Below are 144,179 nucleotides of genomic sequence, written 5' to 3'. Positions count from 1 at the left end.
ATGAGTCCACAGTGGGGTTCCCTGCCAGCCTTGTGCCAAGTAATCCCTCTGGACACACAGAATATCACCTTTACTCTCTTATCCTGGAATGCATTTCTCTGCTTACAACTTGATTTATATATATTTCTCCCCATCCCCATCATTTCACAGTAACTACTACATGGAAAGATCTTTAATTATTTTACTCATGACCTACTTTTGGAGCCGTACCTAGTACTGGGGAAGTGCTTAATGATTGATGAATGACAGTTGATTGAATGAATATAGATAGATATTGTGCCCTATCCTATGTGACCCAGGAACTCAGGACAAAGATGGACTCAAGAGGGAATAGTGGCTTGTTCCTTCCAGACAATCTTTGGGTGACTGGTGACCTAAGAGTTTGGCCTACCTGCAATCATGCAATCATGTACCCATCAACTTTTTAGGTTTGGATTAGAATTGGAGAGGCTGGCATAGAGGCAACTAGTGCTTGTCAAATTTTTGGGTTTGGATTAGAATTAGAGAGGCTGAGATAGAGGTAACTGGTACAGGGAAGGCTTGCAGAAAGATAATTGTTAGGTCCCATAGAGTCTTGGTGTACAAGTTCCTTCTGCTGAGGCATAGAGAGAATGCTTAGTCTCTGGGGAAGCACTGGATCATGAGGCCCAGCTATATTGTGATTCCTCTTTTTCCCACTATTTTTGAAACCTTCTAGAACCTGGACAAGTGGCTGAGAATGTAAGTTTTCTTTTTTGTACATGTGTATTCTTACACCAGACCCTCTTTGCCTTCAGAGACTCGAGAGATTCTCTTGTTTCTTGGAAACTGATAAATTTTAAGAGCGTCATCATGGTTTCTCTGAGTTTTCAGGCCTGGTAACATCAAGATGTGTTTGGGTTGCAGAGAGAAGAGGAAAGAATCAATAAAAAAGTAAAGCAAAACAGAGGAAAGAAAATTAAATGACTTCTTTTGAGGACTTAGCAAACACTATTAATTGTGTGGCTGTTATTTATCATATCTGATTTTCATATTTCTATGTTTAGGATATTTTTAAATAGAAGAAGCAAAAAAAAATACCCTGCAAACTCTCTTAAAGAATAAAGAAATTTGTCTCACATAACAGGAAGTCCAAGTTAACAGTGTCTATACAGCAGGATAAGCAATAAAGCTCCACTTCTTTCCAATTCTTTTGCCTCCTTTTGGTGACAGCTTCATCCTCAGGGTGGCTATCTCTGTACTTGTATGATGGATTCTAGAAGCTCCCAGGCAGCATGTTTCCAGAGGGCCAGAGTGAGAAGGCTTCTCCCCCATTCACAGCCAACCTACACGTAGCCTCAAGCTCTGACAGGTGCAAGCCTGGGTTTCTGAACCCCTCACCCTTCAGAGAGAAGGGATGACCATTATTGACTTGGACCATTCAAAGTCTCATTCTTAGATCTGAGGATGTTGTCCACTCACCTGACTCCTAAGAGCTGAATGGGGGAGAGTTGGCCTCGTGAAAATGGAAGACAGATTCTTCTAGGAAGAAGCAAGTGAGGAATGGATGTCTCATTACCATGTCACAGATAAGAAAACTGATACTCAGTGGGATAAGATATTCTGCTTACATGATACAAATTGGCCACACAACTAAGTAGCATGTACCAAGTCTATTCCTTGGTACATGTAAATACCAAGCCTGTATTTAAAGCCTGTAAATAAAGCCTATATTTATAGCATAAGAGATAAAGGAAGGAGGTGGTAGAAGCAAGAGAGGAAATGGAAGGAAAAGGGAAAAAAAAAAAAAAACAGAAAAGAAAGGAAAATAAGAAGTAAGGACGTCACGAGCTTCTTCCCCAGCCAGCCTAACACATGTGGGCCAAGTTAAGAACCGACTGTCACCATGTGGTTTTCCAGTTCATTACTTCCTGGCATCAGCAAGGTCTCATTTGTGAGAAGAAACAATGTCTTTAAAAGACTCACAAGGATTCTTGGACATCAACAGTCTTCCCCAAACATAATTTTATTAAATCTGAAGAAAAGTGAATCTGCTTCTTCCAGAGACCATCTTTGCTTCCAGATATATTAATTTACTAATGAACACAGAACAAGTGTCCTATGGTTGGCTGAACCCCAGATATTAGAGGAAGAAAATAGCTGAAGCCATTCAACAAAAAGTTAAATGTAATAGAATTTCCATATCTGACTTTTAAAGAAGCTTCCAGATTTATGATTTTATTCTGAAGTTGGACCACTTAGTGCTAGAGAATAGTAATATTTTAAAAGAGAGGAAAGTTTTCCTCTTCTCTATGGGACAAGCTTGCCTATTCCTTTATGCTGTGATGTCATTATTAGCTGAGTATCATAGGCTAGGATTCAGTATAGGCCAGGATTGGGAGTGAGGGAACCTTCTGGACTATATAGTGCCAGGCCTTAGGGGAAGTGTTTCAAAGGATGTGAATACATGGGAATTCCCACATAAGCCTAATCAGGGCGGTGAATAGGACTGGCAAGGGTCTGAATAGCATGTCTTACTCAAAGCTCAAAGTCAAGCCTTAAGGTGATTTGGCTGTTTTGGGAAGAGTTGCCACCTGTGATTAGGATTGCAGGGGCCTGTGTTCTCCAGATAGAGATCTGAAAGGAGCCAGGAAGATGTCTGGAACCCCAGATAATCAGGACAAGATTCTGAAAAGTCCCATGGAAAAACTCTGCTCCCATCAGGATGCCTATATCCAAAGCCAGTCACCACCCAGAGGGAATATTTCAGACCTAATGCCTTAACTCCCACTATTATCAGTGCATTCCGTGATTGACAACCATATCTCCTACCAAACTCACCCAAACTTGAGTCTCAATACTGTTTCATAGGCTTAATCATAGTCTTCAGTTCCTTCTGTTATAAGACTGATATCACAAACCTAACCCATGGGATGGTTAGAGCAGAGCAGTTTGAGTGTTCTTGTCCCCTCCAAAACTCATGTTGAAACTTAATTCCCAAAGCAACAGTGCTGGAATATAGAACTTAGTGGGAAGTCTGTAGGTCAGAAGGGTTTTGTCCTAATGATGGATTCGTATGGCTATAAAAAGACTTCTGGTAATTTGCTCTCTTCTGCTCTTCTGCCATAGGAGGAACAGCATTTCTTCCCTCTGGAGGATGTACCATTCAGAGAACCACCTCAAATGTGGAAACCAGGCCCTTGTCAGACACCAGACCTGAACACACCTTGACCCTGGATTTCCTAGGCTCTAGAACTGTGAGAACGAAATTTCTGTTTTTTATAAATTACCTAACCTCAGGACCTCTGTCATCGCAGCATAAATGACCTAAGACAAGTAGACTAACAGAATGAATACAAGCAAGATATAAAATATTAGAGGGTTGCATGGCACATGGAAAATGATAACACTGAATAACTACACAACTAATAATGAATGTAATTTGTAATAACTACAAAACCTGTATAAATAAAGGTACCTAAGAATTTTCCTAGCCGAGATTATCAGTTTACCCTAGGCTCCCAAAGCTGCCTAGCATGGTGAAATGGAATCATAAGGGTAAGGCTGAGCCTGTTTTCTACAAAGTTCTATCTGATGATTTGCCAAGGTTAGTAGGATCACTGCATCACAGTTGTCGGATACCAACATTGGATAATCAGTAAGCAGCCCTGCTCAGAAGACACAGTGGGCTAGGCAATTGCAGAAGCTCCCTTCCTTAGTAATCCATGTGAGTTGTCCTGAGATTGTCTTGAAGATCTCTGGTGTTTAAATTGCTCTCCTTGTGTAAGTCTGTTGCCTAGAGAGTTGGACTGAATCAAAGTAAAAAGTGGAATTAGAACATAGAGTCATGACCATTTGCAGTGAAGGTCATCTCTTCCCAAGATCATTGCCATCTGTTTTTTCTTTTTATTTTTACTTAAATTAATGAAATATTTTCTCCTAGGAAGGAAAGTCCCATCTAAAACTCATTTTAATTACCTCACACTTATACTCACAATTCCAGCATTGGTGTGTATGACAGACATTAAGGGACACCAAGAAGTTTGGTGGAAGCCAGTATTTGAGGTCTAAGGAACTGAGTAGTGTTAGAGTTGGCCACCAGTAGGGAGGTGCAATTTAGAGTTAACGTCCCACCAGATTAGAGGAATTTCATAAAACATTTGATTTCTCATTGAAAACACAGAAATTCTATGTCATAAGAGCAAGAACTAAGTGAAAAACCAAAGTAAACTGGTCCTAGAAAGGTATAAATCCAAGCTACTACAGGGTCAGGTGATCTAGTAATTTCATTGCCTGTCAGAAAAAAACAAACAAAAACCTCAATATTATTTTGAGGATGATAACAAAATTCAGAGTATCCATATAAATCCATGGTATCTAGTATACAATAAAAATTCTCTAAACACACCAAAAAGTAGAAAAATGTGGCTTGTAATCAAGAGAAAATATAGTCAAAAGAAGCAGACTGGCAGCTGACTCAGGTGTTAGAATTTGTAAAACATAACTTCAATAAATAAAGCTATTATAACTTTGGAAAATAAATTACTGAAAAAAGTGAACCAGCAAACATTGAGCACTCTCAGGAGACAGATAAAAGCTACAAAAGAGAACCTGATGAAAATTTTACAACTGAGAAAAAAATACAATATATAAAGTGAATAGTACAGTAATATGCTTAAAAGATTGAATACAGCAGGAGACAGGATCAGTAACTAGATCAATACAAATTATTTAATGCAAAACCCAGAGAAGAAATAAAATTTAAAATAAATTACTCAGAACCATGGTGACATATTGCACAGTTTGAAGCAGTCTAATATGCATATAATTAAACTTTTAGAAGGACAGAAAAGAGAAGATGGGGTGAAAAAATAAATGAAAACACAATGGCCAGAAATGTTCAAATTTGGAGAAAAATGTTCAAATTTGGAGACAAATATTCATGTACAGGTTCAAGAACCCCAGGAAATCACAAGGAGATAAAATTATATAGCCATCATAGTCAAACTAATGCAAACAATAAATAAAGGAAAAAATCATTAAAGTATTCAGAGTAAAATACATGCTATATATAGAGGAATAAATAAAATAATTATAATGGATTTTTTTTATTAAATATGAGGGTTAGGAGTCAATGAAATAACATCTTTTAAATGCTGAAAAAAATCTTTCAATTCATAATATATATGTTACATACATGTGTTTAAATATTTTTTCACATTCAGATGTATACCCATACAAACATGCATACGTGAGGGAGATGAGAGAGTAGAATTGGAGATGTATTAAAGTTACCATATTTTATTGTAATTAGGTCTATGTGTACCTAAAATAGACTGAAATAAGTTAATATATATGCATACATATATATGTATTATATTTATATATATATCCTTATGGCACCTCAGTTAAAACAATTCTAAAGTATATAGTTAAATGTAAATGGAATTAAAATGGTACAATAAAAATATTTCTTTAATACAAAAAAGTAAAAGAGAAGCAAAAATACACACAAAACACATAGAAAACAAATAGGAAAATGGCAGACATAAGTCCAATCCTACTAAAAATTACATTAAATGTAAATGGACTAACATTCAAGTCAAAATGCAGAGATCATCGTACTGGATAAAATACAAGATGACAATGCCCAATTATGTACTACTTACTCAACAATATAGTGTAATAATTACTGCTTTATACAATTACATGTTTATTAAAGAATTAAGAATAAAGGAATAGGCCGGGCACTGTGGCTCATGCCTGTAATCCCAGCATTTTGTGACACTGAGGCAGGCAGATCACCTGAAGTCAGGAGTTCGAGACCAGTCTGGTCAACATGGTGAAACCCCATCTCTACTAAAAGTACAAAAATTAGCCGAGTGTGGTGGTGCACACCTGTAATCCCAGCTATTCAGGAGGCTGAGGCAGGAGAATCGTTTGAACCTAGGGGGTGGAGGTTGCAGTGAGCTGAGATCACAGGATTGCACTCCAGCCCTGGTGACAAGAGTCAGACTCCATCTCAAAAAATAATAATAAAGGAATATATATGTATATGTACACACATATAAGAATATATGCATACACATATCATATTTTATATTGACTAATACGTTTATAATTCCTGATATTTTTCTTTTTTTCTTGTTAACATCTAATATCATCTCCTTTCATCCTGAAAAACTTTCTCGAGTGTTTCTTACAATGCAGGTTTGCTAGCAATAAATTCTCAGTCTATATTAAAAAAAAAAAAAAAAAAAAAAAAAAAAAAAATCTTTCAATTCATAATTTTATCAGCAAAACTATCCTTCAAAAGTAAAGATATAATTAAAATTTTTATATTTTTAAAAATGTGAGAAAATTTATCACCAGAAATCTCACCTAAGAAAAAGTGCTCAAGGAAGCTCTTCAGAAAGCAGAAAAATAATATCAGGTGAAAATTCAGATTTAAATAAAGGATGAGTGCCAGAAGCAGTAGTATATATACATAAAGTCAGATATATATATGACTTTTTTCAATTTTTAATAATTTTCAATAAATAATCAAATGGCTGATGCCATATATATATATAGTGATATCTATAACACAAGTAGAATAGAATAAAATGTATGATAACAACAGCATAAATTGTGTGAAAAGGAATTGAAAGAATGCCACTGTAAGAGGCTTACTTTATATTTGAATTGATATAATATTTAAAAATAGAATGGGATAAGTTAATTACAATAATTAAAATAATGAAACAGTAAAATAAAGAGGTAGATCCAAAAGCTTTAACTTAAGAAAACATGGAATCATAACAAATGCTTAGTTAATTCAAAAGAAAGCAAAGGGCAGATAAAGAGAAAGAGCACTTGGGACAAATAGAAAACAAATACCAAGACAGAATATTTAAATCTAACCATATTGATAATTACATTACTTATAAATGGTCTAAATATGCCAAATATAAGGCAGACATTCTCATAATGAATAAAAAAAGCTAGAACCAACTATATGTTATTTACAAAAATAACCTTTCAAATATAAAAACAACAACAGATTTAAAATAAAAAGAGGAAAATAAATGAAAATAAAAGAGGAAAACAACTGAAAATAAAAAGTTAAATAAAAATATGTGAGATGCAGCTAACATAGTGCTTAGAGGAAAATTTATACAGTCAAATTTCTATATTAAAAAAAGAGCGTTGCAAAATCAGTGGTCTAAACTTCTGTAAAAAATTAGAATGAGAAGAGAAACTAAACACAAAGTAAGAAGTGACATTTAATAACGAAGGGGGAAATCACCTCAATAGAAATAGAAAACAATAGTAAAATTCAATGTAACTAAAAGCTGGTGCTTTAAAAAAATCTGTAACCAGACTAATAGAGAGAGAGGAAGATAGAGAGAGAGAGAGAATAGATTACCAATATTAGAAATAAAAGGCGATATATTCTTAAAAAATCTGCAGTCCTACAGATATCCAGAGGACAGTACAGTAAGAAAATGTAATAAATAACTTTATTACAACAAATATGACAACTTAGAAGAAACAGACAAAGATTTTGAAAGACACAAACTACTAAAGCATTCCTTACAAAAGAAGGAATAGGAAATATATGTATCCCTGCATATATTACATAAATCGAATTAAGATTTTCAAAATTTTATACACAGAAAATTCTACGTCCATATTTCTTCATTGGTAAATTTTACCAATAATCAAATAATAATTAATAACAACTCTATACATACTTTCTCAACACATACTGTCTCAGAAAATAGGAGAAGAAAATATTTCCAAATTTATTTTATCAGATCAAAAATCACACAAAGACATTACCGATAAAATGTCAATAACTTTTATAAACATAGATCCACAAATAATATCACTTTGACATTTTTCTGGGTTTGTTTTTGTAAATCAATCAAATGCAGCAATATATTAATAATATAATGTAATATGAGCAAGGATTTATTTTAAGAATGCACTGTTGGTTTAACATTTGAAAATCAATTAGTAAAATATCCCACGTTAACAGTCAAAAAATGAAGTTTTATTTGATCATCTTAATATATGCATAAAAAAATCTAATTAAAAAGAAACTCATGATTTTTTGAAAATTGTAATCTATCAACAAACTAGAAGTATAAGGAAACTTCCTCAATCTGACAAAAGTCATCGGGAAAAATCCTACAGACAATTCTTAATTAATGAGAAATTATTGTTCACTTTGCCACAAAGATTGGCAACACAGCAAGATGCCCATTTTCAGTACTTCTTTTCACATTATACTGTTGATCTTTGCAAGTGCTAGGCCAGAAAATTTAAAAAGTGGTGTTAAGATTGGCACAAAAGAAATGAAATTGTCTTTATCCAGGGATGATTTGATTATTCACATAAATAATCTTAGAAACTCTTAAACCAATAAGTAAGTTTAGCAAGGTTGCAGAATACAAGACTGGAATACAAAATTAAAAAAAAAAAGAATAAAGAATTTCTATGTACCAGAATTCTTATGTACAGTGCATTCTTAATAGAAATAATAGACAATGATACTTAAAAGTCACTATTTATAATACTGTTAAAAGTTGCAAAATACTTAATATATATTTTCCAATGATGTACAAGACCTGTCTTCTTAAAATTAGCAAACATTGCTAAAAGATGTTTTTATAGATATAAATAAATGGAGATATTTACTATGTTCCTGAATGGGAAAATCCATGTATGTGGCAATTCCCTTCAGGATTAGATCTTAGATAGAATAAAATGTCAATCAGAATTCTAGAAGGATTTATTTAAAAAATTGACAAGCAGGCCAGGCACGGTGGCTCATGCCTATAATCCCAGCAGTTTGGGAGGCCAAGGCGGGTGGATCTCCTGAGGTCAGGAGTTCGAGACCAGCCTGACCAACATGGAGAAATCTGTCTCTACTAAAAAAAAATAAAAATAAAAATAAATAAATAAATAGCCAGGCGTGGTGGTGCATGCCTGTAATCTCAGCTACTCGAGATACTGAGGCAGGAGAATCACTTGAACCCAGGAGGTGGAGGTTGCAGTGAGCCGAGATCGTGCCATTGCACTCCAGCCTGGGCAACAAGAGTGAAACTCAGTCTTAAAACAAAATTGACCATCTGATTCTAAAATTTATAATGAAATGTAAAAGATCTTTAAAGAAAAACACAAAATTGGAAAACTTACACTATTTGTTTTAAAGTGTTCCTAAACAATAATATCATAAATAGTGTAGTATTGGAGTGAGAATAGAAAAACTTATTAATAGAATGGAATGGAAAATTCAGGAACAGACTCACAAACATATGATCTATTAATTTTTGGCAAAGTCGCCATGCAATATCATGGGAAAAGGAAAGTCTTTTCAATAAATAGTCTTTTCAACGATTGACCCTGGAACAACTATTATACACACACACACACACACACACACACACAAACACACACACATAATTTAACTTTACCTTATATCACACAAAAAATGTTTTGAGATAAACTGCAGAACTAAATGTAAGGTAAAACTCCAAAGATTCTAGAAGAAAACAAAAGAACAACTTTGTGACCCTATTTCTTAGGAAACAAAAAGCACTAAATGAAAGACAATAAAATCAACAAATTTGACCTCATCAAATTCTTTCCAAGACATCAATAGACACCAGTAAGAAAATAAAAAGGCAAGCCACAGACTAAGGGGGAAAAAGCATTTTCAATACATATATCTGACAAAAAAAGTATTCAGAATATATATAAAGAACTTCCACATATCAAAATAAGATTGCAGCCTAATAAAAATAGGCAAGAGACAAACATATATCTTACAAGAAAAGATAAATGAAAGAACAAAAAGGAAATTAAAATGTGTTTAAAAATATTAGTCATCAGGAAGCATGCATTAAAAACTAGAATGACAGGCCAGGCACCGTAGCTCAGGCCTGTAATCCCAGCACTTTGGGAGGCTGAGGTGGGCAGTTCACCTGTGGTTGGGAGTTCAAGACCAGCCTGACCACCATGGAGAAACGTCATCTCTACTAAAAATACAAAATTAGCCGGGTGTGGTGGTGGGCACCTGTAATCCCAGCTACTTGGGAGGCTGAGGCAGGAGAATTGCTTGAACCTAGGAGGTGGAGGTTGCAGTGAGCCAAGATTACTCCATTGCACTCCAGCCTGGCCAATAGAACAAGACTCCATTTCAAAAGCAAACAAACAAAAAAACTAGAATAACAAAAATTTCAAATACTAACAATTTCAAATACTGCTGAGGATGTGTAACAACTGGGCCTCATACATCTTGGGGGGTAATGTAAAATGGTACAACCATTTGGGGAAACTGTTCCATTTCACTGAAAATTAAACATTCAGCCATACTATGAATGTCCCCACTCTTTCTAGGGATTTATAGGAGAGAAATGACAACATATCTCCACAAAATGATGCGTACCAGAATTTTCAAAGCAGTTTTATTGATCACAGCCAAAAACAAAAAGTGATCCAGAAGTTTACTGTCAGGAAAACACATAAACAGATTTTGATATACTCTCAGAATACTATACGACAATGAAAAGTAACAAACTAATAAATACCCACATGGATGAATATCAGAAACATTAATGTTCAGTGAAAGACGTGGCACTGTTCACAATAGCAAAGACTTGGAACCAACCCAAATGCCCATCAATGACAGACTGGATAAAGAAAATGTGGCACATATACACCATAGAATACTATGCAGGAATAGAAAAGTATGAGTTCATGTTCTTTGTGGGGACATGGATGAAGCTGGAAACCATCATTCTCAGCAAACTAACACAAGAACAGAAAACCAAACACTGCATGTTCTCACTCATAAGTGGGAGTTGAACAATGGGAACATAAGTGGGAGTTGAACAGGGAGGGGAACATTACACACCAGGACCTGTGGGTGGGTGGGGGTTAGGGGAGAGATAGCATTAGGAGAAATACCTAATGTAGACGACAGGTTGATGGGTGCAACAAACCACTATGGGACGTGTATACCTATGTAACAAACCTGCATGTTCTGCACATGTATCCCAGAACTTAAAGTATATATATATATATATATATATATATATATATATATATATATAAAAGAATAAGCCAGATACAAAAGAGTGAACGTTGTATCGTTTCCTTCCTGTAAGTTAAATAGATTCAACTAAACTACCGGCATGGAAATAAAAGCAGTGTTTACCTGTGCGTGTAGTGCAGGATTGACTACAGGTGATCATAAGGTAATGCTCTGTGGTGATAAAAATATTATGGATCTTTCCTGGTGTATCAGTTACGTTTTGCTGTGGAACAAACCACCACAAGAATAAGAGACATCCGTGTAATTCAACCACTTGTGCAGGGCTCGGTTGGGTGGTTCTTTGGTCCCCTGTGAGCCGCCTTCAGCCAGGAACATGGCTAAGGTTGCAGTGGCCAAGAAGGCTCCACACACCGGTCTGCCATTTTTGTTGGCCATTGGCAATGGCACTCCTGTATGTGGGCTCTCTCCTCCTGTTGTTTGTCCTGTTTTTTTTACAGGATTCGGGTACAGAAGCAGGCTTCTTAAGGGCTAGGTCTGAAACTAGCAAAGTCTTAATTCTGCCACATAGATTGGGAAGTAGACTTCATCTCTTGATGGGAGGAGCAGCAGTCACATATGGGAAAGGAGGGTCTATTGGCAGTTCTTTGGAGATCATTTAGCACAGTTGAGCCTTGGTTACATGGTTGCCCATATGTGTCAAAACTCATTCAATTATGCTCTTAAGATCTGCATGTGTCACTGTGTAAATTAAAGCAAATGTGCAATGGAGTTGGCTGTGACTATTTAGAGCTCCCATCTTAACTCTTTTTAGCTGAGCAGTTGAAATAAAAGGGAGGAAAAAGGTTCTAATAAATAACTCTGATAAAGTTCACTAATTTTCTGAAAATGTATTTGGTTAAGTTTTCTTTCCAGATTTAATTAAACAGATAAAAGACAAACTGAAAACCAGAGGGAAAATTAAAATCGCTCGTTAAGTTTTTTGTAAAACTCTCTTCTTAAAGAATTGCAATGTATAATGAAGGTACTTGAACAAACTTGTCAAAGTTTGGTGTAATGTATTTTTTTTTGTTTGTTGGTTTGTTTGTTTGCTTATTTGTTTGTTTTTTACCTTACGCCGGAGAGAGGAGGGTCTTCTGTGGTTTGTACCTCTTTTCTCCCTGGTTCCCTTCTTTTCCAGGTATATGGAAAAAACAGCGAAGTCCAGGGTGGGGAGTCAGAGGCTTTGGGGACAGGCTCTTTGGACTGGACTCTACCACTCGCCAGTTGTGTAAACTTGGGTAACTAGATTAACATCCCTGTTACTCATTTTTTCCACTTTTAAAATAAGAATAACATCCCTAAACCGCTAGGGTTGTTGTAAGAAATAAGAGATTATTGTGGCCAGACACGGTGGCTCACGCCTATAATCCCAGCACTTTGGGAGGCCAAGGTGGGCGGATGATGAGGTCAGGAGTTCGACACCAGTCTTGCCAGCATGGTGAAAATGTATCTCTACTAAAAATACAAAATTATCTGGGTGTGGTGGTGCATGCCTGTAGTGCCAGCTATTCTGGAGGCTGAGGCAGGAGAATCACTTAAACCTGGGAGGCGGAGGTTGAGGTGAGTTGAGATCGTGCCATTGCACTCCAGCCTGGGCAACAAGAGTGAAACTCCATCTCAAAAAAAAAAAAATTATTCTAACATGCTTAGCACCGTGTGGGGCATGATAAAAGGTAAAATACTAAAATGTAACAGAAATTCCATAACTCAGTAGCTATAGTCCTCTATGAAAATGAACTCTTGGCAGCCCCTTCCCCCACTCAGGACCTATCATGTCTCTCTCTTTTTTTCTCTCTCTCTCCCTTTGACCTTCTCTGTCTCTTTGGGGCTCAGATAGTTGTAACTAAAATCTAAATATCTAGATACTAGTGATCATAGGATTATGGGTAGAAATGCAAATCTGCCTAAGAAAAAAACCTCATAATTATTAGACTTTTCTCTAGGAGAATGGATTGTCCAGTAGAGAGTGGCTTTCTTGTCACGAGAGGTATTAGATAGGAGATGGTTCAATAACTTTCAGGTTTTCCTCCCTAATGCTGCAAAAAGGAAGTGTGCTGGAATCCTAGTTCTGACAGGAACTATCCATGTATCTCTAGCTAGGTCAGCCTTAGTTGAGCCTTAGTTTCCTCATCTATAAAACGGAGATATTAATAATCACATTAAAGAGCTGCTGTCAGGAACAGTGGTGATAGGTATCAAGTGCCTGGCCCACAGTGAATGCTCTACGAAGTTTCCATCGCTAACCTTACTGTTACAAAACCCTGTTATAAGTTACCGTCGCTACACTTACTGTGACAAAAAAAACTCATTATATATCAAGCCCTATGCTGGAATTTACAGTCCACTGGGAATACCCACATAGCAAGATATAATTACAATACAGAGTGAAAAAAAGTTATATGAAATATGAAAACAATTCTACAAGTACAACAAGAGAAAGCTAACTGTCTAGGTAATTATTAAGTAAAACTGAAGATTAAAAACAAACAAAGCTCAATTGCATTAGATTATTAAATTTGAAAGATGATAGTGGTGTTTGGAAAGCATTCTGAGATGTTTATGCTTGGTATGATTGGGGAAATACAGACGTGAGGTATTAAGCCTAGTGCAGGTTATAATAAAAAGAGAATAGGCTTTGAAGTGAAACAGAATATAGTTCGAGTATTAAATGCAACTTTATCTGTGTGACCTTGGATAGTTACTGTACACGCTCTGTGCCTCAGTTACCAAATCTGTTAGATGGGACTAATACAGGCCCTTCACTGGTTGTGGAGGTTATGTGGGATAAAACATACAAGATCATATAGCAGTACCTGACACAGCTGGGTAAATGCTTGGTTTCTCCAAGTGCAATGTGACATGGTCTGTTTAGCAGTTACAGTGCTGTTAGCTCCAATAATAGAAATATCCATCTAAGAGGGGCTTGAAAATCAGAATATTCTCATTATCTCACAGAATGAGAAGCCCAAAGCTAAGTAAATAGAGTTGATTGACTGGGTTGCTCCGTGAGGTCAGCAAGAGCCCAGCTGTTTTCCATGTTTCTGCTCTGCAGTCCTCAGCTGACTGGCTTCATCTTTCATCTGTCCCTCAAGATGGCTATTACAGCTCCAGATACCATGGCCTAATAATACAAAGACATCCAGGAAGAAGGCAGTTTCCTCCTATGTATCTTCTATTTTGTTTCCTACAATGTAGTGGCTTCCAAATATGTTGGTCTCAGGACCCTGTTTCACTCAAACATTATTGAGGAGCCCAAAGAGCATTATTTATATGGATTATATGTAGTGACATTTACAGTAATAGAAATTAAAACTGATAATTTTCAAATACTAATTTTTAAAAATTAACAATCCCATTTTATGCTACTAAAAGTAACATTTTAAGAAAAACACATTTTCTAAGCCAAAAAATTATCATTTTCTTTTAATTTAAAAATATAGTGAGAAGTGGCATTGTGTTTCATTTTTGCAAATCTTTTTAATGTCTAGCTCAGTAGAACACAGCTAGATTCCAATCTCATCTTCTGCATGCAGGCTGTTGGGATATACTGTTTTGGTTGAAGTATATGATGAAAATCTGGCCTTACACAGATATGGAGGCAGGAAAAGAAGGAGTATTTTAGTGCCCTTTTAAGATAATTCTAGACATTTTTCCTTTCTACTGCACTAAACTCAACAAGTAGTAGTTTCTTACACATTGGTTGCCATGCAGAATCTGAAACTATATTGATGAAAATTTTGTCTCATTTTACACTAACTTTCTTGCACTTTGAATAGATATATTCCCCATGCACAACCTTATAACATCATGCATTGATTAGTTGAAAAATATTGCTCAGTTGAGTTATTGTGGAACTTTCAAATGTCAACACATTTCATTATACAATATCTAAAAGCAAATCGCCCACTATCTCATCAAGTCTATAATTATTGGAAAGCAGTCAGGCTCATGGTAAAAGGTAATGTTTTCAAAAAGTTGTATTTTTTACTAAAATTTCAAATTTTGTCACTAGCAACAAATACTGTCAATTGTGCAGTGGGAGATTCACTGTGCTCATTTTCACAAAAGTGTCTGCCACATCATTGCATTTAATTACTGTAGTTCATCAATTTCTCATTCAATTGAAAATGGTGCCTCTGTGGAAAGAGAGGTGAGTTCACCTTGTAACTCATACAATCACACATGTGCCTTCCCAAGCATAGAGCATGCAGAAGCACTGGACATGTAGTTCTTATTTTGTAGCACATAATAATACAAAGAAATAGAATACAATTCATATTTTTACTGCTTCATCAAGGACATGCTTCAACAAAACTGGCTCCCTCCTCCTTTTTTTTTTTTTTTTTTTTTTTTTTTTTTTTTTTTTTTGAGATGGAGTCTCGCTCTGTTGCCCAGGCTGGAGTGAAGTGGCCTGATCTCGGCTCACTGCAAGCTCCGCCTCCCAGGTTCATGCCATTCTCCTGCCTCAGCCTCCCGAGTAGCTGGGACTACAGGCACCCGCCACCACACCCGGCTAATTTTTTGTATTTTTAGTAGAGATGGGATTTTACCATGTTAGCCAGGATGGTCTCGATCTCCTGACCTCATGATCCGCCCGCCTCGGCCTCCGAAAGTGCTGGGATTACAGGCGTGAGCCACCGAGCCTGGCCTCCCTCCTCCTTTTTTTTACCTCCTTCTTTTTTTGGCTGCAAGTGTGTGGCAGTGAAAACAGTAGCCTCTAGGACAGCATGGTGCCACTAACTTACCACCTTACTTCATGTGAAAGAGCCACATGAAGCTTTCTTTTCACCCTGCATCCTTGCAAATGCTCACACAGTGACAAAGAGAAATAACATATCAGTATCATTATGAAAATAATTTTACTATCCTCGAATCCAGGAAGAGAGTGACACTTTGAGATCTGCTGCTTATTTTAATAGGTAAGAAAAATCAGCTCTGGCTAAGCAAACTTCTTAACAGAGGAAATAAAATTTTATAGTAAAGGGTTGATTGAATAAATCTCATTAAAACATATTCTCCCTGGATTAAAATATATATATATATATACACACTATTTTTTAGCATAGAAATTTAGACCTACAAAAAATGAGAAAATGTAGATGATAATTTTTCCACCTGGAAATAAATCCTGTTAATATTTTAGTGAACATTTTCTTTTCTTTCCGTGCATTTATATTATTTTGCAATCTGCCTTTTTTTTAACTTAACAATGTCTCATGAACATTTTTTCATATCCTTAAATATTTATGGACGACATCACTCTAAATTATTCAGTTCCCCTTCTGACAGGACATCACATTCTGCCTGCAATGCAGTGCTGCCTGATTTCTTGGTGAGATAGTGTTGAGAACCGATGTTGTGGAGCTTTAGGAATTCTTCCTTGTGATGATCGTGTTTACTGATGAAGATGCCACCCTGAGACCTGTAGCCTTTGACAGCTGCTGGTTACTCACAGACATTCCACATACAAGCTCCCTCTTCCCATCTTTTCCCTCCATGCGTTGTACATTTTTCTTTTCTTACAATTTTTTTTCTTTTTCTTTTCTTTTTTTTTTTTTTTTTTTTTTTTGAGGTGGAGTTTCACTCTTGTCACCAGGCTGGAGTGCAATGGCACCATCTCAGCTCACCACAACCTCCGCCTCCTGGGTTCAAGTGATTCTCCTGCCTCAGCCTCCCGAACACCTGGGTTAGCAGGCATCCACCACCACACCCAGCCAATTCTGTTTGTATATTTAGTAGAGATGTGGTTTTGCTGTGTTGGCCAGGCTGGTCTCGAACTCCTGACCTGGTGATCCACCCGCCTTGGCCTCCCAAAGTGTTGGGATTACAGGCATGAGCCACCAGGCCTTGCCTTTTCTTACAATTTCTATAGCCACTCCTAGATTCTCTTACACCCGCCTGGCTGGGCAAAGCATCCTCCTGATCTTTCTTCCACCAGCTTCTCCCATCTGATATTCATCCTTTTCATATTGGCACAAATCATCCTCTTTGAATGTTTCCTCCTCCTCATCCTTTAAATCTTTAATTTGCTGTGACTCCCTTTAACTCCTATGGCAAACCTGAGTACCTCATCCTGCATGCAAGTGGGTTCTGCAGTTGTCCACAGCCTTCATTCTTGCTTGCCTCTTCCTGGACTCCTGATTCCACTCCAGCCAGGCTGCTGACTGAAACATAACACACAGTGGTAGATCGTGTTTTTCGAAAGTGGCCACAACAACATTTCCAGTTCTACATGTTCTTCCAGAACCTTCATATTTCCCCACCGAGAACAAGCTTTGATCTTCTCTCCTCTTGAAAGTGAGTGGACTTTAGTGACTGCCTTGATGAAGAGAATGTGGCAGGAATGCCACTGTATGGTTTCTGAGGCTGATTTGGAAAAGGACTCACAGCTTCCCCCATCTCTCTCTCGGGGATACACCTGTGAAGCCCTGTACCAATATCTGAGAAGGCTGACTGCCCTGCAGTTACCAGGCTGGAGAAGCCACATAGAGGTAGAGGGAGAATGAAATGCTCACAGAGTCCCAGCTAGTGCAGCCTCCAGCTGGTTAAGTCTTTCCAGTCCCGACCTGTAAGTATGCAAACGCTTAAGGATTCCAGTCCTAGGTCTGAAGCTTCCCCACTGACAGTGAGTGGAGCCATTTCCGCTGAGTCCTGCACTAACTGCCGATTCGCGAGAAACATAAATGCCTTGGCTGCTTAAACCATTCGGTTTGGGTATGGATTTCAATGTAACAAAGGAAGACAAGAACACACATCTTGACATTTGCCATTATTATACAACAGATAAGCTTTTTTTTTTTTTTTTTTTTTTTTTTTTTTTTTTTTTTTTTTTTTTTTAGAGGGAGTCTCGCTCTGTTGCTCAGGCTGGAGTGCAGTGGTGCGATCTCGGCTCACTGCAACCTCCACCTCCCGGGTTCAAGTGATTCTGCTGCCTCAGCCTTCTGAGTAGCTGGGACTACAGGCGCATGCCACCATGCCTGGCTAATTTTTGTATTTTTAGTAGAGATGGGGTTTCACCATATTGGCGAGGCTGGTCTCGAACTCATGACCTTGTGATCCACCTGCCTCGGCCTCCAAAAGTGCTGGGATTACAGGTGTGAGCCACCACCCCCAGCTCCTTCTTTTTAGTAATCAAGAGTCAACCAAGCTTTAATACTCTGGCTGTGCTCTGCGTTCCTTAAGCAGTTATATACCCAGTTTATTTTCTGGTCCTTCTCTTTTTATTTTTTTAAAAGTTATTATTTAATATTTGACTCATACAAAATAATATATTTAATATATGCATGCAAAGAAGCATAATAATATAATGAACACTCATGAAGCAAATCATTACCAGTGCCATAATGTATATGTCACTCTTGCCCTGTTCTCACACTGCTAATAAAGACATACCTGAGACTGGGTAATTTATAAAGGAAAGAGGTTAATGGACTCACAGTCCCACATGGCTGGGGAGGCCCCACAATCATGGTGGAAGGTGAAGGAGGAGCAAAGGCACATCTTACATGGTGGCAGGCAAGAGTGTGTGCAGGAGAACTGCCCTTGTATAAAACCATCAGATCTTGTGAAACTTATTCACTATCACGAGAATAGTATGGGAAAAATCTGCCCCCATGATTCAATTACCTCCCACCAGCTCCCTCCTATGACATGTGGGAATTATGGGAGCTACAATTCAAGATGAGATTTGGGTGGGGACACGGCCAAACCATATCAACACTCCTCTCAGAGAATTTCTGGCTTGTTCTCATTTTTAATATTTCATAAGTATGTGTATTCCTAAACAATGTATTGGGTTTTTAAATACTATTATTTTGCGTTTGAGAAAATGGCATCATTCTCTCTGTAAGAGTCTATACCTACCACTGATCAATCCACCTTATACTTTAAAATATACCCATGTTGACTTGTGGCAGTGATTCATTTTTACTTGTGTGTAATAATCTGGTGGGTGGATTATACCTCAATGTCATTTATGTTTTCTCCAGTTTATGGGTACATGAATTGTGTCCAGTTTTTTTTTCGACAATAAACAGGGCTTATGTAAACATTCTTGTGCATGTGTCCTGGAGCACAAACATCTGAGAACAGAATGTGTCATATTTGAAAATAGAAACGTTCAGCTTTACAAGAAAACGTAAAACTGCTTTCCAAAGGGAAGGTACCAACTTTGACTTCCAACAACAAGATAAAATAGAGTCACCAACACTTGGCATTGTTAGGTATCTTAGTTTTTACATATCTAGTGGTTGCAAATGGTCTTAGTATATATTTAACTCATTACTAATTATATATGTATATTTGTATACTAATTATATATGTGCATATATTTGTGTTTTCTTTCTGTGAATGGAACTGTTCAAGGCTTTTGCCTATAATTCTGCTAAATTTTGTGTTTTTCTTATTAATTTGGATTAAGTGCATACATATCAATATTTTGGCTATGAGCCTTTTGTTTGCTATGTGTATTGCAACTCTTATTCCAGTTTATGAATGGTCTTTTCATAATCTCTATGGTGTGGTGACTTGGGGTGAACAGAAGTTTTGATTTTAACACAGTCACATGTTTTATGCAAATATGTCTTTCTCAGGGGAGACTGAGGGAATGCCTATGTAAGAAAATCCTTCCCTGTTTAGATATTATAAAAACTTCTAAGATGTCTAGTTATCAAACTTTTTTATGTTTTCTCTTACATTTTGATCTTTAATGCATTTAAGTAATTTTTACTTTAGTAATCAAGCCTCAGCCAAGCTTTAATACTCAGGCCACACTCTGCATTCCTTAGGCAGTTATATACCCAGTTTATTGTCTGTTCCTTCTCTTTCGATTCTTTTAAAAAGTTATTTAATATTTGACTCATACAAAATAATATATTTAATATATGCATGTGAAGAAGCATAATAATAAAATGAACATTCATGAAGCAAATCATTACCAGGGCCATAATGTATATGCCACTATTGTCTTGTTTGCAACTGATCCCACAAAAATACAGAATATCCTGAGGCTATTATGAACACCTCTATGTACACAAATTAGAAAATCTAAAGGAAATGGATAAATTCGTGGAAACAAAATCTCCCAAGATTGATCCAGGAAGAAAGTGAAAACTTGAACAGACCAATAACAAATTCTGAAGTTGACTCAGTAATAAAAAGAAAAACAAAAAATACTATCAACCAAAAAAGACCCTGGACCAGATACGGATTCACAGCTGAATTCTGCCAGATTTACAAAGAAGAACTGATACTAATCCTACTAAAACTATTCAAAAAATTCGGGGAAGAGCGGCTCCTTCCTAACTCATTCTGCAAAGCCAGTATCAGCCTGAACCAAAATCTGACAGAGATAAAATGAGTAAAAATAACTTCAGGTCAATATCCCTGATGAACATAGACAAAAATTATTAACCAAATACTAGCAAACAGAATCAAGCAGCACAACAAAAAGTTAGCATGTCACAATCAAGTAGACTGCATTCCTGCGATGCAAGGCTGGCTAAACATATACAAATCAATAAATGTGATTTACCACATAAAAATAATTAAAAACAAAAACCACATGACCATCTCAATAGATGCAGGAAAAGCTTTCAATCAATCCAACATCCCTTCATGATAAAAATCCTCAACAGACTAGGCATCGAAGGAACACACCTCAAAATAATAAAAGCCATTTATGACAAACCCACAGCCAACATTATACTGAATAGGCAAAAACTGGGTCATACATCTTTTATTATCCAATTTGACAGTGTTTTTCTTTTACCTATCCTATTTAAATTAGTTACATTAAATATAATTATTGTTTTTTAAGAGACAAGTCTACCATTTTATTATTTATTATTTGTTACCTCTTTTATTCTCTTATTTTCTTTGCCTATTTTATTTTGGATTATTTAAATAATTTGTATCCATCTATTGAGGTTTTAACTATACCTCTTTTGTAGTTTTTTAATGGTTTTTATTTAAAGAACATTCTTTAGCATTTTTTAAGACAGTCAGCTGGTGACAAATTCTCTCTTAGTTTTCTTTCATCTGAGGATGTTTTTATTTCACCTTTATTCCTGAAAAATATTTTCACTGGCTATAGAGATCTGGGTTGACAGCTCTTTTTTTTCTTTTCAGCACTTTAAAAATGTTGTCCACTTCCTTCTGGCCTTCAGTGTTTTAGATGAGAAATCTCCAATTATTTATATAATTGTTTTCCCTAAAGAAACATGTCATCTTTCTCTGGTTGCTTTCAGAAATTTTTCTTTGTTTTAAGTTTTCAGCAGATTTATTATGATGTGTCTGAGAATAAATTTATTTGAATTGGGCCTATATGGAATTCATTTACAAAAGCATTGATGCAAAAGCCTGTGAGTGCTGAAGGAAATGAGCAGCTCCTTCTAACCTCAATACAGATCTGACCTCCATAAAAATAAGAGGGAGAAAGAGGGGGATTGGTTAGAAATGCTCTTTGTACTGTTCTAAGTTCCAAGAAATGTTTGTTCTTGAGCCAAGGTCATCAACCGCTAGAGTTCTATATCTTTCAGCCATGGGCCTGAATTAGTACTTTCACCATGCTTGGTTACTGGCTGGGAGCAGCTCTTGAGAATTACAGCTTTGGCACAAATATGGTAGTGGATCCAGAGGAACAGAAGCTGAGATTGTTGACTATTTATGCTCCTTGCAGCGGGAGATCTGAATGGTACAGCTTCCCGGCTGCCATATTGGATTTACTTTGTAAAATATCATGCTGACAGCTGCATGGAGAGTAGCATACAGAAACCACGGAAGGAGCCGGGACAGTAGTTAAACTACAGCAACTACTAATGAAAGAGTACTAACGAGTGATAGTGTCAAAATTGGCAGAAGAGCTCAGATTTGAAGTATATTTTTAACATAGGGCCAACAGAATTTTCTGAAGGCATAGCTTTTGCATATGGGATAAAAGTCAAGAACAACCCAGATTTTCAGCTGGAACAACTCAGAAACAGTCATATAGTGATAAGCTTCAGGTTATTTCAGAATTAGAGGAAGAAATAAGGAAGACAGAAATGGAAGATATTGAATATGGAATTCAGCAATGTTTATAAACAGTTAAGATTTAGAGGGTGAGAGGAAGAAAGGATCCCTAAAGAATACATACCGTTTTTAAAAAATGATAGAGGAAAATTAAAGGTTAACATAAATGTGAAAGAATGAGACCCAGGGGAGTGAGGAGACTGGCAATTAACTGGTAGACCTTTATCATAGACAAAGCTGATGTTTTTCATTGTCTGGGTCAACACAGCAACCTTATATGTGTGTGTGACATGACACTTAATTGGCAGCCAAAATGAAATCTAACTTTGGAGTCTTTCATGAAAATGAATCCTTAGCAGCTCAGATTTTTCAGAATTAAAAGAGTCCTGAGAGATTCTCACTCCAGCCTCTCAGTATATGGGTGGAGAAATTGAGGCCAGGTAGGGGTGAAACATAATCCAAAATCACAAAGCCCTTAAATCTCAAGAAGAGCAATAAGCCCAGCTCTGATGGCTGGTCTCATATTTTCCTCTCACTTCTAAATCCAGGCGAGGCCTCCTATCTCCATCCAATGTATACCATGTTAAGCACTCTGTTCATGAGAGTACTTCTGGGAAAACAGTCAATCTATTATGACCAGGGTTTCTAAAATTCTACATATAAACAGTAGTTCATCAAAATGAGTACAATCCTAAAGGATTTGCAAGGTAACAGAGGAGAAACCGGCTTTTCTCGGATATTCAAGTCCCACTGCCTCCTTGCCAACTTCCTGCCCCAGCCCTGAATAATGTGAGCATCGGAATCTCTCCCAACTTATTTTCATGTTCAAGTCCTCCTAGATTTCGTGTCTGGCTCATGTACCAACGCTTCAGAAAGATTTCCTAATTTTTATCAACAGAAGCAATCTGTTTCTTTCTATAGACATAAAATTGTGTTTGTGTTTCTCTTAGAAGTCATCAACTTCTGTCTTGTGTTAGAATTGCTTTGTATAATCTTTATGTCCTCTCTATTCATCAGCTTTGCTTTTGTCACAAGCAGCCCCACAGTCTCAACAATGTATATTAACATTTATGTCTCATTCATGTTATATGTAGGCTGCTGGTTGGCTCTGCTTTAGTTTGTAGCTCTGTGGGGTGGAGCTGAATCTAATGTCTTCTCATTCTGAGAGACAGGCTGATGGAGCAGCATCTCTCTGGGACATACCAGTGTCATGGAGGAAGGCAGAAGTGTGGTGGAAGAAACTTTCCATGTCTTTTAAAGCATTTGCTCGGACAGTATATACTTTTTGTCTCCCATATCCCACTGGCCAAGTCCAAAGTCAATGAGGTATGAACTTTATGGCTTCCACCAGAAGGAGAAGCAAGTCACATAGAAATGAGTGAAGATGTATGACGAATTTTGCAGAAAAATTATACGATCAATCACATCTTACCTACCTAGTATTGAGCTCTTGAAAAACAGAGCCTGAAAACAATCCCTTTCTGACTTTCTTAAGATCTAGCACTGTGGCTAATGGACAGTGAGTACTCAGTCACTGTTTGAGTAATGAACAAACATTCTTCAAAAACTACAAGGCAGCCTATTGTCATATGAAAAATCTTCAAGCGATCTAGATTTTTTATTCCCTATGTATTTCTATTTCTAGCCAGTTATCACTTTACAATGAAGCAAAATTGTCCTGATCCAAAAATTTATCCAAAGTATTATATTACTTTTACAAAAATGTAGAACACAATGATAATAACTAAAATGTGTATGACATTTTCTAATCTATTTAGTGTGCTTTCTCACAGTAAATCAAGTCCAGAAAGCTGTGTTTTAGGCCCTTTATCTCTTTGAGTGTTGGTTTCTTCTATGAAATGCATGGTTTGTCTAGGTGGTCTTCAGGTCTTCTCTGCCAATTTCCTGGCTCTTAGGCTGGAGCATTTCAGCAACTTTGATGCTGCCATAGGACTTGTAAACAGTCAGCTTCTTTGGGAAACCACAGGCACAGGTAATTTTAACAACAGTGGCCACAGCCTGGCTGTTTAATCTCAGTCAAGCCTCTTCCCTTCCTGTGCCTCAGTTTCCCCATGTGTAAATTGAGAATGTTGGGCAAAATAATCTCATAACTGCATTCCATTAGAAATAATTTGCATTCCTAATAAAATTTTTGTTGCAGCTAATCATTTTGAAAAGCCAAAGTGTGGAATTCACTCTGATTGGCTCTATCAAGTTGGCCAAAGTGTTTTATTTTAGTGGCATGACCCAGAAAAAAAGAATAAGTTTGATTGCTCTGCCTCAGTTAGCTGAGTGTTGGAGTCAAATAGCCATTGGAATTCTTTTCTTTGTTTTCAAGCTTTTTGTGAATTGATGGTTCCATTTTTGTCCTGAGAAGATAGTTTTGTCTACGACGTGAGCTGGCTGCTCTAGAGACTTCCCGGCTGGGAATTTGGGTGGATTGTTCTTTTCTTCTGCTCCAGTTTGTGAAAAATACTCCAATTCAAGCAGAGTCCTCCATGTCTCTGAGGTTGCATTTTCTCATCCTCACTCTATTGCCAATAGCAATGGTAATTATTTCTAATTCTGATCTCTGAGGGCAAATTCTTCCTCTTGGTACTGACTGCCAAATCCTCCCATTCCAAGAGCAAGTGAACAAATGACCTGATGAAGACTTCAAAGGAGAAAAGCCAAACGCCAGACAATTACATCTGCAGCATGCGCTAGAGCCTGGGCCCTGTCTGTGTCACATTAGGTCTGTGCACCTGAGGCACCTCTTCCTGGGTAGCTGGTGCTGCAGAATATTCTCTCTGTTGACCTACATACTCCCATGCCCATGCTCCTTAGCATAGCCAAAGCATAAGACTGACCCACTTACTTCAGAACAGTTTTCATTATCTAATAGTAGGTCTCAGGACTGTCTCAAGAGCTTTATCACATACTCCTGGCCCCTGTCCCAGAGATTGCAACATAATAGGTTACCCTGATAAATATTTAAGGAATTTCCAATGTAACTTAACACACATCTTTTCATAAGGAAGGTGAAATGTTATGCATTATATTAATCTAAGTTGACACCCATAACCTCATCTGTGAGGCTGCGGACAACTTCCAGCAGGCCTCACCCCAGATCTGGGTTCAGCCATCTTCTGTGGCACATCCACGTCAGTGAGCCTGGCTCCAAGGCACCAGCCCATCGGCTCTCTACACCCTGCTACTCTCTGCAACACTTCCTGCGCTCTCTGCAACACATGCTTCTAGAAAGACAGCTGCGGTTTCTATTAATTAATTCTTTCAAAACATATGGACCTACCCTTGAGTAGAAATTCTTGTGTTTTCTCCGAGGAGCTTCCAAGAAGATACAGGACTTCAACTAAACAAACAGGTAGTGGGAGGAGGAGGAAATTAAAAGGAGGAACAACATTGATGGAGGAGAGAGCTAGTGGAGATGGAGAATGATGCAGAGACCAGGAGGATGTGGTATTGCAGATGTATAGAGCTGATGCTACCTCTACCAGGGAGCTCTCCTTGATTCTCAACTGGAAGTCACCCTTTCCTCAGCTAAATCCTGACAACTCTTTATCTGCCTTCTCCTATGGCGTTCAAAACGCTCTGTTTCATCATATCTGTGCTCATGGAATGTTTCTACCAATTTTTACTGTACCCTTAAAAAAAAAGAAGCACCATGTTAGTAATGTGGTTAAAAATGTGCATAGATTTGGAATCATAAAGTCCAGGTTTTAGGTTCAGGATCTGCTTCTTAGTACTTTTGGGACTTTAAGAAACTCTCAATAAACTCTTTAAGTTTTGGTTTTCTTATCTATAAATTGAGAATAACAACAACATTAAATTCAATGATTGTTAAAACAGCATATCGAGACAATGTATGTAAATGCCTCACTCCAGCATCTGCCACATGTAAGCACTAGGAGTTTAGCTGTTACTATTTTAAGAAGAAGTGGTATTGGTTTTCTGCCTTCACTCCGGAAATCGAAATATTTAAAAACGATTTCAGAACTAATCTGTCTAGAGTTATTTCTCAGACATATCACAGGCCTTTATGTGCTGGGTGCCCCTCCTAGGCAGCTGTCTTCCATGCGGTGACTCAGGGACCCACACAGTTTCCTTCTCGTGACTATGCCATCCCCTTTTTCAGAAGCTACCCACAATTTCTGATTTGTGAAGAGAAGAATGCACTGGACAACGGAGACAGGCAGGAAGGGAGCTTCCACGCACATCCTATTGACTAGGACTCAAGCACATGAGTCCACCTAAGAACAGAGGCAGGGCTGGTTCAGGAAATGCCGGTGTGTGCCACTAGCCCTGGAACATCATCCTTTAGGACAATCCACCCATTATTATTTTTCTATGATAACACTGATGTCTTAGCAGATTAAACAATTTGGCCCAGGGCATGGAGTGAGTAGATGAGGTGTGTAGCTTCGCTTACAAACACGGAGCCAATGCTGTAGCCTTGGCTCAATGTGATCACTATGAGGTGAGCATGCATAAACTGCTTTCCATAAGCTGGGCATGCTTTAACTCCTTCATGTCCAGGGTATTCACTGAATCCTCACAACAATCTCTGAGGCAGGTGTTGGTGTCATCTTCATTTTACAGATGAGGAAACTGAGGCTCAGGTAGGTTAAATAATTTTCCCAAGGTCACACAGCTCAATGAAGCAGGGCAGAGATTTGAACTTGCAAAGCCCTTACCCCCCACCACAGCACCATGCTGCCTGAGGGTGGCCAGAGCTCGCCCCCCACCACGGCACCACGCTGCCTGAGAATGGCTGGAGCTCGCTTCCCACCACAGCACCACGCTGCCTGAGAATGGCTGGAGCTCGCTTCCCACCACAGCACCATGCTGCCTGAGAATGGCTGGAGCTCGCTTCCCACCACAGCACCATGCTGCCTGAGAGTGGCTGGAGCTCACTTCCTTTATTGGAGTCTCCTGGCATGGGACAGTTGTCAGGGAATCCCTAGGGGGTGCAACCCTCCTGGCCTTAGAATCAGATAAAGGCTCCTGAGGAGCCCATGTGCAGGCACCAGGCTCCAGCAGGAGCTGAGGGTTGGGGAGTGGGTCTGGCTGGTGAAGGGGAGGTCACATGGGCAAGAGCCTGACTTCAGGTCTCCTGGAAGTACAGCTGCCAGTGATAGACTGTGTGTTCCCCCAGGGCTAAAGGTTGGGGGAAGAGGGTAAGTGATATTCACATGGTTCCTTCTGAAAAACTAAACCTAGAATCTGGGAGAATTGGGCAGATTAGAGTCTCAAGCTCTGTCTTTCTCTTAACTGCTGTGGGATTAAAAAATAGCAATATTGGTTAGGCTGATTTATATGAGAACAAAAACATCTCTCCCCAAATGCCTCCCTAGATTGGGGCTCTTACCCCAGGGTGTCTATGAGTGGGCTTCAGAGGTCTTTGAGAGCCTTTTTAAAAGTCTCTGACTTTGTGAGACTTGGGGTAGTTGCATTAATAACTTTTATCAGATTCTTTCAGGATCAGCAACCAAAAATGGATAGATGAATGAATGAATGGAAATTTTCAAAACCACTGCCTCTGTATGTCCTTCAAACTACTGAATAAGTGCTAGCAGCTGCCATGTCAATCACTGATTAGCAGGCTGATCCCAGTTGACAATCGGGTGGGGAAGAATCAATCACTGATTAGCAGGTTGATCCCAGTGGATAATCGGTCAGGGAAGTAACGTGGGCTCTGTATCGGGCCTTTCCTGCATTGCTATAAAGAAATACCCGAGACTGGGTAATTTATAAAGACAAGAGGTTCAGTTGGCTCACAGTTCTACAGGCTGTACGGGAAGCATGGCACCGACATCTGCTCTGTTGCTAGGGAAGCCTCAGGAAGCTTTCACTCATGGCAGAAGGTGAAGGGGGAGCAGGCACCTCACAAGGCAAGAACGGATGCAAGAGAGAGAGGGGAGACACCACGCACTTTTAAACATCCAGATCTCATGAGACTGGCTCACTATCTCAAGGACAGCACCAAACCATGCAGGATCCTCCCCCAGGACCTAAACACCTCCTACCAGGCCCCACCTCCAACACTGGGGACTTAGAAGGGACATATAGTCAAACTATATCAGGCTTATACATTGATTTCTCAAATGAGTATTTACAAAGCAACAATTTTGTGCAGCTAGGGATGAGGGTGCTGGGGATGAAGGAGTAAAGAGGACAGTGAAGTTCCCCTCGCGAAGCCTGTATTCTCGTTGTGGAGACAATAAATACACTTACAGCCAAATTCATAAAATAATGTCAGGTAGTCACAGTGACTAATTAGGTGACATTAAAGAAATCAAGTGATAGCCTCTGAACCTTCAATTCTTCATCCGTGAAATGGGGATGCTCATGCCTTCCCTGCCAGTTGCAAGACTGTCATAGGAAGCAGAAGAAAGCAAAAATAAGGGGGAACCCCGCAGGTGAAAGGGCTCCCATTCACCAGGCACCTGTGAGCCACCGGTGCAATTGGCGCCCTTCAGGGGATAACATGTACCTTTCCCAGCAGCAGCAGCTGGGTAGGAGTAGCCTTATTCTGTAGATGAGAAACTGGCTCAGAGAGTCTGAGCGATATGTCCAGGGTCACACAGCTGGTGAATGATGGAACCCATGGTTAGGTCAATGTCTATAAGGTTTCCAGTATGTGCCTTTTTCCACTAGGCTTCCGCTTACTGCTTTGAGGATGGAGGTAGAAGAGTGTTCCATGAGGGAGCAAGAAGGTAAGCATGGCAGGGGCAAGTTCAAGTGTTTGCTCACCCCTTGTCTGTCTTGAGCACTAGAACAAGGTAATGTTAATGGCTCAGTCCTTATTTCCACGTTGTAAAGTGAGGGTGCCGATACAGGTTCATCAGGGGCTAGGGGTCCCAGATTTTGAATTGTAATGTGGTCAGCAGCTTCCAATATGGCTTCCAAAGACATCCACCTCCTGGGGTTCATGTCCTTCTGAAATCCCCTGGTCTTGGGTGTGGGCTAGATCGACTCACTCCCAACTAATGAAAGACTATGGGGAAGGTGATGGGATTTCACTCACACAATTAGGTTACGAAGACCGGGACTTCTGTCTTGCTGCTATTTAGCTCTCTGGTCCTTCTTACCTGCTTACTCTGATGGAGAGAGTCACCTGGGAAGGAGCTGAGGGCAGCCTCTGGCCAAGAGCCAGTGAGTAACTAAGGGTGTCAGTCCAACAGCCAGTGAGGAGCTGAATCCAGCCAGCAACCATGTGAGCGATCTCAGAAGAGTATGCTGTCCCAATCAAACACTGCGATAACTATGCCTCTGCTTGTACCTGTACTGCAAGCCTGAGAAAGACCCTGGGCTGCTACTCTGATCTCAGCCTCTTAAGAGACTCTGAGGCAGAGGATCCAGTTAAGCCAAGTTCAGATTCTTGACCCGTGGAAAATGTGAAATAACAAATGCTTTTTGCTTTACATTGCTAAGTTTTGGTATACTTGGTTAAGCAGCAATCAATAACAAATAGGCAATAAGTGCTCATATAGTATACTGTGTGCTACCTCCAGCGGGGTCTGGGAGAGCGCCCTGTAAACTCATTAACATTTCTGTACTCAAAACTATGCTTAGTGCCATTCCGTAGGATAAATGAAGATTATAAATGACATCACATTTGTTCAGTTAAGATTTTGCCACCACATACGTTTGTGCCAAATTTATGAACAAACATCTGGCTTTCAGAGGATTCTGAATTTCAGGATTTCAGATAAACAGTTGTGGATTTCTTGCACATCCCCCAAGGATGTTGCTATGATTCAGTGACAACGTATTGAGATAACACACTTCACAAGCTGCAAAGACCCTTTGGTAGCTGGAGCCTGCTGTGGCTGATGGTGAGCTATCAGCCCTGAGTAGACATGAGCTCCTCCGGATCAGACTCAGACCCTCCACCAGGCAGAAGAAACCAGGAATGCAGAGACCCACACAGGCTCAACTGGTCCCATTGCACTCCTTGCCAAGCTGCTGCTGAAAGAAACTTTTATTCAGTAAACATTTGCTCAGCACCTGCCATGGAGCATTGTTTCGACCTAAAAGAAGGCATGAATGATTCACCAAAACCAGGATCCAGGCCAGGGCTTGTGTGAGTTGCTCCCTGTTCCAGGACCTGATTTCCAAGAACAAAATTCAATTCTGCCAGAATGTCATCAGAAACCAAATTAGGAACTTACAAGACCACATGGTGTGCAGGAAGGTGGGGGCCACACGACAGGGTTCTTTGTTTCCGTACGGAGCATGTCCACACCAGCTAACCTGCCCAGCCTCCTGGTAGTGAAGTCGCTGAAGGAGAGGTCCAAGCCAGCCCTTATCAAATCCAAGGCTGAGTCTAAAGGGGGTTGTGAGGTTTTCACTATGTTTGGGCATCATACTTCTCAAAAAGGCTGCCACCACACACTGACCATGTCTACGTTAACTGTGAGATCAAGTATTACAAGGTGATCTTTACTGACTTTCAGAAACCTTCCCACCTCATCAAGGATTTTATTTAAGGTACATGCATTTTAATGATTTTAGTATTTGGGAGATGAAAAGGAGACCATTCCTGGTATTTTTTTTTTTTAATTCCAAGCTTCAGGCTGAATTTTTGGTTTTTGTTCGTGATTTTTTTTTTCAACAAAAACTAGATCTTGTTGCTATCTTCAGTGTACCAGTGACTCTCAAATAGCCTTGGAGTTCTTTTTCCCACCCTTATAAATTGACATAAGAAAAAGCTCCACATTTTCCTGAAGTCACCCTCAGAATTCACACACTCGCCAAAAGCTGACTTCGTTTTTCAACCCAGAGTGGAGTTTAAGAGCTCCAAGGGTTGGTTTTGGCAGTGGCTTAATTGTAATACTGAAACGTCGCTGCAGGCAATTTTCTTTGATTTAATTAGATGAACTGTGTTTTTTTTTTCTTTTTGCAAAAAGGCTTTATTATGTAGAAATGAAATATGTATAAATTTAATTTTTAATCTTGTCACTACAGTGTAGGAAGGAGCAAGCCGATTCTTTTAATTTTCCCTCTTTGTTTAAGAAAAAAATTAAATTAATTCAAGTATTTATGAGTAATTGATTTTACTTTTTGCACTGTAGTCAGAAGTGAAAGAGTTAAGACTGCCCAATTTATCCCCAATCTAAGACTCCAATATGACTATCTCAATATGTAAAAGCTAACACTTTTACATATGGGTATATGGGTATAGAGAGTCCCCTATATACCCATTTCTGAGAATACAGCAGGTTTGGCCACGGTATTGACACCATAGTTTAGTGAGGTATAGAATAATCCAAAACTATGCTTTAGAAGGGAAACTAGGTGGCAGAGGAGAAGGAATGACCTGGTTGCTTAGTCCTTGCAGGAATATTCAGAACTTACTACCTGTCCTGGGTGAGTGGATTTAACCCTAAACTCCAATTGTTGTACTTCTAATCATTGAGTCATTCTTGCCCATTCCTCTGAGCTCAGCCTGGCATCAACTCAGGGTTAGTGGTGGGAAACTGCTTTGTTTCTGGAACTTAGAAGGGCTAACACTGTGCTTCGTCAACTGTGGTGTGCCCGATGATCTGAAAAATGGTGGAAGAATTGTGGGACATCCAGCAGGTCTGGGGTGGGGGCAGGAAGTGGCACCTGGTCAGGTGTTTTCCTACAGGGGACTAGACAATCAGGCCCACAGGAGGGGTGTGTACTCGTTGTTGTTTTTTGTTTTGTTTTGTTTTGTTTTTTCAGACGGACTGTTGCTCTGTCGCCAGGCTGGAGTGCAGTGGTGCGATCTCGGCTCACTGCAACTTCCACCTGCCAGGTTCCAGTGACTCCACTGCCTCAGCCTCCTGAGTAGCTGGGACTACAGGCACCCGCCACAATTCCCCGCTAATTTTCTGTATGTTAGTAGAGATGGGGTTTCACCATGTTGGCTAGGATGGTCTCGATCTCCTGACCTCATGATCCACCCGCCTCGGCCTCCCAAAGTGCTGGGATTACAGGCGTGAGCCACCGCGTCTGGCCCTGTACTCTTTTCTCTCTGGGCAGAGCCTGCAAAGGTGGCCCTGCAGTTTTCAGCAGATCCTTCTGCCAAATATTCCTTTCCATCCATGTCTTCCTGACTCTGTTTTGCTGGGTATATAATTATTTTGTGTGCATATTAAAATACATAAACATGTATTTATATTATATATATAAATTATTTTATATTCTGACATAATTTTATATTATAACATATAATATAAAATAAATATTAAAACAGACTTATACAATGATATTGCATATACAGTCTATTATATACATGTATGAGATGCAGAGTAAGAATGCAGAAAAAAACACATTGGTGCTATTTTTGTATGTAAGTTTCTGTTTTTTTGGTAAGATAGTTTTAAGCTTTAGAAAAAAACAATTATCCACTTAGGTCAGGGTTTCTCAACCTTGGCAATCTGGACACTTGGGGGTGGATAACATTTTGGTCACTAAGGGCCATCATGTGCAATGTGGAATGTTTAGCAGCATCTTTGGCCTTTACTTACTAAATGCTGGCGGTGCTTTCCTCCCAAGGTTTGACAACAAAAAAAGTCTCTAGATATTGTCCAATGTCACCTGAGGGGCAAAGTTGCCTCTGCATGAGAACTACTGAGTTACACCAAGTCCTAAGATGCTGACCAGGCCCACCAGAGCCCAGCCATCCTGGGGACACACCGGCTCAGCCTGAAGCCCTCTGTGTTAGGACTTATGTTCCCATATGCTGGACTAGGAAAGGGAGGCGCTAAGAAACCTCTTCTCTCGAAGAAAATAAGATTGCTAGTAAATGGCAAAAATGGACTTCAAAGCAAGGTAATATTTCTGGTAAGTTCAAAACCAGACTTCAACCAGGCACAGTGGCTCACTCTTGTAATCTCAGCACTTTGGGAGGCCAAGGTGGGGGGACTGCTTGAGCCCGGGAGTTCAGGACCAGCCTGGGCAACATAATGAGACACTCATCTATACAAAAAGTTTAAAAAATTAGCTCGATGCTGTGGTGCATGCCTGTAGTGCTAGCTACTCAAGCAAGGTGGGGAGGCATTGGTGCGGGTGGGGGACTGAGTTGAGATCACTTGATCCTGGGAGGTTGAGTGAGCCATGAGTCACTAAGCCTGCAGTGAGCCATGATGGAGTCACTGCACTCTAGCATGGGCAACAGAGTGAGATTCTGTCTCAAAAAAACAAAACAAAACAAATACACACAGACACGCACACAAAAACAAAAAAACAAAAGCTGAACTTCAAAAATTAGTATCTTTCCACAACAACAAGTATATACAAATAACAGATGTTTCCTGTGGGTCCAAAATCCTTGAATGCCAAACTCAGAAGGCTTGCAATTCATTGAGTGAGACACGACATATCAGAAATGAGTTTCAGAGGATGAAGCTGGGAGTAGCAGTCAGGGCAGCAGAGAGGTGTTAGGAAGAGTGCTAAGCCATTTGGGCCGCTCAATCATTTATGGTTTCTCATGGTAAATATCAGTGGCCTTTGACAATTCCAGGCAGGTGGGAGCTCCATCTCCTCCTGTGAGTGCTGGTTGTCAGGAGCTAGAGAGAAGGCACCTCCCAGACTACACAGAAAAAGGGGTCATCAGCAGGAAGGTGCAGTGGACCCAGTTTCTGAGAGGTCAGCTGTTTAGCACTGGTGAGGCATGCTGTGTTCCAGGGGCAGCATCCACCAGATCCAGGCTGACTGGGTGGCGGGTTGCTCTGCAACGTGGGGAATCAGAATCAAACGCACTGCTAGACTAATCCAAGACCTCCACCTTGACGGTGCACCAGTGTGAGCTGTAGCTTTTGCCGGGTCCAGAAACCATGCCGGTGCCTACCCACTGCTGCCTGGACAGTCTTTCAAGCCCCAGCCATGTTTTGAACACCTTCCCTTTGAACAATGGAGACTGATCTGTAACTTCCTAATGCAGCTTGGCAAACACTGCAGTGAACATTTAAATAAAGGACTGCGCATGCCGGCTCACGCCTATAGTCCCAGCACTTGGGAGGCCAAGGCAGAACAATCACTTGGGGCCAGGAGTTCGAGACCAGCCTGGACAACACAATGAGACCCTATCTCTACAAAAACCACAAAAAATAGGCCAAGGCAGGTGGATCACGAGGTCAGGAGATCGAGACCATCCTGGCTGACATGGCGAAACCCTGTCTCTACCAAAAAAAATACAAAAAATTAGCCAGGTGTGGTGGCAGGCGTCTGTAGTCCCAGCTACTCGGGAGGCTGAGGCAGGAGAATGGCGTGAACCCGGGAGGCGGAGCTTGACATGAGCTGAGATGGCGCCACTGCACTCCAGCCTGGGCAACAGGGTGAGACTCCATCTCAAAAAAAAAAAAAAAAAAATAGCTGGGCATAGTGTCATGCACCTGTCGTCCCGGCTACTTGGGAGGCTGAGGAGGAAGGATTTCTTGAGCCCAGGAGTTAGAGGCTGCAGTGAGCTATGACTGCACCACCGCACTCCAGTCTAGGCAACAGAGAAAGACTCTGTCTCAAATATATAAATAAATACATAATAAAGAAAAAATTAATGCTATTTGAAGCTCTCACTTTCCCTGGGAGCTAGACTAGAGTGAGCTTACTAGCAAATGCATCTCACTCTTTATACTGGGTTATTTTCAGTAAAAGGCAGACAATTTGATTTCGTGGTTGAGATGAAGAGAAGAGATGAGGAGGACTTAACGAAGCCTGTTTCCAGAAACTGGGGCATTTTAAACTCCTTTCCATATGAGGCAAAGGGGGCCCAGAAATATCCGATGACCTGTCTGGTGTCACATGGCTCATGAAGAGGCAGGGTAGGCGCTGGTTCCCAGGCCCCTAAGCAGCCAGCCTTATCCCACTGTTTACTTCCAACTGCCCTGAATTTCCTTGGAGTCGGCAAGATGGCTGGAACACTCCCAGGCATGTGGATCACTATGGATCACACCCTCCCTGCCCCCTCCCCACCTCCGCATGAAGCTTCTCTTTTCCTGGCCCCTCTAAAGGCCTCCCCCATGCAAACATCCACATGAAATTACTACACTTATAATCTGTCCCTACATGTAACACTTATCTTTTTAAGACATGGTCTGGTGGTTACACACATGATATTTCCCGCTTGATGCATTTTCATTTCCCACCCTCTGGAAAAATGCTATTACGGGAGTTTGCTGTATTTGGCTAAATACTGGGTTTATTAAAACGCATCATGTTTCTCTGACAATCTGATCGGCTGTGGGGACTGAATGGGCATATTTAACCAAATTGAAAGCACACATTATTGACCTAATAGATGAGAAGGGGGATTCTCACACATTGAAGGAGAGATTGATTGGCACTAGGGTAGAAAACCCCTCATAATTTTCCTGAAGCCACACAGTCACTATGTTTCTTGCCTCCCCCATTTGGATTTGAGTGCTTGGCCTAAGCAAATTTTAGTTAGGATTTCTTTAAGTTTCTCCACTTGTAATTAAATTAAGCTGTGGCTTGGTTTTGCCTAGAGTCCCAGGTGCCAACCCAAAGCATCTTTAAATGACACATTTTACGAGCATACGTGGGGTTTACAGTTAAACATGTCCATTGATGGGAATCTGGTTGAAGAGTTTTCTCTCATCCTGAAACTCAAGACACCAAATCCAAAGGTGGAATGAGGAGCTGTGTGATCCATGGTTGTGTTTCCTGCTTTCTGAGATGCTCAGGGGGAACCGACCATAATTAGTTTGTATTTGTCACCAGGGATGTTGCCACTCAGAAGGAAAACAGTGAAAGAGGGAAGTCACCCCAGTCAAAGCCCCCCTAATACTCACAGGGAATTTGAAACTGTGGGGTGGCACTGAAGACCCAAGAGGAGCCGCCGTGGAGAGTGGAGGCCCACAGGGAAGAGGATGGGAGCTGGTCCTGTGTCTGCTGCTGGTTTACTGTGGGGCCTTTGCAGGTCAACTCACTGAAGATTCCTCAACTCACAGAATGGCTTTGGACTGACCATCCAGGCCAGTTGGGCCAACGGGTGTTAACGCATACGTAAGAGCACAGATTGTGACTCACAGGCTTGACCCTGGGTCTTCCAACCAGGCTTCAGCTTTGAGCAGATCATGTAACTTTAAGCCCAGGTTTTTGTGTCTTTAAGACAGAAATTAAAATTCTTACCTCAGTAGGTTGGTATAAGAAATAAAAGATGTTTAAACTCGAATCTTAACCCCAAGATGATGGTCTTTTGTGCAGAGTTCAGGAAGATTATTGGAAGATAGTTCTGCAGTGTGAATGAGTCTGAATGAAATTACCCCCACCTCTGGGATTCCACTGCCCAGTGGCCTCCAGTGACTTTCCATTATCCAAAATTCAGGTCCACAGATTTTAGTGGGAATGAGAATCATGGGAGCTCAAAGAATGTGACTTCCTCCTGCTCTCAGGCAGGGATTAATTTGAAGATTGGCTAAGGTCAGCTATCTGGATTTTAAGATGACTCTTTGAGGTGCAAATGATCTGCAGACTATCTCTATGAGACATGCTTCTAGAATAAAATGCATGGTTTCTAAAGCCTCCTGTAACCTGGTCTCATGGTACCCCTCACCTTTACATCCCGCCCACCTTACACACACTGAATATCTGTTTCCACACTCACTCAGCTTTGCTTTCATCCTCACACATGCTCATGTCTTCTGTACTCATTGCTCTTACACATACCTGAAAATTACTCCACCTCAAACCTGCCTGGACTATGCCCTCATCATCTAATAGTTTTATGGGGTACAATTTTGTCTGCAGGTTTCTTTCTCACTACTATGGTTTGAATGAGTTCCCCAACATTTGTGTATTGGAAATAATCCCCAATGCAATGATATTGAGAGATGAGACCTTTTCTTAAAACAAACAAACAAACAACAAACAAAAAACACTTTTATTAAGTTCAGCGTACATGTGCAGGTTTGTTACATAGGTAAATGTGTGTATGGGGGTTTGTTGTGCAGACTATTTCCTCACCCAGGTATGATGCCTAGTACTCATCAGTTATTTTCCCTGATCCTCTCCCTCCCTACACCCTCCATCTTCCAATACTGGTGAGATTATGAAGAATAAAGGAAGCTTATACACTGTTGGTGGGAGTATAAATTAGTTTAACCACTGTGGAAGACAGTGTGGCAATTTCTCAAAGACCTAAAGACTGAAATATTAATATTATTCCACCCAGCAATCCCATACTGGTTGTATACAGAAAGGAATATAAATTGTTCTATTATAAAGACACGTGTGTGCATGTTCATTGCAGCCCTATCCATGAAAGCAAAGACATGGAATCAACTTATATGCCCATCAGTGATAGAGTGGATAAAAAAATGTGGTGCATATATACCTTGGAATACTATGCAGCCATAAATAAGAACAAGATATGTCATTTGCAATGGCATGAATAGAGCTGGAGGACATTATCTTTAGCAAACTAACACAGGAACAGAAAACCAAATACTGCATGTTCTCACTTACAAGTGGGAGCTAAATGGTAAGAACACATGGACACATAGAGGGGAACAACACACATTGGGGCCTATCAGAGGTGAGACCTTTAAGAGATGATTAAGTTGTAAGGGCTTTGCCCTCATAAATGGATTCATACTGTTATCCGGGAAGTGTGTTCTTTATAAAATGAGCCTATCCCCTTTTCTGTTCTCTCTTGCATGTCCTCTCTTGCCCTTTGGCCTTCTTCCATGCAAGAAGGCCCTCACAGGTTGCCAGCACTTTAGTCTTGGACTTCCCAGCCTCCAGAACTGCGAGTAACAAATTTCTGTTCTTTGTAAATTACCCAGCCTCAGGTATTCTTTTATAGCAGCACAAAACGGACTAAGATACTCACCGAAGACATTTTTCTGTTTGCCATTCCTCAGCATTAACATCACCTGTAGGAGTAGAAAGTTTTTTGGTCGTGTTTTAATTTTTTTAAATAACCTGAAGTCAGTACTTGCTAGAGTCAACTGAAATGGCCCTGTTTACATGGGACCCGAGGGCCTTTTTCGATGGTGGCAGCTTTTGAGGGCTAGCCTGGAAACCTACTATCACTTACAATATGGTTCTGCTGGGTAATGCATTCTGAGTTCCAACTCATTATGCAAAATAAGGCAGAAACATGCCCTCCCTTTTCCTCTGACCCCAGTAGTGGGGATCCTATCTTCTCTCCTCACTGCTTCCGCATTGCTTGTGGCAGGGAGAAATGGCACGTTGGTCCTAACAATTGCTCTGTCCTGCAATTGCTATGCAAGACACAACAACTGGGGAGTGGGAGAGAGCAAGAAGGTGACCATGGGAAGATTGGATCTCCATGGCCCACTTGTACATCTACTCCTGAGTTGGAAGATGAACATGTTTGTATTAATAGCTCCCCAAGTTTTCTAAATGGGTGAAGAAAAAGCAAAAGTAGTCCAGGTAGCGTGGCCAATAAATGGAGAAGGTTACCTGAGTATCTGACATAGGTGAGTCACTGGGCTAGGAGCTTTCTATAGGGTATTATATTTAAGCCTCAAAATACCCTAGGAGGTAGGCACTTTTACCCTTATTTTATAGAAGAATGGTTGGGGACTCTGTGAGATAAAGGAACGTGCTTCAATGTCATCAAGCTCTGAGTGGCGTTTGGCTTTGAATCTTTGCCATACCCTCCTCCAAGTCTACACTCATTACACTAACTTAGGAAGTAGATGCTCAAGAACTTGTTCAGTAAAGAATCATAGACTCCAATAATGAAATAAGATGCTGCCTTTAATAATAAGGTATAGAAATTATTTATAAAAAAGAATGATAATGATTTTTGTTTTTTGTTTCATTTTGTTTTGGAAAGGGGATGATGTTTTTGATTCAGTAAAAAAAACAGGTTATAAAACAGTCTGTTCTATATAAAACGCATGCATGCATTTTAAAGTATGTGAATCAAAACCGAGTAAGGATTATATTGTTAATGTGATTTTATATTATTTTTCAATGAATATGTATCATTTATGTAAAAAAACAATAAATTATAAAACAAAATACCACCAAGAAGAAGAACAAAATAATATTCATTTGGTAAAAAATTAAGTCATCACCAACAAAGCAAGCACCTCCCCCTCCAATACTTATGCTACTGATGGAGGTACCAGAACTACCACCACAATCACTATTACCAGCAAAACTAGCGTCAGTTCACTCATCACAATCAATATCAAACCACCACTGCAAATACCACGACTGCAATTACCACCACCACTACCATCACCACCACCACCAGCATCAGCAGCAGTCTCACAAACACCAGCCCACAAACACGAGGACCACCCCACCATCAACAATGAAGTTACTCATTGTCTTACTGTTCAACAGACACTGGACTTGTAAATGTCAGCAGAGACATATAAAACATAACTTCTGCCCTTAAGGGGTGCTGATGAGCTTGAAGAGGATGGATAACTTGTGTTAAAAGATAAGCCCTTTCATCTTGGTGTCCCTAAAAGTTAGGATGGTTCTTGGCATTAGTAAGTGCACAGTAAATGTTTGATGAAGAAAACAAATGAATACACCAGCATGTGTTAACCATAAGTGTTGCTGAATTTCAAACTATTACTTCAGAACCACAGGCTGTGCAGATAGATGGAGCTAATTTGTGATGATATGGAGACGCCATTTTATTTTCATTAAAGTCCTCATCTGGTGCCTTTGTAGCTTGCATTAAATGTCATTTTTCATGCTGTGGTCGTAGAAGGGCCCCTGGACCCTGGTCCCATTAAACAGGCTCTGTCTCCCACATGTCCATTTGATATCATGAGAGGCAGTTAAAGCTAGATGGGCCCTTCAAATTTGCTCCACACCTCTAGGGAAACTGAGGCTGAGAAAGCAGATATGATTCATGGATGGCCACATGGCCTCATTCTTCCCTCTGTAGCACACTGTCTTCCTGTCTGTTCTTTTGTTTGTTTCTCCTGTGCTTAAAGAAGGAACAAAAGGGTCAGAATTTCCATAAGAAAATAACACAAAAGCTAATCATTGCTTATTTCTATGTGAGATGCAAGGCTAGAAATCCTCCACACATGGTCTCATTTTTCCTCTCAGCAACTCAGAGACGTGGGCCATGTTTTGTCCACTGCACAGATGAAGAAAGTGAGACACAGGGTCGGTGAAGGGTCTATCAAGGTCACACAGCTGCTATGGAGTTAAACCCAGGTCTCGCTGGCTCCCAAACCCATTCCCTTTCCACTTCACTGCCTTTGGTAGTCATTCAGTTATGTTTTGAAAAGACAGTTTTTACACTGTTTGTGGGACTGTAAACTAGTTCAACCATTGTGGAAGACAGTGTGGCAATTCTTCAGGGATCTACAACTAGAAATACCATTTGACCCAGCCATCCCATTACTGGGTATATACCCAAAGGATTATAAATCATGCTGCTATAAAGACACATACATGTTCACGTATGTTTATTGCGGCACTATTCACAATAGCAAAGACTTGGAACTAACCCAAATGTCCAACAATGATAGACTGGATTAAGAAAATGTGGCACAAATACACCATGGAATACTATGCAGCCATAAAAAATGATGAGTTCATGTCCTTGTAGGGACATGGATGAAGCTGGAAACCATCATTCTCAGCAAACTATCACAAGGACAAAAAACCAAACACCGCAGTTTCTCACTCATAGGTGGGAATTGAACAATCAGAACACATGGACACAGGAAGGGGAACATTACACACCGGGGCCTGTTTTGGGGTGGGGGGAGGGGGGAGGGATAGCATTAGGAGATATACCTAATGTAAATGACGAGTTAATGGGTGCAGCACACCAACATGGCACATGTATATATATGTAACAAACCTGCATGTTGTGCACATGTACCCTAGAACTTAAAGTATAATTAAAAAGAAAGACAGTTGTGATAGCAATTTATTATGTAAATGTATCAATGGTTTCTATTAGCCACAGAAGAGCCTCCAAACTCTTCAAGATGGCAGTCCAAGGCCCTTGATAGTTGGGCCCCAGCAAGTTCGCCCAACTCCCTTGTCTCCACTCTACCCATAAACATTATCGACTTTCCGGTCCTCAAGGCAGTGCTCTCTGATATTGTTTGGCTGTGTCCCCACCCAAATCTCATCTTGAATTGTAGCTCCCATAATTCCCATGTGTCTTGGGATGGACCAGATGGGAGGTAATTGAATCATGCGGGTGGATCTTTCTCATGCTATTCTCATGACAGTGAATAAGTCTCACGAGATCTGATGGTTTCATAAAGGGAAGTTCCCCTACACACGCTCTTTCTTGCCTGCCACCATGTAAGACATCCCTTTGCTCTTCCTTCTTCTTTCACCATAATTGTGAGGCCTCCCCAGCCATGTGCAACTGTGAGTCCATTTAACCTCTTTCCTTTATAAATTATGTTTTTATTAGCAGCATGAGAACAGACTAATACACTCTCTAATACCCAATACCTTGGGCTTACACGAGCACTGCTCCCCTTTCCTGAAACTCTCCTCCCTTCCTTCTCACCCAGAAGCATCCCTGTGATGTCTCTGATCCTACTGTAAATTCCATCTTTTCTCTGCTATCAAATCTGCAAGCAAAGCTCTGTCTCTGAGCCCCATGTCCTCCCAGTGTCATGCATATGCAGTAGCCCCTCATCCATGTTATCCAACCCCAGTGGATGCCGGAAACCTCGGAAAATTCTGAACGCCATATAGCCTATGTTTTTCCCTACACATATGTATTCATGATAAAGTTTAATTTATGAATTAGGCACAGAAAGAGATGAACAACAATAACCACTAATAAAATGGAACAATCTCAATGTCACACTATAAGAAAAGTTTTATGAATGTAGTCTGTCTCTCTATCTCTTTCTCTTTCTCAAAGCATCTTATTCTATCACACTCACCTATTTTGGACCATGGTTAATCTTGAGTAACTGAATCACAGAAAGTAAAACTTTGGATAAGGGGGACCACTGTAATGCCTTCTTCTATACTTACAGTAGTTGGTTTGTGCCTGCAGTGCTAGACTTGCCCAGTTGAACCCGCACAATTGTTTTGTGTGTGTGTTTACCCACCAGACTGTGAGCTCCTAGAAGATAGGGACCATGTTAATGTTCACGCGTGGAACCTATGGACCCCTTAGCCCACGGCCCTGTTGGCGGAATTGTTGTTGACTAAATATTTGTTACACTCCATCTTCTCAGCATTTTCACTGTTTACTTTTGTTAAAACAGTAATTGGCATTCGCAGCTGGAGATAATTTACTGTGTATAAAACTGCTTTCTTAGAGGCTTTGTCGGGTAGGTCAGACCGACTTAGTGTTCCCACTCTGCAGATCAGGAAAGAAAGGCACGGAGAGACTTGTCTTAGTCAGGGGGCAAAAGCAGGAAGAGGGATGCAGCCGACCCCACTCAGCTTTCTCCTGTCAGTTTCAGGACCCCTCCCAGAAGTGCTCAGCTGCTACAGTGTCCCTCCCCTGACTTTTTTGAGAGATGACAAATTATATTCACTATTGTCCTAAAGTGGTTTTCATTTCTGATTACTTAATTTGCCCAGCGTTTGCTTTAAAAGATTTTCCACGGCAGGCTGTAGATGTTTGCGGTTGACTTTTTGACATTATAACACTTTAGTACAAAGGAAGCTACAGAAAGCAACAATGAAAACATTTACTAAGTATGTTTATAATCAAATGTATTCCTCAGTAATTTAATTTGGAGGAAGCAGAGAGCCCGGCATTACAAACAGAGGGCTCGTTAATAATTCATCAGTCCTGAAACAGGGAGGCTGGAACGAAGATTTAGAATCCTGCCACAGTGAAGGAAGATTTAGAATCACGCTACAGTTGGCTTCCCTGCTCAGAATGCACCTCTGCCCACTGAGGAGCTGGGATATTCAACTAGCAAGGGCCTCCAACAGCTTCAACGTTGCTTAGTTTTGAACGGTAGTCTTAGGAGAGCTCAGATTCTGAGGGATCCAATTCAGGGATGAAGAGGAGATGGTGGTTGGGGGAGGCTCAACAGGCCTGGCTTGCCACCCCGCTCATGAACACCAGGTCTGAGAGGTGGGTCTCCAGGCAGTGGTGCAGCCTGGGCAGTCATGCCCCTGGCATCCCTTATGCAAGGCCTTTGCTGTGGGTGTTGCCGAACGTCTGGGGCACAGAATAAATGGAAATAAGAAAACATGCTTCATTCTGCCCAAGCCTACAATAGGCCGGGCTTCAGCTTGGAAACACACACTAGCTCTACAGTCTGGAAAAGGCTTTCACACTCATCGGCTTATTCATGGCTCACTGCCCCCAAGAAAGACAAGAGGTGCCTCTGTGGATTGGATCCCTTGTCAGGGGGAAGGAAGTCTCAGAGTGGCAGTGGCTTGATCAAGTCTCAGGCCAAGGGTGGGGTGGAGGGCAGACGGCTACCCCAAGATCCCTGCCTACAAGTGGCTTTCTGTGACCACAGGAAAAAAAAGAAGAGATGTGTCTTGTCTCTTGTCTCACATTTGTGTATTTTCCAGATTAACCCATGATCTAAAAGATGAGAGAAAGAGGCTTGATCAACTTCTTGGAACTTAGTCATTTAAGGAATTATCAAAAAAAAAGTCAAAAAAGCAGGCAAAAGATTAAACAAAACAGTTTTTCTATGGAACAATAGTTCTTAGAAAGAGGAACACAAATGGCTTTTACCCATAAAAAATATACAAAATTTACTTGTAATAAGATAAATGCAAATTAAAACTATTATCAAATATTAGTTTTCTCCTATCAGATTGGCAAAGGTGAGTCTAAAAACACATTGCGTGGGGCAGAGTGTGAGGAGCTATGCAGAGTATTTCATTGCTGCTGGAAGCGCAGGTTACTGCAACACTAGTGCAGAGACGTTCAGCAGTGACTAGTTAGAATAAAGCTTCACAAACACTTTGAGCCAGCTATTTTATGAAGACTCTGTAAAGCAAATGTATAAAGAGATTTGTTGCAACATAATCTGTAGAATCAAAATACAGTAAATGCCTTAAATATTCACAATAGTAGATAGCCATTAAAAAAAAATTCTTCAAGTGTGTGTGTGTATATGTATGCATATATATATGAAATTAAATAGATATATTTAATTGTATTATCTATAAATATATATGTGTGTGTATATATATGGTGTATACACACACATATTCAGAGATATACAAGCACACATCGTACTAATATGGAATGCTCTACCTAAGTGAACTAAACATTAGTTAAGACAGGTGTATGTATGGAGCACTCCTATTTAGGTAAAAGTAATTTTCACACACGCACACACATGCCTGGAGTCCATATATTTGCAAAGAACTAGAGAACTCAAAAATAGTAAGGTATCAAGAAGTGACATACACCTTTGTAGTATTAACTATCATATGCCATCATCTATTTAAGTAGGTAAAATTGATATTTAAATACATATATGTATATCGTATAAGCCTAAATTAAAATTAGAGGAGAAGGAAATATAAAATGCTCTGGCAGCCACTGTTGGCTGCCCATGCAACAACCATCCCTTCCTTTTGGTAACCAAATCCTACTTTTATTTCTACTTCCCCTAAATGCATCAGGGGAGAAAGAATCCAGCTTCAGCATGGGGGCCTTGGAACACGACAACCTCTGCAGTCCCACTCCACTATTTCATCTGCGTCTTTCTGCAGTACTTGGAACTGTGCTCACAACATGCTGAGGAAGGTGGAGTGTGAAAATATTATGGAGCCACAAAACCTACCTGCCCTGTCCCTAACCTTCTTGCCAGGGGAACTCACACATCCCTGGGTGCTTCAGCTGTCTTGAGTTGGATTTTCCGTGAGCTATAGTAAGAAGTGTCCTGACTCACCCAATGCTCACCCAGCCTGCACGTCACTGCCCCAGCTGTCATTTGGGTCCATAGTTCATCATTTCTGGCTAGGGGGTCCATGCCTTTCTGCTTCAGCAAACCCAGTGGCAGATAATTCACCACTGTCTGTGGCAGTCAGCATCTCTCTGAAGAGCTCATTCTGTTGCAATGTTCTTCCTCCCACCAAATGGGAGCATCCTCTGTGATTTTTCTTTCCAAGGGCCCGAGGTATTTCTCCCTTCCCCTCTGTCCATATTCTCTCATCTATCCGTCCATCTATGCAAGAACTCACCACAGAGGGCCCAAAATGAGCAAGGAATTTGGCGAAAACACAATCCAGGCCTTTCATTATAGTTCTTCAGCTATTTGAACATAGTTCATGCCTCTAATAGTCAAGATGTTTTCTTTTTAAGTTGACCTTTATGTTGGATAGGTGCTGATGTTTTATGCTGTCTGTATCTCAGTCACTCCCCGCTGAGTATTCTCTCTGCACATCCTCTGTGAAGCTTGGTGTTCAGAATTAAAGACAAAATGCCAAGTGTGGGCTGGCTGGCACAGACCAGAGCAAGGCAGTCACCTCCCTTTCCTGAGACACTACCACTGTTAATATAGCCCAAGTGCATGAAGCTGTGTGAGGGCTCCCATTACCATGTGGATGAAGTTTGATTGACCGCTAACTTTTCCTAACTCTAAGTGGCATCTACCATTTCATCTCAGTACAATTGGTCCCCAGGACCCAAGAGCTGAGCATTATCTGCCTGGGATTTGTGTTCAACTTTTTCACTTTAAACCATTTTCCACTCACAATCCCTGGCCCCCACCTCACTCCCATTTCAACCATAGTCCCTCACCACCCCTTCCCCATTTACAAAACACATGTTTCCTGGCTGAGCTCTGATTGTGGTATTTTTTTTTTCTTTGCACTGTGTCACCCATGGTACAATCAGGGCTCCTCTTTCAGTAAGATGCTGATTGGTCAAAAATGGCTTCCAGTAACTCAGCCTTTGTTTTGTAAAAACATTATTGCAACATTGTATAACACTTTAGAAATGTTTCAAATTTAGGCTGGCTGGTGATTTAGCAGACTAGGGGGCTAGCATATGGAATCTGCTATGCTCAAGAGACTGTGGTTCCATTCCTGGCACCACCAGGCAAGGCAGGCTTAGCAGCCGCAAGGACCTTCCCAGCATTCAAGCTGGCGAGGACGCCAGGTATGGTTCTCTCCTTTGCATCAGAAGCCAAGTCTTGTGGGCACGTGGGAGAGAAAAAATTTGGATATCCCGAGGCAAGCAGTTTCTAACAGGCTTGGTGCATCTACATCAGTCATTCATTCAGATTTTACTTGGCATCTACAGCATGCCAGGGACAAAGATGTTGAGGTGTATGAGACAAGGTCCTTCTCTCAAAGCATTCATAGTCAAGTCAAAGGTATAAATAAGAGAATAAAAATTACAGATGGGGTTGATGATTCAGGGCAAGGGTGTTTGGAGGGTGGGTACTTGGGAGTGGCAGTGAGAGACTGAGGGGTTCACAGAAAAGATGATAGCTTATTTGAGTTTAAGATTTTATCCTAAATATATTTATGTAAATATTAACTTCAGTTAATATTTATCGAGAATCATAGGAAGTAGGAGAGGAATACTTCACGTAGAAGGAATTCCATGCAAAATCTTTGTGTAACAGTAAAAGTTGTGAATTGGAAATAGCAAATATCTTTAACCGTAGCATGTGTGTGCACCAACTACGTGGTCATGGGCCATCAGGTCACCTGGGGAGCCCCCGGGCTTTAGCTTTCTGAAGGGACACTCATTTGCTCTGACCTGAGACCTCACATGAAGCTGGCATCTTGTACAAAAGCACCCGTGTCACTGTCTCACTGCCTTCTCGAGTACCTTCGGTAATAGAAGGTTTATAATAATGATACATTTGGAATGTAAAGTCAGAAGTTCCAGCCTGGCTTTGGAGTTTGTTCATGATGAGTCCTGAAGGTTTACATCATTTGTTGTGCCCTGCACAGCCTCGGTTTCCTCGTTAGAAACAAGTGAGTGGAAATTAGTACCTGCTTCATAGAGATGGTATCAGGATCAAATTATCATGTGGAAGAGGACTTGGTGGTCTGGAACATGCTTTGTAAATGGCAGCTGTCTTGTAATTTCCTTTTCTGTAAGCATGCTGATTATTCGATGTCCACGGTGAGGCAACTGGTTTCCTCTTTGGAGATCTCTGAAAAACAGGGAATAATTCCTTATATTGAGCCCCAATATTGCACTCTCCATGATTTCCCAGCCACTGTTACTAGGGCTGCCCTTGGGGCCACATAGAATAAATGGAACCAATCTTGCGTGACAGCCATTCTCTGCTCTATAGGCTGCTTTCCTGAATCCACATTTTCTGTTCTTTCTTCCAAGTCTGTCACCCGGGACTTTGATGAGCTGAAGAGTGATGTGATTTTGCCTAAGACTCTGTTGAGGTTAAGTGCTTGTCTCGTTCATCGGTCTCTTCAGGAATTCTTCTCTTCTGTAAAATGAGAGGTCGGAAAAGCAGATGATGTGCTTTCTGAGATCCTCCTGGTTCCAGCCTAAATGTTCTGGAATTTCTAGATTATTCTTGGAAGTTCTCCACAGCTGGAGGGAATCAGGAACGTGCAGATAGAGTGAGAGTGGGTCACTGTGTAGGACCACAGGAAGAGGGAGTGGTCCTGGTCCTTCCCAGCCCTCCTGGAGGGAACTCAGAGCACTGTGCCTCATCCATCCACTGAAAATCCAAGCGAGGCTGAAGATGGCATCAGGACAAGAGGGGAGTCTTCAGGAAGACTCAACTTCTGAATGAGAAGACAGAGGCATACAGCATTAACCTCCTGATGCACGAGTGTCACCCAAGATCATGTGACACCTCCTTCTTCCTCAAGAGACTTGGACTGGTCAGCCTTTCATGTATTGATTGCTTTTGTTGATTCTCACCCTCTGATATCCAGAAGGAATGAAAAGGGCACAGACAAAAAGAAAAAGGGGGGAGGAATATTTCACTTTCTGCCACAGTATATTATTGGTGTCTCCCTTTTGTAATAACAAAACAATGACAAAAATGCTATCAGCAGTGTGGGAGCTTCCAAAGAGTGGGTGGAAAAATCCCACAGGAGTAGGAAGGGAGGATATTGAGGAACTCAATGACCTTAAGGGTTCACCCTTTCCAATTGCTCCAAATGCCTCATGTACTCCTTAATAAATGGGCAAAAGAAGGTTTCCCCAAGAGGTTTATAGGGAAAAATATAATCCAGGTACAGAAGTGTTTCACTGGGATCCTTTAGGGATGTCAGCACAGGGACAAGTTCTTTGTATTCAGAGCTGGGATGATAGGCACAAACCACCGCAGAGGGTCAGGATAGGATTGGTAAAATGAATGGGCTTAAGCCAAAATCCTGAGAAAATGCCAAGGGTGAAACCCAGGAAACCAAAATCATACGTTGCGGGCGGTCCCTTCTAAATACTCCCCTCTAGCTCTTACACATTTGCGTTGGAAAGCACCTCCAGCTTCCAACTGTTTGTTTCCTGCCTCCTGTATCTACACAAGCAGAGTGTAAGCATCAAGAGAAAAGGAACTACATCCAATCTCTGCCGTTTTCTTGCACCTCCTAATAATTTCACAAATGCTTTTTGAATAAATGAATAAAGTGCTGTGTCCTGAGCAAGATTGAAATAGAAAGAGAGGAACCAGGCTTATCTGGACAAAGAAAAGGAACAAAAGAGAGAAAGGTGTGGCCGCCAGTGGGTGAGAGGCTGGGCAAGGTTTGTGGGCTCCCTTCCAACCTATTGAGGGGACAGGCTTGGAGCAGATGCCAGCAGACATTCTTATGAATCTCTGAAAGCCAGGCTGGCCATGTGAGCTGCCACTGGGCAGGGCGACCACAGTGTCACTATGTAAGGGCCTAATCTCATTAGAAGAGAGATGCATGGGTCTGCAGGGAAAGGGGCTTTCATTAAGGGAGTGGGGCTGCTGGGGCCATGTGTTTACTGGAAATTGAGCAAAGTGACACCGTCAGTCCAGAGTAGAAGCAACAGAAGAGACCAGGGCCGGTTCAGAGTTGGAGGGGAGAACAGCCCCACAGCAGTTCCAGCCAATAATGTCTCTATTCGGATGCCATTAGTGGGTTTGGCAGGCAAGCTCACCATCTACTTCAGAGGACCACAGCACAGATTAAGGGAGGCTGGATGCTAATTTACACATATGGAAATGCTTTTTCTCGCCGTCGATGGCTCTGTTGTGGACAGATGGAATTAGCAAGAACTTCGAAGTCGTGAAGGCAAACACATCAAAAAAAAAAAAAAAAAGAAAGAAAGAAAAGAAAGCCAGCCTCTCTCTTTTCTTTCCCACTTTTTCTCTTTCTGTTGGCCTGTCTCCTTTCTCTTTCTTTTTTCCATCATTCCCTTGTCCTTCTCTCTTTTTCTTTTACCTTTCTCTTGTGAGACTCTTCTGACTGTACAAGAGTAAATAAATATTGCCCCAGAATGGCTCCTGGCATTAATAATGCATTGGTCATATTTCAATTGCAAATTGTTCTTTAACAGCAAATGTACCCCCGTCACCCCACCCATATCAATTGTAAGTAGGATTCAGATGCCAGAAAACACCTGACAAATTAAGGCTTAAGGCTGGTCTTCAGAGGATTGTGGTCTCCCCGCCAGCACTGACCTTGGACATCAACAGCCCCTTCCCTGAGTTGGTTTCCCTGTCAGCTCCTGTGGATGGGTCCCCTTCTCGACAGCCTCACCACTCTACTGAGAAAGGGTTCTTTAGATGCATTCGGCTTGCTTCAGGGCTGAAATGATAAATCCGATGGGATTACCTTTTATTATTATTTTTCTTTCTTTCTTGTACTCTGTGTCTTTGACTGGGAAGGCCTGTAATATTTTATTTATTTGACAGACTAACCAGGGTTAGCGTCCCTTTGGAAATTGTCACATAAAGGTGTCTACTGAGCAGAGACACCTACCCTGGTAAGTGCCCCTCTTCAGGGTTTAGCAAACTTTTTCAGTAAAGGGCCAGATAGTAAATATTTTCATCTTTCCAGGCCAGACATCTTTCTTGCACCCAGGAAAGCAGCCATAGAGAATACATCAATGAATGGGTGTGGCTGTGTCCAGTAAAGTATTATTTACATAAACAGATGGAGGGGCTTGGTTTGGACAGAGGGGGTACTTTGCCACCCCCTGGTTCAGGAAATCTTTAATTGTAGGAGTCACACAGTTGGGTCTACAACCCTCAGCCTCTGTTTTCTAACTTATCCAAGGGGTAGATGAATATATGTCGTGCATTTGAGAAGGATGTTCTAGCTTTGTTTTGCCTCAACTACCTTCAGAATGCCTTCACCTCTGGGCTTCAGGCAGATGACAGGGCTCAGCAAGTAAGCCACAAGGTTGCTGGTGGCTCCTCCCTTCCCTGACTCTGGGAGTCTGCAAGCTCAGAGCCAGGCTGATCATGCACCCCAAATCTGCAGTCCTAATACTTCCCTTCTCTCCTTCCTTTAATGACACAGTTACCTTAAAGTTTCAGGAATGGCAGGAAATTTCAGGAAAATACAGGAAGATTTCAGGAAATGCAGGAGTTTCAGGAAATGCAGGAAAGGCAGATTCAGCTTAAAGGGCAGAATCTGCCTCCTCCAAGGGGTGCCTGAAAGGAAAGTACATTATTCTATCAACTACCTCGTTGTATGACCTGTTTATTCCAGGTGTTTTTGTTGTCATTGTTGTTGTTGTTGTTGTTGGGGGAGTGGAGAAGTGGGGAAGGAGATAAATTCCAAAGTCTAGATGATCCATTGAGTTTTTCCACTTTCCAAGCAGATATTCTAAAACCAACCCACTAAATCTTGCACCTGCTGCTCCAAGTCCTGACAAGTACCACCATTATCATGTTCAGGTTCCCTGGATCAAGTGAGCTTTCTGGGTGTTGCTTTGTCTCAAGAAAACTTTGTTTCCTCTTTCCTGATTTCATGTTCTGTTCACTCAGTGATACTACAAATTCCCTGGAGCAAAGAGCCACCTCTTTTACTAAAATTGTCGTGTGTGATTTGGATATCATCCAAATCCAGGTCCACTACATGTGCAGCAATGTACAAATCTATATATGATGTGCTTTTCAAACTACTAGACTGGAAATCCAGTGCTGCCAGCAGACTAGTACTAAGTCTCTTAGAGAGACTTAGGGTAACAGCTAAACTCCACTCCTTCCTAGCTGTGTATCTTTTAGGTAGGTTAACTCTTAAATTGTTTCCTGTCTTTTAAAAAGGAATGAAACTAATTTTGCTGATGTTTTATGTGAATGTACTCAAGATGTATTGGATTCTCCTTGCAATGGGTAGTCAAGCTCAGTGAAGCTATTGCCCACAGGATATTAGTGCAACCCTCAACCACACCCTTCCAAACCTCTGGGGCTGGAGGGAACTAAATTTCTACCGAGGAAGGCTAGAAGCAGAATAGATAAACAGAATCTGTGGCCCAGGGAAGCTATATAAAGACCATTTGATTTGAGAAAGAACTCAAAGGCTGGAAAATAAGTTAGAGGATCAGAGCTGAGAGAAGCAGCAGCTGTGAGTATTGGTCTGCTCAGGTGAGGGGCTTTGGTTAATGAACCTGCATGTGCTGTGAGCTACAGTCTAGTAAGTGTCTGCTCTATGCTAGACATTAAGCTCAGTGTTATGCATGCATTATTTCCAAGCCTTCTGATATCCTTCACAGATAAAGTGCTTTCTTCTCATTTTATACACACTCAGAGATGTTGAGGGCCTTTAATCAAGGCCCCAGCTCTGAAAGTATGTAAAGACAAGATTGGACTTTAGTTCTGTCTGGTCCCCAAATCAAAGTGTAAACTATTTCTGCTAGCTTATGTGAAACCTTGTGGCCAAGCACTGCCTGTGTGCACATCACTTTGCCTACCCATGACCCTCTGACCCAACCTATGAATTAGGTCAGATGGCCTGAGGTCTGCTTGTGTCTCAGGAGGCTCTCAGGGAAGCCTCCTTGAGCCTCTCCACACACCGATGATCTCTGGCACCCAGTGGTTGATGAAGCACATGGTTTCTGAGATGACCCCAGAGTCATATCATGGCCAATATAGTGGTCAATACTCCTACTCATTCTCCTCATGATTTATGTGTTCATCTCCTTTGAGTTCAGTTCTATAAGAGCATGGATAAGGCCAACCCCATGTACACAGTAAGTTCATGTAATGAACTCTGACCAAATGTCTCATTGATTGAATAAATAATGGCTGGAGAGGTGTTTTAAAAGTGCATAATGCAGTACAATGCAATGGACTGATATAATTTTTGTTTTGTTATCTGGAGGCAATGTGTACATTTTTCTCCAGAAAACAAAAAAACAACACAAAATGAAAAGAAAAAAAAAACTGATCTAGTCTCTTCCTTACCAAGTCATCCACATTAGCCTGGCCTTGTTTCCTTCAGGTAATTTCACTGGAACATTTCCAGCATTATGGCTATTAAGTTGAGGATATCTGCCATATCCACAGGATATCCCAAATCCCAAAGGGAGACGCCAAATCAGTGGGAAAAGAGCACATTGATATCCACATTCCAGTTCAGCCAACAATGTCCCAGCCATTAGATCACTAGACTGTGCTCTGTGAGGACAAAGACCCTAAGTGTTCTATATATGCCTATTAAAAATTATACACATACATAGGCACACACATGCGGTTATATATATGCAAAAAGAGAAAAGGTATAAAGATATATAGGCATAGCAGTAAAAGAAAGGATAAATGGATGGGTGGATGATTCGATGTTTGGATGGATACAAGGATGAATGGATGGATGGATGTATAGATGAGTGGATGGATGCATAAATGAACTGTAAAAAGGCAAGCCCTAGAAATCCTCTGTATGTCACTCTTTCTCCTGATTTATAATCCATGTTCCTTTTAGTTAAACAAGAATCTAATAAGAATTTTATGTCCTCTCGTGTTTTAATTTGAGGAATAATTAATTTATAAATTAAGTGCTTTGAGAATTGTAAAGTGCAATTCAGACATAAAATTGTGTTGTTCTTCACCTTGATCATCCTGATTTCTATTCGAAAATTTCCAAGAAATTAAATATTATGACCAAATATAAATTGCTATTATTACTATTAATACAATTTAGAATTTATACAAATTAAAAATTGTTACACGAATTAAAGAAAACTTAATATTGAATTTTCTTTTAGGTTCTGCATCTGTTCTCACAGAAATTCTGATCAGCGGCATGTTCTTCCTACCAGGTTAAGATTCATCTTTTTGTATTGCTGACGTTTTAACATTGGTTCAAAACTCTACACTAGTAAAACAGTTAAAAAAAAAACTTTAGTGATTTTGTAATATGAAGCTAAATTTTACATTACCAAGCACTCTGCAAGCCTGACTTAACACCAGATTCAATTCTACTGGATGTTTCCAGCTATTGAATACAATTCCCCATGTAGTCTTTCCAAACTGGGCAAGAATTGGTTTCAGATAAGTCATTATTGTTTGCAAGGCCTAACTTCTATTTAACTTGAAAAATAGACTCAGGAAACTTTTTCCACTCATTACTCAGGAATGCCTTGCCTTAGTGGGGAAGAGGCATTCCATGAAGTTTGAAAAATGGTGCAGAAACTGAGCTCAGAATGTGTCACCTGTGCTCTAGAACATGAATGGTTTTAAAAGGCAGGAGGAGAATGAAAAGAAATACTAACAAAGGAAGGAGAGCATTGCCAGATCACACTAATGGATTGCAGAAAGGCAATGGGAGGTGAGTCCAGGTTGCCTCTAACTAGCAGTGAGATTTGAGTTAAATCTCTGACCATAAGAAAATCATTTCCAAGAGGGAGAACAAGTGGGAGACTACAGAGAAAGGGAGAGAGAGGGAGGGAGGAAGGAGAGGTAGGGAGAGAGAGGGAGGGAGGAAGGGAGAGGTAGGGAGAGAGAGAGAGAGAGAGAGGGAGTTCAGGCAATTGTCTCAACATGGTGGTCTGGAATTTAAAGTAACATCTTCTGATTCCACGTTCCGTTGAAAACCTCCATGATCATAGCCTAATATCCTAATAGTCATAGAAATCTATAGAATTTCCCATTCCTTCTACCCTCTCCATAGCTTAGTTCTATAATATTATGTCACTTATAATCATGATTACACTCAATACTTCACTCATGTTACCTCCATGCACTAAAGCACCACAGGCAGAAAACAACCTTAATGTACATTTTCCAGACTACTGTACCCTAACATTCTGTGGGCCAAGGGAAGCACATGGTATGAGTCAGACTGATGCTTTCTGTCTAAACTTGTGCTTTGGCTATACAACAAATGTCTGAATGGTGTAAGTTCTTGCAACTTAAAGCCAGGAAAATGATGACAATACATTTAAGGTCCATCAATCTTTCATAATTTCATATTTTATAGCTTTTTCAGATTATAAAAGAAATACCTGGACACAATGAATAAAAATAGTTGGACTACAGAATAATAGAGATGAAAATACAAATCAGCCATAATCTTACAACAAGGCAAACACTCTATCTTCTTTTATAATTTTGTGTGTGTGCTTGTGTTTATTTGCATTATGGTGATTATATTTAATACAAAATTTTACATTGTACTTTCTTCAGTCAACCTTAGTTTGTAAAATTTTTCAAACATTCAAATTATTCTACAACTCAACATTTTATGGCCAACTGTGCATTATGTGACTATGTAAGAATGTGTTTACCATTCACCTTTAATTGAGCTTTTACATTCTTATTTTGTTGTTTTTATTAAAAGTAATGCAATGCCTACTTTTCTCCCTATTTTTCATTCCTTCTTCGTAAAATATTTTTATCTGTTCAGTCATCCTTTTCACTACCTCCCTGGGAATTTTCTCTTCATTGAAGCTTTTTTCAATTCTTCAAATTAAAATCCATGGCTTTTTATATTATGACTTTGATATGTAAATAGATGTCTATTATTTTATGTATGATATTTTGTGATATATGTTTTATTATCTACCCTAGCTAAATCAGTCACTCTCTAGGGAACATAAACAATTCGCCTTCCCACTATACTCTCAGGGTGTTCATTTCTAAGGTAAAGATAGCAATACTTTCCCCTTAGAGCTGACGTGAGAGTTAAATGGGATACTAGATGTAAAGTGCATAGAATAGAAATTGGCATATAGAAAGTTCTCTATCAACCTTAGCTTTATTCCTCTGTTGATTTATCTATAGTTTCCCATGATAATATGAACTCTTGAAGAAAAAGGCACACACACACTTGTCCACACATAGGCACAGACACACATACATATATAGCTTCCCTGCCTAGCATAGTGCCTAGTCCTTAGAACTCAGGAATTACTAGTTGAATGAAATGGCTGAAGTTTAATTTTGTTAACATTAACATCACAAGGCTTTTTGGTCAATGAATATGCCAATGTATTGTTACTTATAAAGGGATTTTGCATCTACTATGGAGTATTTATTTATAGACATAACATTCACATGTACTTGAGGATTGTATAAATCAAGACTTATTTTATCTACAGGAGTTTCATATCACTAGAAAAAAAGATTTTAGAAACGTTCTAATAATTGTCATATGTTCGGCAAGAGAGGCTCTTTTAATCATACGAAAATGAAGTTAGATAATTGGATGGTTATGATAGCTACAGAAGGGGTTTATAAAAGTCACAATTAAGAGGCACCCACTGTAAGAAAAAGCAAAACGTATTTTCTTTAGGCTCCCATAAGCTGCATTTTCAATGCACAGATTTAAGGAAATTCCCTTTCCAAATCCTCTTTTGTCCCACATGAAAGCGATGATGACTTTCTACACAGCAGACCCAGGACTTAAAAAAAATAAAATAAAAAGAATGTTTACTCTAAGTAGAACATCATGGGCTTCGTCATAGCAGTTTCATGGCATTCCCCCTCCAGCTGTTTTGATTTATCCCTCCACTTCTAATAAAACTTGTATTTTATTTCAAGGGGTAATCCATAATTAACTTTTCAACTGGTGGCAGTGGTTTTTTAGGTGCCACCAACAGTGTGTGGAACTCAACCTTAAAAAAAAAAAGTAAAAGTAAAAGACCTGGTAGGTATGCTTTCCCTGGTTCCATTGAGGTTTTCTCCCTGAAAAGTTTTACAATGATAGAGACGTGGTGGGATTTGGCTTGACTGAACAAGCAAAGGAAGAAGGGCCATGGGACAAGGATGGAAGGTCAAGTACTCCATCCTTTTTAAAGATAGGTGCCTGGATCACACAAATATTTCAAATTCCACCAGATAGATAAATAAATAGCAAGATAGACAGATAAAGATATATGTATGTAAACCTATATCTATCTATCTATCTATCTATCTATCTATCTATCTATCTATCTATCTATCATCTATCTATCTCATGTATCCACCCATCCATCCATCCATCCATCCATCCATCCATCCATCCATCCATCCTTCCAACCATCCACCCATCCATCCATCCATCATCTGTCATCCAGTCTCTACCCATTCATTTGTTATCTGTCTATCTATCTATCTATCTATCTATCTATCTATCTATCCATCCATCTTTCTATCCATCCATCCATCTTTCTATCCATACATTATCTATATCTCTATCTACCTATTCATCTACTTATCCCATCCATCCATCCATCCATCCATCCACCCACCCATCCATCCATCCGTCCATCCATCCTCCATTCTCTATTGATCTAACTATCCATCTGTCTGTCCATTCACCATTATCTGTCTCTCTCTCTCTGTCAATTTACCATCTACCTGAGAGATAAGCATCTACCTCAGAGATAAGTTGGACCGTGTTTTTCTCCCCAGTGTCCTCAGCATATTTTGTAAGCATAAAGAGCAATTAAAGAAGAGAAAGGAAATATTATTTTTTTTGTTTGCATTGTACTTCCATCACTCAACTGTGGTTAGTAAAATTTGGCAAGTGTTCAAATTATTCTACAACTCAACATTTTATGGCCAACTGTGATTATGTGACTATGTAAGAATTTGTTTACCATTCGCCTTTAATTGAGCTTTTACATTCTTATTTTGTAAGAGAAATACTCTTTTTATTGAGAATAAAAAAGAGAAATACTATTTTTATTGAGAATCTACTGATGCCAAGGAGAGAATAAGGAGGGGATAAGAAAATAGGAGAGAAAAGTCAAATATGAGTGAAAAAGAAGAGCGAATCTCAATGAAGCTATCTGTCTAACTACTGCTTGGACACAGAGAGATGAAATGGAAAGCCCATGGCAGAGGTGTCTTGGTCCAGAAGTGACTGCATGGGTGAACTTGCTTTTCTCTGACACCCTACTGAAGACCATTATTGCTTGTCTTGATGCTGAGCTTGGATTCTCCCCAAGGCCCCTAGGCCCTGGGGCAAGGGGCTGAGAGGAAGAAGGTTGGCATGTTGTAGCTGAACCCCAGGGGAAATGGAAACAGGCAGGAAAGACTCAGTATCAGGAGCTCCCCATGGGGACCCCCCATATGCAATGTACCCAGGCAGCTGTGTGCAGAACCTAGACAGTGGGAAATGCTCTCTTTGTGGGTGGCTGACATGGTGGGGAAAGGTGGCCTCTGGCATCAGGCCAGCCTGGGTCCTGACCCTTTCCCTGCCCCTCCCTGGCTGGAACACTTTGAGGAACTCTCTCAACTCTCCTGTGCCCCAGGCAAATGGAGAGACATGAGTTAGTGCTTCTAAGGTACCCAGCATGGTGCCTGATACAGTGAGCATTTAAGAATGTTAATTCTCCCATCCAATTTATATTCAGAAGGTCTGTGTAACTCAGGGGTTTCCAGCCCTTCCAGCCCTGTAGTTTTTCTCATGCCCTTTAATTTATGAATAAAATGAGTCTCCCTCTCACGAGAACCCAGAAATCCCAGCAACTATTCAAGCCAGACCTCTCAAGCCTGTCTCTCCTTCCCCTAGATTTTTTCTGTTTCTTCACACTCAGAGCACAGTTCCTGGCTTACAGTGATTCCTTTCTCTCCTAGCTCTCTCCTCTCTTCTGCTGCCTGTTACTTCTGCTTTCTCTGGTTCCATTTATATTGCAATATATATCTAGGAAATACCAACACTGAGCTCAACCACATACCGCCTGTGTTATTTTGGGTAGGCTACTCAACCTCACCGTGGCTCAGTCTTTGCATCTGTAAATGGTGGATAATGACAGTACTTACCACATTTATTTTATTGCAGCAATTTTCTCTCTATTACCCATGTGAAGTCCTTAGCAAGATGCATGGCATCATGTTCACATTCAATGAATAATGATATTCTTACTATACGGCACTGTGGGTAGCACACACTGGCCATAAAATAATTAAGTAGCCATGTGTCCCAGTACCTCCTGAGATTCAATGTTTGGAGTAGAGCTGTGGGTGGGGTATGGTTGACGCTAGCACACAAGTAACATCACTCACTGACCTGGGCAATGCTATTCATCTCCTCAACAGTGGATCCATTGCCCATGGCAGCCCAGAGCAAGAGATGCTTCTTTCATTCAAGAGGGGATTAGACTGTCCTTCCAGTTACCCAGACTCTTTAGGACATTGTTCCCAAACAGAGAGAATGGAACCAAGAAGACACATGGGCATCAAGTTTGGAGACAATTCAGTCCATAGTCCCAGCATGTCTGTTACTAACACATCAAGCAGAGAGCTGGCCATTCACAGAGGATAAATGGGGAAGTAACACTGGCTGTGTAAGTGTACTCTACTAAAGCATACATTTTAAGCAAGTGTTGAGTACAGTGTGGCTTAATACATGAAGGCACTGAAGCAAACGAGCCCTTTCCAGTATGGTGCAGAGGTACTGGGAGAGTACAGACTCAGAAAACAGTAGAGAAGCCAGAGTGGCCCAGCATAGGTGTAAATCCCCAGTAATATGTGTTATTTTAGGGTAGAAAATGGAGAGGAAGATTGAACTCACTGTGCATCAGAATGTTGAGTAATCAGGTAAAGTTCTCATAAAGAACAGGAGGATAGTAATTATCAAAGCCTTCTTTTGTTGTCTTTGTATAGTTTCAAGTGAAAAGGGCTCTCCTGATGGTGTGACCAGGCAGCATCAACCTAATCAGAGCAGTTAGAATGTTTTCTCCAGTAAATGAAAGGATCCCTGACCCAAGTGGACAGAGCAGGTTATGACACCACACTGCAAAGAACCAGATGGCAGGGAGGCTCTGGAAAATTAGGACATTGGCTCAGTCAAGGAACCAGGAATGCAGGTTCCTTCTGCGTTCTCTCTGCCTTCCATAGCAGATAGACTGGCCCCAGGTCAGCTTCTCTCGAAGTTCTGCATGGCTGCATCTGTTCTGGCATTCTACAGAGACCTGTAAATGAGAGAGAAATTAGGTTCCTAGAGCTATTGTAACAAAGTGCCACAAACGGAGTGGCTTAAAACAACAAAAACAGGTTGTCTCACAATTCTGGACTTTAGTGGTCCACAATCAAGGTGTTCAGCAGGCCGTGCTTCCTCTGAAACCTGTAGGAGCAAATTGTTCCTTACCTCTTTGGCTTCCAGGGTTTGCCAGTGATCCTTGGTGTTCTGTGGCTAGCAGATAGATCACTCCAATCCGTGCCTCCACCATCACATGGCTGTCTTCTCCCTGTGTGTCCCTGTCTTCCCATGGTGCTCTTCTCTCTGTCTCTCTTTCCCCTGCTTAGAAGGACACCAGTCATACAGGGTTAGGGCCCTCTACCCTATGACCTCATCGTAACTAAATTTATTTGTAATGATCCTATTTTCAAACAAGGTCATGTTCTGGAGTACCAGGGGTTAGGATGTGTATAAATCTTTTAGGAGACACAGTTCAACTCATAACAAAGGGGCATCTCCTCTTTGTGTCTCTTTTAATAAGAGAGGAACTATTTCCCAGAAAGAGCAAGAGGATATCTCCTCACAGTTCATCGGCCACATCGGGTTACATGCCCTCATTTCACCCATCACCAGCAAGGGAGATGCTGTTTCTACAATTAATTAGGATTTGTTCCTGATCGTCACAGGCCAGAACTATCTACATGGTCAGCGCAGCAATGCAAAAGTAAGGATGGTTTGGGGTAGGCTGCCCAAAGTTTCTGCCACACTGACAATTAGAGCCAGATTGTACCGTGCTGAGCAAATTACATACATAAATAAAGCAGGTAAAGAGCCATCTTGTATAAATCTGCACACAGGGAAGTCATTTACTTACTTCTGGATATGCAATAGGGTCAAACGTCATCACTGTTCTGCCTGACGTGGCTATCTCAAAGCTCTATTCCTTCTACAATGAGCCCACGTTGTCCTCATGAAGCACAGATTACCACCCTTCACTTCCCTCCAATAAGAACAGATCCTCTGTAGAAAAGAAATCCAAGCTATTCAGCATGTCCTTTAACCCTGTCTGATCTGGACCCTGAATCCCTCTTGTATCCTCTTCCAACAATTTACTCTCACTCTTCAGTTAGAAATGCAGTGTTTTGCTTCCTAATGCAAAGTTTCTTCATCCTTCCAGACTTAACTCAAATGCAGCTCCTTGAGAAAAATTATCATGCTCCACCTTTTTGTTTGTTTGTGATCTCAGCAGCCCCTTTTTGTTTGTTTCTCAGCCTGGCATCTATAACTAAACCCTCGAGGCCCTTGGAGCTCGTGTATCCCTTCCTTTAGGTCTGAAACACCTTTTATGACTGTTTCAGGAAGAGGGAATTATTCTCCTGGGTTCTTGACTTTTGCCAATCACTGTTTTTGTCGTTGTTGTTGTTTGTTTGTTTGTTTTTTGCCCTGTCGTGGCTCACTGAAAACTCTGTTTCCTGGGTTCAAGCAATTCTCCTGTCTCAGCCTCCCGAGTAGCTGGGATTACAGGTGCCCACCACCACGACAGGCTAATTTTTATATTTTTAATAGAGACAAGACTTTCACCATGTTGCCCAAGCTGGTCTCCAACTCCTAACCTCAAGTGATCCACCCACCTCGGCCTCCCAAAGTGCTGGGATTACAGGCATGAGCCACGGCACCCAGCCTGTTTCTCCATCTCTAAGAGCAAGCAGCCCTTGCTTTAATAATATCTCCATGTGCACCTGGATTTCTTACACTAGACTGGGAGCATCTAGGGAAACACAAGCCTATGCATCTCTGCAGTGCCTGCACCGTGCCAGGAACAGGTGATCTTGGTCATCTATCTCTTGGCCTTTATAAAGCAGTGTGGTATGTGCAGAAATACAGTCCTGAGAAATGTACAAGATAAACAAGAAGCCGAGAACAGCGGTTAGCTATATTTGCAGGAGAAATTTCCTGGAGGTTTCAAAATGGACTTTGACGCACATTACCTCATTTTGCCCTTACGGAAGTCCTGAGTAATAGAATTGTTCCTTTAGGAAATTAAGGAGTTAAGGCCCAGGGAAGATGTCAATTGCACAAGGTCACAAATATAGTTTGAATGTATGTCCCTGCCCAAATCTCACATTGAAATGTAATCCCCAGTATTGGAGGTGGGGCCTGGTGGGCGGTGACTGGATCATGGGGGCATATTTCTCATGAATGGCTTAGTTCCATCCTTTTAGTACTGTTCTCAAGATAATGAGTGAGTTCTCCTGAGATCGGGTTGTTTAAAAGTGTGTAGCACCACCCCCCTTCCCCTCTTGCTTCTGCTTTTGCCATGTGACATGCCTGCTCTCCCTCTACCTTCCACCATGATTGGGAGTTCCTGAGGTCTCGCCAGAAGCAGATGTCAGCATTATGCTTCCTGTACAGCCTGAAGAACCTTGAGCCAATGAAGCCTCTTATAAATTACCTAGTCTTGGGTATTTCCTTGCAGCAATACAAGAACAGAATAATAGAGTCAGGTAGTTTGTAGATAGTAGAACTATGGATTAAACCCAGTCCTCTAGTTCTTATTCCATTGCTCCAACATGCATGTGCCTGCTATGGTTTCAGTCCTTGTCCATTTTAAAACTTATGTTCAAATGGAATTGCCATCGTAATGGTATTGAGAGGTGGGATCTTTCAGAGGTGTTTAGACCCTGAGGTTCCATCATCATGAAAGGACTAATGTCCTTTTTGAGGAAGTGAGTGATTCTCCCCCTCCTGCTCTGTCTCTTTTTCTCAAGCTCTCATCTCCCACCATGCTATGATGCAGCAAGAAGGCCCTCACCGAAGGCCAGCTCCACAATCTGGATTTCTAAGCCTCCAAAACCATGAGCCCACAAGTTTCTGTTCATAACATAAACAGTCTCAGGTGTTCTCTTATAGCAGCACAAAACAAACTATCACAGTGCCCAAGACATGGCAGGGCTAGATGTAGGTTTTTTTCCTGGTCTACGTCTTTGAAATTTTGCTCAGTTTTTGCAGGTCTGAAGAACACAGCTGGGAACAGACTAGGTATTAAATAGCAGGCACACAGCAAAACTTGGATTTCTGGGCTGCCAACTTAGACTGGCTAGAAATCCACAAGGGTGTGGAAATTAGATACAGACAGAAGGTTCCTGCAGTACATCCACAGAGTTTATTCAAGCAGCTGTTTTCTGGAATCAACCCCAGTGCTATATTTTAGCTCTTGCAGTGGGTGAGATTATTTTTTTTCCTGTAATTCCTGTTTCATCATGAGCACAGGGTCACACAGGTCACCAGGGTAGAGAGAGTTTTCATTTTAATGTTTTCTAACTCCTATTCTTGATAACGTTTTTGCCTTCTCCTACCTTCCTTTCTTAGTGAAAGTGGTTATGAACCCATTCCCCTCCTCTCTTCCCAGGGCTCTTTTTTTCTCATTTTGGAAATTCAGCTAGTTAACCAGCTGAGGGTGCAGCATGGTCTAAGCATCATCACTGGCTGCAGAGAGACATCATCGTACAGGAGGAAGACGTGCAGAGCAATATGTAGAGAAGACATCAAATAGGCAGACAGGGCTTCAAGTCTCAACTGTGTGAGGCTGGGCAATTTATTTAGCCTCTTGGAACATCAGTGTTCTCATCTATAAAATACGGGTGATAGAAAGCAAGATATCATTGGAAGAAACAAATGAGAAATTGTCATTCAGGAGTCTGTTGACAGATGTGTGTTCAGTGCCTGGACACTTGGTTAGTGAACAGCTTGACCCTTGAACAACTTGGATTTGAACTGTGAGGGTCTTCTTATATGTGGATTAAAATTATATTAAAATATTATAATTATAGGAATAATATATATTATAAAATACATATTTATTTTATAGGAATAAAATATATATACATATCAAAAATATTTTGGAGATTTTTGGCAATTTGATAAAACTTACAGATAAAACTCATAGCCTAGAATGTAGAAAAATTAGAAAAAAGTTAGGCATGTGATAAATGCACAAAATATATGTAGATACTAGTGTATTTTATCATTTACTACTATATAACTCACACCAATCTATTACAAAAAGTTAAAGTTTATCAAAACTTAATACAAACACTTAAAGACTGTACTTGACACCATTCACATTGAAAAGAAATATAAACAAACATATAGATGCAGTATTAAATCATAACTGCAAAAAATCAACTGCGTAAAATAATACATACTGGCTGGGCACAGTGGCTCACCCCTGTAATCCCAGCAGTTTGGGAGGCCAAGGTGGGCAGATTATCTGAGGTCAGGAGTTTGAGACCAGCCTGGCCAACATGGTGAAACCCCGTCTCTACTAAAAGTACAAAAATTAGCCAGGCATGGTGGCAGACGCCTGTAGTCCCAGCTACTAGGAAGGATGAGGCAGGAGAATTGCTTGAACCCAGGAGGCAGAGGTTGCAGTGAGCCGAGATCGCTCCACTGCATTCCAGCCTGGGTGACAGAGTGAGATTCCGTCTCAAAAGAAAAAAAAAAAGAAAGAAAGTATATACAGTTCTATGGTAATAACTTTGTAGCCACCTCCTGTTGCTATTGTGGGGAGCTCACATGTTGTATCAGCTTACATGCCATGTGACTGGCATCACTTCCATGTGGGCAGTTCCTCTCTCCAGTAAATTGCGGATAGCAGTAAAAAGTGATTGCTCATGGTTCTTGCATATTTTTCTTTCAGTGCAATATTGTAAACCTGGAATAACACCTGGAACCCATACAAAGTGCCACTAATGATGCCAGAAATGCTTCCAAGCAGCAGACAAAAGTCATAACTTTACAAGAAAAAGTTTAATTGCTTGATACTTATTGTAGATTGAGGTCTGCAACTGCAGTTGCCCACTGTTTCAGACAGAAGATTTACCTTGAAAACAGATGACATAAACTTATAGTAGAAAATAAATACAGCACAGTACTGTAAATGTATTGTCTATTCCTTGTGATTTTCTTAATAATATTATCTTTTCTTTAGCTTACTTTATTGTAAGAATACAATGTATAATACATATAACATAAAAATGATGTATTAATTGACTGTTTATGTTACCGATAAGGCGCCAGTCAACAGTCGGCTATTAATAGTTAAGTTTTGGGGGAGTGAAAAGTTATATGTGAGTTTTTGACTGCGAACATGGCAGGTGCCCCTAACTTTTGCATTGTTCAAGATTCAACTGTATTTTTTAAAAATAAATGCATATAAAATGCTTTGCAAATTTCTGGCACATAAGCATATTTGACTATAGTTAGTTATTTTTATAACAAATACGGTAAAAACTTGATTAAGATAAATGCTAAAATAGAAAAAGAAGTGATCTTTGAAGGTTCCGTAAGGGCAGGGCCGATTAAGTCTGACTGGGTCCCAGCTGGGCCTTAGAGGCTCCAGACCAATAATCCGTGGACAGCTAAACCCACTGACCAATAGTCTGATAATGAATGCAAACCAACCATGCCCCTGCAGCTGATGGTGATCTCAACCTTTTAAACATAGAAATTAAGACAGATCCAAGGCTGAATGTACCTGTCCTTGGAGAGTATTCCTAACACTAAGTGTAACCATGAATATCTAGTCTGGCTCAACAGATATTTTTCTGGATAATAAAATAGCCTGGCTAACTGAGGTCTCATGTAAACTAATCACAAAATACTACTGTGTGAGGAACCAATACAGAGTTTTGTTGATAAAGTAAAGCAAAGTCCTTGCCTTCAAGGAGCTCACATTCTTATGAGGGAAAGAAGGGAGTAAATAAATGAATTTACAGTATATATAAAAAAACAAAGTAAAGCAAGAGAGACAAGAGCATTGGGGAGGGGCTGCTGTTTGGTATCCTTTAGTGGAGGGTGGCCTCCCCAGTTAAGTGGCATTTGTGTGGGCACTCTAAAGAAGAAAAGAAAGGAACTCTTGGTTATTGAGGTAAGAACATTCCATACAGGGACAACAAAAAAGCCAAAACCCTGGGGAGAAACGTGCTTGAGTGTTTGAGAAACTTCATGGAAGTCAATGTGGTTGAAGCAGAATGAGAAAGGGAGAAACACAGTCAGAGAGGAAGAAACAAGTTAGATGCTGTCAGCTCTCCAGGTTCATTCTAAGGTGAGTGAATTGGGAAGCTCTTAGAGGGTGCTATGTTTGGGAATGTGCTCCCCAAAACTCAGTTGTTGGAAACTTAATCCCTAATGCAACAGTATTGGGAGGTGGGGCTTTTTGAGAAGTGTTTAGCTCATGAGGGCTCCACCCTCATAAATGAATTAATACTGTTATAAAAGGGCTTCACAGAGAATGTTTGATTCTTATTGTCCCCTCCACCTTCTGCCAAGTGAGGGCACAGCATTCTTCCCATCTGGAGGATACAGCATTCAAGGCACCATCTTGGAAGCAGAGAGCAGCCCCCACCAGACTCTGAACTTGCCAGTAGGTTGATCTTGGACTTCCCAGCCTCTAGAACTGTGAGAAATAATTTCTGTTCTTTATAAATTTCCCAGTCTGTGCTATTTCATTACAGTGGCACAAACAAAGATGGAGAGTTTGAGTGTGACCTGACTTAAACTAGTACACTGTCACTTTAGGTGCTCTGTGATGATCAGACCAGGCTGATATGGAAGAAGGGGGACTACTTAGATGGAGCCTATTGCAATAGTCAAGGCAGGAGTTATGGTACCCCTGGATGAACATGTTAGCAATGAAGGCAGTAAGGAGTGGTTGGTTTCGAGACATATTGTGAGGTTGAAATGTGCATCTGGAGGCCGGGCACAGTGGCTCACGCCTGTAATCCCAGCACTTTGGGAGGCAGAGGTGGGCAGATAATCTGAGGTCAGGAGTTCGAGACCAGCCTGGCCAACATGTGAAACCATGTCTCTACTAAAAATACAAAATTAGCCAGGCGTGGTGGTGCATGCCTGTAATCCCAGCTACTCGGGAGGCTGAGGCAGGAGAATCACTTGAGCCCGGGAGGCGGAGGTTGCAGTGAGCTGAGATAATGCGATTGCACTCCAGCCGGGGTGACAGAGCAAAACTGTCTCAAAAAAAAAAAAAAAAAAAAAAAAAGATGTGCAATGTGCATCTGGAGTGAAGTGGAAGAGGGCACAAAGGACACAGTGTTTTGAATTCAGAGCACAAGGAACAAAGCCTTGGGAACTTCAAGATATTTGGAGAAAGCTTTGGAATGTCCAAGACCATGGAATTGCCTCCCAGTTGTGGAAATGAAGGTTCTAAAATAAATGACCCTTCCTGGGTGTAAAACTACTATTTGTCAAAGTTAAGAGCAGTGCCTGGCTTTCTTCCTCCTTCATCTCCTTCCAGCAGTGAATTCTAGGAAACATCTCTGATATTACTGTAATTCTGAACACAGATCAGATGGTGCTGCAGGTTGGAGAAGTGGCCCACCAGCATGTAGAGGACATAGACCCTACACTTGGCTCTATCCTGAAATTGCTGTTTAACCTTGGACACGTTCACTTGAAAAGCCAAACAAATATAAATTTAGCAAGGAGACTTTATTTCTTATAAAAGCTTGTAACGTTCAAGGTGGCTATTCTGACAGGATGAAAAGCATAGCCTCTGGCAGAGACTGTTATCAGGCACTTAGAAGGAGGAGGGATTGTAGAAGGAGCTTTATGCTGAATAGGTTGGATAAACATACATATGCAACAGGTAATGGGAGGAGCTATGAATATTCGTGAAGGGAGTCCTGATGCATGTGTACTGAGCAAGCATGCATATTACATTCACCTCATGTTGACTTTGGTGTGGAGGCTTAACATTTAAATTCATTGAAATTAGGCACTGTATGTCAAAAAGTGAAGGAGAGACATAAGGATGCTTAGTGCACACCCTCTGTAACTGACCAGAACCAGTCCATGGTGGGTGGTCTCTTATCCGGAGAAAGTTATCAAAATCAGTCTCTTTGTCCAATCAAAGCTGGGTTGTGGAACAGGGGGTCAGTTCATGTCTGGAGGTGGAAGGACGCCATTGTTTTAATATTGCTTATCTCGAGTCCAGTACTTGTTTAGCTGCTAAAGAAAAAGAAACATTTGTGGCCATTAGAACATAGTTTATTCTTTAAGCATAGGGGTATGTGACTCAACGCTTGCCTGGCATGGCCTTCAGTCTTGTTTCTAATTTGGTGCCTTTTTGCCACAAAGAGTCCATTCTGTCAGGGTTATGGTCTCTATTTTAACATTAATACTGGTCAATAGTTGTGCCTAAATGGCAAGAGTGGGTATAATGAGGCATGTCTGATCTCCCCTCCTGCCATGGCTGGAACTTAGTTTTTAAGGTTCCTTTGGGATTCCCTTGGCCAAGAGGGAGCCCATTCAGTAAGTTGGGGGGGTGTTGGGGGGGCTTATAATTAATTTTAATTTTAGTTGTCACTTAGCACAACTAACATTGTACTAATATCCTTTTATACAATTTTCCAGATTTGGGCACAACAAATATAAATACACTTCACTGTCTTTAGGTAACATATCAGCTAGAAGACAAGACAAATATGTGCTCTTTTCTGTACAAATCCTAATGTTGCCTTTTAGCCAAGGTGCGTTCACAGGTATTATTACTCTTGTTCTGCCTTTTAAGTGAGAGCACATTTTGGACTTAGGGAGCTTAAAATTAGTGACTTTAATGGAATTCATAGGGCTGGTAACCCATGACTTGGAAAGGGCTGCTGGGAAAAAAAAATCTATGGAGGGTGGGCCAGATTAGAGAGGCTGAGATTGTGCCTCTGTGAGCACTGTGAGATGCTTTTATTCCCCTCTACCTGAGATCAAAGATCAGCCTCCTTCTGAATTGGCTTCTTCTGAGGCTGCTGGAACCTGTTTGGTGTTTGTTGGTTGGCTGGCTGTCTTTGGCATTCCTTGGCTTGTAGAAGCATCACCCTGATCTCTACCTTCATGTTCAATTCACATGATATTCAATTTTTTGTGTGTGTATCTCTGTGTCTCTTTAGAAGGACTCCAGCCATGTTGGATTAGGACCCATCCTAAGGGCCTCACCTTAACCTGATTATCTTCAAAGACCCTATTTCCAAAGAAGGTCACATTCATTCACCAGTACTGGGGGTTAGGACCTCGAGATCTTTCAGAAAGCACAATTCAAACCATAATGACAGTGCACAGGTAACCAGTGGTGAGATGCTCTGAGTGCAAGGCTGCTGACATGGTCATGGCTGAATATATGTTGAAGAAATAAAGGAGTGAATAAATGAATGCCATAATCCCTGTGTTTTTTGTCCCCACCTCTCACACCTTTCCCTGGCACACACAGCATCACCCAATAAAGTTTGTTCTGAAAACGAAGAACCTTTCACTAACATGGTGAGCAACTCTTCAAAGCCAGAGGAGCCTTCTGCCCCAAGAGCAGGGCAGCATCCAGCCCTCCGGGCACCAGTTCAAAGGACCACCTTTCTGCCTGAGCCTCTGCCGCACGCGCTTTGCACACAAGCCGACAGTAGGATTCTCACCTCCAGACTCAGAGGGGGCTCCACATGCCAACTCCAGGCCTGGAAATTGTTAGCTTTTAATTAAACTCCCCCTTGGCACTACAATTCCTATGCAAAATGTCTGTGGCAGGAGCAACATTGGTTGGTTAAACAGGTTTATTTAAAGCAACAAGTCTCAGAGTGCATTTTGTCCTATAAATGACTGGGTTTGAGGGTTGCCTTTAAGCAGAAATAAACTCCATGTTGAAACTCAGAATCCTGCACCAGCCTTGGACTTCAGAAGACAGTACCAGGAGGGTCTAACTTTGTGCAGCTGCACTTGCTTAAAGGGAGCGTGACATTAAAGGCGGAGAAGGAGAAAACCCTTTACTCTGTCTCCAAGCACAAGGGTTTTAGCTGGAGCTCAGATTCAGGTAAATATACAGCGAGCTGGCAAGAAGGGCTGGCCATGCATCCCTGTGCTCCCGACTCCAGCAAACACAGGCCTGGTCCTCAGAGCCTTCATCTTCATAAATTCTTTATAGAAAGAATTCCACAAAACCATTCACCTTTCTGGCTCCTGCTAAAATGAAAGCTTGCTCACTCACAGAAAGAAATGGAGAGAAAAAAAATCATTCTCACATTTGGAATATCTATTCACTCAACAAATAGAGACTGAGTCCTAGGCACTGGAATCGCAGGGCCTGGCTTCCGGTGACCTGGGTCAACTCAGTAAACCTTATGGGATTCAGTTTTCTTACCAGGAAAATGGGCCCGAGGTTTACTCATGTTTCATACACATTGCTGGAAGGATTATAAAGATTATTGTAATGGGTATGGAAAAGTTTATGAACTGGCACGGAGATGCATTTATTGTTAGAAATGGCATTATGCTGGTCCCCTGAGCATCACAAAGAAGATGCGTCCCTTTTCCTCTTAAGAATAACATAGAGACCTTACATTCATTGTTTCCTTGACCAAGGCACAAGGAAGTTTCTCTGGCTCTCTCTATTTTCATCTCTCTCTCACTCTCTCTCTCTCTCTCTCACACACACACACACACATACACACACATTTTTATATATGACTAAATTGTCTGAGCGGATAAGCCCTGTCCCCTCAGCCTGGTAGAGCTGTCCTTCCCAATTCACAACTATCTTTCAGGGCAACATACTCTACATGTGGTCTTCAGTCCTGCATACCTGTGCAAAAGCTACTAATTCATGAAGAGAAAAGTGCAGAAATTAAGAGTAACCATTTAGAAATTTTTATAGCAACTTCACATGGCACAGATATCCAGGTGCATCTCCATGGACTCATCTCAGTGAATAGATTAAAGACCCACAGAACTGGGTATATACCTGGAGGGACTAGCTCAAGAGGAATTTTAGGACCCCTTGTTCACAAAGTGTGAATAATGTCACCCTGGTGACCACAGAGCATCAAACCATGGGGTCCGGTGTGACTGCACGGGTCACAGGCCCATGACACCAGTCCTGGCTGAGTTATTTGCTGAGCCTCATGGGTTGTGAGCTGCGTGCCAGTCATGCACAGTAGGACCATAGGAGTGTCCTGCTAAGGGCTGGAGGGAAACTGGTCCCGAGAGAAATTAGGGCTTACTTCTCTAGGTCCCAGTTAAGACCCCACCTTGCTCACCAAACCTTCCCCAATGACCCAGCCAGGAGGATTTTCTCAGCATGGCGAAGGATCTATGCTCACTTTTAGGAAATTTAGCACTTTCTTCCTCCCCTGACTCAGAGTTATTCACTGACCTGCTTCTGGTACATTCTTTCCCCCCTCCCTTCAGAGCCCCTCTCATGCTGGGTGCCATTAGCAGTTTGTAAACTGCCTCTCCTGCCTTTCCCCATGTGGCCTGAGCAACTCAAAGACAAGGAATTGTGTCTTTTTCATTTTGACAAACATTGCCTTGGCTAACATTTGATAAGCACCAACTATATTCTCTGCAGTTTGCTACATAGAGATGAGAGTGGGTGGTTCGGCTCATGAGAAGCCCATAGTCAAAGGAAAAAGGATAGAGGGGTGACATGCAAGGACAAAGTGGGGTGTGCAGGTCACCTGCCAGGTCAGCACAGAGGAGGGGATTCCTCTGAAGAAGCTACTTTGTTTAGTTCTCTCAAGGGCCAGGAAAGAAAGGAGTGAGGAAAAGCAAGAACGAAAGAAGGAAGGGTTGATTTATCTATCTAGAATTGACCCTGGCACCCAGCCCAGTACTGGAGGAGCAGAGCAGGCCATTCATGCTTACAGACACACCCTCCTGCTTCTCTCTGTCCCATTTACAGCAATAGTCCTTGCACTTGCTGACCACTGCTGTCCCCTTTGCTGTCCTCTATTCTCTTCTTGACATTCTATCCAGTCAAGCTTTCATTCCACCATCCTGCCCATACAGTTCTCCCCAGAATTACTGGATGAGCCTTGTTATGACATCAGTGGCCAGCTCATGGCTTTCCCCAATGAGGCTCAACAGCACGATGACCTGCTGCCTGTTCTCACCTTCTGGATGTCTACTTCATCCTCATTTACTCAATGCTCTGCATCACCCAGATCTCTAGACATGGGCGTGCCATAGAACTCAGTTGCCAAACACTTCTATTTTCTTTACACTCCCATTCCCTAGGTGGATTCATCTAGTCTTGTGTCTTCATTTTTAATTTTTTTTAATTTTTTAAAATTTTACTTTAAGTTATGGGATACATGTGTAGAACGTGCAGGTTTGTTACATAGGTATACATGTGCCATGGTGGTTTGCTGCACCTATCAACCCATCATCTAGGTTTTAAGCTCTGCATGCATTAGGCATTTGTCCTAGTCTTGTGTCTAGTCTTGTGTCTTTAAATATCAGTTTTGAAACTCTTACTTCTGCAGCGAGGACCTTCCCATTTAACTCTATAGATAGGTACCTGCAACTGACTTATTGACAGCTCCATGCCATGCTCACCAGGAAGCCCAAATATACCAGGTTCAGATGCAAATTCCTGATCTATCTTCTCTCAGCCAAACTACTCCTTCCCTCATCTTCCCTAGCTCAGAAAATCGCAATTCTATCCCTCCTACCACTGGGCTAGAAATCTCACAGGAATCCTTTCTCTCTTCTCTGTTCAGAATCCTTTTTGCTGTGCTGTCAAAATGCATCTGAAATATGGTGACTTCTCACCACATCCTCAGCTCCCTCCCGCGAATCCAGGTAAACCTCATTTCTCACTTATATTTTCATAGCCCAACTGGTCACATCATCAGCCTCTCTCCCTCTAAGGCTGTATGGTCCAATATCATAGCTGCTAGGTACATGGAGTTGTATATATTTCAGTTTAATTTAAATTAAAGGAAATTAAGCATTCAACTGTTCAGTTGCACTCACCACATTGCAAGTGGTCATTGGCCACCTGGGGCTAGTGGCAACATTATAGGACAGGACAGATATAAAACATTTACATTATTGAAGAGAGTTTTATTGCTCCAGCATCTATTCTCATCATAGCAACCATGGGGAGGTGGTTGTAACATATGCACATGTTAGTCCTCCGCTCAAACCTGTTCAGCAGTTTTCTTTCTCACTTGGAGTAAAAGACAAGGTCCATTCAGTGGCAAGTGACTGCATCATCTGCTGCTCTTGCCCATTTATTAATCCAACCTGATCTCCCAACTTCCCATCATGCTACCGCCTCACTCAATCTGCTGCATGACACTGACCTTCTTACTCCTACTTAAACATGCTGTGCATGCTCTCACCACAGGGCCTTTGCACCTGCTGTGATTCCTGCCTGGAATACTCTTCCCCTGGAAGCCCATATGGCTCAGGCCCTTTATTTCTTCCGGGGGACTGCTCCAATGCTGCCTTCTCCATGAAGCTGCTGCCTCCTTAGGCTTTCTTCAGAGAGTGTATCAGCATTTAGCTGATTACATTAGCATTTTTACGTGTTTGGTTTTCATTGTGTGCTACGGAATGTAAGCCCTATGTGAGTGAAGACTTTTGCTTAAATGGTATCTCTCCAGAGCCCTAAACACTGTGTAGCACATAGTAGGTGCTCAGAATATATGTATTAAATTAATGAAGAAATTAAAAAAGAGAGACACATAGGCGAGAAAATGCATTTCAATCATCCACAAAATTAAGATATAAATATGCTTATTCGGTACTTTATGATAGAAAATATTTACTCTCCACTCTGATTTCTTTACCACATGGATCCATGGATTAACCATGTATTCTATATTGAGAAATATGAAATGGAATTCTAATTTTGTGGCTTCAGATCTAGCTTTTAGTGTAGAAGGTATGCATTTGTCACAACGTGACAATGAAATAGTGAGTTTACGCTCTTCGGTTTATCAAACCCTCCTCCAAATCCGTATCTCAGCAGGAATGATTACACACAGCACCAGTGGAGGAAGTCCTTTCAGCAGGGCCTCTGCCCCAGAAAAGCTCACTTCATTAGTGGTGCACGAGGCATCCTAGCTGCTGGAACATACATGCTCTGGAGTATATGACAGCTCAGTCAGGATGAAGGTGGAATTTTTACTCTTGGAAAGCGCAATGCCGATACTCCAACTGAAAAACAGCTCTACTCCAAGGGAGGATTCAGGCTTTTGACTCCCATCTCATAACCTCATCATCTTGAAAACATGGTCTCCAAGATTGCCAGGTATACCTGCATTAAGCCAGAAGTGGAGAGACAGCAAGGAGGATGTTGCCAGGGAGGTTTCCCTGGACCAGGTCTGGAAGAGGTATACGTCACTTCTGTTAGCATCCTCTTAGCTAGAACTCACTCATAGCCTCACATACCTGCAAAGAGGTCTACAAAATATCATCTGTCCACATGCGCATGAAGAAGAGGAAATGGTGAACAGCTGACCACTGTCTCACAGGTAGCTAGTGTTGAGTACCAGATGAACGTGACAGAATTTGCAGTAGAAAGAAGAGATGCAAAGTCAATTCCAGTTGACATTTGAAAAGGCTGCAGAGAAAAAGAATTTTGAAACTGTATGGACAAGAATGTAGAATAGAAAGGAACAACTCAGCATACATATGTTCAGGCCTCAGTGAAGTCTTTCTTTTTAAAAACTGCCTGAAAAAGGAGAAGAATATTCTGTTAGAAAGAGGAATTAGGGCAAGAATCTGGGACACTTGGAAAGCTGGGCTTGGATTGTCCTGTGTGGACGATGTCCAGGAGTGAGACTGGCTCACTGAAGCATACAGACACACATGCAGGCCAGGGGGTCCTCTCCACAGCTGACAGAAGAGGAAACCAGCTGAGTGAAGGGAGTGACTTACTTAAGGGCACATGATTAGGGTCAGAGTTGAGGCCAGACCCTTACATCTAGGGTGTGCTCATATTAGAAGTGCTGAGAAGCACCAGCCTCACCCTCCCTATCATTAAGGATTTGAAGGCTCGAGCTAATCAGACCTCTGAAGTTTACTGCATTTTCATTTGTCCCATTCAGATAATAAGGCAGGCAATGTAAAACCAAATTAAAATTTGAAGCATGGTTACATTATTAAAATATTTTGACTGCCCTTCAGCTGTTCTCTTCAGCTTCTGATCTTATCTCACAAGCATTTTAATTGCAACGGGCACAGATTTAAAGTCACCATACCTGCCCTAATGTAAACACCAGCACATTAAAGACACTCAGGGACTTCAGAGGCCAAGCTCCAGGGGATGGACAGAGGGTCTACTTCCAGCTTTTCTAGACTTCTGGCCTAGGAAAGTTCCTCTCCAGGCATGATGTGGGTCATCTGGGAATATTACCAGGAGAGGAAAGACACATTTTCAAAGCTTATTGTCGTGCTAATGATAATGGCTGCTTATCCATTCCCCGTGTGCTTTCACATCCAATAGCTCATCTCATCTCCTCTTCACAACAGCCCAGAGCCAAGGAAAGGGCTTATCACATAGTAGGTTCACAATGTGTATTTGCAATGTAATGGATAGATGACTCCATGGAAATCAGTATAATGTGTTTTATAATTCTCATTGTGGAAAAGTGGAAATGACGTCTCAGTGGTTTAATGATTTGCTGACAGACATCGGGTGGCTGACCTGGCAGTAGAAGCAGGTGTCTGAATTTGGGCCCAGAGCACTTTCCTTCCTAATAAAGCTTCCCCAAGTGCACAGGCCTACGCAGATGGGACCCGAGATGATTTTAGGCAATTCATGGCAATGGCATCAGATAACACCAAATCCCATTATGAGAACCAGTCTATCCTTTTCAACTTCATTTCAGATGCTTCAAGAGGAAGCTTCAAGTTGAGACTCAGATGCATGTGTGTCTTTAACATCTTTATAATGCAGACTTGGAGTCTCCCTTCTTAACAGAGATGGTAAGGCATACCCTCAAGCCTCAGCAGGAAACAGCTTCTAGTTAGAATTTCATACCAATGTTCTATTCTCATTGTCTTTATTTTACCCTCATCTCTAATTGATGACAAGGGAGACTGCTGCCCCTTTAAAAATGTAATATAGTGTGTGTACAAAAAACTGAAGTAAAAAAGTGATTCCATTAAAGGGAACAATAATGAGACAATAACATGAATGATAGATTAGCTGTGGCAAAAGCCATGAATGTCATCTAGCTTAGTAATAGAAGTCTGGAAATCATTACTTTTTATCAAGACACCTTCTTAGACAAACCAAAAGGACCTAAAATCTTTTATGTAAATAAAAGATAGAGAGTCTATAGGCAGAGTGTGAGTCCTACTTGAAGCATGGAGATTAGTCTGTGATATTGATCAGGTCTTGGCTAAGCTAACTGGCCTTCATACCCTTAATACAAATGCCACCTCCTTCATGAAGACTTTGACAATTTCTCCAACCGGGGCTGATCCTTTTCTTGTTAAAATCCCTGAAATAATTTATTTGTAGCATTCTTAGGGCAACTGGGTTGCTTTGCTTTTTTTTCAAGTCATTTACATGTGTTTCTCCATTTTTTTCCCCCAGTCCTCTTGAAATAAGTTCTAGAGCTGGGCGTGGTGGCTCAAGCCTGTAATCCCAGCACTTTGGGAGGCCGAGGGTGGGCAGATCATTTGAGGTCAGGAGTTCGAGACCAGCCCAGCCAAAATGGTGAAACCCTGTCTCTACCAAAAATACAAACAATTAGCCGGACATGGTGGCAGGCACCTGTAATCCCAGCTACTTGGGAGGGTAAGGCAGGAGAATTGCTTGTACCCGGTAGGTGGGCATTGCAGTGAGCCGAGGTTGTAGGACTGCCCTCCAGCCTGGGCAAAGGAGCAAGTCTCCCCTCCCCCGCCCCTCCCCCCACCAAGAAAAAGTAAGTTCTGTACCTGGCATCCTTGAATTTTCTTGAATTGAGTCAGTTCTACTCCTTCGTGAGTATTGAAAAAGTACTCTGTAGGACTTTAGGTAGAGGGACAATGGTACAATAGATACTTATAGCAGGACTTGCTTCTCTGTGGGGAAGCAACTGGAAGCTATGCAAGAAATCACCTTGAGGGGCCGGGCGCGGTGGCTCACGCCTGTAATCCCAGCACTTTGGGAGGCCGAGACGGGCGGATCACGAGGTCAGGAGATCGAGACCATCCTGGCTAACACGGTGAAACCCCGTCTCTACTAAAAATACAAAAATTAGCCGGCATGGTGGCGCGCGCCTGTAGTCCCAGCTACACGGGAGGCTGAGGCAGGAGAATGGCGTGAACCCAGGAGGCGGAGCTTGCAGTGAGTCGAGATCGCGCCACTGCACTCCAGCCTGGGCGACAGAGCGAAACTCCGCCTCAAAAAAAAAAAAAAAAAAAAAAAAATCACCTTGAGGGAGTGATTGGATTCCTGGGATCCCTAAATGGTATAAATCGCTGGCACAGCCTGGGGTTCTTAGCCATCTCAATTCTTTTCTGAGATAGCTCAGAAGACCTAGCTCCTTACTGGTCTTTAAACTCCATTCAACATTCCAACTCAGCCGTGTTTCTAGGAAACATCTTCTCTCCAGTGCAATGACCTGCAAAAATGAGCAGTGTTGGGTATCTCGAAATAAATAGAAATTTGCCAGAGAGGGAATGGAATTCCAGGAAAAAGGAATTGCATGTGCAGACGATTGAAGACATGAAACGATTATACTCATCGAAGGGGTATTGGTGGGCTCAATGTGGTGGAACACAAGATGAATGCGGATATGATGGTAAGGAGCTAGGCATGGGGGTGAAGTACATTTTTGCAAGGATGAGGAAATAATGTGCTAGTGTCTAAACTTCATCCTGAAAGTTAGAGAAATCCTCAGCAATATTGAAGGAAGTGATGGAAGAACATGGTCAAGTTGTGTTTTGCATGGAAAGGCTTTTGCAGCGCCATGGTGAAGGAGAGTGGACTGAATGAGGCATGCCTGGAAAACCCACGTGAATTTCCAGTTTGGAGCAGTAGCAGGGAGGGTAGGGAAGCTGGGGCAGAGAGATGCGCAAGCAGGCCTATGCTATGGAACCCTACTTTAGACCCCCATTCATATCGAGCACACGAGAATATTCAGGAAGCATCCTCCAGAATAGAGCATAGATTGAACAATTTGCTCTGAATAATTAAATTTGCAGTTTTAAGCCCATCGCAGTAGAGTTTATTTATAATTGGAGCCACAGTTTGCATGCACTTTAAATGCAAAGAAGGGCTTTAACTGTCAAGTTATTATAGTACTCAAGAGTTTAATTAATAACACACTAATTGTAGAAGCCAACATCAAGAGTCACACCATATTGTCCCTATTATGTTTGGAAACTGTTTGAAGTGATTTAGTAATTAAAAAAAGAACTTGAAAATTTAGCCTTATCTTCTCATAGATATGGAGGGTCTTTTGTTTCATGTGTTCTAGTACTTTTTTAAGATAGAGGGGTCTTTCTTTCGTTTTGTGAAGAAGAGACTCTGAATAATATTTTTAGAATAGATACATGCCTGTATATTAAAACAAGCTAAAAGGCAACATGCTTGGATACTAATGGTTTTTTGATAAGACATCTATCAAAAAGTTAAATCAAACAGTAAAATTTAAAAAATTAAACCTTAGAATTTGAGCTATAAGGGACGCCAGGCTTGATCTATTTTACCCTCAAACCTATTTGCCAAATGTGGAAGTGAGGTTAGTAAAGTCAAACGGTTGGTTTGAACATGGTCAAATAACCAAACTTCATCTCTTAATCTCTAAATTCCCTTCCACTTCTAAAATTTTATACTGTATCTATCTCTGACCAAAAAGAATGCCTTCCCCTCTGAAAGACACAGGCCTAACTAAAAGAGCATTTAGACAATTCATTAGCATCTGCCCTTCCTATCTAGGGAATAAACTTCTTCAAGGAAGAGCTCGTACCTTTTTCATCTTTGATGGCCATGAACTTGGTATTCCTAACTCAATGCCTGTTAATAGCTAATCATAAATACCTGTCAAATAAAACTAGATTTACCCCCCTGCCCCAACATTTCCTATTCTAAATACTACATCTACTTAAATCTTAAGTAAGCAATTCAAGTAAAACTTAAATCTACCTACAGCTTCTGGGCAGATACATTAACCACCACTTAGTTAAACCTAGGAGCCACTGACTTAAACTGTGTACCAAACCAGCCAAGGCAATTTAGCAAATACTTAATTTACCTGCTGCTGTGTGTCAAGATATCAGAAGCTGGGATACAGTGTTAAATAGAGCACACTACTCTGGGGAAAAAGTAAATAAATAAAAAGTTCTCTTTATAAAATATATACATTTATAAATGTATATAAACATACACACACACACACATATATATATAAATGTGCAAAGTAGAATTTTTCAAAAATATTCTGTGAACATAGATTTGAGGCCAGCGGACTTCCTGTAAGGAGCCTACTAATAGGTATTTTCTGTTTTGCCGGCCACACAGTCTCTGCCACAACCAAGCAACTCTGCCGCCATAGTGTGGAAGCAACCACAGGCAGTACATAAATGAATGAGCATGGCTGTAATAAAACTTTGTTTATTGACACTGAAATTGGAACTTCATATAGTTTTTATGTGTCATTATCCTTTTTGGACATTTAAAAATGCGAATCCATTTCTAGCTCTCGTGGTCTACAGATAGGTGGTGAGCCAGATTGGGCCCTCAGGGGCTGTAGTTGGCTGACCTCGTTGTTGCTGAGATACAGTCCTCCCTTAATTTTAAGGAGAAGATCTCTCGAACATAGAGGGAAGCAGCAGTTGGGTCTGAGGCAGAGGGCAGTCTGAATTTGGAAGGCCTTGGACAGGAGGCCCTAAAGGCAAGCTGGGCCAAGTTTTAAAGGGTTGTTGATGCCATGTCAAATAATTTTGAGTCTATCCTATAGACAACTGCGAGCTGAAGGAGAATGTTCGGCAGCAGAATGTTATAGTTACGTTTGGTTTTAAAGATCATTCTAGAGTGCCCCTCCCAACCCCTAACTCTGCTGAGAAGGGCCTGGAAAGAGGTAACAGCAGCCAAATAGCCAGCAAGGATGTGATTGCAGTAATCCAGGGAAAGGAACGTGCCAGAATGAGTTATTAAATCAACAGGAGTGCGTTGAACTGAAACTTTAACACATAGCTAAGCAAGTTTGAGCAAACCTCCCAAGTCTAAACAGCTAACTAGGCAAAATAAACACTTACGGCTTGAGGAAAGTTTTGTCCTTATTTCTTCCTATAGGACACTAAACCCAGAAATACCATTTTGAATGGATAATAGAGCAAAACCCTGCCAAGTCACCAGTGATTCCCGGCACAGAGAGGTTAAGGCATTTCTCTAAGACTACACAGCTAGTTCATGATCCGCCATGGTCACAAACCCTGGCCTCTTGTTAATTTCTATTCCTGCACTTTATAAGGTTTACATGCAGTTTTATTAGGTTGGTAAAAGAGTAACTGTAGCTTTTGCAATGGCAAAAACCACAATTACTTTGGCACCAACCTAATAGCTTCATAAAATGTCAGGGCGTGAACACAAACCAGGAAGTCAAGTATGCTGGCCCCTCTTAATAGCTCACGTATGGGGTGGCTCAACAGAGTCCTCCAGTAAAAGCGCAGGTGAAGCTGAAGCTCACAAACAAAATATTGGGTAAAATAAGCCAGGCACAACGGAGTGCATGCTGTAGGAGTTTGTTTGCCTGGAGCATGTAAACAGACACAGCTAACATCAGCTGTTAGAAGTAGGATAGTGGTTAGTCTCTGGGAGCAGGTGGGTAGGTAAGGATTGAGAGAGTCTGAGGGAGCTTCCTGAGGATTGATGATGGAAGGTTTCCTGAGCTAGGAGAGGGTTCAATGGGCACATTTGATTTGTGAAAATGCCTTCAGCTGTACCCTTACATGTGCGCTTCTCAGTATGTATGCTATGTGCCTCAACAAAAGGTGAAAAACGTAGCCATCTATAGATATATCTGTATTTGTATCTATACCAATAACTATGTCTATATCCAGCTCAATATCTATGTCTATATCTGCATATATACATATAGATGGAGGTATAAATGAGTTATAGATAAATAGGTATAAACCGTATCTATATATCTGTGTCTATCTAAAGTTTTTAATGTTTTCTTATTATAATAAAACAAACTGATCCTACACTTGGAAAATTATTTATTCTCCCTGAAACTCAGATTATGAATCTGTAAAATGAAGGTTATTAAATACAGCCTGACCCATAGCAGAAGCTCCATAAAGGTCTTAGTGAGCTCCCTTCGTCCTGCACACTTTTTTCCATGTGGCCTGGCTGGAGTGGAGGTGCCCAAGATGTAGAAGTCTTCCTGGGTGATCAGATGTCCTGCCGAGGCCTGGAGCCTTGGGCAGGTTCTACTCACCCCATCCAGAACTCTGCTGGGAGCATCGTTATCCACCTACCAGGGAGTCCTCTCAGCTCACCCTTCACATCTGTCAGAGGTTGATGTAACTGGTCGGCTAGGATTCTGTATTACCAAGTTCCTGGTCCAAATATCAAATACCACAAAATACCATCTTGATTTCTAACAGCTTTCTTGTCTGGTAAATAGGGTTAATAATAAGAGTCTTTCTCATCTCCCAGAGCTACCGTAAAGATCAAATAAGATAATAAATGTGAAAGCATTTTGTCTTCTTTAAAGATATACACAATCCTAAGGTTTAGCTAACTTAGTGACTCAATGCTGTGCATGTCTTCTCACAGGTCCGTCACCGCCGCTGGAATTTGATCTCTGCAAGGTGAGGGCAGGGTTTCCCTCATCACTGCAACCCTGGAACCTAAGGCACACAGCCTGGGACAGAGCCATTGTATGACAATTATCTGAATGAGTGAGAAATCCTTGTGTGATCACATGTTCTCAGTCTTTCATGAAGAAATGCCACATGTCAGCAACAACTCCACGGTCGTCCAGCCCTTATAAATTTTCAATATATTTTCACTGAATTTTACAATCTATGCCTTGGATGTCAAAACATATGTTAGGAACCATCAACAGTAATAAATGACGACACCATGATAACCACAGAAAATCGATGATAAAACAGGAAAACAATATTTTATTACTGGCTCGAGTGAAATAGAAATCAGGGTACATTTTCATGATTAGGAATTAGATTAGAAAATTGACAACATGATAACTTTTAACAAAAATAAGATTCAGCAGTCTTGCAGAATGTAAAAGGCATGATGGTAAGTCACGAGCTGTAATATGGTATTTTGTGGTGTCACTAATGTTATATGAACCATTTCATCTGTGAGAAGATTACCTGTAGGTTTGAATCTGAAGGTGTGTTTTATTACGTATTTTAAAGGCAACCTGATAGTGTCCATTTCACAATCTGTAAATACAAGAAAAAGTTCTTTTGTTTAATTTACCAATTTCTAAGTCACAGATGTGCAATTTGTAGGCTCCTAATGATTTACAAATTCCTGTAATCTTATTTTGTAGGCTATGATGTGAGAAAGCCGTGAAAAAAAAAAAATACAGGAAGAAATAACAGGAAGGGGGTCCCGTCCATTCTCTGTGTTGTTGTAATTTATGAGAAGATGAGAAGGGATCTGTTTGATAAGCAATTCCACTCACTCTGGGTAGAAGTGGAGTTGATATCATTCATTGATATGGGTCAGTACAGTTTATTCGCCCTGTTCCAATTTTTTGGTTATGCATTCAGGTTTTAAAATATTCAGCCTCAAAATGCAGTGCACACAATTTTGAAATCCATTTTCCACTGTGGGTCTCTGAATGGGATGCACACCCGATAAAGGTCTCATGGGTGAAATTTAAAATTTGTCCCATTTGATGTGAATCCAATAGGATTTATAGCAGCAACAACAAAGATAGTCAAATATTTTCCGGTTTTAAATGGGAATGTTAGTGCTTGTGAAAGGCATCAACGTGATGTTGCCTGGAGGACTGAGGTCTTTTAGCCACAGAACTGATAAAGAGAAAGGAAAAAAAATCAAATCAAATCAAAATACCGAATGAGCTTCCCCAGGCTGGTCAGAGTTCAAGCTTCAGGACTCAAGGATGGGTCAAAATCAAAGCTTTCGCAACATGGGAAGGAGGTATCACCGGTGCTCCTGATGTCAGCCTAAACGTGGCACTTCAGTAGTCTCTCTTAATCTCCGCAATCCACTTTTCAGAGGGAGTGGGTGGCTTTGCCAGGATCTCACAGCATCAAGGTGGGCTCTGAACTTGGATGTGTCTGACTCCAAAGCCCAGGCTTCTTATAAATTATAGTCCAAAGCAGAGCCCTTAGGAAGGAGAAAGGAGGGCACTATGAATAATTATACCAGGACAGCAGAGTGCAACCAGAACAGACCCAGGTAAACTTCAGAGCAGCATGCCTGTAGCTCCTACTCCTGGGAACATGGGACCCCATTGCCCCACGTAGCACAGAAACAGACAAACAGGAGCACCGTATATTTTGCGAAAATGGAAGGGGGCTACAGGACCCTTTGCCCAGAATCCACACTACTACCCTGATACAGAAACAGTTCCTGGATGCCGGTTCACAAGGTTTGCAATACAGATTTAGTATCCCTTATCCAAAATGCTTGGGGTCAGAAGTGTTTCAGATTTCCAATTTCTTCAGATTTTGGAATATTTGTATGCACATAATGAGATATCTTGGGGATGAGACCCAAGTCTAAACACATTTTTTTTAATGTTTCATATGCCTTATACACATAGCCACAAGGTAATTTTTATACAATATTTTAAATAATTGGTGCATGAAACAAAGTTTGTGTTAAGTAATTATGTGTGGAATTTTCCACTTGTGACATCATGTTGGTGCTCAAAAGTTCTGGATTTTGGAGCATTTCAGATTTTGGATTTTGGGATTAGGGGTGCTCCTCCTGTACACACAAAGCAGGGGGCAGGGGCTGGCATGTGCACAAGAATTCCTGGGGGCCAGGCCTCTGCCATGCCCCTTCTCTGGGGAGCAATCCCTCTCCTCCCCAGCTGCAACATTGAGAACAGAATGGAAGCTTCCCGCTGGCCACAGGGAATAATCTAATGTCTCTCACCTCCTTCCCCACATATACACACTTCCCAAATGATTGGTCCAAGCCTGTGATCCAACCTGGGCCAGTTAGGAACCTTCCCCCAAATTTCTTACTTGGGGTTGGAGCCCTGTAAATTGCTGCTGCCGGCCAACAAGGAGAGTGCAGCAGGGGTGAGAGGCAGGAGGTGAGGGTCCCTTCCAGGAAGTGTCTGGCCCCAGCCTTCCCCAGCTGCTCCCTCACCTTTCACAAAATGTGAGCCAGTGCAACCCCCACTTTGTGCTTGGGCTAATCCTCCCTCTGTTCCTATACTAGCAACTCAAAGGGTTCTAGATAATGTGAGTCCTACAGACGGCACCTGGCTGATGTGAGGGACTGTGAGGTAGGGGTGGCAGAGCAGTGAGCCAGGTGCCCGGACAAGTCTGCAAGCTCCAGTAGGCGGAACGTTGTCACTACCCAAAGTGTGCTCCATCAGCCAATAGTGTGAGCATCCCCTAGGAACTTACAGGAATGTAGAACCCTGGAACCACTGAATGGGAGTCTGAATTTTCACAAGATTCCCAGGACATTTATATGGCATTAAAGTTAGAAATGCACTTAACTCAAGGACAATAACACCATCTGTTGATTCAGTGGTATAAATTCATCAAGAGTGGACCAAGGGCAAAAACCTGGCTTCACTCTCTGGGGCTGTCATTGAAAGAAAGCAGTGTGTATCTGGATACAAGGACTGTTAGATCTCATTTCGTCCACATGCAAGTGGAAATACTGAGGCCCAGGAAAGTAGAGTGAGGCCCCTGAAACCTCATACCTGGTTCCATGTGCTGAGTCTAGGACAAAGGGGCTCTTTCATCCTATCGCATCATAAAGATAAGCCAGTTCTTAGCCTTTCTTTCTCTTTCTTTCTTTCTTTCTTTCTTTCTTTCTTTCTTTCTTTCTTTCTTTCTTTCTTTCTTTCTTTTTCTTTTTCTTTCTTTCTTTCTTTTTCTCTCTCTCTCATTCTCTCTCTTTTTCTTTCTTTCTCTTTCTTTTTTTCTCTTTCTCTCTCTCTCTCTCTCTTCCTTCCTTCTTTCCTTCCTTCCCTCCTTCCTTCGTTCTTTTTATCTTTTTTTTTTTTCTGGAGTCTCGCTCTGTCACCCAGGATGGACTGCAGTGGCGCAATCTCGGCTCACTGCAAGCTCCGCCTCCCGGGTTCATGCCATTCTCCTGCCTCAGCCTCCCGAGTAGCTGGGACTACAAGTGCCCGCCACCATGCCCGGCTAATTTTTTGTATTTTTAGTAGATGGTCTCCATCTCCTGACCTCATGATCCGCCTGTCTCAGCCTCCCAAAGGGCTAGCATTACAGGCTTGAGCCACTGCACCTGGCTCTTTTCTTTCTTACTCATTACCCCTCTGTGTTCAGATCTGTGTAGAGGAACAGTTATGTGTATAGAGTACACAGCTACTCTAGGTCGCCTTATCTGTCCCAAAGTGACAGTCTTCCCTACCATGACAACATGCTCATTTGCTGAGCTGTACGTGGGCTACAATTTCACCCCCCATAATTCATCTGTTGAGAATCTCTAATAGCTTCATAAATCTGGGAAGCAAGAAAATCATCAACTTCTCTTAAGCTTAAATTAAGTTCAGATCCTTCTTTCCATATAAGTCACAGCAAAAGCTTTGCTTTTCATTCTGCTCCACACGTATTTATGGGCATCTACCAGTACTCAGTGCTTCCTCCTATCACTCCACATGCAGGCCTCTAATCACGATTCATATTTGGACAGAAACTTGAAGTTTACAAAGCCCTTTTACATGTGTGTCCTTATTTGATCCAAACAAATGATAAATTCAAAAAAAGCTTTTGCATTGAGGTACAGATGCTAGTTAATATGGTAATAATATTAATGCTGATAATCATGTTAAATTAAGAGTAGTGATAATAATAAGCCTTATGGGACAGGTATTCAAACATAAAAACTTTCATTATTTATGGGTTGATCTTTATATCTAGATCCTGTGAGAGTTGCCTTAATGCAAAGTTAAAATCGGCGATGCCTGTGCTCATCACTTCTGTCATGCTTTGGCTAGTGTGGTAATCAGAATAATGGACCTCTCTTAATGGACCTCTAGAGAGGTCCCTGTCTGAATCCCCACAACCTGTGACTATACTGCCTTATATGGCAGAGGAACTTTTCAGGAAAGATCAGGAATATGAACCTGGAGATAGGATGATTATCCTGGGTTATCCCGGGTAATCGTATCATATGAATCCTTCAAAGTGGAGAAGCTTTTCCAGCTTTTGTGGGGATGAAGATGTGAACATTGAAGAATGTAGAGTGGAATGCTACCTGGTTGGCTTTGAAGATGGAGGAAGGGGGTCAGAAACCAAGGAATGCTGGTGTCCTCTAGTAGCTGGAAAAGGCAAAGCAATGAATTCTACCCTCAAACCTCCAGGGTGACTGACTAACAGACATCTTGCTTTTAGCCTGATGAAACCTATGTTGGGTTTCTAAACTATCAAGAAGGTAATACATTTATGTTGTTTAAGCCAGGGTTCCCCAGTCCCCGGTCACGGATGGGTACTGGTCCATGGCTTGTTAGGAACTGGGCTGCACAGCAGGAGGTTAGCAGGAGGGTAAGTGAAGCTTCGTCTGTATTTACAGCCACTCCCCATCACTCACATTACCGCCTGAGCTCCTCCTTCTGGCAGATCAATGGCAGTATAAGATCCTCACAGGAACACAAACCCTACTGTGAACTGCACATGTGAGGGATCTAGGTTGTGTTCTCCTTATGAGAATCTAATGCCTGATGATCTGTCACTGTCTCCCATCTCCCCAAGATAGGACTGTGTAGTTGCAGGAAAACAAGCTCAGGGCTCCCACTGATTCTACATTATGGTCAGTTGTATTTCATTATATATTATAATGTGATAAAAGTGGAAATAAAGTGCACCATGAATGTAACGTTCTTGAGTCATCCCCAAACCATCCCCTGCTCCCAGTCCGTGGAAAATTGTCTTCCTCGAAACCACTACCTGGTGCCAAAAAGGTTGGGGATCACTGGTTTAAGCTACCAATTTTGTGCTCAGTTTTTACAGCAGCAACTGAAAACTCATATGGCTACATTATTATCAGAAAAGAAACACACAGAATGGTCTCTGGATCTTTGATCAGGAACAGCACGAGTGAAGAGCAACATCGTTTACAATCCTAAAAAGATTCCTCCCCAGCAGCACAGCAGATGAGGAAGGTGCCACATCAGATTCCAATTTGCTCAGTAGTCCTGTGAAGCGATTGGGAGCCAGGCTGGTTGGGTTAAAATCTGATGTGCATCAGTAAGCAGCTGTGTGACCCTTGACAGATGACCCAACCTCTCTGTGTCTCAGTTCCTTACACTAAAAATGGGAATAATAATGATATGAATGTCATAGTCCTGTGTGAGGGTGGATTAAGTTGACATATGTAAGCACTAACATAGTGCCTGATACACAGTAAGTGCTATACACATTTTGGACTCTCCTTAAATTTACTTTAGAAATTGTAGATTAGCCTACAAATTTATTTAAGAGACGATAAAAAAAAGATTCAAAACTTTAGGAATTTAGAAAGAATATAATCCATGGAGTCAGATTCAAGTCACAGCTCAGCTGAAGGGATAGGCAGTTTATTTCACTTCTTTGGCCTTCAGTTTCCACCCTCTAAACAACAACAACAACAAAAAAACAAAACAATGAAAACTACTCAGTGGTATTACTATAACGTTGAAATGCGGTATCATCAGTAGACAGAGCTGTCTCTTCGATTTGAGGGCCACACACAGCTGCCCCATGTCTCTTAGCCCATTGCGTCCTCGTCTTCCCATGAGGCTTAAGTGTTCTACCACTGATTCTCCCCCTACCAGGAATTACGTTGCATACAAACTGCCTCTTCAAAGGCAGGCTAATGTGTGCCTGATAATAGTTATTATTAAATGGCTTTATTGTACACACCTACTTTTATTATTGCATTATAATAATGAAATATCGGCAGTAGATTAAAGTCCCTGTGCCAAACAGCATGCCTTCCCTTTGGCAAGCCTGGCCATGGTTTTGTGGGTGGATGCTCCCAGCTCCTGGAAATTGAGTGGCTGGCCACCTTAAGTAAAAAGTCCCTGGCAATCTGAAAGAACATTTACTTTCTGGAGCATACTTTAAAGGATGACTAACTGGCCCTATGAAGCTGTACAATTGGGCAAGGGATTAGCAAAACCCCAAGAGGTAAGTTGCCTCCTAGGTAATTAGCATATCGAAATAGCCAACTGACCACTGAGAATTGTGTTGTCATTGAAAGGAGAGGGGTGCTTGGGATTCTGTGTGGTTCCCTAGCGCTACTGAGCCACTGTGGGTTTTCAGAAATGCAGGGATTGTTGCTCTCTGGGGACTGCTCGATTGCCACAGTTCACCCCAGATTTCATCTGTGGAAGGAGGCCTACTTACCTTGAGCATATGCAAGATGAGTGCTGCTTCATCTCTCTCCTCTTTGATCCCCTCACCCTCTCCTACTCCTCTTCTGACAACATTGCATCTCAGCCCTTTCACGTAGCTGACTCTTAGCTGACTTAAAGGTCTTAGCATCCCTGACAGATGGAAAAAGCCAGTGGAAGATGGTGGAAGGAAGCCATTGTGAGGGGTTCAGTTCAATTCAGTGGAGATATGGGAAATGTGAATTATGGGGGCATGAGGGCATTAGCTCTTAGAGGAATAGCGGGCTTAGAAAGAGCCCATCTCTTAGTTGTCCAGCTTGAACATGGAGACAAAAGGCCTGGGCTTGAGACTCTCAGTTTGCATCATGGACTCAGTTTCCACATCTATGAAATGGGCATGACTAACATTATTTGGAAATGTTACGCACATAAACAGAATATATGTAAACTCTGCAGCATGCTGCATGCCACCTGGCAGGTGGTCAACATCAGCTCCTTTTTAGTGATGGGGTCGGTGGGGGTAGGGCGAGAATTGCTTGGAATATGTGAAGAAAACTTCCCCCACTATCACCGTGTGGCCTCAGATATGTTATTTAATCTCTCGGACCCTCACCTACCAAACCTAAATAACACCCTCCCCTCGCCTCCCTCCCTGGAGCTGCTGGTCTGGCTACTGAAACGCAGATGCTTACCTGCTGTCTTCAAGATCTGAAGCCACACAGGGTCCTTTTTCAAGATCTGGAGGTGACGGGTTTACTCAGCCACAAACGGATTAATTGAGAATGAAGGCACCTACCTACAGAATGATGTTTGGATAAAGTTGACATGAATAGTTACACGGCAAAATTGCATAACACAATTGCAATTTTGGTTTTGTATGAAACTTCAACCTCTTCTCTCCAGTGTCTAGGAAACCTCCTGGTAGTTGGGACTTAGAAAAATGTCTCAGCTCTGGTTCCATTTCAATTCTCTTTTTTGATGTCTGGGTTCTAGGAGGTTGCGGATGCTCTTCGCATCCCTTCCAGGACCATGGAGTTTATTTCAACCAGGGCCTTCAACATCAGTACTGAGAATTCTTTTTTTCTGTATGATTCTGCATTTTACACAGTTAGGTCAGTCTCCATGAAATACACTTCTAGAGAGGTCCCTTTCCTCCAGTATGCTCTATTCATGAAATGAAAACACTTGGTTTGGCCAAACAGGTTCTTCCTGTAACATCTTCTCTGTCTCTCTCATTGTTTTTCTCTGAACCTTCCTCTCCTACCCTTCCCCAACCAACATCTTTTCCTCTTATCTTTTATGCTTTGGCTCAGTTAAAGGTCCTTTTAGGAGCCCTCTCTAACTTCAAAGGTCAGGGATTGATGGCCTTCCATGTCACCCTGCTCTTCGCCAAATCAGAGCTTTTTTTAAAAAAATCTAACATTCTATCTATCATCTATCTATCTATCTATCTATCTATCTATCTATCTATCTATCATCTATCTATCATCTATCTAATCTATCTATCAATCATCTATCTATCTAGCTAGCTAGCTATCTATATCTATCAATCACCTATCATTGATGCAACTATATTCTATCTACACATACATATACATACAAACATACATACACATATACATCTATGGTTTAAAATTAAAATAAGACTAGATAGATCTTAATGGAGAAAAGCAAACCTCTGCCCTAGCCCTGTTCACACCCAATATCTGCCCCCTAGAAGAAAACGCTTTTGAATGTTTAGGTGTTTTTGCTTTTTATTTATCTCTATATATTTATAATAACCTGCTTACATAGCTACATATTTTATGCTTATTGTAGGGAATATCTGTTGACTTTCTATGATACAAAATGAGCACTGGAAATTTGCATGCCCTCTCCCATGCACGTGCAGAAATACACAAATTGTGCATTTCTCCCTCCTCTTGTTACTGTTCAGTTTTTGTTTGACTCAGTATATAATGATCCTGACATCATGGCCATGTCTGTGTTGTCCATGCTGAGTCACAGGGAGTGTGATGATTGGACTTCCCTTCTTGTACAGTTTCACTGAGTTAACCACTACCTCGTCTGTTTAAGTCATTGTTGCTCTTTTCCATATCCTTACTTCTAATTCATCTCTGAACTCTCTCTGGTACATGTTTTTCCTAATGCAGTTGAGAATCAGATCATCTGTAGGGTCTGTTTTGTTCTAGGAAAAGTCTTTTTCTGGAGCTTTCTATACTCCTGCTTTTGTCTGGTCTTATTTTTCTGCAAACCACACATATAGTCCTAGAAATTCCTTCCTTCCTGATCCTGGAAATTCCTTTCACTTCTGCCCTTGATTGGTCTTTTTTCCCTGCATTCTGTGTCCCCCTTGTTCTTAGTTATCACCTTTGTTTGGGGCACACAGTCTTCTGTCATTCCTGGAGAAAGGACACAGGATATGTATGGGCATGTCCTTATCCGACCTTCCCACTTGATTGTAGTTTGGCAGCTAGGCATGGAATTCTAGGTTAGACTATCTTTCTCTCTGAGTCTAAGGACAATGAGGCAAAGCCTTCCCGCTCCCAGGGCTGCTGAGAAGCCGGTGTCATACAGAGTCTTAACGACATGAATGCCACTTGTTTGTTCTTGCTCTCTGGAAGCTTTACAAATCTTCTTTGTATCTCCAGTGTTCTAAAAGTGGCCGTGCTAGGTTAATTCTATGTCTTTGCTATTGTGAATAGAGCTGCGATGAACATGCGAGTGTGTGTGTCTTTCTGATAGAATGAATTATTTTCCTTCGAGTTCACTTAGTTTACATGATCGTGTAGATCTTGAAAATGTTGAAACATTTCATCATACTATATGAAAAACACATTGGTTAATATCACCAATCTCATTACAAAAAGTCCTTAAGAATTGGGAAGCTGTCAAATTCATGGAGAGATACAGAAAACTTTCAAAATTCGAATTTTCACTGGAGATTTTGAATTTTATCATTAAAAATAGATTGTTAGCTGTTTTCCTAACAGGCGCACTTCACTAACTTTTAATAAACTATCTGATAGCAAAATAACAACAAAATAAAAATGACAGTCCTTCCTTGGGTCATTTTACACCAGTCGTGCAGAACACTTCGAGGACCTTTTAAATTGTGTTTTGATTATCTTCCCTGTCTGCAATCATTTCTGTTTTATCATTGCTTAAGCCTCTTTTTTTTTCTTTTGAGGTAAAATTTACATTCAATAAAGTGTACAAATCTTAAGTGTCCCACACTGATGAGTTTTGACTGATGCATACACCAGTGCAACCGAAAGCACAGTCCAGATAGAGAACATTCCCATCGCAGAAAAGACCTCTCTGCTTGCTCCTCAAGTAGGGAGAAGGAGGCACTCTCTACTTCTCTACCAAAGAAAAGGCGCTTTGGACTTCTTCATGGTGCACTAGTTTGGCATTAAGGAACTGTACATAAAAGAAATAATATTGCATACTGTCTGTGTCCAGCCTCTTTACCTTGACATGTTTCTGGGATTTCTCTATACTGTTACCTGTAACCATGTTGTGTTCCTTCTTATTTCTGAGTATTATTTCATTTACTATCAATTGCCATTCAGGGAACCCCTGAGGTGTTTCCAGTTTGGGGTTATTATGAATAAAGCTGAAGTTAATATTTTGTGCAGTTCTTCCAGTAAACATCTTTTTATTTCTACTGGGTATACACCTAGAAGTGGAATGTTTAGGTCATAGGGTAGAACGATGTTCAGATTGTTTTCAGAAACTGCCAGAAGTTTTTCCAATATAATTCAACCATTTTTACTACCATTAACAGTACATGAGCATTCTAATTGTTCCACATCCTTGTCAACATTTGGCTTTGTCAGTCATTTTCATTTTAGCTGTTTTGGTGACTATATAGTGGTATCTTGTTATGATTTTTATTTGTATTTTTCTGATGGCTGATGATGTTGAGCATTTTTTTATGTCCTTATTGGCCATTTGTCTATATTCTTTATATTCTTTTATGAAGTGTCTGTTGTCCATTTTTTATTGGGTTATTTGTCTTCATATTATTGATTTGAAGGGGTTCATTATATATCCCATATACATATGACATATGTATGTATCCTTTGTGAAACTATTTAGATACTTTAAAAATTTTTAACTGCGCAAAATATATATAGTATAAAATCCACCCTCTTAATCATTTTTCAGCGTGTAACTCAGTAGTGTTAAGTGCTAACGCACTTTGAATCCTGAGACAGTTTTCTTTTGCTCCAAATGTTTTCTTTTAATAGCGTCTTATTCTTTTGCAATAGATGCAGTATCTTCTTTTATTTCTCTAAATTATATAATTATCTTCTGTTCCCTGCAGTGTCTCCTTTTCCTTTTAGATTTAGAGTCTGAAGTTCATGCTTTTCTCAAATACATATGATCCTTTGTTGCCCATTGACAATGAACAGCGTGGAGCCATAGCTTGTGTGGAGGCTGCGTGTGCTGGGTGAGATTTGTCAAACACTTTGCTTTAAAATAGATAAAAGACTTAGCTCTTTCACTGGTTCAACTCCAAATTTTAATATTTGTAGGTCCTGGATCATCAGCTGCTCAGAGTTTCCAATGATGATAAAGCTCCTATCCCTTGCCTGGCCTCTCTCATCCTAACCATGTTCTGGTGGCCAAGTAGGGGAAGTGAATTGAGGCAACGGGTGTGAAGGATCTCACCATGCAGTCACTACACTTTCACCAAATCTTCTTGGTTTCACTGGGCTACCTGGGATCTGGAGCCTTCCTAGTTCAGTTCTTCTACAGACTAAACTCCATGTCTCTTGTCTCTGGCAGGGTAGGGTGGAAGGAGCAGTTCATGCTGCGGCAGGGTGGAAGTAGCCTCCTGGCCAGTCATCCTGTATTCAGTCTGACCTTGAATCTGGCCTTCAGAGGCAAGTGGTTGTCCCATCCTCAGCCTCCCCAGGACTCCCCAGTGCACATCTCCCTGGCCCTTGATGCCCCTACCCCAGGCAGACACTTTGGTGTTGTTCTTACTGTCAGCCAAGTGATTTGCTGCCTTCTCACCTATTCTCTAAGGTCCTAGTACTTGACACCCTTTGTCTGTTGTTCCTGCCTCTCAGACTTCCTTATCTCTGTGGATTTGTACATTCCCTACTTTGCGGTGCTATGGGAAGAAGATCAGATGAGGGATGCCCATCATGTGCCTTACACAATGTGTGGTCAATATCAGCTTACCCTTGTCTCTGAGCTCCTTCCAGGGAAGGAGCCATAAACCTGTGGTCATCATTCTCTCCCACATGGCAGGTGCACAATGAACATTTGTTGAGTTGAATGTATTCCTGCACTGCTTCCAGAGATGGGCCCATCCCATCCTGGTTTGTGATAATAGAGCCTCATTGCTAGGCAATTCAAACCTGGAAATAGCTCCTTCAGTATTCTGAAGTCTGGACTCTGTGAGACATTCCCTATGCCACGACGAGCATGTCCTCTTGCTGCGGCACTTTTCCAGGAGCTGGCTTCTCCACCACCTTCCTTCCACTCTTCCATAGGTTACAGGCAGGCACTCGCGGTCCACATGGAGCTTTGCTCTGCTTTGCAGCCTTCCTGCCTTGAATGTCTGAGCTTGGGGCCCGTGCTTATTTTCATGTTTTCATTACAGGCTGCCACTGGATTCTCAAAAGGCAAATTGGCCCCAACTGTCTTAAAAAACAAACGGCCTCTCCTAGTGCTTCAAAATAATTATCTCCAAAAGGGAAGGAGGCAGCGCATCCACTGTCAGTCCTAAATGACATCATGGCTGATGTGCAGTGTTTAGAAGATTAATAACATCTGCTTTTCAAATCACGGTTGGTCGCAGACCCCGGAGCTCACATCAAACATATGGGGTGTTTTGTATGCATGATGTGCAGGAGAACACTCCACAGCCAAGGCCACAGACTAGAGAAAATGTTGTCACAATAACACTGCCTTCCTTTTATTGAGGGCCTTCGATGAGATGGGCACATACTGACCCCTTACACAGACGACACCTCTATTACCAAAGTCAGCCTGCAGCATTAGTACTGTTATTCTGACTTAGTTTAAAGGAAAGCTAAAGATCTCAAAGACTGAAAAATGTAGCTAACTTCCGACAGAAAGTCATTGATGAAGTCAACAATCAAATTCAAGTAGACATGACTGGGACTCTTTCAACTCTCCCAACCTGTTTCCAATTTTGACCAGCAGGGCACATCCAGAAACACAGAGTTTAGGGAACACCCGTGATGAGACGAGACTGTCCGCTTATTCGATCATCTTCTTCTACTCAGTTAAACACATTCCAGAGAGCGGAGTTTGAACGGAGAAACCCTTTCATCCCTGGAGCAGCATCCACATTTGTTTCTTGATGTTGAATAAAGTGACTTGCATCACTGCAAATCAAGAATGTACATGATAACCCAGCAACCCCAGCTTCTGATTTATACAGACTGATACTGGAAGATGAAAATGGAAGTGAACCACTGTCTGCATTTTAAACACGTTTGCCTGAGGTTTTATGTTGTTTTCTTTTTCTTCTTTTAGGGTTAGAGAAATTGGCAGGCTGCCCCCAGCCTTTCAAGCGGGTTTCAATGAGTGAAGAGAAGTAAAGGAAAGGTCGAAAATAAGGAGCATGTGTACAATTTCTAAATGTTTCCAGGACGAAAACAGTTGTTCGGACAACCAGAAAGGAAATTAATAAAAAGACAGGAGGGGGTATTCTTACTTTTCTCCTGCATCTGAGAGAAGAAACCAGAGGCTGCACTGGGGACAAGGGATGTCTTGTTCAGTCCCTAAGAACGGGAGTACCCAGGACTCCATCAGCCTGAGTCTTCAGGAAAAATCTTCCCTTGTCATAGCTCCAATCCCACATTTCAGACCATCTCTCAATCTCTTTAAGAAACTTGGAGTAGGAGGATGGCGGATGAAAAAAATCTTTTTTTTTTTTTTGAGACGGAGTTTCGCTTGTTACCCAGGCTGGAGTGCAGTGGTGTAATCTCAGCTCACTGCAACCTCCGCCTCCCGGGTTCAAGCAATTTTCCTGCCTCAGCCTCCTGAGTAGCTGGGATTACAGGCACCCGCCACCACACCCAGCTATTTTTTTGTATTTTTAGTAGAGACAGGGTTTCACCATGTTGGCTAGGCTGCTCTCAAACTCCTGACCTCAGGTGATCCACCCACCTCGGCCTCCCAAAGTGTTGGGATTACAGGCATGAGCCACTGCGCCCTGCCAAAAAATAATTTTAGAGCTTTTTTACCCACAGTATCAAAGCTACTGATATCAGTTAAGGATATGTATCTTCATTGCCAAGCTTGAATCAGCTTTGGGGGGTGGGTGGGAGGAGCAAGGAATTAAGGGATGCTCTTAATTCTGCCAAGGTTGTCTACAGGAGGCCATGGATGGCAGTGGACAAATGGCCAGAGCATGGACTGTGAAACTCAAAAGAAGGGCCAGTGCCTCACTTGCATCCATTTCACAAATTCACATGGTGCCCCTTCTTTGTGTTGATCAGAGAGGGATATAGAACAGGATGTGTATGATTCCTGTTCTGTGGAGTTTATGCTGATGAGGGAAGTTGATGAAGAAAAAAGCAAAGACACAAATTAATAAAAAAATTGCAAGAAGAGTTGGGTGTTTTGAAGGGGGCAAGCAAGGGAAGTATAGTGAATCCCAGCAAGTGATCTGTAGCATTGTCAGGAAGGGCTCTGTGAGGAAGCAGCATTTAATCTGAGACCTAAAGGAAAAGAGAAAACCAGCCATGCAAAAGAGAGCAGAACACTGCAGAAGGAGAGAAGAGATTGACCAAGCTTGAGTGGGGAGAGGTGGGAGACTGAGCACCAGCCAGCGGGTCCGCCTGCCCTGGGGAGTCCTGGCTAGGTCCTGGGGGCCTCTAGAACACAAGGAAGTCAGATATAATTCTCAATGGCCTGGGCAATCATGATAGAGTCTTAAGTAGTGGAAGATCACGCACCAGGGGCCAGCAGGTCCAACTCTGCCACCTGCTTTTGTAAAAAAAAGATTGCCACATAGCCACACCAATTTGTTTACATATTTTCTGTGCTGTTGGGTACTACAAAGGAATAATTAGTAGTTGTGACAGAGACCTTAAGGCCCCAAAGCCAAAAATATTTACCATCTGGCCTTTAACAGAAAAAAATTGCCCATACCTGTCCTGTACCACGTGATCTGTGGCAAACTCAACCTCTTTGAGCATCAGTTTCTCCTTTATAAAATGATGCTGGTACACTGGAAACAGGTAAATTTTATGGTATGTAAATTATATCTCAATAGAACTGTTTATAGAAATGAAGATGTCAATGGGACAGGCATGGAACTGCTGGAAAAAGGGTTAAAAGGAATATCAAATAAAAATCACAGAGCAGATTGGCACACAGAGCTCAACAGCACTTTCTACTGCTGATACTATGGCTAACAGCTTGGTAAAGCAGGTCTTATTATCCTTCCCTTATCCATACACTATAGCTCAGAGAAGTGAAGTCACTACCCTGAGGATGCACAGCACTAAACCATAGGTCCGGGATTCTAGCCCAGATCTCTGGGACCCCAGTATTCCTTCTGTGGATGCACTGTCTTGCCTTTGAGGTAGTTGTGACTCCCGAAATTGAGTTAGGCTGAACGGTGGAAGTAAATTGTAGGGAAGGCAGGCAGTGCTGGTGAGCTGAAGGGCACTCATTAAATGTCTTTTTTCCCTGTTTGGTTTCAGGCTGTGTGAATTCTCACTGCCCCACGTTTCACTTTGAGCTGGGTGTTCATGTGAGCTCTCTACTTCACATGAACTCCGGCCTGAGTTTTGCTTGTTCGAGGCTGAAACTGTCAGAAACTGCTGAGCTGGGCCCAGTTGCTAGGCCCCATCAAAGGCGCTGGCCGGGGCTTCCAGACCTGGGTCTAAGGCCAGCCCACCCACGGCTTACTCTGAGCCAGGACACAGTCAGTTCATCTTGTTTCGAGTTTCGGCTCATCTCCTTTCAAGTTTCGCTCTGAAGCAGTTCACACATCACCCTCTCTCCCTCTTTCTGTGGGCTGGTCTGGGCTGTGAAATGCACCCTGGGAGATCAGCAGCCCTAGCCAGGAGCCATGGTCTGGAAGGCTGAGGGTGGTCTCATCTGGATCTGTAAGCCAGGAGCCTTGGCTCCGTGTGGAGCTCTGCTCCAACCAATGAACCCGGTGAGCTTTGCCAAGCACAGCCACCTCTCCAAGTCTCAGTTTACTCCTCTGTCAACTAAGAGATTGAACTATGACGTTTAAGTTCTTTTGACCTCAAATAATCTAGGCATCCTGGTCTAAGGATGTATCTTTAGGATGAGTAGATTTTAGAGTCCCAGGTTTTATTCTTCCCACTTTTTTAAGAGCTGAAACTGTCTTTAGAAATTTTCTAGTTTTTCATCTTCATTTTACAATGGAGGGAACAAAACCCAGAAAGGCTAAAAGATTGTTCTAAGGTCCCAAGGAAGTCAGTGGCAAAATGGAGACTAGAACCCATGTCCATAGACTCTCAGTGCAGTGTCCCAGGGACACCTACGGAGATGCACTCCGAAGCCCCTGAGTCTTTGTAAGATTTGAGCCTTTCTTGTAAACAAAAACATGAGAAAGAGGCTTCCTTAATACTTATTACACCTTAGATAAATTGGCAGCAATTTTCTTTGCTGTAGCCTGGCACTTTTCCCAAACATCTGGTCAGGGCCGGGCAGGCCTGGCCCTCCCACCCCTCGGAGGAGCAGTTGGGGCTGCCAAAGCTGGAGCCTCAGGGGTCCCCCGGGACGGATGCTACCTAATGTGCTGTCTGCGATGCTCGCTTCACTTCCACAACACCTGCTTTCTGAAGCTGAGCTGCCACTCAATCCCAGGCCAGGGGAGCATGGGAAATCGGCAACAGTCGGGGGAAGCTGGGGAGAAGATGACACAGAAAGGAGGCACCCCAGCCCCTGTGAGGAGCAGCCTGGTGACAGAGGCTTCTAGAGGAGAGTGGTGGGGTTTAATTAACATGCACCATTATTTGGGGGCCATGAAGGATGGTGGCTCTGTGGTTAAGACAAGCTGGGGTGCTCAGAAAGCCCTCCAGCCCTGGGCTCAGCTGGCCTGGTGTGTGTCTTGACACCTTGTGTGGCTTTTAATTTCCGTGACCTCTTCTGGCCTAGGACTCTCTCAGCAGCAATGGAAGCCATGTTCTGAAGCACACAGATCAAAATCCAGGATGCAGATTCTGATCCAAATTTCTTCCTGACATTAGGCAAGTCACTGTCTTCCATACAAGAGACACACGTGCCAAGTCCCTGCTCTAGGCTTTGACTGGGCCTAAAGGTTGAGAAACAGAATTAAAGGAAACTGGGTTCCCTTCTTCTAGCCCACTATTATCCAATTAGAGAGGAAGAATGAAGGCAGATATTAAAATATATATTTTGATATTTATAAAGGAATGAGGATGGAAGAGCAAGAAAAAGAGAGAGAAGGGGAAAGAAGGAGGGAGAAGGGAAGGAAGGGAGAGCAGGAGAGGGAGAAACTTGGGCACATGGGGAACAGAGAAAGAACATCTAACACAGCATGGGAGACATAAATGACGATCCAAGAAGGCCCAGTGGTGGAGTGGATATCTGAGCTGAGTGTCACATGAGGGTAGGCATCAGCCAGTGAGAACGGGAGGGATCAACTGCACCATGTTTAATGCGTGAAATTGAGAAATGGAAAACTGCACATAAAACACTCACCATGGTGCTCAATGAATGCCTGCTGCAAATATCAACCTAATTATCAGGCCAGAGGGGCCCTTGGACATGGTGGCCACTTGATTTAATTTTTCCTGTGCTTTAAACTTTATAAACTGTTACATATTGGGAATCGACCTTATGGAAAACACAACACCTAGAGTTAAGGGATTGAAAAGACCATAAGCAAAGACCAACTGTGGCAGTCACTGGTAGTCATCTACCCTAACTACACTTTGCCACCTCTTTGCAGACAGATTCAAATTTTGTTTGAGACTGCAATGCACCCGTCTGAGGGCATGAATCTTGCTTGGTAAGAGGCCAGTTGGGTCATTTAATTTTGCCTTGCCAGAGGCACACTTTCCCAGCCTCCTTTGCAGCATGTGGCCATGTGACACAGCCCGGCCAATGGGGTTTCTAGGAAAACATTTACTTCCCGGCCAAGTAATAGTGGCATAAATAGAGCTCCCCAAGAAACTCAACGTTCCTTCTGGTTCCCAAGTATTAATCAACCACTGTGCAGTTTAAAAACAAATATCAGCCGTAATAACCACCAAAATCTAGACCTCGAAGCAAAAGACATGCTCAGAGGCATAGTGTTACCACTTTTAGCTGCAAGACTCTTGGCAAATCACTTAAGCCTGCATTTCATTTTTGGCAGAATTAGAACAAAAATACTCCAACTGCAAAGGTTGATTTTGAGGAATGGCCGGACCATTGCATGTGAAAACACAGGTGTAAATACAAAAGTGCTTTCCAGAAGTATCATTCTTAATAATATTTTGGTGCTATTCTCTTGACTATTCAATATAATAATTATTATAATTGCTGCTTATATAATTTTTCTCAGCTAATTGTATTTCCTTATATTTAAGACTGCTAAATTATGAAATATTATCCAACCCCAATGTTTCCCAATAATTTTTCAAAAACATTTTAAGTCATTTTCATAACATTTATGAAGTAAAAGAAGCCTGTGCATGGTAGTTCCTTTTTTATAGGTTTTTATCAATTGTATTATATTTTGTAGTATGCTATTTATGCGATGTTATAGTTTTTTATCTAGTGATGTATTTAGTAGACATAAAATTAATGAGTAAAACTAAATATATTTTTAAAGGATAAAATTGTTCTTACTAAATTTTAGAAAAACATGTAGCCTTCTGACTCAAGGACTTTGTATGTTAACCACATAAGCATGGTGACTAGTGGGGCTTTAGGTGAAGTTTGAGCAAAGGTGCTGCCAAAAATTTGCAAATTTTCTCAATAAAGTTCGATGTGATCATCTCTAAAGTTTCTTCCCATTTATTTCAATATTTTATTCCTCCTTCTTTTTCAATAAAATCGAGGACCTAATACATGCTCAATTCTTGATGGGGTCCAATTGAGCACATACTAGCTCCTCAGTTGAATTAGAATCATTTCCATTTACGACATAATACATATTTTTGAAGTATCTACTTCATAAACACTGGAGAAATGCATAGAAACTCTAGATAGAACTTCTAGATGAGAAGGCAGATCTTGAAGTAATTTTAACTATGAACTCTACCAAAAAGAGGTACAGCATATAATAGAGCATGCTCTGAAACTCCCAACTCTGGCACTTTTAACTATCTTTGATGATTGTGGCACAGGAAATGAGGCCTCAAATCACATCAGAGCCCTAAGAAACCACCCAGTGCTCTTGGAGGTCCTGGGCTCCTCCCTTCCTTCTCCAGGAAGTGAGAAATCCCTTTCTTCTCTTCCTATCAAAACATCATCTCTCTTGTGACTTTTTTTTTTTTTTTTTTTGAGACAGAGTGTCACTCTGTCACCCAGGCTGGAGTGCAGTGGCGCTATCTTGGCTCACCACAACCTCTGCCTCTCAGGTTCAAGCGATTCTCCTGCCTCAGCCTTCCGAGTAGCTGGGACTACAGGCCCGGGCCAGCACACCCAGTTAATTTTTGTATTTTTGGTAGAGACAGGGTCTCACCATGTTGGCCAGCTGGTCTTCAACTCCCGATCTTAAGTGATTCACCCGCCTCGGCCTCCCAAAGTCTAATCTGCCATTTCTTATTTCCCTGTTTTCACATCCAACCTTCCAGATAGACACAAGGTTGGTAAAACCAGGAGCCTGTCTATCCCACCTGCTGCCAGGTTTGCAGAGTCAGGAGGGGACGAGCTTGATTCTGGCTGCTGACCGCCATCTTACTCTTCCCTCTGCACTCTGCATTCCTCCTGAGCCAGCGAGCCTTCCCCTACCCTCGCTTTGTTGTCAAGTGTTCTTTCTACCCTGACATTTCCCACAGCTTTTCCAGAGTCGTTTGGATCCGACTGAGATCCCAATCTCCCACATTTTAGCCAAAGTTCAAATAGTGACTCATCTGTCCTTTTTAGACCAAGTTGATGTGTAACCTAATATTTCCAGAGAATACATCACTTTGTGTGTGATAACTTCCCAGAGAAAGCCACAATATCCCACAGGCATGATTGGGAATTATCACGTAAGTTGGGAAAGTTGGAGTGCCCACACTTGATAGCTATACTGTCCTTGCAGGGGTCCTCTCAGAGCCTTTACTCATCACCAGGAAAAAGAGCAGAGCAGAGAGTTGCAGAAGCACAGAGGCTGTGGGCCTCATTGTCCCTTGCTTGACTCCTAGCAAAGGAAAGACTGAGTGGCAATCTGTTCCCCATATGACACAGGGACCTCCGCAGATATTTAATGACACCATAGATGAGTATGAAGGCCATGGCGGCATTATTAAAAATGTACGGGACAGGGATGGGAAGGATGGGGCTGGGGGATGTGGATGGATTTCAAAACCTGGAACAAATGAAAGTAATTTGGGAAGAGTCACAAGCAATTTAAGCTAAGGTACCATATCTCCCTTGAAAATGGCCAGGAACTTGGAAGCTAGTGAGAAATAAAAGAATCCAATCATGACACTTTTCCTTTGCTTATATTTTTTCAGTTGTTTGGGGAGTGGGAGAAAGATGATTGACTTCATCCATGTCTCTTCCCAAACATGGTTTTTGTATTAAGGATTAAATGATAGTTCTCCAAAAGACCTGACAAGTTAAGGGAAGACAAAACATTTATTTTGCCAGGTACTGAGAGAATCTGTATATCAATATGTATAACATTTAAAAAAATCTCTTTGTTATCAACGCTTACTTTCCACTTTGCATTACGTGCACTTTTGTAAGGCACTGCAAATCATTTATGGAAAGACACAAAGCAGAATTTTAAAAGATGATTATTAATTAAATGTTAGATCTGAAGTGATGCTTATAAGAACACTTTAAGATACTGTTGCTCCATTTTCTAGATGACAGAAGCAAAGCTCAGAGAGAAGTGAATTAGCTACAGCTCAGGGTGGGGTTGAATTTTGATCTGGAATTGGCTTACACTAAAGTCCATTCCATCTGCCATGCTCCATGCTTTCTGGAGGAAGTCCCCTTCTCCCAAGATCGTGGCAACTTGGAATTTCACTGTTACGTGGTACTTCCAGAGAAGAGTACACCGTCAGCAAAAAATACTACAACTCTGAAGTAGATTAAATGCTCACTATTCAATATTGGGAGATTCTCCTAAATATTCAAATAAAGAAATATTTTTCCCATTTATTTTATTCATTCCACAAATAATTACTGAGTGCCTAATATCTGAAAATTAGTAAATCTTAAAGTCAATAAAAATTACCTATTGGAAGTTTTAGCAGAAGCTTAATTAGTTTTAAATATCTGAGATGTTTGGTTTTATACATTGCCCAAGAAAATCAGTCATATAGATTTTCTTCATTCTCATCATCCTGGTCTTGGCATCACCTTATGCCTGGTTATTATTCTATATACTTGTTTAACCTTAAAAATCAATATATAACCACTAACAAATAATAGAAAATATTTATCTTTTTTCGGTGTAGTGCAATGTTATCAAAAGAAGAGAGGTTAGACATGCTATAAGATTCTACTTCTAGGCATGGTTCAACCACCGACCAGACTACTGTCTTTAATTATAGCATTGTATCTTCTTTGAGGCTCTAGATTGCCTTAAAAGGTAATAACAATAATGATAGTAATAATGATAATAATACTGATCTCACGTAATTGTTTAGGGGACTAACTTAGATCCTGGTGTTAAAATCTTTAACACAATACCATGCTCTGTAAATTAGGCAAAAACAAATCCCAGATTTGTTGCTTTGATTAAATGAACTGGTGAGTATAAAAAAAATGCAATGCATAATAAAAATTGCTGTATATATTTACTTTTTATGGTAGCTATTTCTATCTGTCTAGGTAGGAAGCTAGTTATCTATCTACCATCTCGTTCCAGAAATAATTTAATGTGGTCTATTTAATATTATTATCGTGTTTTATGATTCATTTTCTAGTCAACCCTATTCAGACACATTATTTTCTAGAAATAATAATTATAGTGATTTCAATATAAAATACAGTATACATGTATTGTTGGTTTCCTTCTAAGAGGCTGTCATCTACTTGTAGGTTTAATTGCTGCCACTGACAGGGATTTACAAGACTGCAAAACTGTAAGGTGAAATATCTATGCATTCACAGTCTCATACTTCAAAGGATTTAGAGTAGCAAGAAAGTCTACATTTAAACAACAAATCATCAGGAGTTAATATACTACTTTTGCACCAAAACTTCCATCATGTCCCTGGATATAAAATTTCCATGTTCAAGGTAGACTTTTCATATTAAATTCTGCTCAGAGTGAATCTATGGAGCAAGGATTCCATACCAAAAGCTACAGAGTTTCAAAGAAAACATGGGTTAGTGGTACTGTAAAGGAATCATACATATAATCTCATCTTATTTCATCATTAAATCATTCTTATAGCATAAAGCCTCTTATAGCATTCTTAGAAGGAAGCTATGCAGATTCTGCTTGGCTGCTCAGAGTGACTGGAAACTCATTACTTAATGAGGATGAGTCCATTGTGGGGCAACTCTCACTATTAGAAAATGGTCGATTGCCAGTTGGAGAGTGTGACTTTGTAGTCAAAAGATCTGTGCATTCGCTGTTCTCAGTCACTTAAATGGCCATGGAACCTTGGACAAATAATTTCTCCAACCTCTGTCAAAGCTTTGTCAACTGTGAAATGAGGACAGGAATGTACTCCTCCAAAAATGGTAGGGAAAAGACGATAATGAACATGAGGTTCCAGCACAGCTTAGCTGGTACCCAATAGAACATCACTTTTTCCCTCCTGACTTTACTTTCCTTTGAGTTAAAATCTCACTTATTACCAACATGTAGATAGGGAACTTTCTCATAAAATAATAATTATAATAATATTTTTTAAAAAACTGGAGTTTTGCCTACTTCTTGTGGCAAAGACTGGATGGAATCGAGCTTCTGCTGCCCCATTTAGACAGAACATGTGCTCTATATATTCCCCTAGTCTCCACCCAGCCAGTTTGCTCTTTCTAATGTGAACTGAATGCTATTGGCATTGAGGTTTGTGACCTTTATTTTAATGTGTAAAGCAGATCAGATGTCCTAGATCACTTCTTCTCCAAACTTCAACTTAGACTGACTTCCACCAACAGCCCACCACCCCGGGGGCCTGCCTTTACAAAAGCGTGGTGGCCGGTCACAGTCAGTGCCCTGGAAATGATCAGAACTACTGCTGGGTACATGCCCTGAGAGATGCTCAGAGCCCATCCTCTCCTCCAGGAGCAGCCCATCTGACCCCTGTGTGAATCGGGCCAAGACACTTACTAGGCTCTCATACCCTTTGCTTTAGAAGCCGGCTGACTAAGTGTTATCAATTCATACTGAAATTTACACTCGCCTCCTCGCTCTGTTCCCATCAAACACTGTGGAACATTTTGTCCTCTGTTCTCAAGCAAAAGAATGGTCCCTGCGTACCTCCTAGATGGTGATGCTGGGTATCACATGTGGGCCAAAGGAAGCCTGGGAGGGTCTGGTTTTCTCAATGTGGAGATGTGTCCCCTGTCTAGTGCTTTCTGAGAGAGTCCATGAGGTCAGGCACAGCTGGAGTCTCTAGGCAAGTACATGAGTCCAGAGACTCATGTAACTCTGTGCAAGTCCAGAGTTGAGGTCCCTTCCCAACTCCCCTGCCAAAGTGAACCTGGGGAATATCTTCAAGGAGAAGGGCACATTGTTTTGTTGGTGGTTTACCCTCAATCGTTGTCATATTCAGTCTCTAGGAGTGAATTGCTGAAGAAGAGTGACCAAACTTAAGGCAGAAGGAAGATAAGCCTGTGACCGTTGGTGGGATCTCTGGCTTTATCAGCGTGGCTGACATTCTCAGACTCTAATGGGATTCCCGGATATTGTATGGAATGCCTTACCTTGGATCATGGTTCCAATTCACCATCATTCCTTCATTTATTCAAATTTGATTGAGCACCTGCTATGCCTCAACCTCTTTTTAGGTATTCAGAGTACATTAATGAACACAATAGATAAAGGTCTCTGCCCTAGTGAACTGAGACATAAAAAGCAGTAACAGAACAAACTGGTGCATTATATAGCAGAGTTCAGACATGCTAAAGACAAACAAAAATAGGAAAAATAGTGCTGACCAAGGGAGTGTATCGTGTATATGGACTGATTAGCCAAAAAAAAAAAAAAAAAAAATTAGAGAAGCAGTTAAGAGGCAATGGCTCAGGGCATGGGCTCTGACAATGGGATTCCTGGTTTTTAGCCTTGGCACTAGCACTTTCTAGGCAGGCGACCACGGAAAAATGACTTAACCTCTCTCAGTTTCTGCATCTATAAAAGGAAAATAACAATATGTCTTCTTCACAGAGGTGCAGTGAGGGTTCATTGAGAAAGGTGCCCGGCACACACAAAGTGTTCAGTGAATGTGTTAACTCTTTATTATTCACATGCCCGTGTTGTAATTGAGAAGACAGAGACCCAGAGAAGGGGAGCAGCTTCCCCAGAGGGCAGGCAAGGCAGGACCTGAGCTCAAAGGCAAGCAAGGGAGAACTTGGGATAATCATATTTAATCATAAACAACAATGGCTGTATCTGCAAATCCTCTGTGTCTTTTCAATAGTGTTTGGAAGAATCCCCTCTGCCTACTCCCTTTGCTCCCAGGCACTGACCAGACATCTTGGTGGCATGTCCAGGGGTCATCTCTTAGGAACCTCAATGAATGTCACTTGACCAGTCAACCAGTCGATCGGGTCAGCTGCAGCCCTCACACATGGCACAGTCAGTGTTTCCTCCCACGCCCTGGCTTTGCTGTGAAGCAAGGACAGCCGCCTGCTGATTAGCATCCACATGCCCTTATGCATAATTGAAGACATGTTAAGTCACCCAACTGAGTTCTCTTCCCCAGACCACATGGTTCCAGAGCACTGAGTTCCCAGAGGCCACTTTTTAAAGCTTTTATCTTGTCTATCACTCCTAGACTCTTCTCCTTTCTTACCCCTCTTTGAAGGACATGCACTAGGTAAAAGGCAAGAGGCTGCTACAGGAGAGAAGGGGAGAAAGAGGGAAACAGGAAGGGAATCACTCCTTTCAGGCTACTCCCTGCATCTCTAGATGAGACTACAGGGAGAGAGTGAATCCAAGGACAGACAGACCAGAGATTTTCTCTTCAACCCTCTGATTTGGATTGTCACTTGCTTTCACATCCCTCTGGCATTAGCATTGCCTGGGGGTCAGGATCTCTGTAAATGTTAGAAAAGATGGTAGGTGCTTTGCTCATCCCAATACTTCCTCCATCCATCCACCTCACTGAGTATCTTCTATGTTCTGGGTTCTGTGGCCCTGAGAAAACACAAAAAACTAGAACAAGGCAGCATAGAGACAACCACAGGGAGCCCAAAACCACAGCAAGGGCAGTAAGCTTTGACCATGGGGAGAGACAGTCAGACAGGGATGTGTAGAGGAGGAAAAGTGTGAGGTTGCAACGAATGGACGAGAAAGAGCCAAACGTAAAATGAGGAGTACAGATGGAGCCATGTGTGCAAAGATACAAAGGTGAGCAGAACTGAGGCACGCACGTGAGCTTGGAACAGAGTGAAGAGAGACAATGGCAGGGACCGAGAGGCAGGGCCTGGATAATGAAGGGATTTGGAAGAAACAGAGAGCAGTTTGGGTTCTATTCAGAGTGAACAGGGAGACTTTGAAGGGGTTTCAGGGGGAAAGGGAGAGGATGGGTTTTGTATTTTGCAGAGATTACTCTGGCTATAGTATGGATAATGGAGCAGAGGGTAACAAGAAAAGGGGAAGGAAAACCTCACAGAATCCCTTCACAAACCTCAAGGGAGGGTATGATGGTGACCTGAGTGAAAGCAACCCCCGTTTGGATGGAGAGGGAAGGTTTGATAACAGGGACATTTATGGTGGTCATCATAGAAATTGACTACTTATATCAGTCAGATAAGTCTATGTTAGAATAACAAACAATCCCCAAATCACAGTGGTTCACAGAGAGGCAGGGTTATTTGTAACATATATTGTTGTTCATCAAGGAATCACAGGAATTCTGTGGCTCTGTGATGTGTCCTCTTCATCTGGACAGGCTGGTCTCCCAGAAGGGGAAAATGAAGGAGAGCAGAACTACACAGGGATTCTAGCAACTTCTGTCCATAAGCTGCACCCACCACCTCGACTCATATTCGACTGGCCAAAGCAAGTCACAAGGTCAAGGCTGACATTACTGTGGCGGGAAGTAGTGTGTTTCTGCAAGGGACAGAAAATGTGTTCAGAGTAGTACTGTCTATCCTCATCTGCCCGCTTGGTCTCTAGTATTCACCTTCCTCCTTTGCTCATGTACAAGATGCTCACTCCTTCCTAAAGAAAGACAAAAGTCCTATCCAATCCATCTTGGACTCAAAATCCAGAATGTCATCTTTGTCTCTATATAAAGTCTGGAGACTGCCCTCTCCCATCTGAAGTCCCATAAAATAAAAATGTGAGTTAGTTGTGATCTCACCACCACCCCCAAATACAAAGGTGCTATGGGGACAAGGGAAGAACAAAAGCAAGAGGACTCCTATTTAAGAAGGGAAGAGTAAGCAGCACACAGTGCCCGCCAGTCTTTAGCAATTCTGAAACCCAGACAGACATGATGAGGATTCCCCACTTTGGAGTGGGGGGATGTCCTGGATGAGGCTCAAGCTCTCCTCCCTGGGATCATTTCCCAGTTCATCATCCTCCATGGCTCTTAGAGGGCAAATCATGTGTTTAGAGGTAGGGTCAGGGAGGTGGAATTAAGAGTTAAATTTTGGTAGCATGTTAATACAGGAGGCTCTTTGCTAGTTTAGATCATATATGTGAGTGGAGTGTGTGTTTGTATGGGAGTGATTCTGTGTGTGTGTGTGTGTGTGTGTGTATGTATGTGATGCCTTTCCTTCCTACATTACATTTGATTTACTTTTTCATAATTCTAACCTTTGTTTAGATATTGACAGGCTCTTGATCTCCCTTCAGCATTGCATGTGAGCATCAAGAGCTCCTTTCTCCCCACAAGGAAGAATTTGATCACCAGTCTTTCAGAACAGCACTTTAAAGACCACCTTGGTCTAAAATCCTCCAATAGCATTGGGAGAAAGTAACATTGGAAAGTAGCATTGGAAAAAAGAATCTATTGGTCAAAATTATAACACTTAGGAGAAGGACTAGAACATGGTCCAGTACTTAGGCTCCCGCCCCACACTGCAATTAAAACAAGTACTTTTTTTTTTCTTGATATCTAATAGACCCAGTCACATGCTTGATATCACACTTAATATTCAAAATTACACAAATGGTTTCAACATCAGCTACTCCGTCCCAATTAAAATTAAACTATTTGTACTGCATGCATATTTATACAATCGTCCCCTCTGACTAGATGTAGTCATGTGCATAGACATCGAAGCTAAATCATGCATTGTCTGAACAAAACACATGCCGGCAAAGGACGGGCTGGTGTTGGGAGCTGGGGATGGTGTCTCCATTAGGCAGGCAGTTAATTTAAAGTTTAAAAAATGGATTTTCAACAGCTGATACATGGCAGATTTAATAACCTGACAGTTTTTTCTCTCTTCCTAGCTAGTCCGTTCAACTTTGACTGGACCTGTTGCAGGATGATATGATTACCATTGTGTGCACCCTCTGGCATTATTTAAAAAGGCAAATCCCTAATCCCTGCTTAATTTTATGAACTGTCAAAATGATTCTAAATATCTGCTCTGTTTGCATTTTCACCTCGGGACAGAAGTCCAGAGGTACAGATTGGGTGTACAACAGTGGACTTGAGGCAATTTTCATCTCTTAATGCCTGTAGCATGAAAGGCTGAATTTGTAATAATCACCAGATTATCTCTAAAGATCGCTCTGTTGTACCTGCAAAATGGTTCTGCAGAAAAACGCAAAAGATACAGGGAAAAGTAATGATGAGAGGCAGGAGATGATTGCTCTTCCTAATCCCTGATGGAAATAAAAAAAAAAACCCCTCACACAACACCCTCCCTGCCCAAGACAAACGTTGGTAATTTCTGTTAAATGCTGTTTGGAACTTGCAGTGGCAGAAACCCGCTCTCGAGTCAAAGATGGGCTCCATTCCCTGTGCTCCTGCAAGCAGCTCCTGATGCTGAGGCATAAGAGCTGAGGGTCATTTGCAAAACAGGTACAGAAGAAGAGGCAGGCTCTCAACCCAACTGAAGAGAGAATGAGAAATCAGACAATGCATGGAAGAGCCCTAGTGCATCCCCTGAGATGTGTTTTTTTCTCTTTTGTCTCTCTGCTGGGGACAGGCAGCAGGGGGATGTGGGAGGCAGGTCAGGGCTGGACCCCAGTGTGGCTCAAGATGGCTGTGTGACTTTCATCAAATGTCACCTTGTCCCTGTCCTGGCTTCTGTTTATGCTCCCGACAAACGAGAGTGGAAGGTGGGTGCTGGCTGCAAATCCCACCAACACCAACACACACAGCAGAGAGGATGTGCGCACTTCTCTCTGCTGGGATCTGGATTCTAAGCTGCACATCCAGGCTTCCTTTAATCCTTGGTATTCTGAGAGGCAGGTGTCAGAAAGGTGAGGGTGTAGAACTATGCTTACCTCTGCATTACAGGTCTCTAAGCAAGGAAAAGGAGGTAAGTTTAGGTCTAACTACAGGCAAGAAAAGAGGCAACCTTATGTCTAACTATAGGCAACAACATGTTACATATCTGGGAAGATCTCATCTTCTCCCCTTCACACACACACACAAAATCTATGGTTTTCAAGATGCCTAAATCACACAGGCAAAAGAACATTGTACGACGATCCCTCACCCCAAAGTTTTAAGAATGGAAGTTTTAGGTAATTCGATAGTCTGCAAAATTGAGGGAGAAATTCTGCCTTCCCTTTTAACTCACTGGCAAAAGGGGCCAGAATATAAACTTTCTTCTACCTTTTATCTTGAGGACATTAGGAATGGGGCTGGAAAGTAAATTATTCTTTTTTTAGGATTGATAGACAAGGAAAAGTCCGAGTTGAATATTCTCAGACTTGTTTACGCACTTGTAAAAAATTATGGTAAATTCTAGACCAAGCCTGTCTTCTTGTAGTGTGTTCCTCAAAGAAAAGCCAGTATCCAATCCTACTTCTCACAATACCTTGGAGTGGCTGTGGAGCAGAAGGAGGATTCCTGGAGTCAGAAACCAGAGGTCTTCTGAAGGAAGTGCTCTGCTGTGAGTCCTAATGCATCAGGATATCTTACAGGTTGTTGATTGCATTTTGTTTGCTGATTTTAAATCTGTGAAATCTTTGGTTATTCATCAGGTACTCCTAAGTAGCAGCTTTGATAGTGAAATCTTCCCAGGTGTAAACTGAAATTGACCCCAAATAATCAGAAGTTGGGAGTTTTCTGAGAAAACCGGTGGAATACATTCTCCTTTGCTCTATTTTTTAAATGCCCTGTGGTTTATTAATTAATAAGCTAATCCTCTTCTTCTGATACACTTTCATAGAAAGAAAATATTTAGATCACTTCAACGTCAAAACGAAAGCATAACTACCACTTTAAATGCTAGATAATACCTCATGGTGATCCCTTACGGTTGCTTCAACATATTATAGTTTATAAAGTGCTTTTAATACACTGTACATCACAACCATGTGACTTAATATTGTTTTATTGACTAATAAAATAACTTAAATAACATTAATAATATTTAATATTTAATCACATTAATAACATTTAACATTCCACACACATTAAAGTAATAAATGAGGAGGGTATGGCCATAAACCAGATACTGTGTAGGTGCTTCACATAATCTTACTCCATTCTTCACAGCAATGCTAAAAGGGTGACTTTAGTCACCATGCAAAATAAAATGAAGCCCAGAGAGATAAAGCAGTTGCTTGGATTAGGTCACACACCTTGTCAGTGACAGACAGAGCACAACCCCAGGTCCTCAGATGCCAATTGAAATAGTTTTTATGGTGCATAATATTAACCAGGTTTCAAACATATCATGTGTCATTTGCAAATTACATGAACCTCTCTTACAAGTGCTATCATTTGTAGAAACTTTCAATTGGTTGATCTGATGTCCGAGCACTTACTGGGTACAATGAGGATTTCCACCTTACAATGAAACCCAAGAAGGAAAAATTAAAAACAAAACAATCAGACAATCTGGAAAGTGAATTGAACATAAGCTCTCATTAGAGGAAGCAAAATCCTTTCTTTTTGGAGAAGGCATTTTGTACACCATCACATGGGAGAGGCAAGTGCAAATTTTGTACTGCAGGGGACCTGCGTGAACATATGGGCCCATTAATCATGAAATATTGATTGGGGATTGAAAGTATGAAACAGGTTCCATGACACATGGGTTTGTTTTGTTGGTCCGAAGTGTTAAGTAACACAGGAGCCATGTTAACATTCATCTCCTACTCTTCTTTTGTTAGCAGGTTAGTGCTCACCCAATTCACATATCCTCAGGTTTATGAATTATTAATCAAAAGAGCTAAAAAGTCAATCCAATCTGGTTAGATACAGTAATACTTGTGGCTTCCAAACTTTTAAATAATGAATGGTTTCATCACTTCCCCAGTGGATGTCAAGCAAGGAGAATGTCTGGAATCAAAATCCCACTGGGTAACGAAAGAAACATAGTGAAGGAAAGTAGTAATTTTTAATAATAGTAACTCCAACCTATTGTATCATCACTGCCACTCTCCAGAGAGATCATTTCAGAATGGGAAGGAGAGATGGCTTGAAAAAAGGGCTTTATGGGATCAAATATTCCCAGAAAAAGTGTTATAACATAAGGGAGTAGGTAGAGAATAAGAATACATCCACACCAATAAGTTGTAATGTTAAAAATGCATGCCTTTTAGTGTTCCTAATTCTTCAAAAGAAAAACACATCTTTAATTATTTCTTATGTTGGAGGAATTCTCTAATAAACTTCTCCTCATGTTCGGGAACTTGGAGAAGAAACATAGAATAAAAGGCAGAAATAAATGGTGTATTTAGATTGACCAAATTATTGTCAACAATAGGACTTAGTGCGGAAAGGGAGGTGTTCAGTAGGTAATAATAGAAAGAAAAGACCAACTCAGAAATAATTGGTTTTATGAGCATGGGAACGTGATAGAGAAATGGGGATGGTAATTAAGACCTAAGAGAAGAAGAAATAGTATTACGAAGTGTTGATGCATGACAAAGGATGAATTGGTGAAGCCATGCTGGAAATAAATAAAAAACTAACGGTTTCAGAACCCTCTACTGGGTTTCAGATAATTCTGTTGGGTCACTTTTGCCCTTAGGTGGGAGCACAAATGAAGATTAAACCAGGGTTGGCTGAGACTTGGATCATTTGCTGAATGTTTGGTGTTCAATTTATTCTGCCCATTCTAATTCACGCTAAACATTCTCATTCACTTAGAATATTTCATTTCACTCTGACATTCCCATTCACATTGAAACTTCCAAATCCCTCCAAAAGTTCCAAGTCACCAGTGTTAGAAATCACTGGCTATACTTAGGCTTCTATTATATGTATTCGACTAAGTGATTGTGTTGTCCTGGGGGAAGATATCTGTACAAGGAACATAGAAAACAGGAAGCAGAGTGTGCCCTTATTGTTAACTAGGCTTTTACCCCAAATCTCACTGAGGAGCTCGTTGGTGAAATGTGCTCAAACACGTGTAGGTTAATGACAAGTCCAAAGGCCTGTTATTTTTTTTTTCTTCCTCCAAAAACTATGGTTACCATATAAAACACAAGTCATCCAGTTACATTTGAATTTCAAATGAGCAAGATATTTTTGAGTACAAATGTGACCTAAATATTGTGTATGCATACTGAGAAAAAAATATTTGTTGGTCTTCTAAAATTCTAATTTAACTGGGCATCCTATATTTTTATTTGCAATCTTACTCTAAACCCAAACTCAGATCTGAAGGTATCACCATACTCCAAAGTTAATCCACACAGAAAAAATCTTAGTGACAGTGCCTCATATATAAATGAATTTGAGGTTTAACATATGTTCCCATTGCATCCTCTTCCTCCTTTTCTGTTATCCTCCCTTTTTTTCTTCCTTTCATTTTTTTTTTTTTTCTGAGCAGGTGTATCTGGAATTGCGCTACACATGAAGATTTACAAATGAATTAGACCCATCCCTTTTCTTGGAATAGCTCCTAGTCTTTTGGGAAAGAAAGGCATGCATCTATCCATTGTACAAAACAAAATGCTTTAATAGAATTTCTATCCATCCATCCATCCATCCATCCATCCATTCATCCATCCATCCATCCATCCTCCATCTGAACTCTGATTCATGGAAGAACAACTTACTGATTCTGCTCAAGGAGAAACCTTGGCACACTGTGACAATGTATCTTGAAAACAGACCTCCCATTTTTTTGGATGGTAAAACTGAGTCTTAGAGAAGTTACCCAACTGCAGAGTAGCCGGGTAAGTGGCAGATTCAGGTTATAAATCCCAATCCTTAGCCTCGATATGCAGGACAAAGCTCAACCTGCTCAGCCCCACTTTTCTTCTGCCGTTTTTTTGTCCCCTCTTTCTCACAGAACCTCTACTACCTCATGTGCCAAGGCTCACACGTCTCTCTTGGGTGACATCTGTGGTGGGCGCCGTGACTCCTGTCACCTGTGCGGGGGGCCCGGGCTGCCTCCTCCCCTCCCCCGCCTTCCTCGCCCTGGGCCTGACCGCAGGGGCTGAGTGTCTGGCCTCTGCACACCACTTTCTCAGCAGGGCACTTCCTCCCTGCACGCTGCTCCTGCAAGTTGTTTATCTCTCACAAGGATAGTAACAAAGATCGTATCGGTGAAACTCTGTCTGGGCACAGATGTCTGGCTCCCTGGCAGCTCTTCATCACCCTGCTGTGCCTCACCTTCCAGAAGTCTCCTTCCTCCTCCCCCTGGAGCCCCCTTCTTCCACACTGTGGATGATTAGTTGAAACACAGCAGGGCAGAGCAGGCAGCTGCACTGCTCCACTGAGAGTCTTGGAGCTGCCAGGAGCCAAGGCCCTTCCAGGCCTTCCAGCAACTGTTTAAACACTGGTTGCCCCTGGGCCAGGCATTAGAAGGGGACAGACAGGGAGGTCACAGGGACCCCAGATGGTAGTGAGGATAGCAGCTTGTTGAAGGATGGAAAGGAAAAGAGAGATGGGGCGGACCACGTGACTAATTTAAAATGCCCCAAGTTGGTGGTCTGGGTGCAGAGTCTTCAGATGTGCACTGTCCAGCAAGGCCTTCAGCAGTGATGGAAACATTCCCTTTCTGGGCTGTCCAAGATGGCAGCCACCTGCCCCAGGAGGCTATTGTGAACCTGAGGTATAGTGGGTATGACTGAGGAATGGGATTTTTAACTTTATTTATTTGAATTACTTTGAATGTAAGTAACCACATGTGGCTAGTAGCTAACAAATTAGAGAGCACAGTTTCACAATGTGCTGCCAGACGCCCATGTCGAAGGTGCAACCCTTCAGGCTGACGGACTAGCTCCTTTCTGACCTCTGCTAATATGAAGAGAAGTCCTTGGCTTCTTTGCTCTTGATTTATTAGTTCAGTTTCTCTATATTTAAAGTAAGATTAATAATTCTTGCCTCACCTTCTTAACAATGTGTCAGGAAAATCCAATAAAATAATGAAATAATTGATCATTTTAGCTCACAGCTTTAACATAAGCATCACCACCTTGGCAGGACGCTGCTGTGTGATCTTCCTGTACATTTCTCCCTGGCAATGCCCACAATGATTGTTTAAGATATTTGCACATGTGCAAAGCTCAAAACAAATGCAAGAAACATTCCAATACTTATGTATTGTTTTCTATTACTGAACGTGGAGAGTTGGCCTGGTGATGTGGGTGGAGTGCCCTGGGTGTCTGACCAACCTGAGTCTCAATCCCATATTTTCAGAAGACTACCAGCAGACAGGTCACTTAACCTCTTGGATATCCCACCCCCCATTGGTGAAAGCAAATCCTGATATTCATGGCATGGAAGCTGTCAGGAGAAATGAGAGGAGGTCCTGTCTTTGAGGCATCAAACGCAGTACCCAGGGTACCCACTAAAGGTCAGTGCCTGACCTTCCCATTGGAAAACAAGGGGATTGTGATGAAACATTTAGGACAAATGGTAGCCTTTGAATGCCTCGACGAAGGGCTACTGGGAACATTGCGAAGGCAAGTTCTGCAAATCTGAATGCAGCTCTTATTGGGTGCAAAAAGGACTTCTACTGTTTTCAAACCCCTGTCAAATGCCATGACATTTCTAGACTTAAGTCACTCATCTCCACTGGGTTTATTTACAAGTAGCAAAGCAAAGTTTCCGGCTTCTAAGGAAAGAGGCTTCTAAAATCATATTAAAAAGACCTCAAAAGGTTTCCTAGACATCAAACAGCCCTTAAAATAATATTTCGATGATTTGATTGTAAATAAATCAGGAACATGTGGATTAAATTTCAATCAAAATATGCATGACTTTTAAAATCAAGGGATCGGACAGAGGACTTGGCACAATGCACTTTGGGGCTTTATTGAACTCAGAGCATTTGAGAAATGCTTTGTGACATGGGACAGGGCTCAGATGGGTGCACCAGCCCCTGCTTCTTCATATACACCAAAGGAAATTGTAGCTGGGAAGGGAGTTTCCAGCTTTCAGGAGATCTGATTTGGAATGGCCTTGATGTCCTCTTACCCAGGGGCAGCCCCAAAGCACATGAGCCTCACACATTTTCTGAAAGCTGAAAGGGGAGCACCAAAGTCCACCTTGATGGCAAAGCAAGCAAGAGAAGTGAAACTTTGGGGGTAATTTTGTTTCTTCAAGTCCACAAAGAGGACAAGGCTGTCTGTCTAGTCACTGGGTGGTGACACTGAATTCACCTTCCAGCTGCTGCTGAAAGCAGACCTGCAGGGCTAAGGGACCCATGGACATGGGTCCAGGATGACCAATAAGTCTCTTCACACACATGTGCAGATACACAGGGACACACTCTCACACACACACAGATGCATAAGTGCATACACACAGGCAAACGTGAGCAAAGGAGGAAGTAGATTTGGGAGACTGTCTACATGCTGCTGGACCCAATCCACTCTCTTCTTCCTTTTGATCATGGACCCTTTCCTCCCATTCTCTAAATGAATTCAAGCCAGCAAGTTACAGTAGAAATGAGGGATCTTTCCTCTTCTCTCCTCCCCTCCCCCTCTCTCCCTTCTTTCCCTTCCCTCCCTCCATCCCTCTCTCTCTTTCCCTTTCTCCCCTCTGCCCCTCTTCTCTCTCTTCCCTTCTTTCCCTTCCCTCCCTCCGTCCCTCTCTCTCTTTCCCTTTCTCCCCTCTGCCCCTCCCTCTCTCCTTTCTTTGCTTTATGCACTCCATTGCTTCTTATGAGCCTTTCTCCTATGCAAACCCAGGCTTTATAATGCATCCTGTTCAAATCAATCCCAAATGTCCTTTCCTACTCAAGGGAAGCCCAGGTTCCTGCTAGTTCTCACCCCTACTGCTTGACACTGGCTGCCCCCTCTGGCAGGCAGTTGATGGCTGCTGCAAGCCGCGTGGCACGCCGTGCACAATGGGAGACCCCAGGTTCAAGCAGGAGTGCAGCTGAGTCTGAGGCTCCCAGCAGTGAAGCTGACGATTGGACTTTCTCGGTGGTGTGAGACTTGTATGCACACGGCTTGCCTGAGGACGCCAAGCCTCAGAGCCTGAGCATGGTTTGAGAGGAGGGACAGGGTTGAACTAGACCAGCTACATACAGGCTCCTAGGCACCTGAATGACCCCATCCGCAGGTTGCTCGGTTGCTCCCAAGTGCACAGAATCTGAAGACCTGAGACTTGGGCTGCTGCATTTACAGTTGAGTGACTGTCAGACAAGGTAGCTCTCAAGGACCTCAGGTTCTTCATTTCCTGCAAGAGAATTTTAGAGAAATTGGACCACAGGGTTCCTTGGATGGACAAAGAAACCTGTGTCTAAAACAAGGCAGTGTATAGTTGTCAGTCATTACCATCATGGGTGGTGTGGGCAGGGTGTCCATGTGACAGGGGCCTTCTTCAGCTGCCTGCAGTGGTGATCCTCACTGCAGGCACCACCCCTAGCCTCAGCAGGCCAACCAGGGGTGCTGGGGTTGGTCTTGCCTTCAGGGTGCCTGAAAGTGCCTGGAGGACAGCACTGGAGTGGTGGCTGGGAATTGCCTGCTGGGAAACTTAGCAATTGCAAGACATTGGCCCAATGGGAACAGCCCAGAGCCCTGACCCTAGTACATAGCAGAAGAAATAGCCCCAAGATGAGAGTGACAATGGTGGAATGACGGTTGTGGCTACAAAATCATGGCCACCACTGTGCCGAGTGCTCTCCCACCTCCTTTTATCCTCCAGAGAATCCTGGGTCCTAGGCAACATCATTTGCATTTCACAAAAGAAGAAACTCAGTTTCTGTGGCATTACTGACTCACAGAAGGACACACTGGGAGGAACTGATAGAGCTTGGACACTAAGAATTAGGGTCCATACAACCGTCAAGGAAGTTTGCTTATTGTAAGCGTGGGATGACATAAAATATATCCAAACAACTTGCCAACACTGAAGATCTATTCAAAGAGTCTTTTAGTAAGTCAAATACCATAAAAATCTAACATTAGCACTAAGATATCAATATTAATTCTATTGCTACTAATATAATCAGTAGTGATACTAATTATTACTGCTGATGACAGTGGCAACAGAGGGCCAGAGGTGGTTCAGTCTGTTTCAGCCCACGTTTCCTAATGGAGATCTGCTAAGCTTTGGGCACTGCGTGTGTTGACATATCACTGATTTATCTTGAGTGCTATATTCACAGGGATTGGGATGCTGAATCTTGAAACATGATACTATTCGGTAGGTTCATATCTCACTTGTCCGGTAAGACCAGGTATCCCCAAGTTACTTTGCTGGTCCTGGGAACCCCTCCAAGGATGATTCATTGAGGACTGCTCCCGTCCATGCATGCTACAAAAAACCATCCTGAGGACAGAGTGGTCTCTTCACTTTCGATGTGAGCAGCAGTTCTCACTTGGCTGAGAGGTCCTGTCTTCTGTCACTCCCATCCCTGCAGATATTTCAAAGTACCTAGTGGGCAGGAAATGGCCAATGTCTAGCTCTGCTGTTGTAGTTAAGCAGCATTGAACAAGCTGGGAAAGTGCTCTTCTCCTTGGTTTTTTCATCTTCCCCATGGGCAGCTCTATTTCCACCATGGAAATTGAAGACATACTGTATGAATGATGCCTGCGCAGGCCCTGGCTCTAGCTGTGGGTCAGGGCCTATTTGCTACTCTGAGCTCCCTTCCAAGCCTGGGGCTGACTCTGAGCATCAGTACCAAGGAAGATGCTCTAGCACACACCCACCAGTGTGGGGTGGACTGGGGAGGGCGTGGAGGTGGATGGGCAGACGTGACTTCAGCTCTTGGCTCTGTATGCACTGAAGGGCAGAAACCAGGCCAGGCTCAGAATATTCTACAGCTTAGTTTCCTTATCTCTAGAGAGAATAATATCTGCCTCTCAGGACAATGGCAAGAATTAAATGCAAGCAAGTGCTAGCATATTGGAAGACAGAAGTTGTTTTTTAAAAATATTTATTCTCTCCTGTCCTTCCCAGAGCAAATGTTTCAACAATGGCGTCAGAGTTGGGGTTGGGGAGGAAAGAGAGTTGGGGGAAGGAGCTGGTCTTCACACTCATGGGTTGCTTTCCAGTTTATGGAATTCTTTAACAAATCTACCCCTATATGACAAATTTACAACAATCTGAGGGGGGAGGTATTATTATCACACCCATTTTACAGACTTAGAATCTGAGGCACTGTTGGCTTAAAAGAACTGCCAAGCTGCCCAGTTGGGCCTGCCAAATGCCCCTATAACCTTTAGTGGCATTGTTCCTCACAAACTTCCCACCTGTTTGGGAAGTCCCAGTTAGGGTCCCTTAGGTTCAAAGCCAAGGCCATAGACTTTGAGAACATGCCCTATTTGTTCAGGTTGTACTTAGAGAAAGGAGGCGGGCATGGGGGTGAGGGCTTGACCGAGGATTCCTTCCTTCTGCAGGTTCCTCTTTGAAGATGAAAACAATTCAACAACCTTCTTCTCCATGCCTTTCAGAATGAATTTCTTCTTCTCCCGGATTTTTCTTTCAATTCTTGGCTGAAGTTTCAAGCTGTGATCACTCCAGGTAAGAGCAGAATTTGAGTTAACTTTGTGCATCAGAGAGACCAAGGCAGGCAAGGTGAAGGAAAAAGATTGCAGCATCCCCGGTGCGTTCCCAGCCCTACCTCCCCTCGTATTCTAGTTTCTGTGTCTTTGTTCACACTGATCCTGTAGCTGGGTGGCCACTGTCTCTAACCCATCGGCTTGTCTACACCTCTACCTTCAGACACCCTTTGACACACCTTTCCAAGGAAGGCAGTCATCCCCACACTCCCTTCTCTCCACTCCCAAACCCCTGAATGCATTTCTATGAAATTAATGTGCTCAAGCTTCTGACCTCTCTGCAAGGGGCCCCAGGGGTCTCTCCTCTGTAGTTAACACTCAGCATTTTATCTTCTCCAACTCAGACCCCCTAAATGTCTCTGCCCCAGTCTCTGTTGCTATTAATCCAGTGTTGGCCGCAGGCAAAGCTGTTATTCACTCCTAAATGCCTCCATCACTCCCATTCAGGCTCTCTGACCTTTGGCCCCACACCCGAGTTCCCACTACCCAGCCCAGTCTCCTGCTGGTGTTCTGATCTTTTAGGCTTCTCCAGCTCAAAAGCTCAGCATGAGTCAGAATCAGAATTCACCCCTGATTCTGAGGCACTGCAGCCAGAGGGAAAGTCTCCCCACCTTCCACTCTGGCCCCTGTAGGTGCAGGAAGGCAAGGCCAGCCCCTACTGGCCATGAGGTGTGGCCTCTAGCTTCTAAGCTTGACTCTCCCACTCACCAGCCACACGTCCTTCCCTGGCTGCTCCTCTGCGTGTGATAAACTTCTCTCTGGATCATGGTTTCTTCATCTGGAGAATGAGGGAGTTGAACCACATGTGTGTAAGAGTACCTCCTGCTTCTATGATACCTTTTCAAATGGCTGAATATTTGGAATATCTTTCTTTAAGGGACCTCAGAAAAGCTCAAGACCCAAGGCTAATTTTATTAATAAAGCCAGCCTTGTGGAATCTCTAAGAATTAATCATTAGACTCTTTTCAAAGTTATCTATTAATGACCTGAAAAAAGACAAAGACAACCTCATCTGATGTGTGCATAGCCCAAGGGAGAGGCAATGGGAGATATTGTAATGCAATCTCCCAGACCCCAAAAAAGATGCCGACAAACTAGAATGATGAGCTAGCTACATTGGAGTGGATTTTCCTTGTAGAGGAAATTAAATCTGAGCAGAATCCTAAAAGATACTTTTCCTGTGAAGAAAATGAAGACATTTAAGCTGTTGTAGGGATTGGAAACACCGGGGAGACCTGATTTCTGTCTTCAAAGTTGAGAAGGCCACAGATCCCCCATTTGGCATCATAAAGCACGCGCTCATGGACAAAAGAAACCAGATTCAACTGCAGAGTTACAGCCTGCAGTGGCAGTGGTAGTGACGGGCATTGTGGTGAGACTGACGTTTGCTCTCAGTAAGGGACTTTGGACAGCAGGTGTGCCCTGCCAGGTTTCCTTCATTAGGCAGGGGTTTCCAGAGGAGCTACTCTACCTGAGAAGCAAAAGTGACCAAGACAGAGGAACTTCTTCTCTCCTAATCGTGCACTTCAGAGGAGGAGATACATGATAGTACCCAGGTAAATGCATGCATAAACAGCCCATAATAGTACAGAGATAAACACAAGCATAGATAGTACAGAATCATATATAGGTAAGCACATGCATATCCAGTATATAATAGGACACAGGTGCTGTGGTTTGGAGGTTTCTGTCCCCTCCAAAACTCATGTTGAAACTTAATCCCCATTGTAATCACGTTGGGAGGTGTAGCCTAATGGAAAGTGTTTAGGTCATGAGGTCTCTGCCCTCATTAATAAATTAATGCTTCTATACAAAAGGATTGCAGGAATGAGTTTGCCCTTCTCTTCTGCTCTTGGATCATGTGAGGACACAGAGTTCCTTTCCCTGAAAATGCACCAACGAGGCACCACCTTGGAAGTGGAGACCAGGCCCTTAACAGACACCAAACCTATAGGAATCTTGATGTTGGATCTCCCAGCCTCCAAAACTGTGAGAAATAGATTTATGTTCTTTATAAATCACCCAGTCTGTGGTGCTCTATTATAGCAGCACAAAACAGACTAAGATAGCAGGTACATACGGACAAACGGTATATGATTGTACACAGGTGAACATGTACTTAAACAGAATATGGTAGTGCACAAGCAAACACATGCATAAACAGTACGTAGTCACACACAGGCTAATGCATACATAGGCCAGATCATTTCCCACATTGGCAGTACTATGAAGGGGATGAAGATGGGCTCAGAGGATCGGGAGTGGATAGAGGTCCAGGGCAGTAAGAGCCACTGTAGATGAGGTGGTCAGGGAAGGTGTCCCTGAAAAGATTCCACCTGAACTGACACCAAAGGGCAGGGGTGGGCAGCGATGAAAAGGGCCCCTCTCTCAGGCAGGGAGCAGCAAATTCATTATCATTGAGGCAGGACGCAGCTTAGCATTGCTCAGGACAATATGATCAGTGTGGCTGGAGATCAGTGCACTTTCGGAGGTGACATGGATTGAGGTTAGGAAGACTAGCAGGTGTTGACTCCTCCAGGTCTTAATTTATAAGGGTAGCAGATCTGATAGGCTACTTGTGATGTGGTGAGCGCCCCATCAACTGGGCAATGGAAAGAGGGGCTGGGTGACCACTGATCAGCAATGTCGGAAGTGGGAGAGAGTGAGGAAGAAATTGAAGTGGAATGCTTTAAAGCACTGTCCGTCTTTGACATCAAGACACTCACTTTGCTGAGCTCAGAGACATCTGAAGTTTAATCACCTGCAGATTTGATTGAATGTATTTTGCCAATATTGAGGGACAGCCACCATGAGGAGAAGTGCCAGTGCAGCTGCCAACTGAGGAGAGGCCAGGACCTCAGTACCATGGATACAGCAAATGTGGACAGAGCCAGTGCCGTGGCTCATTTAGAGCCAGATGTGAAAGGCAGCTGGCTGTGCCTCCTTGCTTTGACTGCTGAAAACCATAAATAAATACATGTAAAAAGTTGGATGTTAGCTCTGTCATTATTTTACAATGATGATAGGACGTTAGAATATGAATGCAGTTTGAAAGATAGCACTGTCTTTGATACATCAAAAAGCCCTCTCCACTTGACTAGAACTTTGGAGGGACGCTACTAGGATAAACTCCTCCCTGCCTGTTCTCCTGATGTTGTATTACGATGACAGAAGCTCTCAATGTATCAACTTAATTTCAGTTCAAAAACCGTCTTAGTTCTGCCCTAGTGAAGTCAAATGGAGTTTTATCATTTTTTCTTGGGCATAAGATGCTCAATTTTCCAGAGGGAAAAAATGCAGAATGGAGCTGAAAATGTAATCATATTTGGGAGAAATGGGTAATCATATTCTTGTGGTATTAAAGACTTCTCTAAGAAAACTCTGCTACCAAGAATGGGGTCACAGGGTTGAGAATCCATCTGACACTGTGGAAGAAAGGCAATGTTATCCCTATCTACATTTCCAGAATCTGATATCTATTTTCTCCCCATTCGCTTGCCCATGGTATGGCTACATCTGCATCTATACAGTGGATTTTCCATCTACTCATCCTTCTTTGATCAGAGCTCAACCTCTGTGAGCTTTGATTTCCAATTCCTAGAATAGAGACAGGGTACTTGCCCCTGAGCCCCTCAATACCCGGTGACTGAATTCCCTCTGTTTTGGCTTTCGTGACACTGTCCAGGTACACTCCCCTTTAATGGAGACTTCTGAGTCTGCTCTGGTTCTAGAAAGGCAGTCTAAGTTAATTTCCACAATTTTCATTGTATTGGCAAAGAACTTGAGGCTTTGTTGTTCAAGAAACTTCCCAGTATCTATTAAGGGGCAGATCTATTTATCAAACCCAGACTTACAGATGCCAGTGTCCAGGCTTTGCCCTGTTCCCCATAATTGCCCCTAAGAACCATCTGTAGCACATCTGAGATGGAGCCACGGAGTCCTAGTCTGGCCTCCTGGAATCCACCCACTCCTGTCTGGGGAGCTGCCTGCCCTTTGCTGGCCCTTCTGATGAAGGCTCCACTCCATCTGGTGAGACCTGGGAGCCTCTGGTCCGGTTACCAGCTAGCCCTCCCATCTCCCATATCTTGAAGTCTGCTGGGAGGGAGGACTCGGGTAATAACCACGCTAATGACAAAGCGCTAACTGAAGACCCCAGTAACCTCTTGGTTTCCTCCCTTCCCATGGCCGTGGCATAATGAAGCCGGGCAGGCACTTGGGGAGTAATCGGATCCAGCTCAGGGTTAGCTAAGAGGTGGTTTGTGGTCAGGTGTCCAACAGATGGGTTCAAATTACCTGACTTTAATTTCAAGTAATTGGTGAGCTGGATTACCCTCCAGCTCAGGGGACCTGGAACTATATGTCTTTTACTATCAGCCCTGAAGGAAAAGGAGAGTCTGCTCCATGGGGGTGGTGAGGGTAGGGGTGGGAAAGGCCAGGGTCCGGACACAGGGGTATCCAAATGATTCCAGAGGCTGGGCCAGAGTCCCTCAACCTTCAAGGAAGTTTTCTAATGATAGGTTAAGATTCTATTGCAGAACTTGCAAAGACTTCTCTCCAGATGATGGAAGAGAGTTAAAATCATAAAGGGTGAGATTTGGTTATGTAATTCTCTCTCTTCTGGTTTTTTTTTTTGTTGTTGTTTTGTTTAATTACCAATATGTTTATGCAAATGCACATATTTCCAAATGCTTGTTTAGTCTGCTTGTGCATCTATTTATACTCTTAATAATCACTAGACTTTACTGGGGATGTCCAGGCACTTGGCTAATTGTTTTACATGTCAGAGCTTCTCCAATGTTCCAATGACCCTTATGGGGTAGAGACTCACAGCTATCACTTTACAGATGTGAATAGTGATAGTGAAAGGGGTGGATGGGCCTGCCCCTGGTCCATGGTTCCTCATGGAGAGCTGGATCTCAGCACAGTAAACCACCTCAAAGGCTCCATCCCTTTGTCTCTGCTGAGTGCAAGCTCTTCAACTCCTCTCAGGAAGATGACAAGGACTTTCATCCCAACGCCTCCACTCCTGCTCTCTCCCTAGTCTCTTCATCTTGTGTTCATTCATTTATTTATTCTTGCAAAAATCACATCCCCAAGTCTGTATTTAGCCTGTGCTTGACCTATATTAGACATTCAATAAACATTTTGAGGGTGAATCAATGAACACGAATGCAAGGGTTAATAAGACAGGGCTCTTCCATCAACAGGTTATGCATACCTGGTGAGAACAAAACTATAAACACATCCACGCACACCAAGATGGTAATTTCACAATATATAGTGATAAAAAGAATTGTGAGAAAAAAATGAAGCCACATTTGCAAAAAAGTGAAGTGCCTTACACAGCATTGGGTGCATATGTAATAAGTGGTCAGTGAGCAGGCTGGGTAGCTTCCCCAGTTGACTATTGTTTCCACAGGTGGGACATGTTTGCGTGTGCATATGTGTGTGTGTGTGTGTGTGTGTGCATGTGCATATATGTGTGTTTGTGTGAACAAATCTGTGCATGTATGTGTATGAGTGTTTGCCGTGTCTTTAATCTTCTGCGTTTTCAGCTGCTGGTCCATGCCTGGTCATATTCTTGGTACTCAGATTATGATGGATGTTTAAATAAATAAAAAACAAGGCCTGAGACCAAGTGAAGAGGCAGTTAAAATGTCACCCCAAAGCTTCCTGAGGGCTCTTGAAAGGCGGTCTGAGTTATTTTGTATTCTGTATTTGTGCTAAGAAGTGCTGTCTGACAGAGCATCTGGGAAGAAAACCAAGAGCAAATATAGCCATCTTGATCCTACCTGCTTGAGAGCTGTAAGCCACAGCTTTCAGAGAGATGTTCCAGTGAGAGAGAGGGGCTAGCTGGGAAAGAATTAGACTACAAACAGGGAAGTTTCATTGTCTGCAAAGTGGGGAGACTCCAGATTGTGTGGGGCTGTGGAATAATAATCTGACATCACCTGTGGAAGGCTCTCAGTTGTTGTCTGGTCAGTTGGACAGACCCTCAGCCTTGACCATCCTCACTTTGCACATCTGCAGCATGGAACCCACAAGGCATCCAATGGGGTTGCTGTAACTCTCAGATGAGGCGATGGATGTTTCCAATTGCTTTAGATTCACTGTCACATGCCACAAGAGGGCTGGCATATTTATTAATTTACAATGTATGAACTTGTAATATCTTACTGAATAGCAAGCGTGGTCCTTGCACCTCTAGTGCATTATGTAATCGCCATGGCCAACTGAACAATTCTCACATGAAGCTTGTCTACTTTACTTAGGTGGCCACTGAGAGAGCTCGGGCCCCCAGACAGTTAAACCACGCTGGGGCCACCTGGTACTTGAAGCACCTTAAGGGCCTTCATAAAACTGCTGGGTGACCACAAAACTAACCACCAGTTCCTCTGGAGCCCAGCCCAGCAGTGTGAACCCGAACCGCGGGAGAAAAAGGTGATGCAGCACTTTGTCACTCCCTGTCTCGAGCAGGCAGGCAGGCCAGGGGCAGCCAGCCCAGTTATCAGTTTCTCACAGAAACCTGCTCCGGTCAGCCTGCCTGGAAAGTCCCACGGGGTGAGGACGCTGGTGCTCTGCCTCCTCTGTCTATGTCTGGGCTGTTCCCTCAGGGGCAGCAGATCTTGAATCCTTAGCATTGTCAAGAGTTCCAGTGACTTTGGGTTCAAAGGGTATGGTCTTTCAGATAAGATTGGCTTTTCCTGGGTGTCCTTAGGAAGCTGGAGGGGATGCTGGAACAAATCATGTGTTGGAAAATGCACCTAGTAATGGGAACATCTCAGCAGTGTCTTGATCACTGTAGAGTTCAGACATTTGGGGACAGAGTCTGAGTGTATATTGCTTTCCTCCCTAAATCTTAGGCCACTCTAACTCTGACTATACTACTTTGCAACCTTCCTGACACACACACACACACACACACACACACTCTTTCTCTCTCTCTCTCTCTCTCTCAATCATCCTGTCAATTCTTCCTTGGAAAACCAGCAAGTTCTGATTGCTTAGTTTATCAAACCCCCTTGTGATCGAGGTAATGAAAACATTACCTTGGAAGCCAGTCCCCGGGTTTGAATCCCAGGGTCACCACATACTAACCACGTGGTCTGGGCAGCTCATCTGTCCTCCTTGCTCTGTCCATTCTGTCTCAGTAGGTCTAGGGATGAGGTCTGGGAATCTGGGTTAAAGCAAACCACTGCAGTGGTTCACGGGCTACTCTGAGAAACCCTGCACTGATGGAGGGTGGGGGGCCCAGGGATGAAGTTCTGAGGGTTAGTGACCCCTGGAAATGGTAAGAAAGATAGTATTACTCGTGTGTGTTTCCATGTGGGAAGAGACAAAGTGTCATTGAGTCTCAAAGGGCTCTTTGGCCCAAAACAACTTAGAACCAGAAGGTAGAAAAGAGAGGAGAGCTGGCAATGACTCCAAGGGTTAGAGCCTATCCTCCTAGAAGAACATGGCACCCCTACCCTATTGGTGTGGCAGATAATAGGGAGACAGTAGTTCTGTTTAAATATGTGAAGATCCAGAACTGTGGGTGGATGGCAAGTTATTTAAACAACAACGTCCCAGGAAACACAGGGAAGACCAACTAGCCCTTCAAGGCTTCCGGTGCACAGCTCCCTGACACTGCAGGCTCTGGAAGTAGCCCCACGGAGAAGAGGAATGGGAATGATTGCAAAAAGTCCAGACAGTGAAGGTGAAAAGGAATCGAGGCTTTGCAGATGAGGTAGGACTTGAGGTGCACTTGGAATGATGGCAGTGTGCTTATTTTCCAACATAGCTTATGCACGTAGAAAGAAAAAAAAAAGATTCTGAGTTTCTACAGAGTTTTCAAAATCCCCCAGTTCATGGACCCTTGCTGGTACTTTGGTGGTGGAATGAAACAGGTCTCCAAACTCTTCACACAGGATCCTTTGTATCAACACCACCCAGAAAACATTGCTTGTCTTTTCCTTGAAGACATGTTCCATTTGGGGAATTTTTTTTTCATGGCATCACAATCTCCAAGCCAAAGACTCTAGTCCCAAGATTCTGGTGTTTGTCTTTCAGGGTGGAAAGCTCAGAGTGTCATCTTGGCCCACTATTCAGCAGACAGAACAAAGAAGAAGAGAGATCCAGCAGACTCCCTAAAATTATTGTAGTAGCTCAAACACAAACTTTACCTAAACACTGATTGTGTTAGTCCAATCCCACCATTAATCTTCTGCCAACTGCATTTAGGAGGTGAAAGGCTGCTCTTTGATACTCAGTGTCCCTCCCTATGCTGCTGAATGGACAAAGGAGAAGATATGAGAAAGAAACAATCACTCAGTTGCGGTGGCTCATGCCTGTAATCCCTGCAATTTGGGTTGCCGAGGCAGGTGGATCACCTGAGGTCAGGAGTTCAAGACTAGCCTGGACAATACGGTGAAACCCCATCTCTACTAAAAATACAAAAATTAGCTGGGTGTAGTGGCAGGCACCTGTAATCCCAGCTACTCAAGAGGCTGAGGCGGGAGAATCGCTGGAAGGTGGAGAATGCAGTGAGCCGAGATCGCACCACTGCACTCCATCCTGGGTTAAAGTGCGAAACTCTGTCTCAAAAAAAAAAAAAAAAAAATAGCCAGGCATGGTGGCAAATTCCTATAGTCCCAGCTACTTGGGAGGCTGAGGCAGGAGAATCACTTGAACATGGGAGGTGGAGGTTGCAGTGCCCCAAGATCGCGCCACTGCACTCCAGCCTGGGTGACAGAGCAACACTCTGTCTCAAAAAAAAAAAAAAAAAAAAAAGAGAGAGAGAAAGAAAACAGAGTCATTCCAATCCCATGCAGATTTACTGAGTACTTACTATATGGTTCACCTGATGCAGGATCTAAAGAAAGAAGGTCTTAGAACCAAAGCCTTGCTTAAGATATTTCTGGCCTTATGACTGTTTGATGCAAAACTCAAAAGTTGTTAAGACTGTCCTGGCACCATTTTGTTCAGCCTGTAGGACCTATCACTAGGTCCTGAAACTCCCAAAACCTCAGTGTCCCATCTTTAAGACAAAGAATAGCCAAATTCTCCTCTCCATTCACGTTCTCTCAACAGGATGCCGAGACAAAAGCGGAGTCAGACTTTTGAAACTGAAATTCCTTGGGTGGGAGGTGGGCTTCACACCCTGGGCTTCCAGCACCACCCACAGGCATTTCAGAAGCTCACTTCTTATTTCAGCATCTGACAAATAAAAAGAAAAGACCAAAAAAAAAAAAAGTAATACTCTATTCCGTGTCAACAGTTTCTTCCTTTTTGCATCTAGATGTGAAGGCTGCCAACCACTCCTTAAAAAGATACAAGCTTTGCAATATGAATCCATGACCCCATATTTGAAACCTTTGTGCCCTTTGGCATTCAGTATGTTTCAGATTTAGAACAGTAATATGTTGCATGCACTCAGTATTATTTAACACCCCCAGTGGAGCCTGGGGCAGTGCCCTGCAATCAAGCCCATTAATATTTCTGCAGAAAAATGTATGAATATGCACACCAAGTCGGATAAATAAAGACTATCAACAGCCCAGTGTCGGTCCAGGTCAACTTTTGCTGCCTAATGAGTTCAGATCAGGCCAGTTGTTGCAGTCAAATAAGTCATAAAATGTAAGCCTTCAGAGCGTTTGGGCTTCCAGAATTGTAGGTAAGGGATTGCAGACCTGTAATAGCAAGAAGCATTGAGTGAGAGTTTATCATGTGCCAGCCAGTGTGCTAAGTGTGCCCAGCCGCATGGGCAGGTGTTCCTATTACCCCCCATGCTGTAGCAAAGAAACAGAGTCTGAGTGAGGGTGATGTGGGTAAACCTGAGCAGGGGGGGTCTTTCTGCCTCGTTCCAAGGCTCCATTCTGAATGAAGGCATCAGAACAAAGTCCTATGCCTGTCAGCTGAGAGTGATAGGAATGATTTGAAAATGTAAGTGGCTTGCGTGGGCCAAAAAAGCAGCTCATTCTGACACTCCTAATTTTACTGGTACCTCCTCCCAGCCAAGAAGAGAGGATAATATTAACATAAGGGGAATCAGAGAACAAGTAGAACATAGACATGCCAGTTTCTCCCCTTGGGTGTTGAGGAATCAGGAGTCCTGTCTAACCAGACTGGAATTTTCAGCCTCAAGGACCACAGAGACTCCTCACTTCTCCTCCTTCCCAAAGCGTGAGCCTCATGACTGATTGCCTTGTCTCCAGATTGGCTATTTCTAACATCCCTCACACCATGGTTAGATTTATCTTCCTAAAATGTTTCTCTGAACATATTATTTCTCTGCTGAAAATACTCCAGGGCTTCCTGCTGTCTACAGAAGAAGTTCACATGTTTTGACTTGGCCTCCAAAGGATGCACTGGATACCTCCTCAGATAAACTAAACCATGTGATGTCACTGCATAGCCCCCCATTTTCCCATACCATGTTCTATTGCTACCACCATCTCTCAACCTTTGCCATCTTTCCTTTGTGTTTTAAGCAACAGTTTCTTCAGCTCCAAGATCACCTCCTCAAAGAAGGCTTGTCTATGGCCCACCAAATGGAAGCAGACCTGTGTATTCTCAGCTTATGTTGCCTTTGCTTCTCTTCTGACAGCTTTCAAATGCCTCTTCAGTTCAATTATTCTTTCAGCTCCCCTTTGTTTAATATGGCAAATGGGACCCCATTTTATCAATCAAATTATTAGTATCTTATCAGTTAATCTGTATAATTTTATACTGTTATGTTGAATAAATGAAACCCAGTAGGTTGCAAATGTAAATCCAGATTAGCTTAGCTTCAGAACAAGTAGGCTACATATTCAGTTCCCTACTTGCATAGGTGTGCAACCTGGGAGGTTCTCAGATAACAGCCCAAGTGTTAGGGTATTGCTTGTCAAATATGTTCCTTGCTCTATGATAACAAAAAAATCTAACTTCAAAAGATTCCTTATAACCAACTATTTATCTACCCATTCTTATCTATGTGAATAGATAATATGTTATCCCCTTCAATTATTCTCTAAAAAACTCACAAAGATTATAAACCAAAGAGGAAACAAGTCATTTCTTTTAGCTCTATACTACTTCAAATGTCACTGCTCCTCTCGGTCCAGCTTCTTAGAGCAATTACATGCACCATCAGGATCCTTGGTGATTTTGTAGACTTTCTTGGTCTTTAGTTGATAGTTCAAGGCTTTGGAGAGGTATCAAGGATGCTTGCAAAGATGGCAACTAAAGGCCTGGGTAATCCTTCAACGAATGGATCCCTTGTTTTCTGCATTCACCCATGTTTGGCTTAGTCAGTTGTGGTATGTCTATAAGCAGATTTCCAAGCTTCTTTTGCTGAATTCTGAATGGCAGATAAAAGATTTCCCAGTGATTTGATCTTAATGGTGTTTTGGGGAGTTGAGGGGTTGAACTCTTTATGGGAGAAGTGAATTTTCATGGAGAGATCAGGCTTTCTGTGATTCTTTAGATAGGCAAGAGACTGCAGTGCTGAATTGAACCTCAGAATGGGGCTCTTCTTTTTCTCTTGCTCAGCGAGTCTTCCAGCATTTATGTTAGCTTCACAGTCCTAAGGCAGCCATGCAACAGGAAGCCCTTCTAATTATTCCCAGTGATTCTTATAAACATATCTTTCTTTATCAGTTTCCCAGACTCAGTCCTGGTCATCCCTGACCTCAAGGCTCTCCTAGTCTAGAAGAAGAGGTGAACACTGGCCCATTACACCTGACTTAGGCCCTCCCTCTTTCCCCAGCCCTTTGAGATGCTGGAGATGACTTGCCTGCTGACCCAGCTCCCATGTCATCCTTGAGAGTGTGGGCAGCTCCAACATGACTTTCCTTCTGGAGTTTGGGCCACCAGGAGTGGGCGTACTTCTGCCTGTCACTAAGCAGACATGACATGAGTGGGTACAACTGACATGTTTTTTTTTTTTTTCCTTTTGGATGTGTGGGTGCCTGCAAGATTTTCTTTTCTTCCTTCCTTTCAGAAGTGCAGCAGGGAGAATGCCAATCAGGAGTTGGTGGTTCCATCCACAGCCATTCAACCGGCCACCCTGACTGAGTTCCTCAAATCATAGACATCTATGACACTGTGGCATTGAGATCTGACAGTATGCGGCTTCCTCACTCTCCCATGTTGGAGGATGCTCAGAGTGCTGCCGGAACAGGACACAGAGATAGCACAGATCTTTCTACTAATAGAACACCAATACTGTGGAAGACTAATACTAGCACATACTATAATAAAAGTAGGGCTTTCTGTTCCTGTATACGAATGTTTTAGCTTACATTTCACTTCTTTCACTTTCTTCATGGAAAGCTTGCAGCCTCATCTTCCCAATATAGTTAATATTCTCTTTACACTTCCTGCGATGGCTCCCATCCCATTCCATGCTTTCCCTTCCACTGCATGCCTTATGCATGTCGGTCTATGTTCAATGTCTGCGTTTGCCATTAGACTATGAGCTTCACTAGGAGGAAGAGTGAGTAAGTGGGTCTTATTCATCATTGTCCTCTCAGTGTCCAGTATGGTTCCTGGCATAGAGTAGGTATTTAATAAATACATGTACAATTGAAATAGGATTCAGTATTAACTTTAATGACCCCAAAGACTTCTAAGTGATGCAAGAGAGATCTTATTAGTCTAATTTAAAGATGAGGAAACAGGTTCAGAGTTGGTGACTGGGATTAAGCCAAAGCTCTAGAGCCTATTTTCTAACTCATATTGATATTTTCGGGGAAAAAAAATATGAAATTTTGGTCAAGACCAGAGAAATGTTTGATATTCATTGTCTGTAGAATGAACATAAAATGGTCTTTAACACTTATATCAGGCAACCAATTTAGGAAGCTATAAGTCATTGCTCACCTATGTAGTTTGGAAAGAGCCTTGTGTATATAGGCAGTCAACAAGAATGGGTGAATGTACCTCAGTTTCCTTTCTGTACAGTAGAGGCAAACATATTTCCTATACCTAGTTTACTGTGTTGGTCTCAGGAGTGAATGCGATATTAAGGGTGCAAAATTTGGGGAGACTATCTCTGTCTTAGGTGATGGGCATTTACTGAAATGCCATCCCCATTCCATTTTGAGAGCCTGTCTCTGTCATAGTATAAGGTGTGCCCATCTATGCCCCCTTCCCAGCCATGATGTTCTCTAGTTTCCAGAATGCTGGGTCTCTAAGAATTTTATTTTGAAATCTTCATCTTGACCTGGTCCTAGACTCTATCCCTTTATGTTTATGGGCCAGGGTGTGGGGAAGGTGCACTGGATTTGTCTTTGGGATTATCTTGCCAATCTGCCAAGAAAAATAGTTGTCCCTCAGAAAGGGGAGAAATTTAGACAATACATGTTCTCCTAATGCCAATGTTTATTGGTATCAACTAGCTCTATACACACATTGGTATGCTACCTTCAGATCCCAACATTTCTGAGGCGATGGATATAATTCTACAATCTTGGAAGTTTCCTTTTTTAAAAAAAACAGGTGGAGGCTTTTCAGCAAAATCCAATTCTGCCTAACTATGTCTTTTAGCTTGCTTCACACATTTAAAAATTTAGAAAAGTGTGTCCCACGCCCAGGGAAATTTGCCCCAAAGGTAATAGAGATGACTCTATCTTGATGATTGATTGATGCTGGGGTGAAAGATCTATGCTGATCAATTGTAGAAGAAAGAGTTACCTCTAGAATGTTCAATATTCTCAATGGGAGTTTCAGTTCTAGAATTTTATTCCATATCATGTAATGCCAAGATTAATCATAAAAACAAATATTTATTTTCACAAACATCTCTTAAATGTGTACAGTTGACTCTCCCATTTACATAAAAATTGGAAGCTCAGCTGGGATTTCTGCTGGATCCAGGGGTCAGACTAAGATTAATACCACACTACTAGTGGCAACTGTCACTGCCATTTCTCTAAGTCCTGTTTTGTTTAGAATCTTGAATTACTAGAATCACTGTAACTTCTCCCCTTCTCAACCTCTTACTCGCAAGAGCTCTTTTGAGCAAGTTTTATAGCTTCATCTTATCCACCCTTTGGTTATTGGAATCGGGTAGTTGCTTTCCGGCTTCTATTTGAGAAAAGAGATCTTCCTATCTTTTGCACCTGGGAGTGTGTGACTTATTTAAGAGCAAGTTATTTGATGAAGTGCACAGTTCACTAGACCTCCTAATACCCTAGAGGGATAATTCAAAAGCTGTATCCAGATGGGATGACGTGGACACCTCTTACATAAGACCACGGGAGATAAAAGCTTTATCAATGGACTTTATCATTCATTGATCAAAAGTCTTCTGGCAAACTTCCCTATCATCCTGTAATGACATAGGGCCATCTTAGAGACTTCAGACAAGGCCCATTTGAGAATCCATGATGGGCAGGTATCTGGAAACCAGGCAACATACGCCTTGGGCATCTGATTCTTTCTTCATACTTTGAATCACTTATGCACACCTCAAATAATTGAGCATCTACTATGCTCCAGGAGGCATTGTTTAGGTACTGAAAATGCAGAGGTAAATAACATTATTTCTGCTTCAAAATAACCTCAGAGGTAGTCAAACATGGGTATAATTAACCAGAATGAGACACATTGACTTATTTTCTTATCAATTTTCTCTTCACTTCATGCATGTTTTAGACTCAAATTCTTCCTACTCCTCACTGATACTGATGGCAATTTTGGCAGAAAAAATGAGAGCAAGAGCAGTAAGTAAGAGGAGCACCAAACCAGAAAGTATCAGGAGGCAGGAGTGTCTGTCCTACCTCTGTCCTGACAGGACATGAGTGTGGCCATAAGCCAGTCAAGTCATGGCTGTAAGTTTCATTTCCTTAGCTGTAAGATGGGCTACTGGTAACAGCTCCTGTTACTGAGTCAAAGGGGTTGCTTATATGTGAGAAAGCTTTGAAAAGTCTCCAATATAATGCAAATATGGGCAATTATATTAAGCAACTTCATATAGTCACATGCAACTAACTTTACCGAAGCAAACTGAAAAGGCATGAAGACACAAGAAGCCAATGGCCATTGAATCTTCTGCTAATCTTGTGAAACACAAAAAACTCCTCTAAGAAAATGCACAAACCTACAACATTTTGCAGAAAAAAAAAGTAAGGGTGTTCACAGACTTCCTGGTAGCCCATTTATGGAACATTAGAGAGCTTGTGGTCCCCATTTGGAAGCTGTCAGGTCGAAGGCAGTATCTTCGGATCTCAGTAGGCAGGACCAACCTAACCTAACGAAGAAAACCTCCCACCCACCTAGAAATTACCGAGCACCTAGAGTCGAGCCCCTTCTCCATCCTCACTGCTGTGTGTATCATGTGTATTTACACCTTACCGTTTCTTCTAGTGAAACAAAAGAACACCATCTGCCCAACCACATTCCGCTTCCAGGAAACTGAAATGAGAGCGGATGTTGTCTTTCACTGCTTGTTTTCATTTTTTCTTTATCCTTTTATGTGTGCCTCTATTTTTGTTATCGCACTCTTAAAAGAAAAGATATACTTGGAGCAATTTTACCTCACATTTCTCCCTGAATTTTCCTAAGCCTGGACATCCTTAGGTGCCAGATGCCTGCCGCACAGGAGAAGTGGTGAGTACTCCTGTGGCCATTTACCAAAATAAGCTTTGAATCACCCAGTAAACACTCCCTCACACCCCTCCACAGCAAGGGCCATGTCTTATTCCCCTTCTGTCTCCATTCCATCAGTTCTTAGCAAGTAGGGGTTGAGAATTTGAGACCAGGAACAGGTCAGGAAATACTGTGGGTGAGAGGCCACAGGAGACAGTTCATCAGAACAAGGGTGCCAGGGTGTGGCCTTCAAGAGGGCCTTCCTGTGAAAAGCTTATTGACAGAGGTTCTTATGACAGAGTCCCTGAGAAGAAAGGTCCATAACAGGGTAAATAATTCCCCCAAGGCCAGAAGGACTTGGGATTCTGCCCAGATTAGAAGCTCAGTCCTACCCAGAAGAACAACAGCAAGAGATTAATTCATGAGCAGCAGGTTTAGGAATCAAAGTAGACAGGCAGTATTGCCAGAGTGCATCAGAGAATCGCCTATGAAAGACAGAAGCCACAGAACATGGATAGAACTTTGTCACTGTCCTCCATTTGTCCATGCAATGTTTTAGTAAATGAACTCCTTGGTGGATAACCACTTAAATGAGAGTCTACTGACTTATTTTCGAGGGACAACGAGCAGGAAAAGGCTGGCAGACTGTGTCTATGAAGAGAAAAATGTTCTCTTTCCATTAAGGCTCAAGGTTGAGAATTAAATTAAATAGACAGCAGAAGAAGAAAAACCCAGTTCTATAATGGTGAAAGAGCAAGGCATGTGAACCCACCAATATTAGGTCTCAAAGAGATAATATCAAAAAGAAGGCCAAGGGTTGCAAATAACAAATTTAGTCTTCTGAAAAGTCCACAGCAATGTATCTTTTTTCCCTCCAAGATGAGCAAGAATTTAATCATTCAACCAGTGGCCTGGTTCTTGGGAAACACTGCCAAAAATTAAAAATTAAATGGATCTGGGGACTCGGTCTTGTTCTTCAAATTAACTTACCTTTTAAATGACCATTTATACCTCACAGCATGTGAGCCTATTTTTACCAGCAATGGAAACTTCCTACTGCTAGGTGTTGGGGTTACATTGATGAAGAAGACAAATTTCCTGATTTTAGGATGCTCAGAGTCTCTGACAAACTTCCAGGCTAGTGTGCTGGACTTCCCAAGATCACAGCAGATAAAGGCTGACTTTTTGTGTGCATGAGACTGTTTTTGTCCCAAGAACACCCCTTAAAATATTCAATACGTTCTTTTATTTATTGTTGGGGAAAGCAAAGCAAAAGGCTGATAGCTCAAGAATAGAGAAGTTCAGCTTTGATAGACTCTTATTTTCTCCCTTGTTTACTGAACATATCTAGGTGAAACAAACAAACAAACAAATCAATCAGGGGCTAGATTGTATTAGCCAATGTCTTTCTGGGAGAAAAAGAGGGTGCCGACCTATTTTCCGGTGTTTATGTAGCTATTAATAACAACTGCTTGGTTTTGCTAGGATTTGACTTCAAGGCAAATTAGGAAAAAAAAGACATTTTTCAAGGAAGAGAACACTTTTTGTGGTAAGAGAGGTGATAAAATAAAGATTCATCTAATGTAGGGTAGCAAATAATTGACCTCCAATTCCTTTCAAATAACAATGATAGTAACATGTTTTCTCTGTGTTCAGAACTCTCCCTTCTGAGCACTTCCCAGACATTAACTCATTTAATCCACACAGCACGCCTGGGCTCCAGCCGTGACTCCACCCCACAGTGGACTCCTGGGTTGGCGTGTCCACCAAGAAATCCAGGATCCTCAGCTGTCCAGGGATGTTGGACTTCCCAAAAGGATCTCCCCACAGAGATCTTTATATCCTCCTAGTTATTTTCATCAAAGTTGTATGAAAATCCATCCAAGGTGGAGGAGGGGAAGAACGAGGGCAGGAAACAGGTCTGGTTTTGTGACTACATGTGGTCTTAGCCCTAGTTTGCCTTCTTATGAAACAGGTGGGGAAAGTCACAGAATTGCAGAGTTCATGGGTGCTCATGGGTGTTGCAGGTTTGCAGGAAAGGATCCCAGAAGAAATCTCCCCAGGAGTCATGTAGCTTCTTTTCCTGGGGGCAGGTGGGTGTGCCATTTGCCACAGACAACAGTGTTTTGATTGTAAGGAAAGAACCTTTGAAAATATTTTGAATTAACTTTTTTCTGAGTAACTGTGCTTCCCCAGCCCAAGTGGAGGGGTGAAAAAAGGCAGAGGTCCTAGTTCCATAGCCTCACTCATCACATCATTCAATATCTGTCTGTCCTCAAGGAGAGATTATTGGAAATTCTTTCATAGCTCATGCTCCACTCTTTTACATTCATATCACGCAAAACAGAACTTTTCAAAGAGCTCATCTCTAGGTCAATTGTTCACTCCTCCCTTTAAACACCATGATATACAAGAAAGCCAATGTTGTTTGAGAAATGAACGCCTAGCGCAAGAAATGCACTCTTGATAACAAAGCTCTCTTTTATCAGACTATAATTAATGAAACTTCTTTCTGTCTTATGGAGTTACCTTGTTAGTCCCCATAAAACTCCGTTAAGTAAAGACATATCATTTTTTGTAGCACCAAGACAGGATTTCACCAATTGGAGGCTGATTCTTCACTTTATGACTTGATTTTTTTTGGTAGCACTGTATGTATTCTCTCATTGGGTCTAAGCATTTTTTTTTCTGGAATACTAAAGTATATTTAAATGTAAGAGAACAAGTCTCTGAACAAGAGGCTTTTTAATAGTTCAAGTTTTATATATGAAATGGTCCCAACTTTAGTCCATCATTTTTATTCTAAGGAAATATGCCTGGCAAGGACACTAGCGTTTCTGGACCTAGCTAGAGGGAAGAGATATTCTAAGACACTCTAGAACTATCTTTTTTCTCCTTTCTAGAGAGCCTTGGTAAATAGTTTATATAAAATATTTTTATGTTCATTGAAATAGCAAACACCCTGTGTGACCACATTAGATAAAAATGCAGAAATGCCCAGGAGAAAACCTCCAAGCATGTGATAATATGACAAATGCCAATGACAAGTCAGGACGCATTTCAAAACCTGCTCAATCCTTCTAAAGTCCATCTGAAACCTCAGTTTGGTTTTCACTCTCATATATATGTGTATATACATACATGCACATGCACACACACACACACACACACATACGCTCACTCCCACTCCTTTTCCAGTAGCACCAGTGTTTGTGAACGTCAAGAATTAAAGACAAAGTGACATTTCATACATCAGATGGGAAGTCCACTAGCTTATGTAATAAAGGGGGAAAAAGGTCCTTAAATTGCACTAATATACTGATTTTGTTAACCTGATTTGAATTAAAGCAAATAATCAAAATTGTGTTCAGCTCCTTCTATCAGAGGCAAACCAAAATTGGCTGTAAACTGTTTTGAACAATGCATTTCAAGCCTCAGCAGAGGGTGTCTTATGATGCAGTCAACCAGCCTCCTAAATGGGGCTCTGAGCTGCATTTCTCCTTCCACTACCTGTCCGATCTGTCAGGCAGGAATAGCCCCTATAATCCAATATGCCAGGTTCTCTTTGGGAACAAACCTACCAGGATTCAAATTCCAACTCTGCCACCCTCTCACTGTGAACCCTCGGGTATGTTTCAGAGCCCCTGAGCATCTCAGCATCCTCATGAGATACGTAGGACATGATGTGAAAAGCTTGCTGTATAGGTCGCCTTCCATAAATGTGAGCTATTACCATCTTCTAGTTTTTATTTTCCTGGAGGGATCATAATATCAAAATATAAGTTACCTGATTCATAATATCAAAATATAAGTTACCTGATTCAGGTACACATGATTTGATTAAAATATATGCTATCTCATCAAAACGAGCTCAAATGCCACCTCCTCCAGTAAGGTGTCCCAGATGCGCAGTGAGGGGAAATCTACTCTACCCTCTTTGATGATAACAGTGGTACCATTAGCACCTCTCTTGTAGCTCTTATCCCACCTGCCTTCTTGAGTCCCGGGAGTGTTGCCAGGCTCTCAGGGCATTCCTGACAGCGTGGGCTGCACCTGCTCACCTGTGCATCCCCCCAGTCCCAGCACCGTGCTGGGCACAGAGGTTCCACTCATGTGCATGTGTCAACTCGACAGCCAAGCAAAAGCAAAGCCAGCCCTGGGTGCAATGAACGGTCGGCTAATGTCCTGTGATACAGGCAAACCGGCATGTTTCTTCAGCCCGTTGAAATGTGTGCTTGTTTTCATAACTGACTTCCTGCTGGGGGTAAAGTTCTTGCAGGCAGAGTCCATGGTTGAAGCTGGGAAGGGCATTCATCTTTTGGACCCAGGGCCTTCTGTGGCTTTTTCTAATGGATGGTCACTTAATCTGCCATAGGCATCAACATTACAAACAACCACCACAGACCTCGTGTTTTCTTTCAGTTAGAGTTACAAAGAAAAAAATAACTGAACAGAAAATAAATTGTCACCTGCCATGAATATCATAAAAAAATATTGGTGGAGGGTGGTGGGAGAATCCTCAAATAACAACCCCAAAAAGAAATTTCAGCTTCTAGTATGAACATGATTTAAATTTTCATGAACAAATCATCTGATTCTCACAAAGGCAGCAGTGATGAAAAAAAAGTAATAAACCACGGGGGGTTGGGGGAGAATCTGTGACCCAACAGGGTCCCCCAAAGGACCCCTCTGACCAGGCTTTGGTGCATGCTCCTTGTCTCAGAGAGCACCTCCTGCACTGGGCTAATTATCTTTTAAAATTCATATCTGGAGCCACGATCTGGCTCGTGGGATTAAGCACAGTATGCTTTGCAAATTGAAAATAAGATAGCTGTTAGGAATATACACTTGCCTCTATGATTACCGCGGCAAACAAAGGCAAAACATTAATTTACATCTATTATAATAGAGAAACAAAGCTGGAGATATTCCTCATATCGCAGGCAAGAGATGAATTTGCAAAGGTGATGTTCCCAGAAGATGAGGCGGGTGATGGGCTACAGAGGTGTGGGGCTTTAGGGACAGCATTGAGAGACCACTGAGTCCTTTGGAGGTCATTATGTCCCCTGCACTCACCTTTTAGACAAGGAAACGGGTTCAGACAGAGAAAAGACAGGGTCATTTCTACCCAGCCGGCTAGGGGCAGAAAGAACTTGATCTCTGAAATCCATGCTTGATTTTCTAATGAGAGGGTAGCCATTGGATTGTGGTCTTTAATCAGAAGGCTGTTAGGATCACATTGAAACTCCTAAGATAATGTATTTTACCCTACCGAGGCTTTCTTCGGTGCTTCGCATGTTTGAGCCACTGTATCTGCTGTGGTGGGTACTATTATTATTTTTCCTTTTTCACAGATGAAGATATTGACATGTCTGAGGTTAAGGCACTTCCCTACATCCAGTCAGTCAGAACACAGCAGTGCCTAGACTGTCCCGCAGACACTTGATCCCAAAGCAGCTTATGCCACGGTTCCTGGAAGGCCATTCCCAGCTTCTCATTCTAGATGCTCCTCGTTGGGTCAAATCACCTGACAAAGAGCATTTACCAATCTAACAGGAAGAATTTACCTACCCCTCCTCTGGGTCTACCATCTCCCTCTTCACAAATGCCCCATGTGGCATGAGGCATTACTGCTGTGTGTTGAAGAGTCCTAGGGACCACTGAGCTGTGAGCCCCTGAGGGCAAGGACCGCCTCTCTCTACCAGAGCTGCCATGTCTGCCCTCTGTCAGGACTTAGGGCGTGGCTCTGGAAGTGAGACTGCCCGCTTTATGGAGACTTCCTCCTGCTGCATCTTGGCAGTTCTCCTGTTGCTCATCATCCAGACCTTTCATCCTTTCATCACTACACATACATGGTGCCATATTCTACCCATGTCGAATGCCAGCTCCTCAAACACAACCTGTCCACAAGACAACACCAAGTGACTCTCACAGAAAGCACGATCTTAGAGTCTTACTGGATATTGATGAAATTCTAGTGGCTGGTTTGAGGCGGGCCTTACAGTATGATTCTCTCATTAGGAATCAAAGTGGGTCCAGAGATAATAGTTAAAGATTGGTCGTGGGTGTAGCAAGGTGAAGATTTTGAGGTGAAAATTTTCAAAGAGTTGTGGGGTGTAAACTCCAAGTTTACCACTACTTATTGAAGAGTTAGAATAGCTTGTTGTTCTTTTACATGGGTTTTCTTGGAAGTTTGTAGAATAAATAATAAAGGTGTTTACAACTTTTTTCTTCCCAAGCAAGGATTTCCTGGAATTGTGAAATCACATTGATGTAGCCAGGAAACTGGGGCGAATGGGCCTGGTTCTCCAACATGTAATTTATGTAACCTCTTATTGAATGTCATGGCGGGCAATTTCTCTGGGGATTTCTATGCCACCCAAAGGACTTTGGACTTAGGAGGGACAGAGCCTGAATTCTGGTCCCAACAATGTTACTCTCTCATTACAAGACCTCAGTGAGTCACTGGCCCTCTCTGACCCTCAGTTTTCTCCTCTGTCCAATGAGTCTTACAGGCAAGACTACACTTCATTCCACCACTTTATGACTAAGTTTATTTGCCTAAGGGGGAGGCTTGAGTAGTGACCTGACTTCCCAGCAGAGACAGGAAAGAGGAGGAGTGGGGTGGGGGTTGCGGTGGGGGGCATCAGAACAGGAGGAGGTAGAGAGGCAGAAAAGGGCAGGTGAGGAAGGCTCTAGAACAGCAGGGTCACTTTACTCAGGTCTGGGATTTTTAAGTGTTTTATCTGGTAGAAATGCATACAGCATTTACAAATTGGAAATAACTCTGTAAGCTCAGATAAGATTGTAGCGTAATATTGTAGCCAGAAACAGCTCACCACGGCTTCCTTTCAATTAACCATTTAAATCACAGCCCATACAAACCCCAACCCCCACTGCTATATAATAAAAAAAGAAAGTTAGACTAGAGCTGAAGAGTTTTGATTCATGCTGCTGAATATGGAAGATCTGCAATCTTTCTCATGGAGCTTATAGTCTAATGTGACTCTTTGAAAGAACATTCCTTTGGCTGCTGGCAAAGATATCTTCCCCCTAGACCCTTTCCTCCTGAGCTGCATGGTGATTCATTATAGATAACCCCTCCTGATTAATTTTGTTTTGACTTTAACTTTGACATTAAAAAAAAAGAAAGAAAGAAACATAAGAGGTAAAATTCTCCCCTCTAACATTCACTGTGTGACTATTTTTAGCCAGCTTTGGTGTTTGATGCAGAAAAAGGAAAAATCTAAATTTAGAAATAAATTAAATTGTTGATTGCCATCAAAAGTCCCAGCTGTCAGATTAGAAAGTCATTGTGTTAGGCCATTTGTGATAAATAATAAATCAGTGATTTCCTTGAATTCCTTATTTGAGTTCTTTTTCTCTGTCAACTGATGCGTCAGAAGATGCCCAGGCTGGTGAGGCACAGGCTGGCTGATCTTCACCAAAGCCCTTTCAAAGGTGAACATTTGCAGAGGAGTCAGTGTGTTCTGGGCCCCAGCAAAGGGATTGGCCATTTATCTGTGTACCTGGATTGACAGAGGGGGCCTGGCCCAGCTGCCCAACAAGGGGTACACAAGGCTGAGCTTGGATTCTGGTTCCAACTAGTATAGGAACCCAGTGATGTTGTTTATTTCCAGGAGGCTCAGTTTCCAAGTCTATAAAATGGTTTGAACAATGTACATTACACAGGGATGTTGTGTGGAAATTGTGAGCACAGCATGCAACATATGTAGGTGTCAGGATTTGGAAACAGTTATAATTATAATAATTATTAGTAGTAGTGTAGACAGCTACAGTAACTCGATAGTGCAGATGCCACAGGGAATCCGCAGGGAAGTCTGAAAGTGACTTTCAAGTGTGTTCTGTCCATTTTGGCTCAAAGCAAATGACTAAACCGTCTCCCTTACATACACTAAGCTGTGCAAATGCGTGTGAGATCAAGATTCCACTCCCTTTTGTGCTACAAGGCACAGCTGTGTTCTAAATGACTCTCAAAAGTCATGCTCCTGGCTAAAACTCGCAGTGGAGGACTGAAATCAAACCCTTTGAGGAAAAATTAAATGATAGAAACTGAACTGAATGTGAAACTTGGCCAGTTAAAATTAGACAGAAATGTTGGTGAGTGTCTTCCTCAATGACCCTCCCAGGCCCCTGTGTCCTCAGCCTCAGAGACACGCACGCCCTGTGTTAATTTCTCTCTTTTTTGAAGCCCTGTGGAGAGTACAGCGCCTGGACAAACGTTCAGGGAAGAGCATTTAGGGCACTGCATTGTTGGAAGAAATAAATGAAGGAAGAAGGAAAGAAGGAAAAGATCAAGGGAGTGAGGAAGGAAAGAGGAAAGGAAGGGAGGGAGTAAGGAAAGGAAGGACAGCAGAAGAAGAGGAGAGAGGAAAGAAGGAAGAAGGGAAATGTAATAAGTCTCTGTGGTATGAGCAGTTTTACAGTATAGAGCATTATTTTGCAGTTTCTAAATTATGAAGACCTGAGTGTAGACTACTCTGTACATAATATTATGCATATAGAAGGCAGCTGATAAATATCTTTGATTAATTTGGAGGAAATTTTACATTTAAGTTGGGAAAATAATAGCAATTGTTACCATTACAAGCAAACTATTCTGTGTACATGTGTATACAGCAGTATGTAATTGTTTTCCTCAGGCGATTCCAAAGGTTCCTTTAATTTAATAAAATTTTAATTTTAATTAAAATTTAATAAATAGGTCAGGTGTGATGGCTCACACCTGTAATCCCAGCACTTTGGGAGGCTGAGGCAGGCAGATTACTTGAGGTCAGGAGTTTGAGACCAGTCTAGCCAACATGGCAAAACCCCATCTCTACTAAAAATACAAAAATTTGCCGGGCGTGGTGGTGGGTGGCTGTAATTCCAGCTACTCTGGAGGCTGAGGCAGGAGGATCGCTTGAACTCTGGAGGCAGAGGTTGCGGTGAGCTGAGATCGCACCACTGCATTCCAGCCTGAGTGACAGAGCAAGACTCTGTCTTAAAACAAAACAAAACAAACAAACTAAATTAATAAGTAATAAATGAAAGTAAGAGACACTGGGCTCTTTTTAAAAATTGTATTGCTTACATCGAAAGAGTATGACTCGATGATTCAGTATATGTATGCCTGTGAAATAATCACCACAATCAAGCTAATTAACACATCTATCACTTCCCATAGTTACAATTCCTGTGTGCATGTGTGTGTGGTTAGACAATGTGGAGGGGCCTGGAACATGGAGGACATTATACTAAGTGAAATAAGCCAGACCCAGAAAGACGAAAACTGCATGACCTCATTTAAACATGGAATGTAAAATAAAGGTGTCGGTCTCTATCTGTGTTCTGCTCTGTCATCAAGTCATGCGCCTCCTTCACCATCATTGGTTCTGAGTTTCACAGAAGTCCATAAACATCCTAAGCTAGTGAAGAATGGGCCCTGGAGCTCACTGAGAACAGTGGCTTTGGCTGAAGCCACTCGGGACCCTTCCATCAGATGCGCCCACCTGAGAAATCTGGTATACTGCTCAGCTCAGCAACCTCAGGTCTCTGGTTCAGGAAGGATCTCTGAGCCTTCCTTCTCTAGACTGGGGTTGGTGGAGTGAGTTCCTCACGGACAAGTAGTTTCCATAGTGGTTGACATTCTTGTCTAGGGTCACTTGGCAAATTAGGGTCAAGACTTGGTTTAGAAAAAAATTGTTCAGAATCTGTG

The 144,179-nt window shown here is 41.9% G+C and overlaps 2 long non-coding RNA genes across 2 annotated transcripts, besides 1 other annotated feature; one reads left to right on the top strand and one right to left on the bottom strand.

The window, feature by feature from the left end:
* Positions 48,546-48,723: a silencer, noted in NCBI's record as "fragment chr14:98741505-98741682 (GRCh37/hg19 assembly coordinates)". NCBI's record gives its function as "represses an EF-1alpha promoter that drives an FKBP-Casp9 reporter gene in an ReSE screen in K562 erythroleukemia cells {active_cell/tissue: K562}" and the evidence as "EXISTENCE:reporter gene assay evidence [ECO:0000049][PMID:32094911]".
* On the bottom strand, positions 81,095-109,900 carry LOC105370656 (uncharacterized). Its single transcript, XR_944195.3, has 3 exons — positions 109,804-109,900; positions 88,215-88,318; positions 81,095-82,319 (listed from the first exon to the last, which is right to left on the bottom strand). It is a non-coding gene; the product is annotated as an uncharacterized LOC105370656 (long non-coding RNA).
* An 8,835-nt stretch (positions 109,901-118,735) lies between these two features.
* On the top strand, positions 118,736-121,898 carry LOC107987207 (uncharacterized). Its single transcript, XR_001750875.2, has 2 exons — positions 118,736-118,868; positions 120,724-121,898. It is a non-coding gene; the product is annotated as an uncharacterized LOC107987207 (long non-coding RNA).
* The last annotated feature ends 22,281 nt before the right edge of the window (positions 121,899-144,179 follow it).

Source organism: Homo sapiens, chromosome 14 (assembly GCF_000001405.40).
Source record: "Homo sapiens chromosome 14, GRCh38.p14 Primary Assembly".
NCBI lineage: Eukaryota > Metazoa > Chordata > Mammalia > Primates > Hominidae > Homo > Homo sapiens.
This window is presented reverse-complemented; position numbering and strand designations above follow the sequence as displayed.